Source organism: Hippoglossus hippoglossus, chromosome 7, assembly GCF_009819705.1.
Source record: "Hippoglossus hippoglossus isolate fHipHip1 chromosome 7, fHipHip1.pri, whole genome shotgun sequence".
Lineage (NCBI taxonomy): Eukaryota > Metazoa > Chordata > Actinopteri > Pleuronectiformes > Pleuronectidae > Hippoglossus > Hippoglossus hippoglossus.
Window position 1 is genome coordinate 9,079,452 of NC_047157.1, and position 144,179 is coordinate 9,223,630.

At 41.3% G+C, this 144,179-nt stretch overlaps 8 protein-coding genes across 11 annotated transcripts in view; 4 read left to right on the plus strand and 4 right to left on the minus strand.

Moving 5' to 3' along the window:
* Positions 1 to 5,250: 5,250 nt before the first annotated feature.
* b3gnt7l (UDP-GlcNAc:betaGal beta-1,3-N-acetylglucosaminyltransferase 7, like) lies at positions 5,251 to 7,503 on the plus strand. The gene has a single exon (XM_034591019.1). The coding sequence runs from the start codon at positions 5,519 to 5,521 to the stop codon at positions 6,752 to 6,754; it is 1,236 nt and encodes a 411-aa protein (XP_034446910.1). The 5' UTR covers positions 5,251 to 5,518; the 3' UTR covers positions 6,755 to 7,503.
* A 224-nt stretch (positions 7,504 to 7,727) lies between these two features.
* On the minus strand, positions 7,728 to 42,900 carry cep104 (centrosomal protein 104). 4 transcript variants are annotated; one of them, XM_034590790.1, is made up of 22 exons: positions 42,753 to 42,900; positions 42,072 to 42,200; positions 41,785 to 41,949; positions 41,379 to 41,517; positions 39,836 to 39,898; positions 36,600 to 36,676; positions 35,964 to 36,144; positions 31,870 to 32,025; positions 31,521 to 31,742; positions 30,287 to 30,502; positions 29,085 to 29,252; positions 27,434 to 27,607; positions 24,252 to 24,428; positions 20,438 to 20,638; positions 18,773 to 18,868; positions 18,474 to 18,561; positions 17,474 to 17,546; positions 17,162 to 17,270; positions 16,901 to 17,039; positions 15,548 to 15,615; positions 12,258 to 12,345; positions 7,728 to 9,795 (listed from the first exon to the last, which is right to left on the minus strand). In XM_034590790.1, exons 2-22 carry the CDS (start codon positions 42,182 to 42,184, stop codon positions 9,665 to 9,667), a joined length of 2,844 nt encoding a protein of 947 aa, XP_034446681.1. In that variant the 5' UTR covers positions 42,185 to 42,200; positions 42,753 to 42,900; the 3' UTR covers positions 7,728 to 9,664. The 4 variants fall into 4 exon arrangements, with proteins under 4 accessions (XP_034446681.1, XP_034446682.1, XP_034446683.1 ...); XM_034590791.1 differs by having other exon boundaries at positions 42,072 to 42,190; positions 42,796 to 42,894; XM_034590792.1 differs by having other exon boundaries at positions 42,072 to 42,188; positions 42,753 to 42,887.
* Positions 42,901 to 43,905: 1,005 nt separating this feature from the next.
* lrrc47 (leucine rich repeat containing 47) lies at positions 43,906 to 49,624 on the plus strand. Its single transcript, XM_034590531.1, has 8 exons — positions 43,906 to 44,504; positions 45,120 to 45,578; positions 45,660 to 45,776; positions 45,979 to 46,094; positions 47,116 to 47,218; positions 47,374 to 47,463; positions 48,371 to 48,622; positions 48,682 to 49,624. The coding sequence occupies exons 1-7, from the start codon at positions 43,935 to 43,937 to the stop codon at positions 48,593 to 48,595; spliced, it is 1,680 nt and encodes a 559-aa protein (XP_034446422.1). The 5' UTR covers positions 43,906 to 43,934; the 3' UTR covers positions 48,596 to 48,622; positions 48,682 to 49,624.
* Positions 49,625 to 51,423: 1,799 nt separating this feature from the next.
* On the minus strand, positions 51,424 to 57,678 carry LOC117764611 (L-rhamnose-binding lectin SML-like). The gene is made up of 10 exons (XM_034590536.1): positions 57,662 to 57,678; positions 55,439 to 55,557; positions 54,739 to 54,771; positions 54,575 to 54,634; positions 53,982 to 54,117; positions 52,226 to 52,335; positions 52,086 to 52,130; positions 51,848 to 51,980; positions 51,628 to 51,731; positions 51,424 to 51,496 (listed from the first exon to the last, which is right to left on the minus strand). Coding segments are annotated over exons 1-10 (762 nt in total). The 5' UTR covers positions 57,664 to 57,678; the 3' UTR covers positions 51,424 to 51,476.
* A 3,120-nt stretch (positions 57,679 to 60,798) lies between these two features.
* casp9 (caspase 9, apoptosis-related cysteine peptidase) lies at positions 60,799 to 67,555 on the minus strand. Its single transcript, XM_034590535.1, has 11 exons — positions 67,423 to 67,555; positions 65,751 to 65,907; positions 64,365 to 64,572; positions 63,578 to 63,661; positions 63,436 to 63,497; positions 63,157 to 63,333; positions 62,985 to 63,074; positions 62,012 to 62,159; positions 61,689 to 61,877; positions 61,481 to 61,590; positions 60,799 to 61,359 (listed from the first exon to the last, which is right to left on the minus strand). Exons 2-11 carry the CDS (start codon positions 65,880 to 65,882, stop codon positions 61,255 to 61,257), a joined length of 1,305 nt encoding a protein of 434 aa, XP_034446426.1. The 5' UTR covers positions 65,883 to 65,907; positions 67,423 to 67,555; the 3' UTR covers positions 60,799 to 61,254.
* dnajc16 (DnaJ (Hsp40) homolog, subfamily C, member 16) lies at positions 67,483 to 75,949 on the plus strand. Its single transcript, XM_034590530.1, has 15 exons — positions 67,483 to 67,659; positions 67,988 to 68,164; positions 68,248 to 68,314; positions 68,923 to 69,247; positions 69,355 to 69,539; positions 70,461 to 70,565; positions 70,659 to 70,817; positions 70,950 to 71,080; positions 71,354 to 71,537; positions 72,259 to 72,438; positions 72,547 to 72,623; positions 73,161 to 73,241; positions 73,413 to 73,499; positions 73,579 to 73,749; positions 74,422 to 75,949. Exons 2-15 carry the CDS (start codon positions 67,998 to 68,000, stop codon positions 74,867 to 74,869), a joined length of 2,367 nt encoding a protein of 788 aa, XP_034446421.1. The 5' UTR covers positions 67,483 to 67,659; positions 67,988 to 67,997; the 3' UTR covers positions 74,870 to 75,949.
* A 6,725-nt stretch (positions 75,950 to 82,674) lies between these two features.
* Positions 82,675 to 84,881, minus strand: LOC117764934 (tripartite motif-containing protein 16-like). The gene is given in 3 exon segments (XM_034591105.1): positions 82,675 to 83,439; positions 83,442 to 84,191; positions 84,848 to 84,881. Coding segments are annotated over 3 exon segments (1,230 nt in total). The 3' UTR covers positions 82,675 to 82,993.
* A 6,435-nt stretch (positions 84,882 to 91,316) lies between these two features.
* The window catches only part of LOC117764606 (protein SOGA1-like), an 88,411-nt gene continuing 35,548 nt past the window's right edge, over positions 91,317 to 144,179 (plus strand). Inside the window, 5 exon segments of the mRNA XM_034590529.1 lie at positions 91,317 to 92,546; positions 92,549 to 92,700; positions 98,292 to 98,393; positions 98,804 to 98,926; positions 114,093 to 114,242. Coding sequence (XP_034446420.1) covers positions 91,703 to 92,546; positions 92,549 to 92,700; positions 98,292 to 98,393; positions 98,804 to 98,926; positions 114,093 to 114,242 — 1,371 coding nt within the window. The 5' untranslated portion in view covers positions 91,317 to 91,702.

A 144,179-nucleotide genomic window follows, 5' to 3' on the forward strand; every position in this document is an offset into this window, starting at 1 on the left:
GCAGACTGATTCTTCACTTCTTATTTTTCTGAGATAAAGAGCATCTTTAAAGAATAGAAAGGGGATTGAAGCAAAGGAGTTTAAAGGAATTGAAACAAAGGGGGTTAAAGGAATTGAAGCAAAGGAGTTTAAAGGAATTGAAGCAAAGGGGGTTAAAGGAATTGAAGCAAAGGAGGTTTAAGAAATTCAAACAAAGGGGGTTAAAGGACTATGATGTGACTAATAGATCAAAGGAAACCATAAACTGTTTTGCCTGCTGCCGTCTGGCCGACGGTACCGCAGCATCCGGGCCCGCACCACCAGGCTCAGAGACAGTTTCATCCCCCAGGCCATAAGACTTTTAAACTCCTCCAATCTGCAATAACTCCACTAAACCAGCACCTTAGCATATTTGCACTATTGCACATAATTGCACTATTGTTTTTTTTCTTTAGGTGTATATATATATATATTTATATATATATATTTTATTTTCTATTTTTAATTTTTGATATTCTATTTTATTCAATATTTTTTTGCTTGTAATATTCGGAGCATTGCTATAAGAGAGCCTGTGACCCAAGCATTTCATTGCCAGCGACTGCTTAATTTAATTGTTGTGCATTTGACATTAAACTCTTGAATCTTGAATCTTGATTCCACTTGGATCGACCTTATATGCAGTACCTCTAGGAACGGTTCACCAACTCAGTAGATGGCGGTAATCAGTCCAAAATACTCTGTTTAATCTATGACAATACCATGACACAAAGAAGTTTTTTTACAGTTATCTTCTGGGATCACATGATCAAAGTGCCTTTCCCAACATATTTTAAGGAAATGTATATAAATATAATCATAGAATTTTGATGCTCCCTTATTTTTGTGCTCCATCTTAGGTGAGAGATCTTCAATTCCAGTTGTACCTTGAAAATGTGTTTATTTGAAATACAGCAATGCCTAATTTAATAACCAATGCCTAGGTACACTGAGTGGAACTAATGCAGTCCCATACAAAATGCCATATATTATATAAATATTGTACATTTCATGAAGGTAGGACATGTTTTAGGGCTGTTGGTGTTGGATTGTATTAGTTTTAGCTTGGTGTACCTAATAAACTGCTTCACTTAGTTCCTTATGCAATACGTTACCCTTCATGTCCATTGTATAATACTTTGTGCATTGTCAGGGATTTGTTCTGCAATTGAAAAACAAATGACTTAAGATAAATTGTGAATAAAATTCACATATTTTTCATTTGGAGAAGTGATGAATGTCACTGTCTGATCTGTGTCAGCACCAAAGTTGGGATCTGCGATTTTGTTTTATGGTTTGTATTAAGCATATATTTAACAAAGCACTTTGTCAACTCCAAATACAAATGACTTCTGTGTCCTGTTTTCTATTGCTTTTTTCAAAATGTCAGTTTTTACTATGTATGACTGATCTGTGGAGAAAGGCATTTTCTTCTTCATCATTCCTGTTTATGCTGAGTGAATATTATAGAAGTGACACTAAATCTGATTCTGATTGTGTTGCAAGTTGATTTAGCGCAGCATCGCACAAGCCAAGAAGTTAAAACCTGAACAATACGAGCTCTTCACAGAAATATCAGTAGTGGCATATGTACCAACCAGTAACTAACTAAAAGCTGAAGAGCAGGTTCACACTGAACACATGGGGAACATTATGCTGCCTGTACATTCTACACACTAAACCTTTAAGGTTTCTACATTCTATTGGCCAGGTATTCAGTATCCTAAGCATCCACATTTAGATTTAAAGATGGAAAAATAATTACATTACCAGAGTTTAAATTGATAAAAAATAAGAGTCGGGTTCACAACTGCTGAGACAACCTATTTGAGAAAATAGGTTTAAGAATAGAGAGGATGACTGTGGTTTTTCCGAGCATGGGAAGTCTGAGATAAATCAGTTATAGCAACTCAAAACTAAACTGCAATGTGCCGGATTGGGGAGCATATGAATGTTGTTTAATTGAAGTGAATATCAGGGACTGAACTAATCTCCAAGTCTCAGTGTCTCCGACTACACCCTGATCTGGACTCTGGCTCCACCAAGAGAACAACCACAGCCAGCAGTGGTGCAGCCTGATGACCAGTCGGACACTCAGCTGCTACCGCTGCAGAGGGGGCAGGCAGCAGCTCCAGCCGTCCCTAACCTCTATCCAGACTCCGACCTTGTTGCAGCGGAGGATGTGGACAGGCTTCCAGCATACACCACTCCATATGTGGCAGCCCATATTCCACGGCAAAATGGAAAAAAGGACAATTCATGGCCTAAATGCAACCTCGCAAGCACCGAGGGGGCGCTAGTCAGTTATTTTGCCACGCCCATTCCTTAAAACCATCTGAATGTCTGCAGGGGGGGGGGGGGGGGCTGTTGTTACACAAATGTAGTTTGAGGGAGGTTGAACCTCCAACACCAAAGTTATAGTAATTTTGTGTGTCACGGCGAGTTGATGAACTTTGACGCCACGCCACTATTATGGCGTTTGACGAAAAGTCACAGTAATGTTATGCCTACATTATCAATGTCTTGAGACCCATTTGATACAGTTTGACATGGCTGCGAGCAGTGGGTGAGGAGGAATACCTCCAAGTGTAAGACGTTCCAAAAACAAGACATTTCTTGTTTCCACCAGGGGGCGCTGTGATTTTAAGTCAAGATTTCTGTGTAGATGTCATCAGGCCGGGACCTTTGTTTTACATGTCTAGTTTGGAGTCGATTGGACCTTGTATGTCCGAGATACAGATGACTGGTCACGATACACCTGGGCTACGATTTTTGTGAAGATCGGTCAAAGGGAAACCTAGGGGCTGCGTTCCAGGGGGCGCTGGTGAGCCATTTTGCCACGCCCATTTCAAATCACTCCAGAATACGTACATTTTCACCACTTTCTAATTTACTGCAAACTTTAGAATATTTTTGAGCATGTTGAAGCCCTCAAAAAGCCCCTTCTTTTGCCTGAATAATAATAATAATCCTTTCAATTTCAATAGGGCCTCCCACCGTCGGTGCTCGGGCCCTAATGACGAAAAATCGATCTTTGAGTTAGTTTGTGTAAGCTATTTTATTTAGTGACTTTATTGTTGAGGGTTGATGTGTAGTTCCTGTTGTAAGCGGGTTGTTAGTTGGGACTCTTATTTTGAAAGGGGGTTTTAACGGAAGAGGGTTCTGTGAAGAGGAGAGTGGGGAATAAACGGGTGTGATGTCCCGAGTTCATGACCCTCTCTCGTGTTCTTTTTCGGCCTAGGCCTGACATATAAGACAACAAAACGCTCAGCTACATTTGTATCTCCATCTTGTTTTTCAAATTGCACCTCTAGACTTTTTTGTTTGTCTGGTCATGATACACCTGTGTATCGATTTTTGTGAAGATCGGTCAATGTGAACGCGTTCCGGGGGGCGCCGTTGAGCCATTTTGCCACGCCCATTTAAAATTAATCCAGAATACGTAAATTTTCACCACTTTCTAATTTTCTGCAAATTTTGGTAAGAATTTGAGCATGTTAAAGCCCTCAAAAAGCCAATTCATTTGCCTGAAAAAAAAAATAATAATAATAATAATAATCCTTACAATTTCAATAGGGCCTCCCACTGTTCGGTGCTCGGGCCCTAATTATAATGGAGAAGAAAATAAATGATAAAATAAAACGAAAAAAGTGTATTAAACTCACCCTCATCAATGTGATTTATAATAACAGTAAATAAGAACCATTACTATGATCACTACAATGGATTATTTTAAGGGACACTCGTTTTTTACATTTTCTCTGATGACTTGTTCTGTGGTTCCAGTCACACGCAGTGATGAACAGGTTCATGGTTAAATCAATGTAAATTTGTGGTTTAGGTTTAACTAAGTGTGAGGTGACAGAACGGATGAGGAAGAAGAATGTAATTACAAGAAATGTCCGCAAGATGGCGCTGAGTGCCTTTTAAAATGCCACCCATATGAACAACATGTATAAATATACATATATAAACATGCTATTTACAAATACTGCAGAGAAACAACAGCACTATTCTTTATTTTCAAATAAACTGTTATTTGAGTCAAGTCAGATTTATTTTTATAGCACGTTCAAAACAACAGGGGCGGAGGCAAGGTGCTTTATAATTATGGCAAAGTATAGATTAAAAGAAAGGATAGGAAGTGCAATGATAGAATCTAAATATATGAAAGAGGTAATAAGAAAATAAGGTGAAAAAAAAAATTTCAATAAATCAATGATATTAACATAAAGACATAAATTAGATTTAACGAGGGATTAGACAAGGAGACTGAACAGGAGACTAAAACATGGGGGCAACAACAGAGAAAAGCTCATGATTGTCCTTTAATTATGAGAGAAGAGAGGGGGAGTGAAAGAAGCTGTAGTGTGGGTGACCTATGTGACCTGGGGGCAGAATGAGGAACCAAGCGATCAGTGATCTAACAACGGGCGAGACCATATAGCCCTCGGGTTAATCATAGGACCAGTTACAATTGTTCATTGTCTAAATAACACCAACATACGTTCCCTTTGGTTTTGATACAATTCTTTTACGAAAGTTATGGGAAGTTTGACTGTTGTTCCACCTGCAAAGAATCTTCGATTCTTTTGGTCGAATTCTATAAATATATACATCTCAAAAACAGACCCCCCTTTTTTAAATCTAAAAATGAATAGAAGGTGTTTTCCAAAATGTTGAATAGTGAAGATGTGCTCTTGTACACAAGTTTTGGTGAATGGCAATATTGATCATGTTCTGTGCTGTATTGGATGTGTCTATAGTAGCCTATTACACATTTCTAATGAATGTGAATTATTGTATCATTGTTTCATTTCTATTAAGTTCTAGTTGTGGCCTGATTAACTATGATTATTAGCATATATGTTATATTGTCTTTGGCCTATAGGCTGATATTGTTTTTTAAGAAAGAAAGAAAGAGAGAAAAGACAGAAAGAAATCTAAAGTTTTTATATTGTATTTTAGAGAAAGAAAGAATCTTTATTTTGATATAGTTTTTTAGAGAAAGAAAGACATACAGAGTTTTGATATCGTTTTTTAAGAAAGACAGAAGGAAAGAAAGAAATAACCAAATTTGTATATAGTTTTGTATCGAAAGAAAGAAAGAAAGAAAGAAAGAAAGAAAGAAAGAAAGGTGTTTGCCACATGCAGATGAGTGTGATGATGATGGGGGGAGGAGATATGTGGCAGTGGGGGAGTAGTGGGTGAGAAAGACGTGGGTCTGTCCTGCAGCTCACTTCAGTCACTCACTGAGAACCTGCCCGGGGACACGCACCAGGAGGAGAGGCGATGTGTTACTCCGCAGCGCGGGGACATGGGCAGCAGGGGCCCCGGGGCCACTCCAGTGTCAGCGCTCTCACGTAGCGGAGGACACACCTTGCGGTGTCCACCTGAGAAGGGGCAGCGGCGGTGGTGGACTCCCCTCGGACACGCTACTGTGAAACACTATGAAGGGTCCCGCTTGTGAAGGTCTCTGCGGGGCGCAGCGCTGACAGCCATGGATCACCTTTTCCGGAGGAAGCGACTCGGTCTGCTGAAGCCGCTGCTGAGCCTCTCTCTGGTCTTTGCGTCTTTTCTGATGATCCACAAGCTGAAGCTGGCGGAGAAGGACGGACTGGGGGTTAAACACTCAAGGGACGCAGACTGGTGCGGCTCCGGTTGCTTCTCATTCAAGAAGGGAGACGTGAAAAGTGCAGTGGGGAGCTCGGACGCCCCGGTGCTCCACAAGGAGCTGGACGCGCAGCGGGTTTTAAACGGAACTCCTGCGTCCTGGGACGCACAGGTTCTCAACTGCAGCGAGGACGCGTCCGTGAAGAAGGAGGACTGGTTCCGGCGCCTGGACCCGAGATTCCACCAGTTTGTGCTGCACAGACACTGCAGGTACTTCCCCATGCTCATCAACCACCCGGAGAAATGCGCGGACGGAGACGTGCACCTCCTCATGGTGGTCAAGTCCGTTATAGAGCAGCACGACCGGCGGGAGGCCGTGCGTAAAACCTGGGGCAAGGAGCAAACCATCGACGGGAAGAAAATCAAAACTTTGTTTCTTTTGGGGAGTCCGACGACCGGCAAGGACACCAAGAACCTCCAGAAACTGATCGAGTACGAGGACCGGATCTACGGGGACATCCTGCAGTGGGATTTCATGGACACCTTCTTCAACCTGACCCTGAAGGAGGTCAACTTCCTCAAATGGTTCGGCATCTACTGCTCCGGCGTCCAGTTCATATTCAAGGGGGATGACGATGTCTTCGTGAACACGCACAACCTGCTGGAGCTGATCGGCTTCAGGGTGGAGGAGCGCAAAGAGGCCGACCTGTTCGTCGGGGACACCATCTCCAAGGCGATCCCCATCCGGAACAGGCAGAGCAAGTACTACATCCCCAAAGAGCTGTACGATAAGCCGTACCCGCCTTATGTGGGCGGCGGGGGGTTCCTGATGTCCTCCGCGCTGGCCAGGAGGCTCTTCGTGGTCTCGGAGGCCCAGGAGTTGTACCCCATCGATGACGTGTTTTTGGGCATGTGCCTGCAGAAGCTCCGCTTGGCGCCGCAGATGCACCCGGGCTTCAGGACCTTCGGCATCACCCGGCGCAGGGTGAGCCCCATGAACAGCGAGCCTTGCTTTTACAAAAACCTCATAGTGGTGCACAAGCTGAGCGCGGAGGAGCTGCTGAAGATGTGGAGCGTGGTGCACACGGAGGACCTGGTGTGCGCGCAACGGACCTCCGTGTGACTGTCAGGTTAAATCAACGCAAGCATATAAAAGGACCAAAGCTGAACTGAATATGTACTTTATATGTTGCATCGTGTGGTCTTCACACATGATGATCCTTACACATTTCAATGAATGGAATTGGGCGGGTTGTCACCAGGCAAACAACTACATCTATATAAAATGAATCCAGTGGTTGTGCAGGGTGGATTTCCTCTCCACCACCCTATGTCTTGCTACTGGGATTTTTACATGTTGGGAAACCACTACAACACAGTGTCCAAACAGTACAGGAAGGCCTCTATAGGTTTCTGATTCTCTGTGCCATCTCGAAGTGGAGTCTCCTGGTTCCAGTGTCTTAAAGCTGACCTCCAGTGTCCTCCCAGAGGCATTGCCATGAAATAAAAGACCCGACTCAAGAGAAACACTTGTTTCAGTTTATTGTGATTTTTGTGACTTCAGGACGTCCAAGATGAACTGCTCGGACTCACAGCACGGTTCAAACCAGCTCATTCATAGCTGAGTGATTGTCTTTAGAGGGTATATTTGAAATTGTAAAAAAAAAAATCTAAATGATCTGAATTTAAGTTAATATATTGTTTTATTTCACCTGTTTTTTTTGGCAAGTGTTGATTAACTTGTGTTTGATTTTCAGAGACAGGCCAAAAGAAAACCCCAAAGAAACTGGTCTGTAAAACTGTGGATTTCTGTATGATAGTGTAAATAAAGCTGGATCTCTCTGTCAAATTTATAAATACAGAATGAATGGGTGTGTCATTGGTGGCCAACAGCTGGAGAACAACATATCACCAGGAAATGATTTCACTGCAGATGAGTGGATATTACTTCAACAAGTGTGTGTTTGTATATTCTTTGTGTATCATAGGGTGTTTCACCAGATTTCTAAGAGCTGACAGAGCTTCGTCTCGGGTCATTTTAACACTTTGGTAGAAATAGGGACAGAAACCTTCAGTCACGTGAAATCACATCTGCAGTGCAGCTTTGTGATGCTGTTTAAAAAAAACAAATACACTCACATTTGCAGAAAAATAGTCATTTAATGCCAGAATGTATTCATAAAACAATTAAATATCCACTGTTGCAACAGACTACAGAAGCATGTTAAAGCCAATATGATCGATTGTCAAATTAGAAACCAAATATATACTCCGTTATGTATCAGCTACATTGGAATAGTTTAGTTGTTTGTGTAGTAATACAACAGTTGATGCTATCACACACACATTTTCCATACTCGTATCATATATATAAAAATCTGACACCACTTCAAACCATTTTTAAAAGTCAGTTCAGAGACTCACAGACGTTTGTTATTTCTGCGCGAACTGTTATTGAACCACAGATATATTACAATCAACACTGTCACAGTCCTGTGTAGTACATCAGTAGTGAGAGAATAGCAATCATATAGTAACTTTCTTTCTTTTTAAATTGGAGATTGTGGTTGAAATCAGTTTAAAGCCATCGAAGCACTTGAAATTGTGCTGGTCAGCCATTGTCACATCCAGCAGAATACGTGCTGATCTAAATCTTACATTCATCTCCATCTTTTTTTTTTAATTCTAAAATTCTGTTAAGTTGAAAAGGTCTACTTTGTCTCTCACTAGAACAGTAAAGCACAGAAACCTGCCATCTACTCAGGATTGTCAGTACAGGCATTAAGAGGAAGAATAAATGAAGTCTTAATTTCAGCTGAAAAGAACGAATCGTCCCTTTGGGCAAAGTGCTGCTTTAGTCCTGAATGAAATGACTTGAAAAGAAAAATGTAAACAGATATCAGAGTGTGCAGCTGACGGTAAAGCTACCCCACGTCCACGATGGCTTTAGGACCGAAGCATTGTCTGCTAGAATGTCTCAGAGGAAAGAGTCCTGTGCTTGTAACTGAAGCTCGTTCCTCCTCTCCTCTCATTACTCCTTCAACAAGCAGAGGAGCGATTCCACGTATCAGACAGCGTCATCGTCTGTGGCTGAGATTCAGTGATTGATGACATCATCACTGAAGAATTGATTGATGCCACGCTGTCTATGGAAAGTTCCCAACTTAAAAGCTTGGGAACGTTTTCTTTAAATCCTTTGTTCCCTTTAGGCTGTTTTGACCACCATGCTCAGACACCACTATTGATGAAAAGTAACCTTTTTGACCATGTTGCAATAAAAAGTTCACATTCAAAGCAACATTAACCAGCTCGTACACAGCTGTAAATCGGAAAAACATGTTCGTTTACAAGCCCGTGAAAACAACTGTCTTGGGTGTCACTGTATTTAGCTTCGTCAAGACTGAGAGAGTAACCCTGATGATGTTACGCTGACGTCATGGAGATGATCTCAGCCGGGGCTCGGGGACAACGTGTTTATTAGCAGAAGCCTGTTCTGTGAGCTGAGGGTGTGGAGCTCGAAGGACGTGCGTATTTACCAAACAGACGGGGTATAACAAAGATATGGTGGCTCGCGCTGACGGTTCCCTCTCTGTTAAAACAGCAATGTCAGTGCATTTACGAGACACCGCAGACTTTAGACAAAAGAGTCCAGTCATCTCTTCTCTGTGTCGATTCTCTGTCACTGGTTAATACATGACAAGAATTTAAGAAGAGTTAATACGGTAAATCTACACACTGAATAAGTGAATACAATACCATGTTGTAATGCCAGTCTGTACATAAGCTGATAAGACAGATGTATTTCCTTTTCTGGTAGCTTTAAAAAGTCCTAGCATATTGATGGCTTCAAACAAAAGCCTGGCTTGGCCTTTAAAATCCTATTGCATATGTCAGTGAATACATCTGCAAGCCGTCCTATGCCTTTTCTAAAAGTGCTTTATTCAGGAGCATGGGAACAGGGACGCGTGGAAGTGGGGTGGAGTGACTCAAGTGATGCTGGGATGTCCCCAGAGGTGCTTTTGTGGAACCAGCTTCATCGCTTCCCTTGCGAATGTCCTCTGGCCAGAGGAGCCAGGGCTGGGATCCGACTGCCTCTGCCAATAGGTCTGCCTCTGGCCCCAACCGACAAGGCCTGCTTCAGCTTGGCTCCTCCGACAGCCCTGCCTGTACACGCACACGCACATGCACGCACACACACACACACACACACACACACACACACACACACACACACACACACACACACACACACACACACACACACACACACACACACACACACACACACACACACACACACACACACACACACAATGATACTCTTCCAGTAAACCATTACAAGAACATTGAAGAAACCCCTGTGTTCTGACACTATGTTAACCATCAAACAAAACAGCCTGCGTTATCTGTTATGTGACTATAAACATGAAGGTTTCATGACATCAGGAGATTTGTACTGTGAGGTCACTCAGTCTATCACAAGGTTTATTTAAACCTGCGGGTACAGTAAGATAATAAGTGTGTACTGTCAGCCTATGAGTACAATCAGAAAAACGTCAAAATCACAGACAGAACAGTAAACAGATCCAGAGGCTTTGATCAATACTCCATTTATATTCAAGTATGACTTTCTTTATTTGTATACGATTTTTGATTAGAATTTTTTTTATCGAATAATAATTAACTAATTTTCTCTTCTATAAGAAAATACGACACATGTAATGAATGTGGTTCCTTTTAATGCTGTCATCTATTAACTCTATTGATTGTGTGATGAGATGTGATCAGAGTGGATCATCACCTTTACCAAACTATTTCCTGGGGGAAATCCCGATAAGTAAACACATTCACTGCAGAGCCATTGTCCCTTTAGATACACACCAGACACACTCTGGTCCCCGTCCAGACAGAAATACAATTTTATCTCCACCTGCAACAAAGCCGTCTCACTGATCATCTTTCAGGCTCGTAGCCACATTTTGTCTGACAACAAAAGTCCTTTGTTGAGGTGCACAGACAAACTGTGGTGGGAGGATGACAAATTGGTGGTGAGTTCAAAACCAGCCATGAAAAGTAAGAGAAAGGTTGACTGAAAACGTGCCATTAAGGGTAAGTAGAAAGAGAAACTGGCCGTTGTGAAGACTGGTAAAATGCCACTAAATCAGAGTACCGAGAACTACAGCTGGGATCGTCATGTCGGCAGAATTAACCACTTTGAACCATGACTACAGTGAAAAATGTCAAAGCAAACTCACTCTCATTTATGTCACTGTGTGCACCTGCTCATCCCGACGAAACTTAAGGACTTACGTGTCCACGGTTATTGAGTTTTAAGGACTTAATGACTCAGTCAACCTTAATCCAACCTTCCTGGATCCGTAACAGTGGAAATGTTGCAAGTGGACCATTTGAGTACCAAAGATTTAGTAATAATTTGTTGGCATTAGCATTTAAGCGAAGCTCTCAATAGATGATGGGAGATTTTGATAGTTTGATTGTTTCTGTTTAACTGTCCTCGTCTGTGATGTTGTCACACAAAATTCCCTCATTATCTACTCACCACTATGCAGATGGAGGGGTGGGTGGAGTGTTTGAATCCACAAAAGACTTCTGGAGATTCAGGGGTGAACAGTGTTGCATTCCATACAGCTCCTGTGCTGTCATCCAAGTGTCCATAAGCCGTAAGTATGGAGGCATTTAATGTTTGGTTTTTACGTTTGAAGAAGTGGTCACAAGTTACTTCAGTTGTATTGGATTTGGCTGCAACGCTGTTTACCCCAGAGACTCCAAAATTGTTTTGTGGACTCAAACATCTCACCCACCCCTCCATGGGCATAGTGGTGAGTAGATAATGAGTGATAATGAGTATCCCTTTAAGATTTCAGCCTTGCACGATTTAGCGCCACCTGTAGTGCCTGGTGGTAACAACAGGTGTGCTTTAATAACATAAGGTCCAGATTTGGCTCAAAACGACACTGTTGTATCTGTTTAGACAATCAGACAATCACACTAACAGTCACAATGACATTCATCACGCCATGCCTTCATATCTAAGATGACTGAAGTGCCCATGGAACAGCCTTTGTCTCCTGCTACCACGTGTGTGTATGCAGAGTTTTCTGTGCACTTGAGCAGAAGGATTCAAATTTAAAGGCAAGATTCTTGCAGTAGCAATGAAAACTGCTTTATACAGAGGCAATTACATAACGTGAATACACTGTTGCTAAAAACAGTCAATCGTGTCATATAATGAAAATCGTAGAATTATGACTTATCCGTTGTCAGTATTGGTCTCAGAGTGTGATAATGTTGAAGACCAACAGTCACTGTAATATGTTCTTGAGATATGTTTTGACTGTAGAATATTTCTGTTATTAACATTCTGCATACAGCCACTACCATGACTGTGAAATATCACTAAAAAGGGATACACACACGCCCACTACATCAGCCTCCAAATTACATCTGGCACCATTATTGCACAACTCCTCCTGTGCTGTGAGGCAGGAAGCCATAGTGGAAAAGCAGCAAAATAAAATTTCACCAACAAGCATAGGCACTTTCTATAGCTCTCACACTCGGCGTTGGGGATGTAGGTGTGAGAGGAGGGCGTATGAATGCTTTACCTTGTGCTGGCTGGGTTCTCTGGGACACCGCAGTCCTGCGTGAGTTTTGTTTACAGCCCTCCCTGCCCATGAGGTGAGCCTTCCAGGCCTGGAACGGGGACAAAAGTAGCTCAGTGAGTCCGCTCCTCATGCCGGTACCCTCTCGACTGGGACGACCACGGGTGACTGTAGGCCCAGTCAATGCCCGAATGGCCGCCCTCCCTCCCACTAACACTGCCGTCTTTCATTGGGTCTGCGCTCTGGAGCTCTGGCAGCGAGTGTGACTTTTCCGTTAGTTTCTTCTTCTTCGCCAAATTTTTAAGGATGTGTGAGGTGACAGACTGCATGTTGTGATTCAGTTTCTGAATGAGAGCGCAGATGAGTTATAACTCACAGTAAATCTTGATATAATATCTTAATCTCTTATACGTACATTAACACATCAGTGGTAAGTGGCTGAACAGCAAACCACTCAAAACTGGAATGCAACATGGTCAAACTTTCATGTTTAATTATCAATGATTTATTTTTCTAGGATTAGCACAGTGGCAGTGTCTCACAAGAAACAGATAATTATTTTAAGGCTTAAGTCTCAGAGATTCTAGATTCAGTCTTGTGTAAGTCAGGTGCACCTTTCCTTTTACTGCTGTACGTCGAAATAGCTGCTGGCAAAGAGGCTGATTTAACACTCAATCAATGCAGTGCGGCTTTAGCATTTTCAATGACGTACATCTGACCACAGCCAATCAGTGATTTGTATAAAATGGCAAAAGCAAAGAAGATATTTTATTAAATGTAGCCCACTACTTCTTGTAGTCCTTGTAGTTTTTTACCCCCCAAGAAGTCTGCTGTAACCACTTGAATTAACACAAAATACTTCTTCCTCTCATTCTTCTCATGAACTCTATGCAAGTCAAACATATATGCCAGGTTCACACTATGCGATTCAGTCGCAAGTCGTAATGTGTGAACTTAAGAGGCTCACCTACTGCCAATAGATTTCTCACAAGCTAAATATATAGACAAATCAGAACTACAGCCAATCAGAGCTCAGGACGGGCTGACCGGGTTTCTCCTAGTGAAAGATTGTGTAGTGTGTGGCCCCCTGTCTCCAGTCAGTCGTGTTGTATTAAGTCACAATCACTGCCAGACTCCCGTTCACAAGACAAGAAGTCGTGTCGAGTGAACTGCAGAGCGATCAGCCGACTTTGAAAGACGCTTTAGTGTTTGGTGTGTGTGGGCAAGATTTTCAAAAAGGACCTTTGTTTTTATGAGAGAACGACTGTTACTTTGTGATTACTATTTTTGTTCTATTACGTTGCTCACAAATCAGACAACAGGACTGACATCATCAAACTTTACCAGCACACTTACTTACACCCTCAAAATCAGAGGCAACACACAGCCTATCAAGCAACAATAAAGTTCCAATCCGAGGTACCAGTGGGAAGAGAGGCTCCTCTAAAGACGAGTTGCATGATTCATTAGACTCGGCAATGACAGAGACAGAGGAAAAGACAAATGAGAGGAGACACGGTTGTTACATCTTTTAGCGGTGCAGTCCACATTCATTTTACGTTTCTCCGTCACACAAAAGTGGACAGACACCAAGCATTAGGGACGGATGAGCGGCCTCAGGAGAGCTGAAATATGAGCATGGTTAAAGTATGCAAGATAAGAGTAAACTATTGTCTCTGTGTAATATAAAACATAAAGCTTATAGTCACTGAAAGCTCATATTTTGGAGTTACCCACTTCGATGGCATTTCCTCATTCATCTGTTCTACCTGTTGAATAATAAAAATGACGTTATCTGCAACTTCTTCCTGTTGAAGGTCTGAGGAGAACTGCTACTACTGCTGGAAAACAATTTGTCCAGTGTTTATAATTTGTGTCAAAAGAATATCGTTTCATCAATAAATAGCTAATCAGAATATTATTATCTTTACTTCTCAGTTTAAACTAATAGAGCGTAACAGCGACCGCCCACTTTTAGAACGGCTCTGGTTCCGGAAATAAAATTCAAATACATTTTCTCCACTGACGTTTTAGAAAATCCGTATAAAAAGATTTTTAACATGGAACCAGGCCGACCAACTACGAGAGGAATCATGAACATAAAACATTTGATTCGGAGCAAAAGATATATAGGAAAAAAGGCAAAGGTACAGGACTGGGTACATAATGATTTTAAGAGTGAAGGAACTACGTATCCCAGAAAACATTGCAAATTATCCCTTTCCATACAACTTCCAGAGCGCATCTTCTCGAATCTAAACTTTTAGTTCATATAGTGTTGCAATATATTGGAGTTAGTAGTTAGTAATATTTGTGTATATAGCGTTTCATATAGTGTTTATAAGTCTACATTGGATGGTTACAACATTATGACTGATAATCAAAATCTCTATTCAGTAAATGAATAGGATTTTTTACTTCCGGAACCACGCTGTTGAGCGCTATAGGAATGTGAAGAATGTGATGGCATTTACTTGATCTCAGCCAGTAAGAACAAAGGCTTCTCCTTCCTTTGAAGTCTTTAAAAGGCCAACAATGGTGGTGTTTTACCTCAACACCTGTTTGGTGCTCAGGCCTCATATTAGAGGATTTCTAGTTTCTGTGTTGATATAAAAGAGGGAAAATAGAAAAGCACACTGAGTGAAAACATTTATCGAACTTCACCTTTACCACATTCAGATTCTTTTTCTCTTTCTCATTAATTTGACTTATTAATAATCTGGGAAGCAACTAAATAAATCTTTGTTTATTGTCCTTTTTTGTTACCTCCGCCAAGGAGATTATGTTGTCTGTGTTCGTTGGCTTGTTTGATAGTTAGCAGGATTACACAAAAACTACCCAATCAATTTGAAATAATGTGGAGGGGTAGGGCATGACCCAAGGAAAAACACACACAATTGTGGTGTGGATCTGGATCAGGCGGCGGATTTGCAAATTGTGTTTAACTTTCTTTAACATTGTGAGATATTAGACATTTTTCCTCACTTTCCTTGATTTCTCGGACAATAATTCATAAGATCTTGATGAAAAAAACTGCATTTTTAGGAGACTATTACTGTACTTATGAGTAAAAACCTGGATATAGTGAATTGTGATATAGTGACTGTTGGGCCTTGGTGGAGGTATGCACTCTCATTCTAGTTGCTTATGTCGCAGTAATCGGTTTAGGGTTAAAGTGAGGGAACACTAATTTTCCTAAATCCAGCCATAGCTACACAGCAGTAACTGAGATGATGGTGACAGAACTGGTACAGCTGGATCTCCTACATGGATACGTATCTTATATGTCTTACCTCCTCCCCAGGCATGAAGTTGTTGTGGCACAAAGGACAGTGGTTGGAGCCTTTACCGGAGATGGGAGCTGAAACAGAAACACAACACCTTTAAGCAGCCCATTATACAATTACAGCAAAAGACCCCTTAACACTCTAAAGAAAATGATGAAATTACACCACTGAAGGAGTTTAAAATGCAATATACCTTGGAGGAATGGGAGAATGGTAAACTATCTATCTCAACTTACAGTTCACATTTCTAAATACTAATTATCAAACTCATCAAGAGAGCCGAGACAGACTTGAAGTTTTGGCAACACAAAAGTCCACGGCAGCTGTCAATTATTTATGGGAACATATGGCTGATGTAGTGTAAACCTTGTATTGTCTGGCTTTTTATTGTAAAATCATTCAAAGAAGCTGGTTCTCATAACACATAGCACTGATTAAGTGAGCTTTGCCCTCAGGTTAGTGGGTACATCAACATTAAATGGCCATTCCTCTTGTAAAAACAAACAGCAGATGCTCTAAGAGAAGCTGGCCTCACCTTTCAGACACTAAATAGTGGTAACAGGGTTTGGTATTTTGCCCAGACTCTGCTGAAACCAAAACCTTGGAAAAGTACTTGAGTGAATGAAGAGCATATCTTCTGGTGTTTCATCATGTTTTTTTAGGGGCTTTCTTTGGGGCCACAAATATATAACTGTATTTATATTTGAAGCATATTCACATTTACATAGTTCAGTGTCGCTGCGTTTCAGAAATTTAAGAATAGATACAAAATAAAGATTTTAGACACTTTTGGGAGCTTTCTTAAAAACAGCAAATAACCTTTTTGTTGAACTAAATGTAATTCAATTTTTTTTTACTTATTCAGCCACCAAACACACACTGATGCTCTTTCTCCAATGGAAATCAGATATCGGCCTTTTTCACATCAGACATTTTGATATGTCACAGTAGGAAAAGCACAGGTGTAAATAATAAAAATAATAAATTCCATTTAGCTGCTTCAGTTATCGGGGCCATGAAATCTGAATTGTGGCTCAATGTCACATGGACATGTTTTACTGGGACACTTGACCTGAACAAGTGCGTCCTTAAAACATTGTTAAGAATCATAGTGTTTTCATTAATTTAGAATGAGCCCTTTATATCTTCGTCAAGGACCGGTGCTCTTCCACGGAGGCAGCCATGTTGCACTGCCACGTTTCTACAGTAGCCCAGAACAGACAAACCAAACAGTGGCTCTAGAGTTTACCCTTTGTGTTATTATGTTACCTGAAGGCCACCATAGGGACTTCATACTCACGTGGATAGGGACAGGTCCCACTTAATCCTACCCACTGGTAAAACAATGAGAGAACTCACGGTTGCAGGAAGGACCCTGGACGTGGAGAGTTAGATCTTCCGAAGCCACGGCCTCTGAGCAGCTCGGACATTGGCCGAACTTGGAATTGCTTTCACATTCACCCAGTAGATGCTCTGTGAGGCTGGCTATCTCCACTACCTGTGAACACACAGCAGAAATACACACAATGTCTTCATGCTGTATTACTGAGGTGGTGGTTAAACAGATTTTGTTCAAGAGCATTACGAGAAGTGATAAACCTTCTGTGAATGTGAGTCTACCTGTCTGCATTCACTGCAGCGTCGCAGCATAGGACAGTGTTTCCAGTAATGGAGGTCCAATCCATCTTCTGTGAATGACTCGTCCTTTTTACCACAGAATATACACAAGCTGAAACAGAGCATATAAATGCTATCACATCGGATCAGATCAGATCTCAATCAAGTTAACACTGGAGAACGAGCAGACAATGAGAAGACTACACAGTAAACACTCAAATTTGACTGGGTTAATATGCTAAAGCCCAGAGAATCACATTGATTTCACATCACATGTTCTTTTTTTAAGTCTCCATTGAGTTATGTGTTACTTACTTGTCCAGACAGTTGCTAGATTGTTGGACTTCTGCTCGGTCTGTTATCTTGTTGTGTGGCACTTTGCCGCCAGCTGGAAATGAAAAAGACAGAATATGTCACTTGTCAAGACATTTGGTTTCCTACATTTAAAGGACCTGACGAAGATCCCACTTGGGATGGAAACGTTGTTTGAATACAATTCTGTGTGGGACGGAGTGGCATAAGTGTGCAGGCTCTTTTTGTTTTGAATCGCCTCAGACCGGATTGCACCTTGTAATGTGGAATTAGATTTTTTCTTCCCTCTCTCCTTACATTTCAAGTACCAGCAAAATATACAGAAATTATACAAACTTTACAGAATAAAAAAAAAACATTTAAATATGGATCAGACTTATAGTACTTGACTTGTAAACAGGTCATTCCCTTATGTCAAGCTTTGAAGATGTTAGGGCAAAGGTAATAATACATCACTTAGACTAAACTACACACTAAATGAAAACATTGTAGTAGGATGTAATCAAAATTACAGTTGTAATCCACAAGCTGTAATGATATTTTTTCTGTTTCACGGGTACAGCACTGTAATTCCAACAGGTTCATGGTAGAAATGAGCAGTTCCCTTAGTGCCATGCCTCAGGTATTATTAAATTGTCTTGCAATGGATGTTTTGTTTCAAATGTCTATATTACACATATATTGCAGTTGATTACAGACAGTGAAACAAATATGCAAAAGTGCAAATGTTTCAGTCCATGTTGGACTTTCCTCAGTGCAGAATGAGGCTTGGTGCACGTGTAAGAGGAGCCTATACACTGTATATGGTGAACCAGTATATTCATGGCTCATTCTGTACTGAGGAAATTCAGCATTTAAAGGCTTACGTGCTCGTATCATATTGCTCTTTTGTACCAGTATCACTTGGTGCTTTCACACAATCCAGATCAGACCTAGTGGTGTACAGTATATAAATATGTTATTGCTTCCGTCTACTTATTTTACTTATTTTAAATGTACATACTTGCTTTGGCAGCTTTTTGGGACTCTTTCTCAACTCTAGGGGTTTCCTTCTTGGCCATTTGTCCCTTGGTGCCCTCCTTGCCTCTCTCCTTCACAAGCAGACAGAGACGTTATGAGAGCAAAGCAAAGATGCTGTCACAAAAATAAAACTCTAATAAACTATGCACAGTGAATTCAGACAAAGACGTTTTTGAGAAATGGTGGAACTCCCAAGACTCAATTCCGTGTGGAGCCATTAATACAAATTAGCAGCCATTACGAGAGGTGATGTCATCGCAGTCTAAAGGCAACTCCACCTACTGTGATCTCTTTCAAGGCAGCCAGCTGCTCCTGAAGCGAGTGGATCTCCTCCTTCTCCTTTTGCCCCTCCTGCTGACCACCTCCCTTCTTCAACGTCTGGGGGGAAAAGTGACACACCATCAGCCGCTTAGTCAGAATCATTTTACCATGACTATGTGTCTCCTGTCACTCTCTTGTAACCATTTCGGCGCACATCACACCAGCTTTCATTTCATTGTTGTCATTATACTTTGAAAGCTGCACAGCGTAAAGCTCTCGGAGCCGCAGTGATGTGGTGTTGCTGGGTTGGCAACAACTGTCACTACGTCATGGGAAGACAAGGTCTCTTATAAAGGCAATGAGAAATTAAGCTCAGTCACATGGAAAACAATATTGCACTATGCCAGCTTTGGACCACAGGCTGTCCTCCTTACTGGTTGCATTGTGATGACACTAGTACACAGCAACAAATCCATCCATTAACTATAAACCACTTATCCGTTGAGGTTAGTGGGGGAGCTGGAGCCAATCCCAGCCGAAATTGGGTGAGAAGCGAGGTACACGTCAGCTAAATGTAATGTAATGTAAATGTAACACCCTGGACAGGTCATCAGCCTATCACAAGGCCGACATACAGAGAGCAACAACCATCCACTCTCACATAACCTAACCCAAGAGACACAGGGGAATATGCAAACTGGGATTCGAACCAAGAAAATGTGAAAAATTGCAGTTTGTATCATACCTATACAATCAAATACAAAATAGATATTTTTGATAATGACCTCACCTTGAATAAGCAGGTTATATAAATAAGAAACACAGTTATTCTAGTCGTGTTTTTTTGCAGTTCAGGAAGATTGGCATGTTTTTGTCCAGAGAGATTGTCATTCATGCTTTCATTTAATTTCTCGTTTGGATTACTGCAATTCTCTCATCACCTGCCAGAGCAAACAGAGTCTACATAAATTACAGCTCGTCCAAAACGCAGCAGCCAGACTCCTCACCCAAAATCTGCTTAAAGAAAGCACATTACTCCCATTTCAGCTTCACTTCATTGTCCTCAGCGAAGGCCCTGCTCACCATTCCACAGTCGCAGCTCGTGACCGGGCCTTGTTTTGTTTGTTTTACTTTTTAATTTTTAACTAAAGCACCTTGTAACTGTGTTTTAAAAGGTGCTATATGAATAAAGTTTATTATTGATACATCACAGGTACGGTACATTTGTTTAACCGTATAAGTAAAAGACAGACAAGACTGCCTACGAGGGCTTTGGCAAAGGAGGCTGCAGAGAGAATTAGCTGGTTGTGTAACATGAAACTCCACCTCCTCTCAGTTATGACAGTTAAAAACCCAAAAGACATGATGTCATATACTCTCCTCCTAAAAGCTGAACTCTTTTCGGCAAGACAGTGATCCCATCTGTCTTGTCTAACAGTTTCTCTGTCCACCTACCACCTGCTCCCATTTGAATACAAAAATCAACACTGCCCTCGGCCCAGCAGTTTGATATAAAACGTTTTAAAAAATTAATTGTAGACACTCATATACATGTCAGAAATGTTACATTTTGTTAGATAGAAATGAGGGATTTTTGTTATGTATAATATCCCCCCTTTAAGTGAGGTGGATGTCGAGTATCAATAAAAGCTTAATTTGCAGTCGAGGAAAAAAATGTAAACTTGCCTGAGTCTCTACCAGCTTTCCGTCAATTTTGGCAAACCCATCAAAGAGTGTTTTGTAGAGGAAGCTGTTGCGTTCAGGATCATCGCTGCGTGGAAGGTAGCTGAGAATGGCACTTCTGTGCTGCTGGTACATGGATAAGACGATGCGCTGCGCCGCTTCTCGAACCGGCGGTGAAGTGTGCTTCAACGACACTGCACAGAACTGAAAGAGGAGAACAGGTTTGAAGCCAGAATTAACTGCAATTCAATGCAATTTCACCTCCGGTCTGAGCTATTAAACACAGACACAAGATTCAAGCAAAAACAAAAGAAGGAAAAACTTTCAGAACATAACATACTTTGCACTTTATGATAAGATAAGATTAGAGGAACTTTATTGATCCCTTGCAGAGGAAATTGACTCGTTACAGCAGCAGCCAGAATGCGATAGAAAATGGAACATATGATATAGGCAATAAAATAGAAGAAAAAAAATAAAAATAAAAAGAGAACGTAAGCACCTGTGAGCATTCAATGGAGAGTGTTTTCAAATTGTATTTGGTTAATTTCTGTCTAAATCTCGGCCAAACGAGAGTGACTGTGGGTCCTTAAACTTTTGGCAAACGCGGGATCTGAGGCTTCTCTTGATTTACATTTCTTTTTTTAATCTAATGTGATTGGTCGACGCTGTCTCAGGTACATCCGCCGTCACTGAGTTGCTTCCGCTGCCAGCTGACCAGCAAACATATGGCGACTTCAATGGCAACAATCACTTTCAACGGCAAATCCGGTAATTTCTTTCCAAAAACACCCTTTCACAAGAAAAAAAGAGGATAAAGGAGCTCGGTCCGCCCCGACCCGAATTACAGATTCAGCAGCAAGTGATCCAGGAGGAGCTTTCACCCGGGGGCTTCTCCTGCTCTTGTTATGAGAAACAGAGTTGGCTAACTGGATGTGGTGGAAGTAATGCCTTTTTATTGCTTCCCCTGTTTGCTGTTTCAAAGTGTCGACACAGAGGTACTGTGCACAACGACGGGGGTGTGAGAACTAAAACATCTCTCTCTAAAAAATGCGAAATGCATGAAAGTTGCCTCAGTTATTTAGACCCCCCCAATATATTATATCACCAGCCACCATTGTATATGTGCATATATAGACTGTTATAAGAATGTAGTCAGGTATGGTATATAATACAAATATGAGTATAAGAATGGTATGTGTTACTGTCGTTTACTAAATAGCAATATATTTACCTGTATCTATGATTAGTTTTCTACAGTTTTCTTCTTTTACTGTTTCAGGCAACTTGTTGGACGACTATTACCTAATTTAATCATCTTTTTGTGTTTACAGATGTTTTAATGGGATTCTTACCCTTGTGTACAGCAGTTTAAATTGTCTTACAAGGCTGTCATATAAATAAACAGGCCTAGAATACTGGGGACACAAGAATATTTTCAGTGCATGCTCTTTAACAGACCAGTCAAAGTTTAATGAAGTAATATTTGTGATATCTCCAGTCTGGTTCCACATGCCAAACAGCTGAGGAAGTCCTTAAGGGGAAGTGCACATCAGGATGTAAAAAGAGCCCATTATACCTTATAATCTCTGTGAAGACAGTCACAACACAATGGGAATCTTGCCAGTGGGAGGCATTGACATCCAGAGGTAAACTGCGCACAAAGGCAACCCATCCCTCACTTTACAGTCGCAGAGACAGCTTTCTATTATTCTCTATTCTTTGCTGAGCACTTTTCGTTTTAATTACAAGAAATTCAATCGTCCCCCTTTGTTTTGCTCTGGGTCCCCGCCTCAGAGCAGATCACCCAGGTAACAGCGGAGGAAAAAGGAGAAATGCTCAAGCCGTAGCAGGGCTAACACTATAGAGCAGTACTCACATGAGCTAAAAGGGTAGACACTTACACTGGTAGTGCTTTTAGCTGTGGATTTAAGGGTTTAGTCATTTACAAGATTCTTGAATGTATTTAATTGATATAGGATGATATATAACAAAAAATGCACACATTTTCCTGAATGTTTAACTTTAACCTTCAATGACACATCCTGACACACACATTGTAAACTGTCTGATTGAACGTTGCCTGGCTACAACATGTTCCTGCTTTATCTTTGAGAGATACCTTATAAACCAGCATGCAGATCAGATTTGGTTTGGTAGTTTGCAGGACAGTTTAAGTTCAGGCACTTTGTATTGCCTTCATCCGCCGTCACACCGTGGACAAATATCCCCAAGGTTGTAAAAACGTTTTAGATCCTTGATCTTTCTCGCTCGATTGGCTGATAAAGCCTGAGTGATGTGCAAAGAGTATGAAGGTAACAAGGAATATAATCTGCTGTAAACTGGAACCAAATCTGATCTGATCCCAGTGGCTTATACCAGGTACCTCTGCCCTCAATTCTTCAGGTCATGGGTTTCACAATTTGCTGGAATCATTTAGTTTTTTAATGCTGCTCCATGTTGGCATGACTGTATCACATAATTTCTGCAAAGTTACCACAATGATTTGTTAGTATTAAGGCTCCCAAAGTGCCAGGAAAACATTTCCCCCACACCTTTACACCACCACCATTACCACCAGCATGGACTGTTGACACAAAGCAGGCTGGGTCCACGGTTTTATGCTGATGATGCCAAATTCTGACCCTAAAATCTGCAACCTATGCAGAAATCGAGACTCAGGCTGTTATTCCAGTCTTCAGGTGTTCAGTGTTGTTGAGCCCGTGTCCACTACAGCCTCAGGTTCCTGTTATTTGCCAACAGGAGTGGAACATTACGTGGTCCTCTACTGTTGTAGCCGATCGGCCTCACCGCAGTTACCGCAGCCAGTCTGGCCATGCTCCTCTGACCTCTCTCATCAACAAGGCATTTCTGTCCACAGAACTGCTGCTCACTGGAGGTTTTATTTTTTATGATGGCACCATTCTCTAGAAACTGTTGTGCATTAGAATCCCAGGAGATCAACAATTTCACAAACTCCGTCTGATATCAAAAATCACACAACTTGTAAATTCAGATATTACATTTTTCCCCCATTCTGATATTTGGTGTGAGATGCTTATATGCATTATTGTTAAGTATATGGTTAAATGCATGAATAAGCAGGTGTGCCGGTGTTCCTAATAAAGTGGTCAGGGAGTATATTTCACAAGGAGCTGAGTTTACTTTAAACCCGGTGTTTCTTACATGTTTCTCATCAAACCGGTTTAAGTAATAGTCAGGACAGTGGAGAAGGCGAGCTGCTGAATAGAATGCAGGCCTCCTGTCACATCTCCATCTAGACTCTATGTTTCCCAAGCAAACATGGGAGGGAGCCAACACAAAAGAGGGGGTGGGCGCAGAGCAAGCACACACAAACAGAACTCCCAGTGCCACCTGTGGGGCTTTGGCTTCAGAAGGTAGAGAAACCCAGAGGACAAACCTAACAATTTGCTCTCAATGACAAAAGCCACGCAGAGTGAGGAGGAGGGCTGATTGGAGGGGGATGGGCGGAGGGCCGGTTGTAAAGCCGAGCTGGAGGCGGAGGGCTGCTTGTTGTCCTGCCCAGCATGTCAACAGTTGGATAGTTTGCATGTAAATATTAGATCACTGCTGGGAACCAGAGGACGAGGGCAATGGACATAGACTGGATGCCAATGGTGACAACATTGACTCAGCTGACTCGAGCTGATTCTGACAGCCTGTTTGGTCACAGTGTGTCAGGAAGGGACCGCTCTCCTCTCAGTTAGTCACATCGTCATTACCAGGCCAAATGTAATGGAAATGCAGCTTGATGCTTGTGTGCCTGCTGAATGGATAGACGCATTTAGTTTTTTACCGTCATGACGTTGTCCAGGGTGAAGCCAGAGTTCTCTGTGCCCAGTTCAGCGAGCAGCTTCTCCAGCAGCTCTACCCGACTCTGAGCCAGACGAGGGGGGGATTTGAATTTGAGGTCCTTCACTAGGTCAGCGGGGATTACCTGCAGGGCCCGGACATCCTTCAAAACAGCTATCTCCTAAAAGAGGGACACGAGAGAGAGAGGATGCTGACTTTAAAATGTACTGCAAATTATGCATCATTGCACCTTTATATTAAATTAAGTGATAACAGACAAACTATGTGTGATACTACACACATAGTTTGTCATTCAACACAAACATCTGGCAGAGAGACAAGTTATCACAGAGAACACGAGTGTACAATTAAAGTATGACAGAAGAAAGCTCCCTTAGTTGCTGGATATTTTACTCTCATCGGGTGAGTGGAATGTATGGAGGTTATACTGTATGTGGCACAACACACACTTTACCCCAACCAGTATATAATTCAGCTGATTGTATGAGGGGAGGAGGGGGGGATGCCATCCCCTTTAAAGCATAATGACCAAAAATGCATCCCCCTTGAAAACCAGTCAATTCTGCCATCCTCTCTCAGTAACCACCATCTAATAACAGAGAGAGAGGGCTACATGTGCAGATAAAGGATTTTTGTGTGCAGGTGAACATCCTATAGTGAATAGTGAAAAGCATGCAGTCTATTTTTAAAAGTTGAAACAGAATGAAGTCGAAAATTAACAGGGGGACAGCGCTCTTTGCTCCCCTTTACCTCCTGAGTATACATATCAGTACTTTTGTAGAATATAATTCAGAAAAACACAAGAAATGTCAAAAACACATAGATAGATATAGCTAAAACCAAGAGAGAAGACCCTTTGTAGTCCCCTGCACAGGGACGGGTGAAAATAAACAATAAAACACTGAGCAAAACATATTATCTCCACAAATGGACCAACAATAAACAACCCACCAGCCTACAGTACATACACTGTAATAAAAAGAATATTTTCCGGTATATCGATATCTGAATGGTTTTCTTTTACTTCTAGAATCGGTGTCGGTATCAGCTCGAAAATGAAGTATCACTTGGACTCCATGACACACACACACACACACACACACACACACACACACACACACACACACACACACACACACACACACACACACACACACACACACACACACACACACACACACAAAACATTTCTCGTTGAAATACAATGAGACGTTTAGTGTTTCAGTCGTTGCTCTAATCGAGGTCAGTACAGATTCCTAAAGGATGAGAAAAGAGGGTTTGAGAATCTAAATTTAACTCAACTCATTTACTTATTTACACTACACATATTTACACAGTCAGACAATTCCTGCACTTACAGTCCATGCTCTGCACACACAGACAGGAAAGTGAACAAATGACTATCACTCGAGCAAATGTCCCTGTAGCAGTTAAAGGCTACAAGGCAGTCATGGAAACAACATGGAGCTTGCTTCAAACAAGGGGCACATCATGTCTGTGAAGCTACAATAAAACACTGCAGGCAGTGAGGCCTCCACAAACCATTTCATGTTAGGAAGAACAACGTAAGCCAATGTCACTTTTAAAATACACAAAACACGATAAATAGTTATTTAAACAAAGTGTAAAAATATTTGTTTAGTATTTGCATGTAACAATCCTAAAATAAAAACCTGGCAGTTGTATGCCTCCACCAACCAGTTCAGTTGCAAAAAACATTGCATAATGTAATAATTCCACATGTCATTGTAGCTAACCTTTAAGGTAAAAATATGTGTGTTGTGAGATTACGTTGACCTTTGACCACCAAGTTGGATCAGTTCATCCTTGAGTCCAAATTAATATTTGTACTAAATTCGATTTTTTCCTCAAAGTGTTCCTTAAATATACTGTTCACGAGAATTTCTAAACACCATCAAACCTCCTCCATAAACCCATGGCCATTATGTGTGTTCAGATGCTCAGTAGAAATACAGAATACATACATGCTCGGCCAAATAATCTATTTGACTTAAATATTAACACTTCCATTGTGTTCACTCCAAGTGTTTGTATCCTCTGTCAATATAAGTAATCCTGATGACACAAGTTTGCTCACATTTGTGACCCGAGGTTGTTTGTGGAATAGCTCAGAGCAGGAATTCAGCCTCAGGTGAGGGACAACTCTTTCCCATTATTTTCCAGTGTTTATTCTCTGGATCAAAACTTCTAATATCACATTCATCTGCTTTTAAGATAAAATCTCTAATGTCTAAAAGACTGTGCCCATGGGGGGAATGGTGTTCTTTAATGGTAGAGAAAATGTCGATATAATAACAATATTAACAAAGATAGTACATCATTTAAAAATTCTGCAGCAGAAGTGAAGGTATATGCATCAGTGCAGTCATAGGGTCGTATTATCATTTTGAGATCATCCTTCTCTCCATGTACGACATGAATGGGGAATGGCACTTTCAGAAAAGGTCGCGTCCATGCACCATGTTCACACTCTTCTGACTTAAAAGACTGTATTGTATGTGTTCATGTGTTTTTATGATCATGTTTTTTGTTTTATTCATTTAATTACCTCTGCCAATGAGGTTATCTTTTATACTCAAAAACTACTGAACCCGTTTCCATGAAATTTTGTGGAGGGGTGGGTCATGACCCAAGGAAGAACTACATTTTGGAGTGGATCCGGATAAAATGGCAGATCCAGTAAGATATTTTAAAATTTACATTGAGACAGGGACTTTAGTGGAGCTATGTGCTCCGAGCGCCCTTCTGATGTGCATGTCTTTGCTGTTGTGCCGTCTTGGTAACTCTCTCACCCTTGTATAGGTCTGCCTCATGGTAAAGGAGCTCTTACCCTGGCATGGGTAGAAAATTAATATCAACATTTCACGAACACTTTCAGAATTTCAGATATAAGAAATTAGATCATGACCAAAGACATCAGGTGTCGCCACTTAGCTGTAAAAAAAGAAAAAAAAAGCTTCTCAACATTATCAGCTTTAACAACAGCGTTAACTATACAAGAGAAGATGGATGGAAACATCTATTTCTTTCCCTTCCGTCACAGTACAACTGCTAAGGAGGCCGAGGTCAGGCTGACAAGAAGCTTAGCATTAATTGAAATCCACTGCTGCCAAATAAACTATTCTCTCCTGAGTGCTACACTACCTGTATGAAGGCAGTGACCATGGCCCGGAGGCGGCTGGCTGGGTCTCCAGTCCTGAGCAGCAGGTCGGGCCAGGTCTGCTCAACGCAGTGGATCACCTCAGACCGGCCTAAGCCCAGACCTGGGATCAGCTGGCTCAGCATTAGGCGCAGCAGCATCAAGGAGGCCTGGAGGACCTGAGGAGAGAGGCAGTGGACATTTAACTCAAAACTTAGTAGACTGTCTAAGAAACAGCTTGCACCCGGATGGTGTCAGCTTGCAGGACTAAGCAATGTTCAATTGAAGTTGGTTGGAGTATGCTGATGGAGAATGGAGCCTGTCGGAGCATGTTAACTTTTTTTGCACTTAGTTACAAGCTAATGAGACATTTCAACCTGACAGTGGAGAATAACTTGTTTGTATTACCAGCATTTTAACACCCTGGGCTACATTTGGACCCAGGATGTAAAAGAAGCCAGAGAAGAGTTGTGTTCAACATGAACTAAAACTGAAGAACTTCTGTGAAGATGCAAATTAACCAGTTAATTACTTAATGGATCATTCTATTTATCGGTGTGGCAAAGCAAATAAATCAGGAGAATTATTGCGGCACTACCCATTTCATACAAGCTGCAGGCGAGGTTACAAGGCCATCCTTGTCAAAACTGTTTTTTCAAGGAAGCCAGCTCTGGGAGAGGGAACTGGGCTTGCACATGGTACAGGGGGAACATTGTTAGGTGTTTGCATGTATGATTGTGTGCTTATATTTAAAAAAACATGAACGTTAGTTCTGTTCTGTAACAGGAATCCAGAGAACATGATTTATGGAGAATGTTGATGGTGACCAACCAAACATATCCAGTGCTCCTTGATAGGGCTGCTTTTCTCTTCTGGTCCACCCTTTGCTTTCAAAATATGTAGTAGGTGAAAAACTGTTGACGGTTCATATTTTCACTGTGTTTTTGATTGTTTGCTTATAAATGATTTCTGGTATTTCAGGAGATTTATGTTATTTTTCATAAAAACTGCCACTGGGACCTGTTTTTTGCTGCCTCAGAGTTCATTTCACAGCAGGGAACCTTGTCCCCTACTCACTGAAGCCGGTTAAGGTGATTTTGTTTAGCACCAACCAGGAGATCAGATTAGATCAATAGATATTGGACATTGGCCCCACAATTTCACATTTGATCTGGAGGACTCATCCCTCTGGCAGCGATACGCTTCTCACTGAGAGACAAACCATTCAAGTTTTTTAATATCTGGAACCCCTTCCGGGCCTACATTGGGGATGACGGCGCCCAGGCCCTTCGGAGGGGTCTGTCTGGTCTAGCATGGTCTGAAATCTCAATGTCATTCATTGTTAGTTGACAATGTCTCTGATGACCCGTGATGCACTGTCCCTTCTTCCTTTTGGCCTCAATGTTGTGTACTTTTTTGTTTTGTTTATGTGTTTTTTGTCAGGGTTTGTTTGGTTTTTCCCTTTTTGGGGCGTATGTCTTCCTTTCTGTGCCCTAAATGTTCATGGAGAAATATTTCTTGTGATCAAAAACTCTGAATATGAACAAAAACGCACTTAGTAGGGAGCCCACGCTACTCAAAGACCCAGTAAATAAATGAACTCAAGCTTTTAAAGCTTTCACTGCAACTGAATCTTCTTTAAAGGAAACGATTCACCGATGACACTTTATCCTGGAGGGCCTTTTTCACCAGGAGGACTGCAGCTCTTATCATCTTTCTCAGCTCCTCCTTGGGGGTGGTGGGTGATACCTCCAAAAGCCTCTTGTGCACAGCCAGCAGAGCATTTTCTCTGTGGGACCAGCTTTTGGAATATGCCCAAGCCACCTGGAAGAAAATAGAGAATAAAATATATCACACATTTCTTTCATCATAACTGTTTATTATCTGTATATATATATTTATCTGCTGCATATATATATGCTAAAGTATGTATTCATCTGCTGCTTCCTGCTCCTGTATATATATTTTTAATTCACCTTAACTGTACATTATTTACACCTGTATTACTTAGCTCAATGCACTGTGATCACTTTAATCATTCAGTATTTATCTTCGTTCTTACAAAACAGTTTTCACAGCCATTATCCTGTTAACCGGCCTTTTACAGTCATATTGACTTCTCTTACTTTTTCATTTTACTATATCTACGTGCCTTAGAATTGCCCTCCATTGACAAATAAAGTTGTTTTCAATTGAATTTAATTGAATTCCTGCAGTCCTATTTGCATATCTCTGAGATACTCATAGTGTATGTGAATAGAAATGTCCATATATGCAGTGTCATGTACTGTATACTGATCATATACCAAAAAAACTGTGTATCTTCTGATATTAATTTCAATTAAACATTTTGATAGAGCTCTGCATTTCAAATATCAATAAAACAAATGACTCATGTGTGCAGTGTGGCAAACCCACAGAGAAAAATCATCCGACTCTGTAGGTCCCCTCAGCTCTGCACCACATTTCATCCTTTTGTTAGTTGATAGCTTCGGTTTTACAGCCCACAAATTCCACTCTCAGCAACACAGTTTCCAGCAGCTGCAGGTCACTCTTTCCAGCAAAGAACCTCAGATAAAAGCCAATGGCAGGCTATGCTTTTAAAAATAAATGCCTTGGCACAGAGTTCCACCATCCACCTGACAAGTGCCACTTGACTGCAGGTGCATGAAATAACACATCAGTGCACAGAAAGTTGCTTTTTTAGAAAGAGATAGAGAAGAATAAAAGACATGGACACAGGAGAAAAGCTACTTCAGCGAGGGAGCATTAGTAGTACATACTACTACATACAGTGCCTCAGAGGAAAACCTTAGTTCGCATAACTTGACATGTTTTCCTCTCTTTCTTTTTCTTACCACGCTTTCTCCATAAACATCTATTGGAAGTCCAGCCTCTCTCTGGGCTTTCTCTGTCAGGGGCTCTGGCTCTCCGCTGATCTCGGAGCTGGGTGGGCTCCTGAGGGTGTGAGGGTCGGGGGGTTGCTGCTCTGCAGGACTCTGGACGGTCTCCACTGGCTGCTCTTTCCTCTTCTGGGCTGGCAGCGGCCTGTCATCATGAGGCGAACTGGTCGACTGTTATAACAAGACAACACCATTGGTATTTAAAGCTTTGTATATACATTTTATGTATATGATCATTTAAACTTTCACATTTTCCATCCATTAATTTATTATCTATTCCGCTTATCCTTCTGAGGGTTGCTGGGGGAGCTGGAGCCAATCCAAACTGACACTGGGCGAGAGGTGGGCTACACCCTGGACACTCGCCAGTGTATCAGGGCCAACATACAGACAAACAATTAAGAGTCCCCAATTAAACTAATCCCAGTTTGCATGACCTTGGACTGTGACAGTTTGGACTTTTTCTCCATTTTAATTTACAGCTACTGCAGTTTGTATTCGTCAACACACACTATGGTACATATTCAGGAGAACTGCGAGTTCAAGAGCTCAGAGAAAACTGATCTACACTTTCAAGCCTGTCCAACCTTTTGAAAAATTCATCACCTTCATCCCTGATCTTTTCACTAACTCTCACTAGCACGTGATCAGCCAAAAGGCCGATTGTGCAACATCATGATTAAAATGAATGTAGACTCCCCTCTATACAAAACCCAGCTCCATCCAGGCAGCACTGTCTCCTGTGGCCCCGGGCCAACTGGCACCCTGTTGCCTCGTGGAAGGCTCAAAGCCCTGCCATGACGCCAGGTTGGCAGCCGCTGGAGTCAGCCGACTGTTGCACTCTTTTAATTAAATAGCGAAACCTAAACCTGTGGCAGGGCCGGTCTCAATAGGTGGTGAGTAACGCATAAAAGCACCCACTGGTCACAATCTCCCTGTGTGCTGTGTTCCAACACTACAGAGGCTTAATGCTGGACACGTGTTCCCAAACTGCTACAGTGGGTTAGATTATAACCCACTATAAACAAGTTCATTCAAGCAGATCAAGCTACAAGTAGAGCTGTCAACAACTGGATCCTTCATTAGAGAAGAATGGGTTTGTCATCACTGACCATGCATGTATTGGACAAGTGTTTTACGTGTCTTCTGGTGTTGGATATGTTTTAATGCCGCGTAGAGATACACTTACATCTAACTTGGGTACAGCAGCGGGGGTGCTGGGGCTGTCACGTTGACAGCTTCGTTTGGCAGCCTCTGTGGCCGACTGTTGTTTCTGAGGTGTATTAGCTTTCTTCTCCTTCTTATACGTGTCTGTGGACACAAGGGGCTTGACGGGGACTGAACAGTGACCTGGAGAAGGCAGCAGAGGGGGGGGATCCGGGAGAGGGGGTGGATCAATTGCCCTTGCGATCTGGTGACAGAGTGGACAGACAGAACAGCTCATTTAGGCAGAACACGTCACAATCAGACCTGCATTGAACTGTGCATTATACATCCAATCCAACAGATTCTTCCCATTTCGCCAGCTGGTAACGGACCATTGTTGTGTCCAACAGGTTGCAGTCCTCCAGCTGCTGGTAGACGCTCCTCCTGTACTCCTCCATCAGCTCCTTCTTCTTCTTGGCCAGGTCATAGTCTTCCTTTTCTATGGCACATTGCTTCTCCACATCATATCGAGCCAAGCGCTCCCCCGCCTGGAAGAGCCCAGGACATGTAGAGGTTAAGGCAGCCCTGCAGTGACCCAGTAAGCTTTCACTGTATGTTTACACAGGAAAACATTGGAGCAGAACTGTCAGTCTCACAAGGTCTTGGTTTGATATCAGTTTGCACCTACTGACAGAAACCTTGACCTAGGGCCGCTGATTTTAAGGGATTATTTTCTCTAAAGAAGAAGTTGGAGGAGTGAGTCGAGCTCCTGCTCATAGATCAACTGCATCGAGAACTATTGTTTTCACAATTAGAAAAATATGGTAGTAACACTGTTCATTTGCCTGCTTGGTTTTAACAGTTGGTCTTGTTCTTGGCACTGTATTCTGTTTAAAGATTACACCCTTTTTTTTAAATCATATTTTTGGAGTCCTGGGCTATTTTTCCATTTTTTAATGCTTTTGCATAAACCACATTAAATTAAAATAAATGATTGGTATAGTTTTTTCCAGCACTACATTGCCTATATGTACTGACAATTGTTTTTTTTACTTTTACTTGAGTATGTTAACAACACGTGGTTGGATCACGCCGGTGTGATTGTAGACTCCAGAGGAATAATGGTAAAATTGTGAAACGTTGTGCTCACTAAATAATTAGTTGAGTTGTGTATGTGGGGTTATCGCTGAGAAAAAGTCAGATTGAGTAAGAGACTGGAGCAGTCAGACAATCAGACAAACCCTCAAGCATCAGAACACTAGACCCTACATATACAAAAGAGTTTCGTATGATATCAGGTATAGCGAAGAAATGCATCTTACTCAATCGAAACCAGCACAGACATCTATTCAAACATATTCTGAGTGAAACATAATAACTGTAATGGCACACCTATACAGAAATGTGCAAAAACAAGGATGGTGTCTTCCTGAGAACAAGGGAAGCCTAATATTCTGCCTGCTTTGGATACTGAACTATGCTTTGTTTCCATATAGAAAATGTGTAAATAAATGTATAATGACCATATTTGTCTTATGTTTTTTTGACTGTTCAGTTCTCTCCTCTCCTTTTCTTTCACAAGTGTTTGTTGATTGTCTGTCTGTTGAAAATTAATGCAGACAAAAAAAAGAATGCAGACAAAACAAAATTCATGATCTCATCTAGAGCCAGATCTATGAGCTACAAATATTTAGAAATCTAAACCTCAAACATTTTAATGATTGGGAGAATTGCAGAATACAAATGTTTCGGCATCTTGATTGATAATAAACCTACATGCAAATATCACATTGATAATCTTGTCTGCGACTCAGGTAAAAGATTGGCCACCTTTAACGGAATGATCTTTCCCATGTTTGGTAGAAAAGGGGTTGATGGGGCAGATGGCTGTTTCTAAAAAATGTTTCTGATGACCCTTGATGCACTGTCCCTTCTTCCTTTCGGCTTCTATGTTGTGTACTTTTGTTTATTTGGATTTTGTCAAGGTTTGTTTTGTTTTTCCCTTTTTTGAGTGTATGTCCTCCACAACACTAAAACCTTGGACTTCATCCAGATGGGCTTCATCAACTGACTGGCTTTTACTTCATGTCCAACAAGATCACTCTGAACTTCGGAAATCTGCCTTTTCTTTTAGTGCAACTGACTCTGTCAATGTTATTGTTTTTGCTTTTTTTCATCCTCTTTTTCTGTGCTTGTAGTCTAACTCGATATCATCGGAAATGAGGTTCACCCCACAGTGATGTCTCAAGTTTAAGGACTGTATGTATTTTAGAGAGAAACCAGAGGTAAAGTAACCACACTACTCACACAGTGAGTTTTTAGTGTTTACAGGCTGTCATCCTGGTTCCTTTTAGATCTATTATACTGTCTGTAGTCCTGCACAGTTTTCCTATTCGGAGAGAGATTATTATTTAAGGTGTGCTCACTTTCACCTTTTTTCTTTGCCTCAAAATAAAGTGACTAAGATGTTCAGGCTAAATCGACAGCTTGTTCACAACCTGATCGTCTGAACCCTCACATTTTTCCACCTTTGACTTCCCTGTACTGTTGTCACCTTATTCCCAAATCTCACCAACTTCTTTTGTGATCACAGTGTTATTGTAGCAATATCTGAGATAATTCAAGTTGAAATAAACCAGATTTAACCTTTAAACCACAGAGGAGCTTTCTGGCAATGACTTGAACACGACATGGGCATTTCTGCCCCAAACACAATCATTTATCCCTGGAGTGAAATAACAGTGTGTGTGCCACATGGTGAATCATTGAGCTTGACTGAGTGGAAATTTGACAGTAACTTCCAGTAAGTCAAACTCGTAATTTCTTTGTGAGGAAATTCCATTTAGCTGAATTAAGTTGCTAACCAGGTGCCAAGCGACAGTCTCAGCTGCAGCGCCTTGTGATTCCTCTCTTCTGGACAGAACTGTAGGTGCAACGTCCACGGCAGCTGGATTTCCAACAAGGACCCCTCTCTGATTTCTGAGTCCCTACTCAATAAGGGTGGACAGTATAAGGTGGAAGAAACACAGTGGGCTAATACCTGGCCCTCTGTCCTGTCACCTCTCTTTGTTTGTAGATATCATGTAACACCATGAACCATCCCCTGATATCCTGAGGGGGCGATGACAAGGGATTTTCAGCTTGACCACCTTGGCAACTGCTTTGTCCACAATGCTAATATACCGTGCTAACAAGGTGCTGGTGTGTGTGTCCTATCCGGTTACAGAAAGGCCCGTAGTTGGGTGTGGGAAAGACGCTACCCAAGGACCGTCAGCTGTCGTGTTTATTAAGAATTCATGGTCACCACAGAAACGCAGTATACAAAGAGGGTCTGTAACAGGAATCTGAACAATGTTTAACAACTACTGTTACAAACAGTGGTGAAATTACACAGGACGATTTTAGAAAAGGAGAAAGAAAACAAGACTCACAACAGATCAGGACCTGGACTATTTCCTCACTACCATAACATATTTCTGCCATAGTTTATTGTACACAGCATGAGGGCTAATGTTAAGAAATCAGTCCTGGTACACCTGTTGTTTCTTAATTTTTTTTACTAAATGTCCCTAAAATGTATTACTTATTGTTGAAAAAAAATGATGAACCATTAACTGTCACTGAGAACACAGCAAATAGTGGTTGAATATTGGGAAAAATCACAGTATTATCTTGGGATTACCAAAAAATACTAGTAAGTAGGAAAATTCAGTGTTTGTGTGTGTGTGTGCGCGCACGTGTGTGGTCCAGGTATTACTCATATTGTGGGGACCTAAATCTGTTTTCAGAGTCAGATTATGGGGAATTGTCTTCCTTATGGGGACAAAAAGCAAGTCCCCATAGCTTAAATCATTAAATGTTAAGATGAAAACAAGTTTGTAGGTTAACATTAAGGTTTAGGTCAAGGTTAAGTTAGATCAGGGTAAGGGTTATGGTTAGGCAAGTAGTAACTAGGGTTTAAGTCTCCAGGAAATCAATATATAATTCAATTTAAGGTGTGTGCGTGCGTGCGCGTGCGCGTGCGCGCGCGTGTGTGTGTGTGGCGTGTACTTGTTTGTCCTCAAACAGACACATTCTCTAAACCCCATTAACACTACAATGTAACTGCCGTAGATAAATACCAACGCTCTGACCTTAAAACGCTGCTGTTTTCAAATCACTTGATCGACTTGATGGCTGCAGCTCTTCCTTTAGACAGCATGGAGCCGTAGAGCTGGGGGGGAATTACCTTCACTTTGTCAAATGTTGAAATCAAACTTCTCAAGCTCACTCATCAACAGGTCGTATTTTGTTTGCTTAATCTGTGCAAAGTGAGAAATGTTAAGTACTTTTTTTTATCTGTTGAAGATCTTCTCGTCCATTACTAACTCACAAAGACGCTGGAATACTGTCACTGCAGTAAGAACACATCCTCGTATTGGTGGGGTATTTTTCTCGACCATGTAAGCAAATATTTGGTGTCAGTGTCCCCCGGCAGCTAAAGTACCTTTTGCAGGTCGGCTATGGCCTGTCTCAGATACTTGGCCTGCTCGAATTTCTCCTGCTGCACCATGTCCTGCTTCTGTTGGTCCATGAGACGGATGAGGTGAGCAACTTCGGGGTCCTGGTACATTTCGAAAGCCAGGTCGTCAAAGGGGGAGAAGGACTCATATTTGCTGGGTGTGAGACTGAACACAAAGATAAAGAAAAACATTAAAGACTCTAAAAACATTAAGCATTAAGGATACTGTTCTGTTCTGTTTATAATAAAACATGTTGAATGTTGAAAAACAGAGTCGCTGACTTAGTGGCTAAATTCATTTTAGAAAATGCCAGCATCGAATAATGTCATTATCATTCAAATGGCCTTTTGTTGTGCAATTCCTGATCAAAGGAGAAAAACAAGGACCGACCCCCTAGGGAGAGAGACCCTGAGGTGAAGCGTCCCTAGGGGGGTTGATACATTAAAGCCAAAAATACTTATTTCGAAATGTGTTTTCCTCTTTGCACCGGGCTGCCACCTGCATTGTCTTCGAATGCAAGTGACCTTGAATGGCTTGGTTGGCTTCCACACTAAATGGCTCTGTTGAACAATGTTATTGTCACAAGACAAAGAAACCAGGGTTCAATGGCCTGGCCTCACCCCATGAAGGTTGTGTCCAAGGCAGCTTCCTGCTGAGTACAATTGAGGTAGTGTTCGATCAGCTGCTCTCTGCTTGGCTGGGGGTAAACAGATGGACAAATTACTCACACGTGCACATATACTCTTATAATGCTGTGCTCTGATAGACCCGACCGCTGCTGTCTAATCCCATTCATTTTAAGATGACAGTCCACTTTACCAACTGACCATTACACTGTTCTTTTCAAATGTGAGTATCAGCCGGAAAGACTCCACCAAAAATATCCCTGGACCTTATGGTGGCAGTGAGCCAATGATACTCACTCAATCAAAACCCAATCATTGAGTAATAAGTAGCAACAAACATCTACAATGTTACCTCGTTTTTTTCATGTGCAGTATTACTATTCATGTGCAATATTACCATGTTTAGCATCATATTATGTTCATGGCAATTACTGAATATACTTAAATATATATTAATCCTACTATCATTGTCATGACTACTTCCTATTGGCAAAGATTCTGCAGTCACTCCGTATCTATTTTACACTTTATTTTCACTTAGATTTTTAAATACTTAATACTGTTTAATATTGTTTTTTTATTAAATTGCATATTGTACTGGTATTGTAATCTTGGAGCAAGCTGGCGAAGGAATCTTATCTTATCTTACAGTAGGTAATTATCCTTCCTGGAATTAGAAATTGAAATATAGAGGAGAAAAAGCAAGCAAATAAAAAGTTGAAACTACTGACTGAAGGTGGGGTGGGGCTCAGGTTGTGTCTGCGTGGGCTGATCACATGTTGATTACACTACATTTGCATTAGTCTACACTTGGTTATGCTTGAGTCAATTCCTGCAACATGTACACAGTGCGATTTCATGATCACTCCAAATGATAGGCACAAAGAAAGGGTCGCTACGGGTCGGTAAAATATTGTGGGATTCTTTTGACAGTCCACCAAACAACCAATGCAGAGGCCCAACAGGATTATCCCCTGTATTCCCATTGGCCGGTAAGCCACTGAGTGTAAACATGCGATGTGTCACCTCTCAAAGGTTCTAATGTTGAAAAAAAAAAGAGTGTGTAGCTATGGGGTAAAAGAATATTTGCTTTAACTGTGTGTTAACCTTTCAAATAACTTTCTAACAGTTTCAGCCAGCAGGCTTGTTCAGGTGTTAAACAGTTCACTGATGGAATCATGTGTAACTAACCTATAGTAAAGTGTAAATGTCATATTGTCAGTGACACAGACTTAATCTGATGGTTTTTCTTTAGCCGTAAGCGCTTGTGTCATGTCATGTTAATGTCAACTTCTTAAACTACTTCTCAAAGGCCCGATTTAATCAAATTACACACATTAAAAACACAGAAAGAAAGTACAGGTATTTTCTCACTGGTGTTATATGTTCATACATATAGTTCTGGTTTATTGGTCCAGGTTTTGAGATGTTAGTCTTGGTCACCCGCCCAAATAGTGAGGAGAGTGGAATTTTGTTTTTAAGTTTGTAAAGTGCTTTAAAAAAGGATCCAACAGCAACATACATTTCCCAAAAAATAATTTCCAAAAGCAACAATGAAAGAAAATATGTGTGGAGAGTTTCCTATCAATTAATTGGTCAGTGAATCACTTCTTGAATGATAGCTGGAGCGGGAGCGAGGGGGAGGGAGAAGGAGCATTTCACTGGATGGAGTTTTGATCTGTGACATTAAGAAAAGCACTGGTGTAAACAATAAAATCAGTGATGGCTGTATTCCATTTAGCTCATGTGTATACTGGTCCACTGCCACACTGTCAAGAATTACATAGACACTTAAACAGAATTGAGCAATTGTTTATGTGAATATTAGCAGTTGGGCTTTTTCCTACTTCGTCTATTCAAAACATCGGCTGTGATACAGGCTTATTACACTGCCATGTCCCCAAAATCTAAAGGTAACCTCAAAAGAAAAATCAGTTTGCATTTTATTAGCATCATTTACATTCTGCATTTAAAGGGGATTAAATGAAAAAAGGTTTTGACTCCCAGAGATCAGAATAACAGTGTGATGTCGAGTTAATGGAGGCCATGACGATAGCTTCAGCATCTTTGTGTCAACTAGAAAGCTTCTGCTTGCCATCCACTTTCATATTTTGCTTGGCCAGATACACCCCCCCCCCCCCCCCCCCCCAGAGGCCTACTGACATGACACATGTACTTTTTTCCATAAATTGGGTGTTAAATTAATAAATTACCCATTAAAGCTAAAATATTTACGCTCTCTGTATCCACAACACAGTGTCCCTCCTCTGGACGAACACAACTTCCGTCCATGACGCAGATATAGGAGATGGAACCGAACCGCCATGCATGATCACCGGTGGAGGTGCTCGGAGTCGGATTAGTGGGGCAACAAAGCACAGCTTGTTCACTGGAATCTGTGCGAGTGTGTGTCCCTGTCTTTCTGTATCTCTATTTCTGTGTGTATAAGTGTGTGTGTGTGTGTGTGTGTGTGTGTGTGTGTGTGTGTCTGTGTGTCTGTATGTTTTAAGGTGCTCTCTCTCCTCCCGGACCTGTCCGTCTGCAGAACTATCTGATTACACTGGCTAACTAAAGGCCTCCTGTGTGATTACATACTGCCCTCCTTTTCTGTCTCATTACCACATTCCTGACACATATACACACACTCCTAGTCACGCACACACACACATACCACACACCATTCAGGTAAACATGTATTCATATAGTGTATACATGTTTACACCTACTTTATATAGGTGTCTCCAAAGACGTCTAAAGAATATAACGTCATCAATACATCCTCTCTGTAGCGCTATCTAATCTACACTTACACTGAATCAACAATTCTCTAACGAATTTAACATTTCACATTATTCCGGGTTATTGGGTTGTCAATTATATTGACAAAAAAGTAGAAAAGTATTCATACAATTTTGTCCATCCCCAGCTAAATTGTTATTTATATTATTACGGGAAAAAATGCAGCAGCACAGAAAAAACAGATCCTTAAAAACCAGGCTTTATGAAGAATAACTGGATGATATAGAATCTGTAATACAGATTTGCACATTTGAGGGGCTGTGGTCTCAGTGAAAGGATGATGAAACATCAATCCAGCAGTTTCTGAGTGACACATGACAAAGCAAGATTTCCCAAAATAAACAATGCAACAGCGCCACCTACTGCTGCTGTGCAGATGTGCATTCGGTGGTGGTTGACAGGTGAGGAGAGTTGTGTTTTTGCTCACTTACAATTGTGCTAAAAGCATTGCCATCCAAAGACTCTCCCAGCACATTAATGGCAACCAAAGCAACCTGAAATCATAAACAAGATGTTGGTGAGGTGGATGAAGAAAACAGAGAAAATCAAAAATCAGTGTGTGAGTACTGGGAGGTTCACAGTGGAGTCATACAAAATATTAATTAGGGTTCCGCGATTACAGATTAAAACAGGTAAGTCTCTAAAAAAAGCAGAGAAAGCAGCAAAGAAAAAAACTAAATAAAGATATTGAGTTTACAAGGGTATAAAATTAAGAAAAGGAAAGAAATCATTAGGTTTTTTTAAACTGCGACCAGCAAACATCTGGTAGTCAGAGGGATCAGGAACATCACTTTTGAACTCTGTCTGACTGGTTGTTATAATGAAAATCATAATCTTCAGCTGTCTCTTGGCTGAAACACCTGATGACGCCAAGAGATGACTTTTTATCGCAATAACGTGAGAAGCCGTATCTGAGGGTACACTGAGGCTATGAAAGCCATGGGGCTTGCTCAGTAGATCAGACATTATTACCTCTATGCCTTTTTTTACACTAAACTAAATACCTACTCTCATAGGCAGCAGAGTCAGAAGATGTCCTATTTAAGAAACTACACCAAATGTAGTTGCAATAAAAGTGAGATAAAAAGGGATAAAGGAGTTAAAATAATACAGTAGTGCCTGAATTACAAATCGCATGTTAAAAAAGCTTTCCTATAAAAAATAACTTTTGAGCAGTGATTTAAAGATCGGAAGTGAGTTGGCGAGTCTAATCTGGTCAGGCAGGGAGTTCCAGAGCCTCGGGCCCTGACAGAGAAAGCCCCGTCACCCTGAGTAGCCAGCCTTGACCTTGGGACAGCTAACAAGGACAGGCTGGCCGATCTCAGGGTGCGACTGGGATTGTACGGAGTCATTGTGCGAAATGAAAGTAGGAGCCAGCCCATGTTGAGCTTTGAAAGTTATTGAAGAATCTTAAAATCAATCCTGAATTTGACTGGCAACCAGTGAAGGGACGCAAGGATTGGGGTGATATGAGACCTACGGTTTGTTTTAGTTAGAATACGAGCAACAGCATTTTGAACAAGCTGCAAACGAGTTAATATTTAATAAAGGACATTTTAATGATTATCAAAACAGGAATCAATAGATTTTCAGTTTTTCTGTCAATAAACTAAATGATTATGACTCATTATTTCAGCCCTGTTGAAAATACAACTTGTGAAGTTTGGCAATATGGCTTCAGGAAATTCATTCTCATGAGCATCTAATAAAGCAGTAATTAGTATACTGTAACTATCAGCCACTTTTACAGCAGTTTCATATCCACTGTCTCATATAGAAATGGAGAAATCTGTCTCATTCTATCTTTCAATTCAACCAAGTAAGTTATGGAACGTAACACCAAAACAGGTTATTTCCTTTTTCACAACCCACAATAATCCGAGCTGTGCAGTTTGCATCAATCTTCTGTTCCAAGCTTGAGTTACAGGCAGTGAAACTGTGGTGTAGGTTCATTGCTACAGTTTGACACAGCACCTGATTGTGTTGATTGTTGCTGTTGACGTGGTTCTTATGAAAGGTTATTCTCAGGTATGTTCCAATGGCGTCAACGTAGACCGACTTCAGCTCCCGAGCTATGAAGCCCGTCTTCTCATTGTCTGACAGAGGCACATACCTGTGGTGAGAGCACAGTGTTGCTTTCAGTTCAACTAATGTGCTGTGGTACAGTTTACAAAACTAAAATGCAGTGCTACATGTTTTTTTATCATTTAAAGTCTTTTCCAGAAAAAAAAAGACAGCAGACTACACTGGTCATTTGAACTACGACAACTGCAAAATTCCAATCCCCTCAACTATCGAGCCTCACACTTAAAAATTTAAATAAAAAAATATACAGGAGGATAAGAGAGAAAACTGAGCATGACTCAGTCTGCGGTCCCACCCGAGTCTGCGAAGCTGCCCTGGAGAGCTGGTTTCAGGGAGGGAGTCTCCAATGTGGAACTCCACCTTAGCTGGGATCAGGTACTGGTGGGCGAGAAGCTGCAGCTTCCTCACCCGACTTCTCTCCACCAGCTGGAGAGTGACGTGTTGAGGGTAAGAGCACAGCCTGCAGAATATTTGATTCACATAATGTTGAGTTTCTTGAAGAGGAAGGAACACTTTTTAGTCATTTTCTTTATTCAGGAGCAATCTAAGAAAATTGCATTTCATAAAAACTCCTTTTATTACCTGCGGGATCTCCAGCCAGTGGCTGTGGGTGCATGGACCATGAGCTCCTTGGCAGTGAAGTTGCCCTCATGACTTGAAGAGTTGACCACAATGAATCGTATCTTCCCTGGCATCTCTCTCTGATGGACACCGACAGAAGCAACAAACAAGAAATGTTTTTTTTTTCATATATGATAGTTAATATCTGAAAATGCAGGGAAATTCAATTAGTCACAGCCTTGAATACAACGATGACGCTGAGATGCAATTGTCAGCGTGTAGGAACGTCCATATTTTCATGAATGTCTGCAGATTACAGAGTCAGTTTTAAACTTGTGTTCAACACTTAAGCAATGTGTCTTTTCTGAGTGAAAACACTTGTATGTTTCTCAAAGTAAAGTAACGGAGCTGGGTAATAAAACAATAACAATAATTCAGTCACAGAAGAGTTGTCATCAACAGCAATATAGCAACAGTTCTCTGTAGAGAATATAAACTGTCCATAAATGTGACAAACACCAGCTCCTTTATTAAAACAAAGACTTCATCCTTGTTTACATGAGCGTGTTGAGCGGACATTAGCTAAACGCTGCTAACACTTCACTACTGCGATCATAGCTAGTCTGACAGTAGCTGTCTGTATCAGCTGTTTTTAACCCAATCCAGTAAACGTCCTGAGAACTCTCACGAACCACGTCCTACCTGGTGCCGATGAGCAGTTTGGACTAGAAAGACGCGTCCTTGCGTGTATTTTCACAGAAATCTGCCCCCGAACATCACCGACCAGTTGACAGCTCGTGGACCCGTCTCATCTCCATAACCACCGCTGACAACAACTCCTGCGGACATGCGCAGTGGAGGGAGTTCGAGCTGTCGCAGGGGGTTGTGGGTGATGTAGTTGTATTTATGGTTTTTGGACATAATTGCTTATTTTTCTTCAAACGTACTCAAACCTCCAGTTGATTTTGCCTGTGACTACACTGTACCGCGGTGTTGATATAGATAAACATTCAGTTTACGTTGTCTGACACGTTTTTACTACTTCTTCCTGTTCCTCTGAGTCATTTGCACCTAAACGTCCAATCAGGCGATGATGGCACAGGAAGTAAAAACTAGTTAGCAAAATAAAGCTACAACGTGTAACGGTGCTTTCAAATCCCTTTAGTTTACTCGCAGATTGTGTCATAGACTTCATTCTAAAGTCATTGTCTCTGTATGGTAAATTCCACAACCAGGAATGCAGAAGGGCAAACAATACTCTAATTGCACAGGATTTCAATATGAATTTAACGAACAAGCCTTACGAAGTAAAAAGTAACAAAACAAATGTACAACTTTTCAATGAGCAACAATAAACTGTTTAGTCTTGTTTTATTTTATTTTCTCTCCTCTATATTTATGTTGAATATCATTTTAACATAACCTTTTATTTTCTTCTAATTCATATTTATTTATCTCCATGATGTTTATTTAACTGCACTGTCACTTTAGCTTGATATTTTGTTGCAATGTTTGTATACACACATTTGTAAATAAACAATTTACCCTTTAATTTTCCTTTCAATATATGTTTCATTCTACAGTATTGATTTCATCACTCTAAAGACTAAAATATAGAATAATTCATCTAAAATATGAGAAGATACTAAAAGTAAAGTTACAAAGGGACTTTCAGTAAGAGACAATAATGCTGTAATTGAATGATTCTCTCGGTGATAGTCATTGTCATCACACCTACTGATGATCATGGTTATTTTGAGACAGACGGGCACCATTTATTTCCACAAAGCCGTATGGGCAGGAGGAATAATATTGTATTTTGAAAAGGGAAAGCGGAAGTCATGTGGTCCATAGTGTTCGCCACAGTCAGTGGAGTGAGGCAGCATGGATGACATGGAGACTTGGCCAGAGATAGAGAAAGCTGCGACAGAGAGGAGGCGTGAGCTGGTTTTACAGGGTGCTGGTGTGGACACCAGGATCTCCTCTCATGGCGGACTCACCTCGTCCATCTACTCCCTCACCCTGCTCAACTACCTCGAGGTGAGCCAGTGTCCGAGTTTGACAGAGATCCACGAGGACATTCGGCGGCTGACCAACCTCCAGAGCCTCATCCTGTGCAGGAACAAGCTCGCCTCCTTCCCGGAAGTCATCAGCCTCCTGGGGTCCCTGAAGGTCCTGGACCTGTCGGTGAACAACCTGCAGGTTCTGCCGGAGGGCATCACCCAGCTGAGCGAGCTGAACACCCTCAACGTGAGCTGCAACAGCCTGGAGGTCCTGCCCGACGGCCTGAGCCGCTGCACCAAGCTCTCCACCATCAACGTCTCCAAGAACCGCATCACCCGCTTCCCCGCGGACCTCTACTCGGAGCGGCTGGACCTCCTCAGCTCCCTGGTGGCCTCCGACAACGCCATCGAGGAGCTGAGCGGAGATGTTCACAAGCTGTCTGCTCTGAAGGTGGGCCGAAGAGAACCCGCCCCACACTTTCCTGGGTGCATCAGTGTGACGCCGAATTTAAGAGGAGCTGTCTCTTGTTTTGTTGAATAGCTTTCATTGTAGCTGACGATGATTAACATGTGGTAATATACAATGTATCCCCTCAAGTGTCAGATCTTTAAACACAGTTTGGTGGGTAACCCCCACACGAGAGACTGGAGGGCAATCTGGGAGGAGGCCCCGATAGGGCTGTCACCTTTTATTCAAAATCCCAACATTCATTCAGACCTGGGAGGGGTGGGTATTAATAGTGGATTAAGAAAGTGTTTAAATCACTAATAAGATACAAAGAACAAAACGGGAAGGTGTGTTTGTGCATGTGTGTGCATCACCTACTGGCCCTCTCAGAGGAGAGCAACCTTGTTTGTTTGATTTACGAAGGGAAAATACAGTTTCTTTTTCTTTTATAGCCTCAAAGAATAGCTTACTTTTCTTCACAGCAACAACAATTGTGTAGGCCCCCCCCCCCCCCCCCCCCAGGCACCCTTTAAAGCAATATTCTCTGGTGTGTCGTTGTGTTCCCTCACATGGTGCTAAACTCATTAGGTCTTGTCCTCTTCTTTCCTGTCTTCCCAGGTTCTGGATCTCTCTGGCAACAAGCTGAAGGAAATCCCGTCTGATCTGAGCGACTGCCCCAAGCTGAAGGAGATCAACTTCAAAGGCAACAAGCTGAACGACAAACGCCTCGAAAAGATGGTCAATGGTTGCCAGACCAAGTCGATCCTCGACTACCTCAGAGGAAAAGGAAAAGGGAGACAGGGAGAGGATGGAGGTGATGCGGAGGGCGGACGCAACGCAGACAAAAAGAAAAGGCAGCAGAGGAAGAAGAAGGACAAGGCGGCAGACGAACCTGATGAGGTGGAAGAGCTGAACAAGATGGTGGTGAGGGTTCTCCATGTTTCGGACGCGCCCACAGCGCTCACGGTCAAAGTGATGGCGGAAGTGAAGGATGTTCGGCCCTACTTGGTGTGCTGCGTGGTCCGAGGCATGAACCTAAAGGCTGGGAATTCTCTCAAACGGTTCCTCGTGGCTCAGGTAAGATCAAGACCTTCACACAGTGGCAGAGAGCAGGCCGTGTTGATAATAACCAAAAAGATTTCCCTGTTGTTTTTCTAGACCAAGCTTCACGACGATTTGTGTGGTAAAAGGACCACGGCAACCATTGCAACTCATGATGTGCAGCTTCTCAAAGGCCCACTGACGTATGACGTCAAACCCCCCACCCAGCTAAAGGTATGCAGATGCAGAAATACCGGTTCATTATTTTAAGTAATCAGTTTTGAGGCCATACAGACAGTAAAATATATCTCCTTTGCTAAAATCAATTCAAATAAACAAAGAATTTGAATGACAGAAAGAAAAGTCTGCTGGTTCCTATGTTTAAGTTGCAATGTGGTGTATTGTGATTGTCACTCAAGAACATAATGTCCTATAGATTGTGTCACTGGGCCGGAAGGAGATGACGGCGGTCGAGCTGATGAGACACCTTCACCTAGAGGCCGACGAACTGAGGAAGCAGAAGAAACGACAGAATGTTACTGGCCTCCACAAGTTAGTAGAACCGACGGCTGTTTCTAGAGTAAATTGAGGACGCTCTTCAGTTAAAACCTTATAGATACTCTCATTTTCAAAATAAAACTGTCATGTCATCTGTATAACAGCTGTTTTTGTTTGAGCACATGAAGGCAGTAGAAGTATATCGAACCACAGCTTTAGTCTGATTCTGTTCACCACTATGTTTCCTAAGCAGTAGTTACAAACCCAATGACCTAAACACATTGTAAGGAATCACAACCTTTTTAATCAAGCGTATTTATCCAGAAGGTATATCTGTAATATGAAATTATGTTAAAATACAGGATTATCATGCCAAAAAAGATCGCTAGCATGCTAATGCTAGGGCGATCGCGGTCCGGAGGTTGTTGTGGGAAAAAAAGACCATAATACATTGAAATGATATCAAACTAATATATTACAATCAGTATCGTAATTTTAAATCCTTATTAATGGAGAAAATACTACATTTGTGGGTCTGTCTCCCAGCTTGCTGGTGATTCACAAGGCATTCTGGGAGATTTCCATACCACTAGATTTGAAGTGAGGGTTGGAAAAATCTCCGTTTCATAGGCTACAAAGCCCCCCCCCCCTTGGCCCTAGCCCTCCGTCCCAACAGGTATTGGGACAGCCTACCCCTACACGTGAATGCGCAAAACAAAGGGGAAGGGCTAAGGGGTGAAATGGGATTGGACCTAAAGCTACTTTCAGACATACTTTTTAACATGATCACATCCTGCCTCTGCCTGCGAAGAATTAGTTTTCTGTTGTGAACGCGTCTGAGCAGAAATCTCCCGCTGTGTTGTGCATAAGTGAAAAGTAAACTGCGGAGAAAGTGTCCAGACCCAATTCTCTGGAAATCCTCCTCAGGACATGTCCGAAAACGGCTTAAATGAAACCTGCAAAATCACAGAATCTTAACTGTGTGTGAGACGGCTTCCAGCCCTGTCAGAGCTGGAGAGCATCTCTTTTCATACTGTTGTCCCTGTCAGCTAGTCTCTCATCTCATTTTTTACAGATACCTGCAGCTTTTGCAAGGAAAAGCATTCTATCCCTGCCTAGTTGACGCAGAGGGACTTGTGATCTCATTCCCACCTATTACCAACAGTGAGAACACCAAGGTGTGTGTGTTTTCTTCCTCTTACAAAGGGTTTCATGTTTAATCATATGTTATCATATACATATGCTAGCCACACATTTGTACTGTTGCCCAAAACCTGTCTCTTTTCATTATATCATAGGATTAACAACATGATCATGTGATTGTGCTTTACAGATCAAGAAGACTACCAAAGAGTTGTTTTTGGAAGTGACCAGTTCAACCAGCCTGCAGACCTGTAAAGACATTATGGACGCTCTGATCATAGTAAGCTTCTCCTTTTCTCCTTCTCTCCTTCCTCTCCTTTTTTTTTTTTTTTTTCTGTCATTAAAGACTGAGTTTGACATAAACTCCTTGGTGCAACTTGGGACAAAGGCAAGCGGCATCTTTGACAGCATGGGTACATAGTGTGGAAGTGAGACTCAGACCTTGGACTAACATCCAGTCCTGACTGAGTGATCCAATCACAAGTGGTCATCACTAAGTGCAAACACTTCACCCACCCCTCCATCGGCATTCTAGTAATTGCATAATGAGTGAATTTCCATTTTTCGGTGAACTATCCCTTCAATGCTGTCAACTTGTGATTGGATTTCTCAGGACGGATGTTTTTACCAGGTCTGAACAGGGCCTCACACCTAATTTTAAGAAAATGGAAAGAAGCTTATGAAAAGGACTGATATTTAGATGTTGATACCCTGCTGCAGGTAGAGGTCATCAAATAGCTCATAATGTGTTTTCAGTGTCAATAATGACACTTGAAAACACTGTGGCTTTTCCACACTGAAGATTTAGATTAAACTGATGAGAAGACGTGAGTCCCTCCCATACGCTCCCTTATAAGCAGTACAGTGTTGGAGAACTGCAGTACTGCTCACACTACAATGCATTTTTGTCCTAAATGCTTAATTGAAATGAAGGGGCACAGCTTTGGGAGTGGAGTGTGTTCACACTGGAGTGGGTTTGGGACGTGTGTTGTGGTTTTTTGGCCACTTCCTCCCTCCTCCGCCTGTGTTCATTCGATGCTCTGTGTTTATTTTGGACCTAAATCTCAGACATGAAATGCAGTGTATCCAGGACACAAAGCCACTTACTGTTACACTCTTATCTCATAGAGGCAAGAAACCCCGAACCACACACAGGCGTTTAAAGGCTGTTTTCTGTTTCATCTCAGAAAATGGCAGAGTTGAACAAGTTCACAGCGGAGCATCGGGAGGAGGCGGGGTCAGACGCGGAAGGGGAAGGCCCGCCCGAGCCGCTGCCCAGCGTCGAGGCCTCCAGCGAACTGATCGTCCAGCAGGTCCGAACCGTCGACCAAGACGGGAACCTGAAGGTCGTCTACCCGTCGAAGACCGACCTCTCCTCCAACGACATCAGCAATTTGACCATCGTTTGGTAGTCGTGCTGTGGACAACCTGCGATGTCTGTATTTAAAATGTGTGTGTATCGGATTTGCAAATATCTACAAAGAAAATCTGCAAATATGTATTCAAACTCCATGTGTTTTATCGGATTTGGACGTTTGAAAATAAATATCTGCTAATATGTATTCAGAATTCGTGTGTGTAATCGGATTTGAAAATGTGTAAAGAAAATATCTTCAAATAAGTATTGGGATTTGCAAATGTATTAATATCTGTAAACACATACATAGAGATTAATGGCTGAGTATTTTGCATCAAGGGCTGAAAATACAGACAAGTCATCAGTTGCTGCTCAGGCGGCCTCTCAATTCTCAATGATTTTTTTTTTTTTTACACCTGACTTCTGCTACACTTCTGCTGTGGCAGATCTGCAAATATGTGTTGAAATATTTCTGTGTTTTCTGGAGCTGCAGCCTTCATACCACTAGGTGGCGGTAGCCGTTAATCTCCATGTATGTGTTTACAGATCTGTCTTCAGATTTAAATACACTTGCAAGTCTGAATACATATTTGAGGGTATTTTCTTTACACATCTTCAAATCCGAATAAACACATTGATTCTGAATACATATTTGCATGTACAAATCCAATAACGCACCCATGGATTTTGTACATATTTGCAAATCCAATTATACACACACACAGATTTAAAGATTGTTATTACACATTTTGAAATCTGTTTACAGATTTGTAGATCCATGAACACATTTAATAAAAGTAAGCATTTGGAGATTCTTTTACACATTCACAAATCTGATTAGACATTTGTCAATAGTTTTGCTAATAATGGCTTCATTGATTTCATCGTACGACATTTAAAACATGAACAAAATGTAGGGTGAATTTGGGTAATCTTCTCTAACCACACCAGAAGAACGATTGGAGATATCATACTCAGAGGAGACATGACGCAGCTATTATTGTTCTTTGTGCCAAAAGACTATTCTGCCTGAATCTGATAATCTGAGATAATCTTTTTTTTTTTAAAGCATTATGAGAAAAGGGACTGAAAGCTTAATGTATATATAATAATATGTATATTATATATATTTTTTTTTCCTAAAGAACCCAAACCTAAATAAATAAACTATGAAATTAATTTGAAAACATTCTGTTAAAGGTGTGTTACATTTTTAATCAAATCAATTAAAATTCAATCAACAGCAAGAAATAAATACGATTATTCATTCAGTAATTCACCATTCTACTGGGGCTACTCGGGAACAAAGTCCTTGCAGGTGAGAGACTCATCATCCATCACTCTGTTGTCTTCTCCACATGTTTGGTGAAACCAATGGCTGCAGACCACAGGACAGACTCTGTTTTATGGATCAAATCTGTGCCAGAGAGCAAACTGATTATGTGCTAGTTAGTAAACAATCAGTTTAAACAGACAGGGACAGGCTGTAGTTTCCATTAACTCCTGTCTGACAACTGCAGATCATATGCTACATCTCTTTAGTTTATCTTTTCTTTTTACTTTGGGGAGTTCCTAAATATATATGTCTTCCATTTAAAGAACTTCCAATGACTGTCCCAGATTACACAAAGCATGCTGTCCCACCTGATCAAACATGTTTGATCAGGTGGGACAACAAAAAAATGTTTCTTAAAAACTCAATGCATATTTTGTTGCCTGAATACGTCACAAACATAATTTGATAGCAATTAGGAAGACCGTCTTGTTTATGACACATTTATATCCTTAAACATTAATCTTGTCAGAATCTTATGTCACTGACCTTGTCATGCAATTCCAACCTATAGTTAAAGTCCTGATTAGATTTTGTTGGAACCATAGACTGTAGGAACAGGAAATAATCAAACTGAAGAGTAGGTTCCCCACATTACCTGAATTCACCCTACATGCTTTTACTTCAGGGAGCTCAGCGAACAGCATCCTGTAATCATCACATGTATGATAAATGTGCATCTTTTTGAACCGTATGCTATTATAATTAAAGAAAGTCCTTTTGCCACTACCGCTTGATCAGTATGACATTTTCGAAATACTCTTATTTTTGTATTATTTACAAACTGACGACCCAACATTGATATTCACATTACTAAAAGTTGTTTACATCTATTCATCAACACCTGGTATTTCCCCTTTAAGCAGCAGCAGTTAATGTCTGGCTAAATAAACTCTTAAATACTTCTGTTTTCACTCATTCTACAGTATTTCAAATGTGTTCTGTCAGCAGGATTAGGCATAAACAGCTGGATCCATCTGCACTCGGGCCAGCACAGAATCCATTAAATCTTTGGTGCCGATCCAGGAATGTATTATCACTTTCCTTCACATTGCACGACAGGGCTTTTTTGTCAATTACTCAGGATATAATGGATCTTGCTGTAAACAACGTACTGTATTTAGGATTGTTTGTCTTTAGAAGAGCAATGTGCTGTATACCAAGTGTGATTTTAGCTTTTTCTTTGTTACATTGTAACCACACACTTCTTCCAATGAGTGATAAACTCCTCGCTTCCTGTGCAGCAGATTTTTAGCTGCTGATCGAAGAATTTTTTGCATCCCACTTAAAGGAAGACTAGTTATAATTTGATCTTGTTCAGGGCTTCATGTAGTGTCTGTGTCAAGTTTATTTATGAAGCACATTTAAAAAAACAACCAGAGTTGACCAAAGTGCTGTACAACAAAATAAATCAATGTTTTGAAATAACTTCCTAACAACCTGTATGGGCCTAAATATTCCATATTGGTATTCTAGTATACTCATCTGGAAGGAACTGGGTGATGCAAGTATTTTTCTCAGGCCAGTGGACAAAATCAGACGGTGGCACATTTATTTTATTCTGCAAATGTTTATTGTGATGTAATTTCAATATGTTAACTTGTCAGGAGTTGTACAAGGGATCTGCAAAAGAAAACAAAATTCAATTAAGAACAATCATTTAGCTATTAAAGGTCTTGTTTTTTTCCCACCGTGCAGTTTTTTCCTTTGCAAATGTCGTATTATAGATTCTCTCCAGACACACAGCGACTTACATTCACACAGGTAAGCCACCTCCAGGTACTTGTAAGTGCCTCCACATGTGTCTCCAAGCACGCTGTTGCTTGCATGGAAAGTACAGCTGTTTTTCCCATTGCAGCTGTGGATGCAGAGGAACAGATGTGTTTTGGAGGAGATGGATTTTCATATCTGTTATCAAAGCCTCTCCATCTGCAAATTATTATACTGTATTTAGTAAAAGCTGAACAACTGTACCTGTCAGCCACGTTGCTCGTGGGCCCGGAGCATTCAACATTCCTAAGTTGAGAGGCAATCCGTTTATAGGAGCAGGTAGTCTGGTCATGGCGTCCGTAGTCAGCTCCTATCACAAATATAACCTGCCCTCCATCTGACACAAAGAAAGTAGAGAAGAAAAAAGAAGTGCAAGTAATTTCGATATAGCTCATCCATTGACCATCATGAATGCAAAATAGAAAACTGGTTTTAAACTTACCACAGAACAAATGTGTCGAAGACCCCTCACATGCAACAACGCTAACTGTTAAAGTAACACAAATCCCATCAGACATCACACTTCCAAAAATATATACAGCTTTGAGTTGCGATAGGTTTTTGTGCAGATGTGTGACTGACTTGCTGGGACACAGGTGTAGTTGGTCTCCAGATACTTGTAGGTTCCATAGCAGGGATCAGAGGTACGGAGCAAATTTGTGTTTATCTCACACACCTTCTTGCCATCACACCTTTAGGAGAAGAGCATGTTTTTAGCACAAAGCAAAAGCACAGGAAGGTGTGAGGCGACAGATACTGCTCAGGCGGGTGGATCCTTCCCTGCCCAACCTATCCCAGAATTAATCGTGCATTGGTGAAGAATCGTTTTAAAAAAGTGATAGTGGTGCCAGCAAACAACGAGACCAAACGCACAGCAAGTGGTATCCACGGGGCATTAAAACCTTCCTATCGTGTCCAAATTCATGAACACCACCTCCTTCTTGGGCAGGCTAGACCTCGTCTTCCAAAGGCGTCGGCCCCTGTATTGGGATACAGCTATTGATGGAACCTGCACTACTCAGGAATGGAAGGACGTATTTTTGAGGAGCCTTTGATATGGTACAGCCATGTTATGCTGCTATGACGCCTTCGTCTTTCAAATGCAGCCTCAGAAGGATGTGTGCCCTGAAATGGGACACAGCCGCAGCCTTTATTTCTACCAACACTCAGCGTGCATCTTCCCTCTTAATCTGCTGCATTCATTTCTCCGAGTATTCATTGCTAATGTCTTGTAAAACCTATAATTCTTATGATATGGTGTCGATTGGTCTATTCTTTCCAAGAACTTAAGATCTTTTTCACAGCTCACAGTGACACTGAACCATTAACTCACTGCCAGCAGCATCCACACACATTTACAGTACACATAGGGTCTGATCTACTAAAGGTTTGCGCGTATAAAAACGTGTGAAAACATGATTTCACCCGCAAAAAAACATGCAAGCTGATCTACTAACGGTGCGTACTGAGGATTGCGTGCAGAATAACACGCGCTGTCCATTTAGTACGTTTGCCTTAATGAACATTCAATATCTGGCGTTTCTACCTCAGTGCGTAAAATAATGGGAGGAGGAGATGCAAATACTTTAATTAAGCACACGCAATGTGATTTACAAAGCCTGAAAACAATTGCGGTGCCACAGAAAGTGAACCTGCTGCTCACTATTGGTCAGAGGCATCTCAACATGTTTGTTTGAATCTTCCACTAACACCTCCAATTCCATGGCCACTAAATTTCACTTTGAGCTTGCAGTCACTCTGTTCCCCGTAATGCTCCATGGCGGAATCTAGTAACGCACGCAAAAACTCGTTTAAATTCTACTGCCTCTACCATGTTTGCACCTGTTATCATTTGCACAATTATTTTTAGTAGATCACCCGCAAAACGCACCCACGAAACAAACGCGCAATCGTTCCTAATGCACACGCAATTTAGCACTCTTTATTTGGGATCTCTGTAGATCAGGCCCATAATGTGGGAGGGAAATCTTCATTAGAGCAGAACTGTCTCAATTGTGCATCAACTTTAATACCATTACTCAGTCCTCCTTCTGTGGGCTGAAGTGTAAGTACACTCCCACCATTACTTCCACATGAGCCGACCTAGGCCGTGGATACACACATTGTTCACTTTCCTCATTCCTACAGTACCTCCCTATTTAACTCCTATAAAAGCAGTTGGTTACACAATTATATTCCAAAGCGCATCTACAATAAAAACAAGGATTGAACATGATCATTCAATCGTGAATATGGATTTAAACTTAGTCATTTATAAGGATGAACAAGTAAATATATTTTTCATGACAGGAAATTCAGTTGTAAATGTAATGAGTACCTATTCTTCATGACATTCACAGTGCCATTTTGAGAACAACCTGTATTGACAAGTTGTGGCGGAGGTCTGCCCGCACTGCAGGTCTCCCTGTTTGAACGTCCGTACAGGGCTGCGTCCACACGGACCACTCCGGTGTCTGTTAACACACCAGGGGGGGGGGGGGGGGGGGGGGGGGGGGGGGGGGGGGATTGAGAGGCAGGACGAGAGATAAATACAGATTTTTGGTTTGTGCTTATTGTTCACAGACTGAGCTGATACTCTCTCACTTTTCATAAAAATATAGTCACCTATGATCTATTCAAGTAAAAAATGGTCTCTCAAACATTTTGTTAAAACATGCAGAACATGTAAAGGTTATAATATATGGGGTTATAAGACATTTTATTATCCTGATGACGTATGCATTAAAAAAAAAGAATTGGGGTCGGTGACATTCGTAATAGACACTTAGTTACTTTGCAGATAAATAGCCACTGTTAATGTGCACCATCTGAAATGTTTCAATGCCTGGACACTAGTTGAGTCAGTTTATTATGGCCTCCAAGAACAAGTGTAATATTTATTGTGGACACAAAGATATAGAAAATTCATACCACAGCTCAAGCGTTGGACATTAATGCCATTGTCACAGGTGATGACTGTCTCTGTGGAGACTGTTGAAATAACAGATATGAAAGTACAAATTCAAATGTGTCCAAGGCACATAAAGAAAATAAATTAGAACATAGTGTTAGAACATAGTCTCTCATGTGTTTACCTGTTGTCTGGAACAAACATATTGTTGCCAGCACTGGAAAAGAAACAAATTGTCAAAATGTCAAAATGTCTCAGAAAAAAAACACAAGCATAAGTTACAAAGTGACTTACTTAAAATCTCCAAGATTATTAGGTTTGGATTCATAAAAAAAAAAGACAATCTGCTCCCAGACAAACAATAGGAAAAATGCAACACACCAATCATTTGTGCCAAACACACAATTACAACCCTGGCACAACAACAAGCACATGGATGAAAACATTTTCTTCCCCAAAAAGCAGTAAGGCAACAAGGGAAGTCAGCTTACGACCAATTGGTAGCAAGCTATATACCAATAACCTTCATAACCTGCCCCCATAGACCACCATTATAAACTCATAACAGCCCCACACAAAGAAAACTTAAAAAAAAAAAAAAGAATACCTGTACAATAGATCAAAAAGCAGAATACAGTAGTTTTAGTTGTAAAAGAACATTCATTTATTCATTTCAATGGGAAACACTTTTGACAAAATGTTGATTATATCAGAAAGTATGAAATATATCGTGACACTGAGGCCTTCCATCAGGCTTTTTTGTGTGGATCAACTGTTCCCTCAGGAGATACGACTCCTATCAGAAAGTTCCCAGCCTCTTAAGAAACAGCAGAAACAAAACCCACATCATTATTCTTCTAGTTGTCGGTCAGATGTGTACTCACACAGTGTGGTGCTGAGTCTGAAGTGGAGCATGGTTTTGGAAGATCCCGTCCAAGCAATGATGGTGACTGGGACAGCCTCACCTGTATTTATATGGCTTGGTGGAGAACTGTCTCTGCCCCTGTGAGCAAAACAATAGCTTGGTCTTATGCAACTGCATGTTTTCTTGATGATGTCTGCACTCATCTTCCTGGTCAAGGAAGGTTTTTCCAGCCAGACCAGAATGAACTCAATGATGTCTCTGTCTAATCTACTTTCCTCCCCCATGCAGGCCTTGGATTTTTGAGTCTTTCTTCCTTGAAGGAGTCCCCTTTCTCTTCAAGGTGTACACAGACTGCAGAGTCATATTTTAAGGAGTTAGCCCCCATGATTGTTTCAGTCCATGTGGTTGTGGGACTATTTAATGAACTGTTTAAAGGAATTGATCAGAGTCTCACTGTTCAAAAGGAACAGAATAAATAACTCTGCGAATAAACCAATTTCTCTCAGCAACAATATGCTCTGGGTAAATTGTTGCTCCTTCAAGACTCTGCAGCACCTATTGTCATCTCTTTTATTTTATCCCTTGACTTCCTGGAAGATTCATAAATACCAAAGACTGGCAGTCACTGCAATGGATCTTCAGAGAGACTGGTTGGTCGCAGTCCAGGAAATAGAACTATTCAGAAAACCAGTCAGATTGGAAATTTCCCAGCCACCTTTTGAGAACACCACAGCTTTTTGGATCAATAGATTCTTAACTACAGTGTAAAATTGGTTTTTATTTTGGTTTCATGGTTAATTTTCATTTTACATGTTTAAACTGGTTCAGCCTGTGATGGAAATTTGACCTGGTGAGACTTCTGAAATAAAGAGACTAGAGAATCATAGTCTTTTAAGTATACTTTATTCCTTGCAAGGAAGGTCAGACAATCATACAGCATGCGACGAGCATTCTGCAGAGGGAATGACAAAGAAACAGTTGCAGGCGTGTGCTTTTTATGCAGATGCAATGAAGAAATGTGTGTCTGTGAAGAGTTGAACTGTGTGTGTGTGTGTGTGTGTGTGTGTGAGGGTGTGCGTAAGAACTACAGGTATGTGTTGTGAGAACAATGTGTGTGAACTGAGTGAATCGTTAAATCCCAGGAGATAAGACACAGACACATGCTGAAGGCCTCCTGGCCAAGCCAAAACCCAGACACAGGCTGAAGGCTTCTTTGAGGTCTTGGTGGGTGAAGACGAGCACAGTCTCAGATTTGTGGCTCTAATGCCTTTTGGCAGTTACGTAAGCAGAAATAGTATGCATAAGCAGAGATAATATTTAGTGTGGTATGATGGTAAAATGTTCCATTGCAAGCCATAATGTAATGGTCTCTGTCAGCCAATTTAAAGAGATGGCAGCTAAATGGAAATCTACGGGCGTCACAGAGTGGAAATATCTAGTTATGTTTGTTGTCTCATTTCCTGTTTTATTTTTAACCTCTCTGTATAAACTGAAAACATATTTTCTCAGGACATGTCACCCACTAATCCATGTATATACTTTTTTATAACTCTCTTCTCTCCCCTCTCCTCCCCATTTTTCTCTCCACATTTGCCAAAGTGTTTGCTCATTGTGGAAACTGTTGGGTTTCTCTATAGTTTTTAAGGTCTTGACCTTCTATGTAAAGTGCCTTGAGATAATGTGTATTATGATTGGGCACTATACAATTAAAATTTTATTGAATTGAATAGAAAGAGCATTAGTCTCTTTCTCATGGTCTGTAAAGTGTAGCCTGTCCAGAAACCTGTTTGAATGAAACATAAATACACACCCTAATACTTAATGAAGACAAGGTAGGAACCAGGAAATGTCACTTGATACCTTTCCACTGCCTGTATGACGTGTAGCTTTTTGGAAATTACAGGTATTTTCCATATGACAGAGGACAACATGGCAGTGACAAGACAATTACCTTCACACTGTGTTTCAAGCCTGCAATATTTCCTTGAATTAGCTTCACAGTTTCCACTTAAATAATGATTTTGTAGATAGCAGGGAAATTCCCTGTGATTACAATAAGGGATACAAATGGTTAATACTCAGTAACTACCAACGTATTACGTTATCCTCTGTTGGAGATTGTTGAATGTTAAAATGTTGTGAACCGCTGGGACCATTTTATCCACGACAGTAAGAGAGTGAATGCAGATGCTGTAAACAGTTCTTGGTTCTTTATATAGAATTGAGTGATGAGCATCAGTACATTTACATCTTCAGCATGAACATGCATCTATGATGAATGACTGAATTCACTGAACTGACTGAGAATGGTACTGTAAAACAGAATAAAATATACATATAAAGTTACGAATTAATAACTAATCCCTGAGTAACTGTGTAAAACATCAGGTTCAATTACTTTATTACAGGATTTATCACCAACAACACCCCATAATAGTCATTCAAACGGAATAGCTAAAACATTGGTTTAAAGACTGTATGAGACTTAATTATTTTAATGTTATTTTTACTGTGAGGTTTTTAATTTACTGCAGCAACATCTGTGAGAGCATCTGATTTGAAACACACCTATTGTGCTGCTTTGTACTTGCACCTTATTTGAATTATTAAATTTTGTCCCCTTGTCATCTGTTTCCTTAGTGGGTCAATCCCCTTTGACTAATGTCTACATTTAAAAACAGACTTTAATATGAGAGAATATGATGATACAGCTTTGTGTTTTTTTAAAATAAATTCAGGCTATAAGGAAGTCTTAAATCACAGCAAAACTAGCCGCTGGAACTCTCTACCAGAGAACCTGAGAATAGACTTAGTTCCAGAGTAGAAATCGTATATGTTGTTACATTACATTTAGCTGACGTTTTTATCCAAAGCTACTTACAATAAGTGCATTCAACCATGAGGGTACAAACCCAGAACAACAAGAATCAAGAAAGTAGGTGAGGTCACTGAACTGCAAACTGAACTAAGGCTGCGTTGCAACACTGAATGGGCCCGAGCACAAGCAAATCAGGACCTGTTGCAGTTGGTGGAGAGAGCAAATCGGTGACCGGGCACACGGCTCCGCGTTGCATGCGTTTTATGCACTGCGGGAAGGATAAAAGCTTCACTTCCTGTGTCTGTCAAGCGACGTCGATCCTTGCCTACTAACTGCGCATTACCGTCTACGCTATCAATTGCAGATCACACTGTGAACATTTTATGTAAATCGAATTATAGTTGTAAAACAAAGCTTACTTCCTGTTGCCAGTAGGTGACGCCATCACTATTATTACATACAGACTAATAGATCTGTTCAAGTAGGGGCTCTGATGTAGCGTGAGCAATTTTGGGTCAATTGCACAATGTACAGCGGTGTTACAACAACTTCATTTTCACACTGATCAGTAGGTGGAGCTATGACCCTGCATTAATATTAATATATGGAGCTGTTCAGGTCAGGATTGTGACCATAGGTCAGAATTTGGGTGCCGGTTGGATAATGCAGAGTGGATTTACAAAGTACTTCCTGTTTCATGGCGAATCAGTAGGTGGCGCTATGACCCTGAGTTAATGTTGACACATAGAGCTGTTCAGGCTTGGACTCTGATCATGAGACAGAATTTTGGTGGCGATAGGACAATGCACACTGGAGTTATGACAACATCGTCTCCTTTGGCGAATAATGAACCTTCGCCGCACCTCAATGTTTATACAGTTTGAGGAAATGTCACAATTCTGACCATGTTCTTATAGCTTGTCTGACCTCATTTGAGCTGTACATTGTAAAGCAGCCAGAACCAGTGCATCAAAGTATATGTCACTTTCTGTCGCTGTGACAATGAGTCAATATTGACATATGGATCTCATCAGGGCGGGACTGTGATTATGTAAAAGAGTTTTGAATCTGATTGGACACTGCAGAAAGGAGTTATCACAAATCCCTCTTTTTTGGCGAATCATCAGAATTTGAGGCCACGCCACGGTCACACCGTGTGACGTACACTAAAACAATCAAGGTAGTTTTAGTCTCAATGTTGTTGATATGACACTCACAGAATTTATAGTTGATCTGATGAAAGTTCTAGGAGGATTTCGTCAAAATACAACACATGTAAATGGTCAAAAATGGCCACTTATTTCAAAATGGCCGACTTCCTGTTTGGTGTAGCATATCAATCCAAGTGAGTTTTTTATTTGTTATGAAAAGACACGTCCCTACCGATTTTTGTACATGCCGGCCAATCGTGGTGCCGGGGCTGCACTTTAGGAGTAGATTGTCTAGTTTGGAGTAGATTGGACCATGTATGTCCGAGATACACAACCTTGTGTTTTGATGGTGTGTGATCAACTTTGACACCACGCCACGGTCACACCGTGTGACAAACGCAAAATTCGAGGTAGTTTATATCTCCATCTTGTTGAGATGACATTCACAGAATTTGAAGTTGATCTGATAACCCTAACCCTGGGACAAGTTCGTCAAAGTAAAAATGTGGAAAATGGCCAAAATGACCACTAAATCCAAAATGGTCGACTTCCTGTTGCCTTTTACACAATACATCTTGAGACTTTTTTGTGCGTCTGGTCATGATACACATGTGTACAGATTTTCACGAAGATCGGTGAAAGCTAACTTAGGGGCTTTTCCTTAGATGGCGCTGTTGGGTCATTTTGCCACGCCCATTTCAAATTACTCCAGAATACAAAATTGTTTTTGGGCTTTGAATTTCCTGCAAACTTTGGTGAGGATTTGAGCATGTCTAGGCCCTGAAAAAGCCCCCAAAGGAAACAATCCTTTCAAGTTCAATAGGGCCTCCCCCCCATAGGTGCTGGGGCCCTAATGAAACCATTTTTAATTCCATTAAGCCCCCTGGTGGTAGTCGAGGGAACCACAATACACAGAGGCTACTTAAACAGTATCTGTGAGATGCTGATTACTCTGTGACACACAAACACCCTCTGCTGGAGATCAGGATAAAGTGCAGTGAGTGAGTGCAGATCCCTTAGTCACAACTCAGAGGTAGCACATAAAATAACACAATTTGTGCTCATACAGAATGAAAACACAAACATAAAATTGTTGTTTTAAGAGTTGCCACTGCTGGTGAGCTGGATGTCTCGTCTCTAATGGTTCTACCCCCTGACAGTGTAGGAGCTGTGGAATCACATTGTATCCCACTTGTTTCTGTGCTCACTGTTTGCATAAATGACCAGACTCAGACATGAGGTATGCTGGTGAAACTGTCCGATGACTCATTCTGCCCCTGACCAGCTGCATGTGCTACATTAGCTGTATCTGTAGCCCAGTGTGTGTTGGATTATGGACAATGCAGCTGTAGAAAAACATACGTGTATAAATGAGCAACAGATTAACCAAAGAATATCAATCACTTCCACTCACAGCAGGGTCATTTACAGCCTCTATTTTGTCAGAAAAGTACAAAAAAAATTACACACAATCCCATTTGTTGACAAGATCCGTATAAAAGAGACAGAGCACAAACTGATCATCATGTTGATTGACTGCCACTTAAAAAACGGATGGCTGTTGTGTTGTGTTGATACGTCACCAAAGTAATAACAACTTTTTACATCATCTTCCGATGATCACACCTACGCCTGAGAGATTCATTTAGAAAAGTTGCCAGCGATTAAAAGCACAGAAAGCTGTGCCAATCAATAAAATCTAATACACACTAAGGCATTTCAGTAAAAGCACAATTTAGCAAATTCATACATCTTACGACTCTGCTGAGACATGATCCAAAAACATTACAGTCAAGATTTATGACACTGAAAAAGACAAATGTTGAACCTGAAGCTGAATGTGAGACAAGCTGAACTTTTCTTGGTCTATGTTTGGGTTTGAAAGTAGAGAAGTTTTCGGAGGAAGTTAAAGGAACCAGGCATTTGCTTGTAGAGCCCTTTTGCAGAGTTTTGAGAGACCTCGTTGTTCACCTGGAAATAAGCCACAGTTAACAATCAGTTGTGTTTATGTTTAAATGAACATGACTGAGGGGGTGTAATAGACCTGAAGTTCATTTATTGATAATAATATTAATAATTAATAGAAGCTCACCATCATCAACATTGTAACCAGGTCATCAGTAGCAGCATTTTCCTCAAGAACACGGTCCATTGTCTCAACATACCAGGATCCCAACTGGGGGTCTCTCCAAGAAACGTAACCTGTAAATGTCACATGGTCAAAAGGGCATTAGGGAGGACATACGTAGAAAATAAAAAGTGTATCTGTAGCTCTGACACAAACTTCGACAGAAACACACCAGGAAAAGTTGAGTAGGACACCAGGATGTCACACGGCGTGGGCAGAGTGGCTCTGGCGTCCGGTTCATCAGACATGCTCAGGGAGTCGCTGCTGGACGACATTGGAATGGCGTCTGTCTGGTCATCTGCTCCCCCGAAGGATGGCTCAAATTCGTCGGGGGACACCTCAAAGCCTGTGTCTTTTTCACCTCAGAGACAAAAGCATTTCCCCTGTGAGACCACTCAAAGTGCATGTATACGCTCTAATTGTGGTAAAATGGACAACACATCTTACACACGACCTATGACTGGTCCATTCAACAGTTTATTCAGTGTTAGCTACCTCCTCCACACGCCTGGATGAAGAACAGTTTGGGTTTGCCTTGTAAAGAAGGGCAATTCTGGCCGTTGAGGTAGTTTGTGATAAGTTGAACTGGGACATACTGTCCGTCCACACCATACACCGCACCAGGGAAGCGGTTGTGACTCACCTATAAGTATAAATATGAGCACACATCAGGTCCCAAATGTCATCTAGATCTGAACTTGTGTAGGTCAAAGAAAACAGAAGCCAGCCACGTTAATCAATCCTTAATTGTTCACATTACTTTTTTTGCAGTAGGCATTTTGTTATTTTTTTACTGGGGATGGTCTTTTACCAAACGTGGCGTGAAAATTACTTGGGAGTTTATCTCTGGTGCAGTCGAAAACGCTATGCTTCTTGTGTGAACGTGCAAATCGAAAGCGGTATCTTCCGAGTTTAAGCTGGATCCTTCCTAACTGCGGAAGACGATAAAATCGTTATGGATGTTTTAACGGCTACTGACGCGGGTAGGATTTCTCCTGGAGCGACTGATCATCAATCTGACAGGTTGTCAGTGTGTTTGAGTGGGAGAGAGAGAGAGAGAGAGAGAGAGAGAGAGAGAGAGAGAGAGAGGGAGAGTGAGTCAAAAAGCACTGTCCTCTTTTTTCAATTCCATACCATTTCTATCATTTCTGCGGATCCAACAATTTAGATAGCAGCTCTGAATATAGGATGTTCACCTTCACACACAAAATCTCTATCTGTACACACAGCCCTCTGTCTCTCATAGGGGATGGAGGGGGTGGCAAATCCACAGGGTATATGGGGTTTTATTTTTTTGGGTCATTTCGGTTTTATAAGATGATTAACTTCCCACCTCGTCCCCCAGCAAATTACCTACCGACTGTTTCGAGAGTAATCTGAGGGTGATGCAACAACTTTTATCATAAATTGTTCTTTATTATAAATCAACAACGATTACTCTGGTGGTAAAAGTCATCACAGGTCTTACCTCAGTCCCATGGGACAGCATGATAACCACACAGCAGTCAGAGCGTGAGTGGTCTTTCTTGGACAAAGCTGACAGCTCATGCTTGATTTGCTGAAATGCGAAGAGGACTGTCAGCGACACAAAGGTTTCACATGTGGTTTCATGCACAGAGGCAGAGGCACATAATTCTCACTCTTTGTTTCAGGTTGGTCTTGACTTCCACGATGAAGTTGAGCGTCTTGAATCTTCTCTCCAGCTTGTCGCAGTCGATGTTGGAGCCTCTACGATTGCTCAGCTCGCTCTGAAGGTCAAACTCCACGTTGTTTATGATGAGGCAGTGTCCACATGGGCTGGCGTCCATTTTGTAGCCCTGGCGTGTGGAGTAAAAGGAAAAGGGAAGTTTCTACAGATTGTACAGCGGTGTTTGTCTTTCTGTTGTTTGGAAAGTGCACAACAGATAAATGGTGCTTACCTGAATACTGTCCCGTCGTGTTCTGCCCTGTGGCCTTGGTCTTAAGCTCTCCCTTTCAGGTGCTGTGACATGAGCATTGATACGTGTTAAACGTGAAGGAACTCAGATTGTTAACAATATGTGATTTAAATGCATATCTTACATGGACTGGGAGTAGTACTGGGTCGAGGAATGGGCCTGACAGGGTCATCATCTCTTCTCTGCTTATCGACATCCATCGGGGAAGCTAAACAAAGAGCACGTGTGTGAGCAACATGAGAGACTGCAAGTGTTCAAATTACTGGAGTTACTGTAATCAGACGATCAGACTAGCTTAAAGACACTCAAGGGAAAAAATTAGGGGAGGAAGAACCTTTTTCCTTTTGCATTACAAGAAAAATGCAGAGAATAAATTCAAAAAGTCAAGAAAAGTTTAACTTTATCAGAGGAAGATATTTTATGTACTTTGAAAAAGAAGAATGAAGCTGAAATGTTGGGAGTAGTCGTACTAAATCTGAGTACGTTTTGTATTTGGGTATTTTGTGAATAAAGTTGAAATGTTGAGAGTAAAGTAAACTCTTCTGGTCAATCAGTTCCACTTAGAGGAGCAACTGACGGACATGTGACCTGTCACTGTTCCTCTTTCCAGGCTTGTGTGGTTTCTCCTTCTAATAGAAAGTTTCCAACACAATCTCATCAAGGTCCTGATACTAATTACCACACAGTGTTTATGCACTAAAAGAGAAAGACAAGGCATTTTGATGAAGTAGTCCAATGTGCTAATTATGGTAGTTTGATATATTCTTTTTTTGTTTTGTTTTGTTTTAATTATTTGACTTATTCTTGACATTTAAAATTTATTGTAGGAGTACAAAATGGGAAATTAAATCTTCCTCCCTAGTGCTCGCCGTAGTCGTGACATGAACAATTGTGAGTGTAGATTCACTTACTGATTGGGAGAGGTCGGACCACAGGGCGGACCTCAGTGGGTGTAGCAGGCTGTAGATGAACTGCTGGGACTCCATTCTGCAGGAGCTCTGCCAGACTCTGCTGACCCGTCTCCTGGAGACACTGCAGGAATAACGGAAAGGCTCGACTGCCGCGGGTCTCTAAGTCCCGGACCAACTGCCTGGCCTGGTCACGTCTGGTCCCAGAGCTCTGAAAGAAGAACAGATTGCTTAGATATACTATATATATATACACTCACATGAACTACTATTACTGGCAATACTGCTATTACAATTGTCATTACTGCTCCCTCCATCTCTGTCGGACATTTTCTTTTGTAAAGATACTTTAAACCATGACACACCTCTCTATTTATATTAGACTACGTCTTATCTCATGAATTTCGTAAATATTATTATTTTGTTGATGTGCTCTGTTACTCGCGGGGAGTCCTGGGAGAGGGATCCCTCACTTGGGGCTCTAAGTGAGGGATTTAAAAGGGTTTATTGTTAGTGTTTTGGTCATTCTTGCTAAGGATTAAGGGCAGAGGATGTCACACCTTGTTAAGCTCAATAAGGCATACTGTGATTTGTGAATATGGGCTATACAATTTATTGATTGTTGTTAAATGAGATTTGTTTATTTACTGTGGTGTATGAATAGGACATTTGTCTGGTATTTTGTAAAAAAAACAGTAACACAATATCTCATGATAGTATGTAACGAGCAAAATGTTGTTTATATATTTTACTGTCGATGACATGTTGCAATATATTTTTATACCTGTATTCTCTACTCACTGAGCACTTTAATAGGAACACCTGCACACCCACGTATTGACGTAATTATCTAATCAGCCAAGCATTAGGCAGCAGAGCGATGCAGAAAATCCTTCAGTGACTGTGACATGACTGCTGGTGTCAGAGTATTTCTGAACCTGCTGAAAAACTTGTCCAGTGAGCTGCAGCTCCTCTGAGGACATAAACACCTTGTTTGTATTTCTTCCTACTGTAACGTGAGGGTTTGGTGTGGGGGAGTTGGATCACTCTTAACGTGAAGGAACAACAGGATGGAGACAGATCGCTTCCTGAGCAGCACTTTACTGTTCTCCACACTGGTCATCACGTCACCAACACACACTTCCTGGTTCTCACTCTCATGTGACTCAACTGACCAATAAAAAGCCTGAAAGGCCTCAGACTGAGGTCAATGTGAAAGAAGTACAGAGGCAGATTCAACACATCATTACTCCTGTTCTTGTGAAACATTTAAATGTATAAATATGTAAATACTGAATGTGTAAACATGAATATGTCAATAATTTAACTGTAAACCTTTTGAACACATTTTAGTAAATGAACATAAACACATATATGAACTTACGCTACCTTAATCTCATCGATCATGTCTTGCGTGAAAACTGCTGTTTCGAGCAGGCCATCGTAGAGCTTGGATGGGTCCAGCTCCCTCACCAGACCGACCCTGTTCCGCTGAAGAATCTTCTTGTGTTTTTCTTCCATCCTCCACCCGACAACAACACAGCACCTGAGTGAATGGAGACCGAGAGGCTGCCACAGAAACTCACTGACAACGTGACTGTAGCGGAGTCAGTCAGTATCGTGGAGTAGAAGCGTTCACCGAATTCTTTAGAAAAATGAAAAATATATATACGTGTTTTTCGTGTACAACTGTTAGAAGTTGTGACTCTTCCTGTGCTCGGTTGCTTTCGCTATTTCCTTGTTTACATCATCGCTGCCTGGGATTGGTCCATTGAGCGATTGTGCGTTCACGTGTTGTCAGAATAATCGGAAGAACATCTTCCCGACTGTATTTATTTATTAATTGTTTGATGATTTTTTTAACTTATCTGTTTTTGTTATTCGACTGATGTTTAATTGAATTTGATTTACATTTAAATTATTGTTAAAATGATTGATTTTGCATTGTAAGATTAGACTGTATTGTCTGTTCATGGCTGATTGTTTACATATTCTGTTTGTTTTGTATATTAAATACATAAATAAATACCTAAATGAATAAATAAATATATAAACATGAACGCCACCTCAAGTTGGAACAACTACTTTCAAAGTCTCCAAAAATGTTGGTCCACGAGTTGCCAGAAAAACATCACCTATAAAACAATTGATATTATTTTACAATCAGCATTAAATAGTAGCTTCTTCTTTGTCTTTTGTCTCTCTCAAACTGTACATCCATCTCTCCCAAGCACCTAACATTACACTTTTTAGCCAGTACAGATGTCTTTTAGGATTAACGTGAATATGTTAAAATTATTTGTACGCGTATGCACTACTATACTCCACCAATATTAATGTGTCAAACACTATAAATAACACATGAATACAACACATTTGTTTACAGCCTCCACGTTTTTTATGGCTGTTTTTACCACATTCCGACTTCAAAGCACATGAAGATTCGAGATTCAAGATTCACAACTCAGTTGTTTGGAGTTTGTCTCAGTGTGTCCACAACAAAACATAACAAGAAAAGAAACAAAACACAAAACCCCCTCCCCATAAAAATATAACATACATCTGTGGATGTAAAATACAGAATAAATACAGAATCAAAAAGTAAAAACTAGTGCAAATTGAATAGGATGCTAAAAAAACCACTAAAATACAAATATACAATAAGATTCAGTGGTAGTTTTTGATTTGCGTTTGGAAAGTGTTGATGCAGGATTGAGGAGCCATTTAGTGATTAGATGGTTCTGCAGTAAGTGCTGTTGAGGACAAGTCTTAGTTATGATGGTCTTTTCCCTGAGGGGAGAGTTATTATATATTATAGCAGGGGCTGGCAGAGTCCGGCAGTATGTTTATGAACACATCCAAATCAGAACAGCGAACTTCCCGAGGAGCGCGTGAACGCACCGAAATTAAGAAGAGCAAAAACAAATCCCCAAATAAAGAACACCATTTTTTTTAAATTAAACTGCTACACGAAGAACCTGCAAATATTTACTCACACTAAAAAAAACGCGTCTCGATGATCGTCAAACCGAAAACATACAAATGAACCAAATATCCTGACTTTCCCAAAATGAGTGTGTAGGCTGTGGCGCCTCCTCCCTCCTCTTCCCACCCGCTCCGCAGCAGCAGCAGCAGCGGCGGCGGCAGGTTGTGGTGGTCAGGCGGCCCCGCAGGCAGGAACCGTGGGATGCTGCTGAGCGAACACACCCTGTCGTTGTCTTCCGTCACATCAGCGTTCTTAACAAGCGGGGATCAAACCATCAGCAAATATGTGGCGTAGCAGCGGCTGATCGCTGAGGTGACTGTGAACATGAAGCTGTTGCATTGTTGGGACAAGTGACCGGTGAAGCAGCGCAACTAACCCCGGTGGAGAAAAGACAGGAAGCAGCGGGGGCGGTTTAACCCTCGAGGGATAATAATAATAACAATGTCTCAGTAACATGTCGTGATGTCTGCAGCTAGCTGACTTGTATCACGTAGCCTGCCTAGCTTCTGGTTAGCATGCTACCCTTTAAATCTCAGCATCTTCAGCTAATCTCGTTGTCGTGATCTTGCATCATTTTTGCTTGACAGACAGTTAACATGGTGGTTTTCGTCACGCTGACAGCTGTTCTCACGTGTTACAGGTAATCTGTGATGCCGGGGTCAAAGATGTCTCTGCTGCTGGCTGTGGTGCTGCTCCTGTCAGTGCTGCTGCTGACAGGGGCCACCCCTGAGATGGACCCTTACAAAATCCTGGGGGTGACCCGCAGTGCCAGCCAGGCTGAGATCAAGAAGGTTTACAAGCGTCTGGCTAAAGAATGGTAACTACACATTCACACGAGGCGAAACCTGTTCTCATAAAACCACTTTCAGAGTTTAATCTAACGAACTTCTTCTTCTCAAGGCATCCTGACAAAAACAAAAATCCAGGTGCTGAGGACATGTTCATCAAGATTACTAAATCTTATGAGGTTAGTCACAGTTTTAAACAGTGATCTGTCAACTGTATGTGAATGTCTGAAATGATAAAAGATAGTAACACACAAGCTGTGTCTCAATTAGAGGGCTGCATCCTGCGGAGGCTGCATTTGAGGACCGACACGGTTAGGCTATCCCATTTCGAAGGCTCCTTCAAAAATGTATCCTTCCGTCGCAGAGAAACGAAGCCCCAATGGGTGGATCCTTCCCGGCCCAACCGATCCCAGGATTCATTGAGCTTCAGTGACAAACCATTTTACAAATAGGTAATGGCCTCAGCAAGCGGCAGACAACCAGTGCTTGAGTATCGTGCTTTGACTCAACTGAACAGATAACGGTATCAAGGGGCATTCAAATTTTCTCGTCATGTCCAACTTAAGCTCTGTCGCTTGGCAGCAGCAACAAGGTCGGGACGAGCTGGTGAAAGCCTCTGTCGACCAGACCTTCTCTTTTTGGTTCACCCTTCGCAGTCTACGTCCATGGTCTGTGTGGGCCGGGTAGACTGCATCCTTCTAAGAATGCAGCCCCTGAATTGAGACACAGCTACAGTATGACTTCAGGATGTTGTTTCATATCCATGTTTGTCGTGCCCAACATTTAGATCTTATCCAGCGAAGAAAAACGTGCAAATTATGACCGTTACGGGCAGACCGATGACACCCAGCCATATGGCAGCGGTCGCTACAGCCATCGCCACGACAACTTTTACTTTGACGAGTCCTTCTTCAACTTCCCCTTCAACAGCAAGAACCACAGAGAGTTTGCTGACAGCAAGTACACGCTGAATTTTAACCAGTACATCAACGACGTGGTGCCTGACAGCTACAAGAGACCGTACCTGATAAAGATCACCTCTGACTGGTGCTTCAGCTGCATCCACATCGAGCCCGTGTGGAAAGAGGTGGTGCAGGAGATGGAGACTCTAGGTTTGCATTAAACATACAACGTGCAAAAATTACCCAGCAGCCCTGCACTCTATGACATTGATTGGGGCGAGTTGAAAAGGTTGTTTGTCGATATACTGTCTTTGCAGGTGTTGGAATTGGTGTGGTGGATGTTGGCTATGAGAGGCGGTTAGCCAATTACCTCGGTGCTCATCGCACCCCGTCAATACTTGGAGTCATCAATGGAAAAGTAACGTTTTTCCATTACGCTGTTGCAAAGGAGCATCTGAGGCAGTTTGTGGAGGACCTTCTTCCTCAGAGACTTGTTGAGCGGGTAAAATATTTTTTATTTTTTTCCACTGAGGATCAAAATATTAGGTCAGTGTTGGTGATGTAACAAGACTGATTCTTCACATTTATTTAAAATATTATATAAAGTCACCAATAGTCATTAATGCAGGTCTACATTATCATCCATGAAATATGGAATAAATAATGTTGAAAAAACATCCATCCAAATAAATACACAGACTTTGCTATCTTTCTATCCCTGCTTCACTTAGCATTACAAAGTTTATCAAAGTTTGACTCTTCTAACCTTTGCATGGGATGACTTGTTGCTTCCTTGTGGTTGTATCTGTCAAATGGACCCTGATGTGCATCCTGCCACATTGAATCAAAATTATCACTACAGATGAACCATAGACTTTATATACAGATGATTGACATGACTGCTCTCTAAAATGAAGCCAAAGTGTCTCGATTGCCCCCTAGTGGCTGAGTGCAGTATAAGTCATAAACCTCACCTCTATGTTAGTTGAGTTTTCTGTCAAATACATTTTTCTCAAAGAGGATTTCTGTCCTTTTAGGTAGTTCTTATCTCACTGTTGTATGACCAAGGGCTAATTCCAGTAAGTTTGGTGATAATAAGTTATTTGATGCTATAAAAATGGCTGAAGCTTCATGATTGACAGCTGAGATGGATTGGCAAGACCTGAATACTGTGGCTCCATCCCCTGATCGCTCGTACGCTGACTCTGGCTATCCGGGATATTTTGGCTTCATTTATGGATACTGGGAGAAATTGGAGATGCGTCCATCTTTATATACAGTCTATGATTGTTATTAACATTTTACTGTATGTGCAGCATATCACAGAATGGAGGAAACTGCTTTATTTGCAGTATATACAGAGCGATATATTCCTTACACATCATCAAAAAGAATGAAACACGTTTCTTTTTTTATATTTCAGGTCACTGACAAGAACGACCTGCAGTTCTTGAACAGCTGGCACCAACTCAACAAGCCTCACGTGCTTCTGTTTGACCAAGTGCCTGCAGTTCCTCTTCTATACAAAGTAGGCTCTTATCTTGCAGTTTAAATGTACCTCAGGTGCCACTGACTTAGTAAACTGCTTTACTGAAACCATGTTGATAATTTATCTCCACAGCTGACGGCATTTGCTTATAAGGACTACTTGCAGTTTGGCTATGTGGACCAGGGCCTTTCAGAGACTGCCGATCTGCAGAAACAGTTCAACATCAACACTTATGCTCCAACCATGCTGGTCTTCAAGGAGAGCACTGAGAAGCCTGCTGACATTATACAGGTAAATCACAGCAAAATGTAGCCTGAGGAAGCAAAGTAGCTCCACTTTTCTTTTGATTTGATCAACTGTTAAATACTTGTTTTCATCAAAATACCACCTCACTCTGTTTATGTATATTTTTCTTCTCTGCAGGCCAAAGGAATGAAAAAGCAAATTATTGACGAGTTCATGTCAAACAACAAATTCCTCCTCGCACCAAGGCTGGTCAATCAGAAGCTGTTCAATGAGCTCTGTCCTGTCAAACAGTTCCACAGACGCAGGAAGTAAGAGAACATAACATTTTCTAAAGCCCATTTTCCGCTGGTCAAAAACATCTGGCTTTTATCTACAAAGGGAATGTACTAAATCGGCTAGATACATGTTTTAATCAGCTCATGCTTGATTGAAGGAAAAGAAAAAAACAGAACTCCTCCTGCGTATACCCACAAATGTTTGTGTAAAATTAAACTAAATAGTTTTTGTCGTAATTTCCGAATGTCATTTTAGTGATTTCAAGCTATGCAGTTTGTATTTACCTTTATCCGTCCTCTCCTCAGATACTGTGTCCTGCTGATCACACGTGATGAAGAGACCTTTACTTTCGGGAACCAGGCGTTCCTCTTATTTGCCTCCACCAATACCAAGGAAGTTGTTAGGTTTGCGTACGTGTACCAGCAGCTACAGCAGCCACTGTGTGACATCCTTATGCAGAACAAGGACGGTGCACAGTCACCACCGCAGGTAAACCCATGTGCAACTTTCGCTTTCACTATAAATCTATATTTGAGAGTTTAGGATATAAAATGTATGAAATACATTTGTTTTAAAGCAACTTTTTCACCTTAAAATAGCTGCTCCAAAGTGAATTTGATGCTTCACTGACTTTGAATAGGGAGAGTGGTGCTGCTTTAATTCCCACTACCTCACATCTGTTCTTGCTCTATGTGTAACCTTGCTAATGAGTATAATCTGTGAGAACTGTGTAACTGATAGTCGCAGCTTAAATTTCCAGAACCAGGCCCAGTAAGTTTAAGAGTATTGCAGAACTTTGGATCAGATAACAAGACTTAGAAGTGATTAAAACCAGCGTTTATCTCCGATATTCAGTGAGGATTTTAAAATATCTGGAATTCTAAACAGAGTTTGGTGAATTAGTTACAGCTGTAGCTCTTCTGGTTCAGGAAGCCGGGGATCATGAGAAATTTCCACCATTAGGTTGTTTGGACACTGAGCCCAACAGAATGAATCACCATGTGTGGCTGCGGAGGGCGCTGTTGCTCAGTAAAAGTTACATGGTGTTGCTTTAACATGCAACAGAATAATGCATTGGTGCTAAGCTGCTTTCAGCAATGATTTCAAGGGTTATGCCTCACAGAGCAGAACAAACAGCTGTGAACAATTCACTATTCATAGCGTGACTTGTGTTGCATTTCTAAAGGCTGTCTGTTGTTTGTGTGTGCAGGTGGTGATCCTGGAGAGGCGTAATGCTGCAGGGAAGGCCTTCTTCAAGCCTGTGACCGCCTGGAACGGCAGTGAAGAAGATAAGCAGTCTCTTCTGGAAGAGCTGGAGCGGCTTCAGAAGGACCCGTCCATCCTCGTCCACGACGCCATTCTGCCTGACCTCAACAACGAGTTTGCCTCTGTACGTTCTCTCTGAGGCTGAATGTTGTTCGACTGTGCAACAAGCTCTGTTTGCCAAACGTCTGCCACCACCAGTGCTGTTACTAAATGTTGTTTTCTCACTCTATAGATGTTCGTAATCCGATGGATCTATGCATGTTACGATTACCTGTCCGAGGTCATGGATGATATTCTGCATAACAACTGGTGGGTAGAAATCTCTTTAAGCCGGCATACACTGTGCCATTAGAGCCAGTTTCTCAATTTCTGAGTTGTGCGACTCATTTTAGAGTCTGACCAAATTTCTGTTTTGTCAGGGGGGGTGCTGTGACGCTTTGACTAACTTCCCGTGGCAAATAACGATCTAACTGTACTTTGCACAATCCAGTCTCTTCTGTTTACTTACAATGTATTGCACAGTCCCTCCCCTGGTGCTTATAGTATTTTTCTTATATTTTATACTTTTTATACAAATACACCACAGCAAATTCCTTGTGTGTGTAAACCTGCTGGGCAATAAAACACGATTCTGAGTGATCAGATGCTCCTGACCGCCTGTCAAACAGTTAGATGGATCTCTGACATGTCAGCAACAACATTTCTAAAGTTGCAAACTGTATGAATAAAATGATCCGGAATTTCGCATGGCACTACATCAGTATTTAAATGTTATGGAAGAACAGAAATAAATACACAAATATTCTATAGATAAAAGTATGCGTTGACATCTGTGATGACTTGCAGGCGTGAGATGATGCCTCTCCTGTCCCTCATCTTCTCTGCCTTGTTCATCTTGTTTGGAACCGTGGTCATCCAGGCCTTCAGGTTTGTTCATGCACCACACAAGTTTCACTAGATCGCCAAAACTGTAAGTACAGGAACAGCATCTTCTCCTGGGATTCAAGCCAAAGCAAACAAATGATGCTATTAATTTTACTTTGCTACGCCTACGCATGCCCCTCAGGAAGAACGTTTTGTGTGTGTGTGTATTTTCAGTGACTCCAGTGAAGATAAACAGACCAAACCAAAGACAAAAGATGGAACAAAAGCAGAAAATGGGTCACCAGAGACTGCTACTTCAAGGCAAGAATACATTTAGAATTTTCACACTTTATTTTGGCTGCAGGGTTTTTAAGTTTGTTGTTTTTGCTGTTGGTTTTAGTCGACCCCCTAAGAAGAATTTTGTGGAGGTGACGGAGCTGACAGACATCACTTACATGAGCAACCTGGTGAAGCTGAGGCCCGGACACATGAACGTCGTGCTGGTGCTCACCGACGCCTCCAAGAACATCCTACTCAGCAAGTTTGCCAAAGAGGTCTACTCCTTCACAGGGTGAGTTCAGCTTTCTTTTCCGTGAACAAACTAGTGCAGGGGCCCATTCTAAACATGCCTGTTTGGAATGGGAGGTTTGTTTGGCTTGTGGTTAATGCTGGTTGTAGCTTTTCTTTCTGAAATCGTAAAAGTAGCCTGAGGTCCTCAGTGAAAGCCCCGAGAGTCATTCCACAGTCCTGGCTGAGGACCAAAGGTGATCTGGCCTTTTCCGTCAGCTCCCACTCTTTGGAACAAGCTTCCTGAGGAGATCTGTCTATTTTCATTTCTTTTATCTGCTGTCTATTGTTTGCCTTTATTTTTGTCATTTTTAACTTGTTAAGCATCTTGAAACTGTGTTTTTAAAGGTATTGTGAAAATAACATTTATTATTATTACTTACATTGATGAGTCCCAGCAGCTGCTGCTCCAGAGTGCTGATGGCCTGTTTATTTAATTTGTATTGATATTCAACCTTTGAGTTGTTCAAATTAAACACCCCTCTTTCTTGAGCCCTTAACAATACATACAGTACCTACAAAAAATACATGCCTAGTGTGAAGCTGATAAAAGGAACGGTGCTCGAGATGTGAGTCTCAGGCAGACAGATGTTTGATGTTAGTGGAATTATTAGATAGATTTATTGTTTGTGTCGATTCAACTGGAGATTCATTCATTCTTTCAACTCTCTCCTAGGAGCCTGACGCTGCATTTCTCCTTCCTCAATATTGACAAGCACAGCGAGTGGATGAACATGCTGCTGGAATACGCCCACAACGCCATGCAGATGGATGCGGATGAGGACGACGGGGGCCACCACAAGATGGACTACACCGGCTACGTGCTGGCGCTCAACGGCCACAAAAAGTACCTTTGCCTGTTTAAGCCCGTCTACACCGGGGAAGACCTCGACAGTAAGTCATCTGAGGACGAAGGCGGCGCTTCGGGGGGGAGATCGAGGTCCAGGTCCCGTGATGACCACCCACCGCGCAAATCCAACAGATCCCGCAGCATATCCACGCTGCAGATCCACCACAAACTGGACCGCCTGGGGTTGTGGATGGAGAGGCTCATGGAAGGCACTTTGCCTCGCTACTACATCTCAGCCTGGCCTGGACTGGACAAGATCACCCCCTGTAAATAGAGGGAGGGAAATTGCAAAGCACTTGGTGTTTATTTACTGTGGCACGGAAAGGGTTCACCTTGTCTTCTGCTGAAATTAGGCTAGAGCTGCCTTTTTTGCAGTTGAGATATTTATAGTGAAATAGGTCTTTGAAATTGGGGGAAAATATTACAAACTTGGCTTTAGTGCAACTACTGTGGGACATGTCTATTCGCATACACCTCTTCCACTCATCGCATGCTGTTTTCAACTACTGCTAGTCTTACTTTAATCAGACAAATGCTGCTGCTGCGACAGCCTTGTAAACAGAAAACTAAATCACTGTGGCCACATGTCCTCTCCTGCCTTCATGACCTTTGACTGCAGGAGGCAGGTTAAATACCTTTGTCTTGATTGATGAAAACTGTGAATAGAGATGCATGTCTCTAAAACAAAATATCTTTGCCTTTTTATACATATCTGCCCACGTTTTATTCCCCTTAAATTATTCCCTGAATGCAGATTTGCTCATGCAATATAGCGTCCTGCTGTAATGACAATGCCTTTTTATCAGGACCTCAATGTTTTTCGTGGAGAAGAAATAAAATACTTGTCGGGGCTGTGGTTTAAAATGTTCTTCTGTAAAAAAAAAAAAAAACAAGAATTATTTAGCAGTCTCAGTTAGCCAGTAGCTGTATGTAGCAAACATGATACAAACAACTATTTCATGTTCTGAATGTTTTCCAAATGTTCCTTTTATTGACTGATAGAGTATCATCCCATCACCTTGAAGGTTACTGTTTGCTTGCTTGGATTATTCATTTGTTTTGTCCACATTAAATGTTAAAAGGATTACTCTAATTTTGTTGGTACAATGTTATGTAAATATACATTATCATGCTATATATAGGACTTGTATTTTACTTGAAAGATAAAGTTATCGTTTTACATGGATTTATAAAAACGTATCTTTTTTTTTTATGTTCTCTTGAATATTTTACTTTACAAATTAGTGTAAAAATATCCGCCATTGTCAGGATGTTTCAGTTGGTCTTCAATAGTGTGTTAATCCTCTTGTTGGTTGTAATAAAATGCTTTATGTTTGTTAATTAAAGTTCAAAACTATATGACGTGTTATCTTCCTTACCAGCTCATTCAGCCTGGTCATTCAGCATTTAATAAGTAATATCATGTTCTTTGTATCTGTGGTGTCACAGGGAGGAGACGCAACCAACAAAACAGAAATGAATACTGTAACTGTAACTCTCACGCTGATAGAAGACTATAAATCAAGACAAATGAGCCTTGAGTGAGGAAATGTGAATTTCTAATCTATAATGTGATCATTTTACTTAACCATTCAGGAATGAAGCTAAAATCTCCCATATAGTAATGCTCCTCCACTTATGATTGGTCAAGCGTGTGTATCGAAGGGACGTCAATATACAGAATCTCAGCTGTCAATCTTGATGTTTTTATAGCATCAAATAACTAAATAAAATAAAACTTACTGGAAACATGAACACTTGAACTAACATCAGTGTTATAAGAAGATACCGTCTGTGAGAAAATTTTGTTTAACATGGAGTTTTATTTTTAATTTTGGTCCTTGTCCCATCCACTAACATGAAGGAGGCAGGGTTTAGGGCCAATACTGCAGCCAGCCACCAGGTGGCGATCAAGACGTCATGTTGTCGCTCTTCATATACAGTCATTGTATTTATATAATTAAAGACTTGTGTTTAATATTCACATTCATATTTGGGAGGACTGTAAAGTGTCCCACTAAATGGATAATGTCTAGATATTTAATATATTTGATCTTTTATCACTACGATTTTTTATATTAGGTATTTATGATCATTTAAAAAAAAAGTATTCAAATTGTGTTTTGAAATAATCAGATCTCAAACACTTTGATTAATTGTGTCAAATGGTAGAAAATTGTATTAATTCCTTTCTGTTCTGAGGAAAGAACGGCACAATCCTGCTGTAATGTGCCTACCTGTTGACCTGCATGCCACCACAGCTCTCGACATCAGGCTTTACACATTGCATCGCAATAATTAACTTCCTATTAGTTTAGGAAAATTGCTTGTCAACATAAAACCACTTTTGATGAAGCCAGTTGTTTTATCCTTATCATACAAATACAAACAGCAAACCTTTCTTTCTCACCTGCTGTTCTTATTTTCACCACTAGATGGAGGCAGAAGATAGATGAACTTTGTTCCCAAATGCGGTCCAGTCACCATTGTCCACAGACTGAATAAAAAGATGGACGACATGACAGCTCTCAAAAGTGGAGTCAAATTGTCTCGATTGGCGGTTGGCTGCAGTAAAGGTCATAAACCCCACCTCCTCCATGTTAGTGGATGTGACATGGGTCAACCTAAAAAGTCAAAGCACACATTGGAAAAGATGTTTTCTGTCTTTTTAAGTAGTTCTTATCACAGTGGCATATCTGCCAAGGGTTCATCTTTCTGCTTAGTTTCACTAAAATTAGTTATCTGATGCTATAAAAATGAGGTAAAAGGTTGTGATTGACAGCTGAGACTGACTCACATTTGGTGGAGTGCGTGTGTCTGTGGGATCTGGAGCCCACGGGTCCATCCCCTGATGGCTACTGAGTGTGTTGTTAAGAGACAAGTTGATCCTCTTCACAATACAAGATGTTATTTCAAGCAAAACACAAAACTGCTCAATACCAATTAATCATTATACTATTAATTCTGTTTTTCTCATTTTATGGTCTTAAACAATGATTGGAACCTCTCATATGTGTGTACGAGAGATGCAAACTGCAGACTGTTGAGGAAGCTTCAGGCGAGCTCCAGCAGTGTCAGCAGCAGGTCTGGGATTTGGTATCATTATATATAGGCCATCTACTGTAACCAGCGGGGACAGTTTGGGAGAAAAACTTGTTATTCCAGATGAAGAAGGCCACATGAGACTCATTTTACTTCCAGGAGACAAATCAGTTGAGGCTGACAACACTGATGCAGAACGCCCGGGTTCAATCCCTGAGAGAAAACCCACAGAGCTTCAGTCACTTCCAAAAGCACAGTGATAAAACCTGAAGAATATGCAGTGATAATGAATGCAGCAGAGATGAAGTGTTTTGGTTTTAGATGCTACAAAAAATGACTGTGTGAGGGATTTAAAGAGAAAAAAGAAACATCTAAGGGAGATTCCTGTGTTTTGGGACATATTGAGTTAGATTAGAAGATCAATTCTATTCTCGGGTCTGTGCACTAAAGATAAAGCTGTACCACAGGCAACTGTTAAGCTTAATTTAACATAAGGAATGGAAACAGGGGCAAAACAGCTAGGCTGGCTGTGACTGTAAAGAAACGTTCTCCAAAAAGATGAACTACCTTTAAGAAACTGGGGATTTCTCATGATAGTTTTGCTGAAGAAAATAATGTAAACAAAAAGGGAATAGGCTGCAAATGCTATAATGCTGTTACCTTGTATAGAAACTATTAAAGCAATATTCTATCATCTGATTAGGATTCCCCATTTTGAGCAAAGAGGAGACATGTTTACTAAATGTAATTTCATGACTGAAATCTAATTTCAAGCAGAGGATGTTCCTACAACAAGTGCAAAACAACACACATTAAAGGAGAGCCGATATAAGGAATGTCCCTGGCCTCCGTACAAGTGGCACTGCGGCTGCAGCTCGCCTTCACATTCACCAAAGCACACCGCCGCCTTCCCAATTACTGGACTAAGGATAACTTGCAAGCACAGCAAGTTTCTATTATCGTCTTCTTTCCTCTTGGCAAAGCAGACTGGAAACCATGCACTCTATTATCCAGACTGGACGGCAATGAAAAGCACATCAGGGTGTTTTTTATTCACAGATAATTAGTCAAGTATGCTCATTGTTAAGGCAAATTTGCTGGTTGGTCCGCTGGGTTTCCTCCCTCCAGTCGTCCGTTGAGGCCTGGACGACAGTGTGTGTCGTGGTGGGGGCTTCCTCACCTCATTTACACTCACATTCCTGATGAGAGGTTGGACGACTGATTGTTTCAATGACTGGCATCAATGAAGTACTGCACCAAATATCAGATATCGGTCCTGAAAGCTCTCATAAAAGTCAGCATGGTTAGATTTATTCTAATAATAGATAATCTGGTTGGCAGAATAACTCAGCAAACCACTTAAAACATGATGTCAAAACAAAATTAAAATGGGTGCATGATGATGACATGATATTTGAACATTCTGAGCTTATAAGTCCTTTTTTAGATTTTTCAATTAAGAACCAACTCCAGACTGACTTAAAACAAGACCTTTCAACAGTTTTTTGCTAAATTCAATATATATATTTATATATAAAAACATACAGTATTTCTATGACAAAAAAAACAACACACTTTAGCATACTGTTGGTTATTGTTTGTTCGTGCTGTATTTAGATGGAAAACATTGAAAATACAGGATGCAGTTTCGGGGTCTCACAGTCACTCTATATGCTTATTGCAATGTTATTATGTAACATATTGTTATGTATATAAAGATGAACGACGCATCTCGGTTTCCTCCGACTATCCAGAAAATATCCTGTACAGGAACGATGCCATCTTGTGCCAATGACGTCATTCGGAGCCAGAGTAGTCGGGATCAGGATCAGTCTGAGCCATCAATCACAATGTTTCACCCCATTTTATAGAATCAAATAACTAATTAAAAGCAAACTGACTTTTTAGTTTGGCCCATGTCCCATCTGCTAACATGGAGGAGGCAGGGTTTATGCAGCCCGTTCTGTAATTTTCTGTCCCAACTCGTCTCAGCCTCAGAGAAAACTAACCGGGCCCGACCCGAACCTGAGGTTATCCCCTGATACAGGCTTGTGCAGTGTGACCTTCCCTGACTCAAACCCAAATATCATTTCAAATGTTCTTTTACGAACACGGCCCAAGCCGACAGGCTCAAGTCGGGTATTCCACCAGGATTTTTATGGGGCCACTTGGTGCACAGCTTTGCGAGGGCCAACATTGCTGGTGCTGTTGGTGGAGCACTTGCCACAATGGATGGCCTGTTCATTAATGATTCAAGGATCCATTGTACTACAATAAATTGTAGTAGTACATGAATAGGATCCTTGTTAAGTGTGTAATTGAAGATTCCAATGTGCTGCAACAGCAACAAAAATAGTCTGGCTGCAGGAAGACTTTTGCATAAACAGGCCTTTTTTTTCCACATCAGATCATTTGATTTGCCACAGTAGAAAAAACAAAGACGTAAATAATGAAATTATTGAAGGTTGAGTTCCATTTAGCTGTTTAAGTTTCAGGGTGCTGGTGTGGTGCCTACTGGATCATCGTCATGGCTCACTGGGACACATGAATGGAACAGAGCCATCATAGATAAAATCCTGTGCCTTTCTTATTATAGCAAGTCAAACTGTCTTCTCTGAAAAGGGCCTGTTATCATGCTTATTTCACATGCAGGTATGGAGAGGTGATCCATGAGGTCCCTGTTTTGTCACTCTCAGGGTTATTGTTGACAGTAGTCATGTTTAAAATCTGTCGGTTTGATTCTGTCACAGTTCAGCCGAGCTGCTTGGTCGCCACACAAAGCCTCTTATTCTTTTCTTATTGTCATAAAGAAACCAGATGTATAAAACTTCCTCTGCACAAGAGGATTTTCCACATAAAAGAGCTTTGAGACTCTTGAGTTTAAAACAAAATTTGGAAAAACCTTCCTCAGCTTGTTATAAGTTATAAGTTAAACTAGGGCTGCGAGCATATGTCGTACATATCGTACATATGTGGTTTGAGGCAGATTGGACAATATACACGTGTCAGAAGCATTTACTGTTTTCAGGCGAATGAGTATGTTAAGGGCCCCAAACAGGCACTTCTTGTGTCAGAAGAAGAATAAACAGAGCAAAAACAATAGGTCCTTGGAACATGGTGACCGGCAAACACTCACAGACACACTGTAGCTGGATGTTTCCCAACGCTCCTCGTTTATTGCTAACGTACGCTCCAACGCTAAGCCCCGACTATTTTATCATACATGAATCCAACAGGGGCCACTGGCACCTGAACAGTCACATGAGTTTGGAGAAGGTCCTGCACTGTCCATACTTTACAAATTACTGAAGGGATACAATGGTCTTTGGTATTGTCTGCTGTGGTCGTGTCTGCAAAGGTAATCATCCCCTGATTTAGTGTGACTGTATTTATGTATTTTTTTATCTAAATGAGGCCGTTTCCAGTGGAATTTGAACGTCGGGGCTTGTGGACACTTGATGACGCCACAGGAGCAGTATGGAGGCCAGTTGTGTTTCTTTTCTGTTGTCTTATTACATCTGAAGAATCAGTCACCAGTTACTTCAGTTTTATTGGATTCTGTTGTTTACACTGTTTACCCCTGAAACTCCAGAAGTGTTTTGTGGACTCAACAAAGGAAATATTATACAACACACTAATAATTTTGGCTAAATTTTGTATCCACAAATGCTAATTTACTAAAAACAAACTTAAATGCACATTAAACAGTTACCAAAGATCATCAAGATACATGAACACGAAACAAGCTTTACTTAATATGCAAAACAGTATGCCAACTATACTCAGTGATTAGAACTCTATTTTTGTTTGTTTGATTATTTATTTAATTTATTTATTAGTATTCAAATATATTTTTAGTGTTATATTTTTCTGCCATGTCATAAGCTCAGTCACTTAGTAGGACTATTGTGCACTTTTCTATTTAGAATTTATATTGGCCAATTTATTTATTCTAAATAAAGTGGATTAAACCTTTGTTTTTCACTCAAACAATGATTTCACATGATTCCTCTTTTCTGATCGTTTTCTGATGTATTTTACTATCGGGATTTTGTATTTGGTTACCATGATTCCACAAATGAAAGTTCACCAACAAAAGAACTAACGTCTGTGTATTTATGAAAGAAATGGAACAGAACATGTCAACAGTTTCCCTCTCTGAAAACAAAAAGCAGAACAATTAATGTTTGCAACACCTTAAAGTGTTTCTATGGATTTGATGTGTTAGGGTTAGGGTTAGGGGTCAGGGGTTGCCCTAACCCTAACCCCTAAACCTAACCTCTGATCCAGCTTAGGGGACCAGGTCGTGGATGCACCAGGACCTAGGAACTCCACTCACCAGCTCCAAATCCAACTCAACCTACTGAAGAGGACCAGAACTTCAAGGATGTGAACTCCAGCTGCTCACAAACAAATGTACCCCTCCAGAATCTCCACTATGGCTGAGACTCCAAACAGAGCAATAGCCCTAACCTTAAAACCTAATACAAATCTTAACCATAACCATATCCTTAATCTCTAACCCTAACCAGTTAAGCCTTAACCTTTACCTTACTCCTAATCCTAATCCTAACCCTAACCAGTTAATCCTTAACAAAAACATTAATCTTTTCTTAAAGAATCTTGGAAGTAGATTATAGAAGAAAACTTACTCGGATACACCCTGGGGCTAGATCAACCCTGGCGGAGCCTTCCATAGGTATCGGTGTCTAGTGATAATGGCCGAAACACCCAATGATACTGGGGTCCAGTACTGATGATGGGTTTGTTTGATTCGCTCCAGAGTTTATGAGGCTGCATTTAAACATCATGAAAAATGACATTTTGTGCTCAATACAACAGCACGAGACGTGATGCTCACAGGACTCAGTGTTAAAGTGACCGGAGCGACACCATCGATCAATAACTACACACTTGATTCGTAAGTTTGTCACCTAAATTATTTCATGTACGCGTTCACTTCATCCACACAATCAGTTTGTTTCACCTCCATCTCACATGAAAAGAACAAATAATCAGCTCATTGATTATGATCAGGATCAATAGAGTTTATAAAACATCAGAAACCGTATTTCTACATTGATATAGAAAACAACATTAGTTCTTTCAAACACATTCTTGTCAGTGTACTTATAGATTTCTGTCTTGAAAAAGTGAGAACTAAGTATCTGTGATAAAGGAAGTTCAGTGTTTGATTGACAGCTGATCTCTGTGCGGAGCAGAAACGTCAAGACGACAAACTTGGATCAACAAACATGGAGACAAAAGAAGTTAAAGATTTAAACACAGAATCTAAATCACTGCTTTTAATGACTTGAGTCTATTTGAGTTTACAGAACTCAGCTGTGAATCCATTTTAACTATAAACCATAACTCCAGCATAGCGAGGCTGAGTGAATGTGGTCTGGACTCTGTGGAGGAGAGTCATGGTGCCAGAGAGGCTGTAGAAGGACAGAACACCTGCACTGTGATCCAGGTACACTCCTACTCTGGAGGACTGAGGACCTGACACTGGAGTCTTGATGTTGTTGTGACAAAACTTATAACGGTTTCCAGCACAATTTAACGACCAAGTTTTCTCATTAGATCCAAATATACATTCATGTGACCTCCCTGCTCTGCTGATATTCTTGGATGCGACTGCTACATAAGCTATTGCTTCTCTTCTCCTCTCCACCTCCACCTCCCAGTAACAACGTCCAGTCAGACTCTCTCTACTCAGGACCTGAGGCCAAAGAGTGAATCTGTCTGGGTGATCAGAATAAGACTGTTCTTCTCTTATGAATGCCACTCTGGTTGTGGCAGTAAAACATCCACTTGAGACACAATCTGTAAAATCGTTGTCTCTGTCTCCCTCAGAATGTCCTGTAGTCGACCTCTGACCTGTGACACAGCTGCTGTCACGTCCTCAAAGTACCTCAGAGGATGGATACTGATGCTGGATGAGTGTGTAGATTCACTGAGTGGTGACAGTGGGGGGTAGGTGTGTAGAAACTGGTTGTGATCCTCTGTGTGTGAGAGCTGCTTCAGTTCATCGTCTTTCCTCTTCAGCTCAGTGATCTCCTGCTCCAGTCTCTCCTGAAGCTCTTTGACTCGACTCACTTCAGTTTCCTGCTGGGATCTGATCTGCTGCTTTACATCAGAGCTTCTTTTCTCCACCACACGGATCAGCTCAGTGAAGATCTTCTCACTGGCCTCCACTGCTTTATCAGCAGAGCCATTGACGGCCTCCACCTCCTGTTGAAGCAGCTTCACATCTTTCTCTCTGTCCTGGACTCTCTGCTGGATTGCTTGTCTCCTCAGCCCGAGCTCTCTCTGCCTCTCAGTCCTTTCTGCTGCAGCTTTATGGTCATCCACAGGGCAGAGATAACAGATACACTGCTGATCAGTGCGGCAGAACGTCTTCATCACCTCATTGTGACGAGAGCAGATGTCCTGGAGCTTCTCGGAGGTCTCCACCAGCTTATGCTTTTTAAATGGAGGTGATTGAAAATTAGGCTGGAGGTGTTTTTCACAATAAGAGGCCAAACAAACCAGCCAATTGTCACTGGATCCTTCAGTAGATCCAGACAGATTGAACAGCAGAATCTTTCTCTGTCCAGTTGATTTTCTTGATGTGCCATTTGACCTGGTGCCAGTGTCCGTAGAACAGTTTCACTTCCTCTGAACAGAAACAGATCTCTGCTCCTTCTGCTCTCGTTCACTTCCTCTTTTTGGCCACGTTTTAACACACTATTGAAAAGAGCAACATTATGGTGTTACCTCTCCTCAGCAGTGATGCCACACTGTTTGGAGGCGGCTGCCGTTGATGCCACACTGCTTAAAGGCGGCTGCCTCTGTTGTCACACTGTTTGGAGGCAGCTTTCACAGTTGCCACTCTGTTTGGAGGCGGCAGCCTCTGATACCACACTGTTTGGAGGCGGCTGCCGATGTTGTCACATTGTTTGGAGGCAGCTGTCACAGTTGCCACAGGTGTTTGGGGGCAGTTGTCACTGCTGTGGCAACAGAGGCAGCTGCCTCCAAACAGTGTGGCAACAGAGGCAGATGCCTCCAAACTGTGTGACAACAGAGGCAGATGCCTCAAAACAGAGTGGCAACTGTGGCAACTGTAGAATGCTCACTGATCACGTCTCACGATTCAGCTACGAGGTCTGGAGTCGGCTGGGAAAAATTCAGGTCATTCAAATGATGCTTGAACCAGAGTGACTACTTGCAGTTTCCACTAGGTGTCCCTGTTTAGCCATTCTGCCTCAGCCGCCAAATATTGTCCTTGTGTTTACAAGGACTTTCATTGTACATGTGCATTTTGAGACAGATTGGAGCATGTGCAGTGACATTACAGCCACTTCCTGTTTGTTTGCGTTCCATCAAAATGCACGCTGTTTCTGTTCAATGTAAAGGCTTAAGTGTCACAACATGGCGCAGTGAGTGGAGTAAAAACATGGAAGTTACAGCTACTTGAAGGCTTTTGGTGAGTCATTGAGATTCGCCGCCATGCCAAGGAGACGCCCCCTGTTGAAAACTCACACGTTTGATTCTATGGCATTAGCAACTCCTTCAGGCTCGCCTGACCAAATTTCGCACGAATGGCGCGCAGCGCAGCGCCATTCTCAAGCGCGCAGCCGCCTGGCTGTTCACACGGGACACGCATTTCTCCGCGCTGGTCAGCCCGCGATTCTGCTTTCTCCGCTTGTTGTTGTACCCGTTGAATGTCAGGGTTCGGGGGTAAATGATTGTCTTCATAGCCCCCCCCACCCCTCTCTTTCTCTCTCTGTCTATCTGCTTGTGTGCTTGTAGTGGATGGGCAGAGGGGGACATTTAATTATGTGATTGGGAAAATTAAAACTCCAGGACAACAGAAGGGGAATACAAAGTATGGGATGCATATTTGATAATTTATATCATATAAAATATGTAATTTATATCGTTTAAAATCATGGGGGGAGAGGGGGGAGGGGGGAGCTGGCTCACTAGCATTTAAAGGAACAGGTACTCAAAACAGGTCACTCTGTGGAGGGCTGTTTTATACAGGGTAAAAAGGGTGCTGTTTTAAATGATCCTTGTGGTATTTTGACCAAAGTATGTTACAGACATTTCATTAAGACCCCAAGGAACCATATCAACTTGTAGTAAAATGGGCATACAATGTCCCCTTTAAAACATTGCATTTCCTGTTACAGCTAGGGGGCACTGTGACTATTATTGAATATTATCATATGGAGCTGTTCAGGGCGGGACCTTTAATTTACATGGACAAATATAACTTTTAATCATAAAGTCTCTAACATAACATAAACCAAATGTGAATTCGATCGCAAGAAATCTGTAGGACTACGATTTTATAGCACGTGTCAAAACGCCAAAAATCACGCCAAATTTAATTTTCAATGCTAAGTGGCTGACTTCCTGTTGGGTGATGATGATGGTCTTCACAAGTGACTGACCTATGCAAGCCTATAGCCACCCCACCCCCACCTCTCTCTCTCTCTGTCTGTCTGTGTGCTTGTGTGTGTCTGTCTGTTTAGACACAACTGACAAATATGTGGAATAAGTACATCATTTAAAAAAAAACAATTACAGTGGATGGGCAGATGGAGAAATTTCATCATGTGGGGGAAAAATGGGGGAAATGGAAACTCTGAACAGCAGGAAAATTGTATGGGATGCATATTTGATCATTTATATCATATATAATACATCATTTATATCGTTTAAAATCGATTGTCAGTGTGTTTTATGGCCAGATTCCCTCGTGGCGAGCGAAAAAACGACGCCGAAACCATCGCTGCAGATCGCGAGCCGGCCGCGGCGCGTCCCTGCCGACGTGAAAAGCCCAATTGATTAACATAGGGCGCGGAACTGAAGCGGACAGCATTTCGTGGAGCTTCGCGGTGCTCCTGCCCCCGGTGTGTCCCCGGCGTTACTCTGTGGCTGCCACTGCAGGATCATTGGCCATGAATGATTTAAAGACTGCATGCTTTTAAATGCACGGTCCCTCCTGCACATGGGGACTATCTCTCTATAAAGTGTAGTGTCACTGCTGGATGATTTGATAAATTTAGCAAAGAAATGAGAAATATAATATATAATTTGATAATACATCACATTTTTCTGTTTTGGACAGTTTAGTGTGAAATGACAACCAGGGTCCAGTTTTTATTTTAATTTTATTATTCTGATTATATCATTCACTTTGGGAAGATGTAAGCTATATTGAGGGGCTCTAGTGTGTGTAAAATTACCTTCAGGACAATAAAACACTTTCAAGTAAAAAGCTTTTATACTTGTTTGATTTCGCACTCTATCATTTTGAATTAATGCAGATCTATTTGAATTAATTGTATTAAATGCATATAGATTCTCCTCATACAGAAACATAACTCAAGTTGAAATAAACAGTAAAACAAGATGGCTTGTTATAGTCCAAGAGCTTATGCACAGTGATAAATTGAATCTTAGTACCTAATTGTTATACATTATTAGTGCAGATGTAAAAGAAATGTGCGGATACATGAATGGTAAAATCTTTTCTATCTGCTCTAATTCTGTATTTGCTGTTCTAGAGTTTCTGCTCATAAATCATTCACAGAGTGTGATTCTGCTGCCGCAGAGTGAATCGACATCTTGCATTGACCCTGTGAGAAGACTTTAATCCTATGACGGTCACAGTTTTACAAACAGCCACAGCAGACATGAAAAGGTCAGGATCAGAGAATAGAAATGCTGCAGCATTAACGTTGGAAGATATAAAGGAACATCGTTGTTTGTAAGCGAGGGCGCACGCTGTTGTTGAGTACTTCAATACAGTTATTATTAGAGATGAGAGTTATGACGGAGTATAGGGGATGAGGGCCCACTCCACGTTTTAGCTTTAATAATGAAACAAATCATCTGTTAATGGAGACGACGAAACCTTCCTGTCACGTATAGAAAATGCAGCAGAAACACATTTAACCCACAAGCTTCATGTCTCCTGCTTGCTCTGTAATGACCAAGAAACTTTCAGTTGAAGGGAATCAACACAGTATGATCAGGAATTTATTTCCATATTTAAAGTATTGACAGCTGCTAAATGCATTGCCTTTACTTTTCATACAGACATTCATTGTGTCCAGATGACGAAGCTACTGACTTCAATGGCCCCTTGACTTTCCCTCTAGTGCCGTCGTGAGGTCAAGATCTGCAGTTATAGAGAATATCTTTTCTCTTGGCATTCATGCCTACATGTGGTTTAATTGAAGTCTCTTTTGTGGTCTATTAACTTCGCATCAAGCACCACCATCTAGTCCCAATTTCAATTTGTCCAGAACATTCATTTATCCTTAAATATCCCCCAGGATTGTCCTCCATTGCTTTGTGAGCTGGTGTGTTAAAGCCTTGAGTTTCACATGTTATCCAGCGCCATCTTTGTTTTAAAAAATAAACAGAAGTAACCATAATTGGAAGAGCGGGGAGGTGAGCCTCACAGAGAGCCTAAAGGGATAGTTCACTGAAAAATGAAAATGCACTCATCATCTACTCAAAAAACACAACATGCCTCCATACTGCTCGTGTGGTGTCACCCAAGTGTCCGCAAGCCCCGACATTCATATTCGACTCGAAACAAGATCATTTACACCTTGTTTCAAGCCTAAATGTTTGCTGGATGTGGCTAAGCTAGCGGACGTAGTGTGTCCGAGGGTCCATGAATGCACCTCGTTGGATGATATCAGTGGACATTTAGGCTTAACTGTGTTATTGACCTCGCTTTTCTGTTGTTTTATTAAGTCTGAAGTCTCGGTCACCATTGACTTCAATCGTATCAGATTCGGCTGCTACAAAGTTTACTTCTAAACTCCAGAAGTGCTTTGTGGACTCAAACACTTCACCCACCCCTCCATCGGCATAGTGGTGAGTAGATGATGAGTGCATTTTCATTTTTCAGTGAACTATCCCTTTAAGGACACGACACGCCCACCTACACCTGTGACCTGCTCCTATTGGACAGTGCTAGCTGTCAATCCCACAGGAACCAATATATTTTATTCTCAATGAGACCATAATTTTCAAAGCTAATATTTTTATGCGATGAAGAAGACTTGAAATTAGTGATTAAAACCATAAATTCAAGTAAACAATGTTTACTGACGTTATGAAAATTGTGAAGCCAACACAAGGCGTTTTCCTTTTAGGCTTTAGGCGCGGTCCTCGGTGCAGTCTTCTTCTGAATGATTATTATAACAGTTGTATGCTACTAACCCTGTATGGAACTGATAATAGCTATCATAATAGTATGGCCTATTTCTAGTGTTGTAGTTGACAACACTAGTGCAACCCCTCGGAACTGACTGATCATGTACGATATACGCCACCATTTTACTACATTACATTTGCAGATATATTAGCTCGCTCTGGCTAACGCTACATTACCAGAAATTACTTCTTCTTCACCTATCTAAAAACAGGAGTTGCCAGTAGCAGTAAGATTCTACAGTAGTTTTGGAGAGGCGACATAGAAGACAAGAAAATTGCAGTTTTATTGGGGTGAAACTAATATACTTTTACATCTTACCAATGCCTGACCTCGCATTTTCAGCAGAATCTGAGGAATTTCCAATGCTGGTTTCGGAACATCTCTATGAAATTAGAATTTGTTTATTCTTGCTTAACCAGCATGCAGCTCAACATTACTGCCCACAAATGGTGCACAGTCTTTTTTTTACATTAGACCTGTGCATCAGACACTAGATATCTGTAGACAAAAGCTTCAGCCTACTCTTGCATTTGTAAAAGATAATTCAAGGATATTAATAGCTACTCAGGGTTTAATGATAACCTGCACTATGGATGAAAGGTGGCAGAGTAATAGCACGGTGAAGGAGGCTGTAACGAATGATTGTAAGAGTGTAACGTGTAGAAGACAAAAGACAACAGGAGATTTAAAAGATGAACTAGTACAGACATAAAATACAGAGCTTCAATTACAAATTTGGGATTTTGATGTGATGAAATCGACATGTCTCAGTATCAGTTTGCATACAATGACATCACCATTCTATATACAGCCAGACTACTTTAGTGTCTGTGGCTATTTTAAGATCGTGACCTCTGTGTTTTTGAGCAGCACAACATGGTTTATCATAACAGAGAATCAGATGGTTCCGTGGTGTCAAAGGCATTAACCTGTTGTCTGAGGAATCATGGGTTCGCTTCTCTTTTAGTCTGATCACACTCTCACTCTGTGTGTGTGACAGAGACACAGATGAAACATGAGACCTACTGCCCAGTTACCATGAAGGTGAATCAATCATGACAGGATGGAATGGCTTTGTTTTTGTCTGCATACAGATGTTCTGGATTCAAATTCAGAAAACTTGTTCCATATAAAAAAAGTCTGATATTTGATTCTGATGAAATACTGTTTCATTGTGAATAATAATAATTTAAAAAAGTCATCTGTGTGGGGCATTTACGTATTTTTGGTCTGTTTTAAATTTGTACTTAGTGGTACCCGGCTTATATTCATTTATTTTCAAAGTGCCTCAGACAAAGTAAGATGTTTCCAGATGTTTTGTTTTTCTTGAGAGAGAATTTTATTCCTTCCTACGAGTGTCACGATGCAGTGTTTCACAGCAAAGACAGAAAAGACTCAACTGTTGTGTTAAACCAGGAGACACAGAAATTTGCCAAATCAAATTAAATATTCACTTTTGCTATATGGATGATCTCGCTGTAAATTGAATTATGTGTTTTAGTTTGTTTGCTTGGTTTATTTGTTATTGTTGTTTGGTAGTTGTATAGAGTTTAAGCCTGTGATTTTGTTTTATGCCAGCAACCGGTGGCATTAGGTTTTCGGGTTTCTCTTCCATCCATGTCCGTCCGTCCGTCCGTCCTGATGAACATGAAAAGATCCCTTTGAGATAATTTATTCAAGTTTGGTACAAACATGTAGTTTGACACGAGGATGAACTGATTCGATTTTGGTGGTCAAAGGTCAAAGGTTAAGGTCACTGTTAGCTTCCAAAACACATCGTTGGTCTTGTGAACACAACATCTCAGGAACACCTTGAGTGAGTTTCATTAAATTTGGTACAAGCGTTCACTTGTTCTCAAAGACGAACTGATTCGATTTTGGTGGTCGAAGGTCAAAGGTCAGGGTCACGTTGACCTCATATGTGTCAGGAAATATATGTATGTAGACCGAGGCATATGACCGAATTTCACATACAGCAACGAATAAAGTTGTACTGAACCAAATGTCATATTGTACAAAAAGAAATGGTCCCCCCCTGCTCAGGGCTTCGGTGGCAAATTAGCAGCCGTACAGATGCTGTAAATATCTATCCATGATAATAAACATAAATAATACATGCTGACAGGGTGCAGAGGGATCCATTAGCACCATCAGTGAACAGAGTCATGTGTGGAGGCTGTGTGGTGTGTGTGTGTCCTGACAGCATCGCACTGTTACTTTCCATACCCTGAACTACATCAAATACTAAAAGTGTGTCATTTGATCGTTTAACATGAAGCCACGGTGAATGTTGCTCTTTCAACATGCCTACATTTGATTTGATTTGCTTGCTAGTCGTGTTTTTCTTATTGTCGTGCAGTGGTGGCGATAGAGAGCTGCAGATATAACACACCTCTCTCTCTCTTTCTCTCTCTCTCTCTCTCTCCTCCAGAGCTGCATCCCGTTATCTGGGCGGAGAGAGAGAGAGAGAGAGAGAGACTTACCCACACACTGCCTCTGTTCTCAGCCTCAGCTCCATGAGCAGGAACCGGCCGGACAGTGACGAGAGCAGAGGAGGACACCTCGGAACAAAGCGGGATTATTAACACATCTCCCACACTCACACGCTGGAGAGCAGGACAACACTTCGCCGTTTTATCGGACTCTTGCTGCTTCCTGGTCCTGTTGCGCTCCGGGGGCTCAGGCTGTGGCTGCAGAACAGGATCTCCTCCCTTTGTGTTGCTCTGCGGTTGTTTACTCACACTCCTCCACTCCACAACTTCTGCCTCCTCCTCCGTTCCTCCTCCAGGAGGTTTCATTTCTTCTTTTCTTGTGTCGGCCTAAACGGAATGAATGACAAAAACAAAGGAGGTTGATGTCCATAACGCCGCGACTCACCTCTCCTTCGCCTCGCCCAAGGAACGGAGACTCCATCTCCGGCAGAAGATGGAAAGCGGAGGCGGGACGGAGGGCTGCGACAGCGGGCACTCGCAGCACGCGGTGCCGGGGCAGCAGCAGCAGAATCCCCGGGGGGAGACCGCGGAGCTCCCTGCGGTGCTGTCCGCTCAGCCTTCCGGCGAGAAGAAGAAGAAGATAAACCGGGCTCCGTCGCCGGCCAGACCGAAGGATGTACCCGGGTGGTCGCTCACGAAGATCCGCGGTGGTATTGGGACGCCGACCCTGAGCGTCAAGCCCGGAGCGATCCACCTGGGGAGCCGCATTTCCAGGCGCAGCCCCGTGGGGAGTCTCGCGGGGAAGGACGGCAGAGCGGAGAAGAGCGGTGGCGGCAAAACGGCCGGAAAATCCTCCGCCGCGTTGTCCAAGAGCTCGGCGTCCAAGGCGGCCAAAAGCACCGGGGGGAGGAGGAAGGTGTCGGACGCCAGCATAGGATCGGACGATTTATCCAAGGACTCCGGCTGCGCCCCGGGGAAGCTCTCCCCGACCGACAGCAGCTCCGAGCTCTCGGACTGCGCCTCCGAGGAAAACAAGCTCTCAGCGGACGCTGGGAGCAGCGACGCCGAGTCGAGGAGCAGCCGAGGCGGCGGGCCGGACGGAGAGAGGCCGCTACGGAATGGCGCGTTGTCGGATAGAGGTGGACAACATGCCGCCGCCAATAAGACCACCTGCTCAGCCGGGGAGAGATACGATAAGGACCGGCTCTCTCTTGGCGTGGAGACCGGGGAAGGGAGCATATCCCCGGCGAGGAGCGCTCGGTCACCTCGTATGACAGCAGGGTGCCAGCGAGCACATCCCTGGCTTTCTCCGACCTGACAGAGGAGTTCATGGACGGCATGCAGGAGGAGTTTGTGAGGGAGATAGAAGAGCTGAGGTCGGAGAACGATTACCTCAAAGTAAGTCAAGTGTCAACCATGAATTTCGTGCAAGTGGTTTTCCAGTGTCTCCCAAAGCATCAGATGTGCATTGTTGTTGTACGATTAATGTCAATATCTTGGTGTTGCTCTTTGTAATCCAGTTCGTCTGAATGTACTACTTCACTCTGTCTTATCTCCCATGCGTGTAGAATCCTTTGGATCCCATCCAGTACTACTCACTACAAGGAAAATATTATGAATAGTGAGTCTGCACCCCCAGTAGCACATGAGCACAAAGATGCAGCCCTGTAGCCACAGGCAGGCCACGCTTCATGTGTAGACTATCAGCAGAAACACTGTAAACAATTGTGTACAATGTGGATGTAGTAGTTCTCGACAGACAGCGGCTCTCGAAGATTATTTGCCCGGTTGGGTTTGTTGTTTTCCACCTGCTCACATGATGGAGCAGAGGATGTGGCTTTATGCAGCAGCCTCAGGGGTGGTCAGTCTCTGGACAATGCACTGAAATGTGTCTCATTCTGCCTGACTGGCATTGGTTCGTTGGGATGTTTTCCCGGAGTGTCATGTGATTGTCTAGATGTTGCTTCTCTACCATGACAGGAGTAAAACGCTCAGACTACCACCCCTGCATCACCTCCGTGGTATGGTCTGTCAGCAGACTTTCATACTAAAGGCATTTTTTTCCCAGCGTTCTCATGTCTGCAGGTGCTGAAATGTAATATATACGTAGATCCACCACTTGAGCAGATCCATTCTGCCTTGAGAGTGATTGATTAGGAGGGTGATCAATAACATTAGCATGTACCTAAGCACTAACTGGCAGTGACCAGACAAGCCAATAATTGTCAGAGATTGATTGGGGAAGCTGATTGATTAACATCACTTATCTTCACGGAAGCACCACCCTCTCTGCAACAGTGTTGGAGAATTTAGGACTTTTGTTTTTTACTTACTGCTAATTTAACTACTACCATTTATTTTATTTTCAAGTAAAAATGCCAAAGATTTATTGTTTCAGACTCTTAAGTGTGAGAATTAGCTGCGTTTCAATGACTCATTTTCATATGAAGTGATTCATTATTGTTTTGGTCTGTTGAGCTGACAAACGAAGACTTTTGGTGATTCAATATGGTGCTGGAGGACACTGTGATGGTAGTTGTTGTCAGTGTTTTCTGATGTTTAAAAAAAACAATGGTTTGAATCAGAAAATAATCAGCAGATTATTCAATAAGTCATTAGGATCCCTAATCCTTATTTCATTTAGTGTCCCCCTTAAATCGAACTTCATTGACGTTTGTCTTTTCTTGTTAGCTTAAAAACTGAACTCTTTGTAGGGAGAACTAAAAACCTTATTTCCTCATGCACTTCTTTAGTGATGGACTGAGAGATGCTCCTTTCTTGTTTTTTCATGCGCATCATCTTTGGTGGTGTGTATGTGTGTGGTGGTCCAGTGCTGTTGACTGACTATATTGTAGGGCATCAGTGCTGCAGTGCTTATTAGACCACCCCAAAGCCTCATGGGAGGCCCTGCAGTGAAGTGAGTGAGTCTGGGTGTGTGTGTTGTTGCAGCTGTGAGGAACACCTGGTTAGTTATCAGAAGATCAAAACAACACGCTGCCGAGATGCCAGACTCTCTCAATCTCTCCCTCAGATTTCCTAGATGCACAATGTAATTCTCACTTTCCCATTCCATCTCTCTGTTTCTAACCCAGTGCTCATCCACCCTGTTTGTCTTTCAGTGCAAACCCTAATCCTCTTGGCCTTTCCATCTTCCACTATAGGCTCATGCAATGCATACTAATGTGTTGACTCTTTGCTGGTGCAGCTGTTGAAACCTCATTAAAATTACTTTAGATCTCAGCACCGTGTATGATGTTTCTGTCAAGATCTGTGGAAGCTAAGCCATAATATGTGGTTAACAATCATACTGTCCCACCGACTAGACCTTCAGTAACTGCCCTCTCTCACACTTACCTTCCTATTGTCCTGTAGCCAGCCGCGTTTAACAGCAGGAACTTTCCTCCGGAACTAGGAACCTTTACAGGAAGTGCTTGTGTTTCTGCCATAGGGACAAGGGTATTAATTTAATTCCAGGGAAATCTTCTTTACCCCCAAAAAGTCTCTGCTAGGGGCGTAATACATTTACGGAAGTACCAGAACCTTTGTGTGGGGCTTGCAGTGATAAACATACCTGATTGGTTGAGAATTCCAGCAATCTATTTCCGCCACCATTTTTAAAAACCTGTAGCTCCATTAACAGTTCTTTTTCCTATTTCTGTTACTAGTGCTCCTCTCCTTTCCAGTGTTTCTAGGCAATAAACTAGCGTGGAACAGCTTGTTGTAGTTGTGAGTTGTTCATACATCAGGAGGCTAATTTGCCTAAACTCCCGTGGTCTATGCAGTAGAGACGCTGGTGAACAATGGTCGACAGGAACCTTTTAGTTACTTGAAAAAGGTTCCTGGCACCAAAAGGTCTGGGTTCTTTTGAACGAAACTTGTAGTTTAGTTTCGGCTGTATTTATCATTAGGTGACATACAATTTGTATTTTGTCAAACACATCAGTCACTCCTGCCAATCACACACTTGATCATGTTGGAGCAGCTTTCACCCAGCATGAAATTGAGAAGTTGATAAAAGTATCATGAGAGTCCACGTGCTACACTTAACAACATGTAGGCCTTTACTGCAGAGCTGATATTAGAGCTGAGCCTGAGAGGGACTCATGCCGATGCGTCTTTCAGGACTTGATTTGTCTGGAATGTCTGTCCTGTGACTACAATTTAAGATCACAGTTCAGCATCTGTGCCGCCTGTATAGATAGATGATGGTTTTTGCTCAGCCACTGCTTCACTTTCATATTCAGATGAGTTTACTCTACAAAGAAGTTATTTGGTTGAAAAATTTAACAGTTTACAATACAACGACCTCCATTATGATAATATGATGATGATATCAAAAATCTAAGATTTGGGAAGATATAAGTTGTCCCCCAATTCAGCCGACGCACCACCCGTTGACTCCTTTGTTTTTGAAAGGACGGACTGCATTTCATGGAGCCTCATAAATAGTATATCCTAGTTGTGCCGCTAAAATGTAACCGATCTTCAAATGCCACCTCCAAAGGATAAGGCCCCTGAATTAGGACACAGCTATAGTACATGTAACAGACAGACATGGTTGCAGCTTTTATAGCTACAGTATGTCTCAGTTCAGAGGGCTGCTTCTTTCAGAGGACGCTGTCTACCTGGCCCACAAAGACCTCCTCCTAATATGAAGCTACTGCTGTCAGCCAGTTAGCTTAGCTAAGTACAAAGACTGGAAACAGGAAAACAGCCATGTTTGCTCTGTCCAATGGTAAAAATAGTGTTGTGTAGTAGCTATTGTAATTAGATGTGCTAGTACGTGTCTATTGTTATTTTTGGACAGAGCTAGGCTAGCTGTTTTCCCCCTGTTACCACTCTTTGAGATAAGCTAAGCTAACAGTCTCCTACTATACAGGCTGTAACACGAGTCCTCTTGTCTCATTCTTGTGTTAAAAACAAACAAGTGTGTTTATATTACTGAACAATATTAATATTACTAATTATTTTTGAGATACTATATAAAACATGATTTTACCATCAAAATATACAGGCCCTGGCTAAAAAAGCTGCAGTAGCACTGCAACATCCTGTACGGCAAGTGACCAACAATGAAATCATCATCATCAAGCGAGTTTCTAATGGGTTGATCATAACTATGAACACATCTGGGAAGTTGTGTTTCCTTGACCCTGTTCAGACCTGAAATTATCCGAGCTTAGAGCTGTCCTCTTGTGATAAGATCTCCCAGGACGGATATTAATACCAGGTCTGAACAGGGCCAAGTTTATTACCTCTAAAACATAAAAAGCATTTTTCTTTATTATTCTTTCACTCAATAAAAGCAGAACACATTGAAAAAAACCCATCTCTTTATACAGCAAAATGCACAGTCATGTCGATAGATGTAGGCCTAGTACAGGAATTTGACTGTATATGATTTGGCCTCATAGCTTTAAAAAGATGATGTAAAAATAAAAAAATCTTGATAACTCACCCACCCTGCCGAGGACTGTTATTGCAGCAGATGTGCGAGAGCTCTAATTTCAAACATTATCTCATCTGGCTCACTAAAACCTGACATCTGCTTGATTCCATCTCCTGACTGGCGGCTTGATCACATGATAGAAACCATCTTTCCTGTTCTTCTTTAGATAGCAGTGAAAAGCAGGTCAGTGGAGCGCCTCTCCGTCTCTCGCCACATTAACTTGTAATTCCCTGGTTTTTTGTCCTCACATTCACTTCTCTCTGATGTCATGTTTTTCCATTGTCTGTGATTCCTCTCTTTCTGTCTTTTTTTCCTTTTTTTCGGTCTGTCTGTCTGTCTGTCTGTCTGTCTTCCCTCCTACCCTTTGCATATGGTGCTGCAGTCTTTTTTTAGCTTAATCAAAACACAGACACACACACACTTTGCATGCTAAACCAACAACTTACCTCTATCACCACCATGTTTATGAAGCATACTTATACACAAGCTGTTTATTCTGAAGGTGGTGGAGACAAGGACACACCCTAACCCATTGTTGTGCCCTGTCTCACTTTCCTAGTACACCTACACACACACACACACACACACACACACACACACACAAAAACACACACACGCACACGCACACACACACACACAGAGCCTTGTTGTCATCGTCGTGTCATAGTGACTGCAGAGGCTGACCCACATTTTCCACTGTAGTAAACTATGAGAGCACTACCACTACAGCCACTTGTACTCCTTATACAACACACGCACATAGATTTTGACCAACACACACGTGGCACTCCATTGTGTAACATGGCTCTTACTGTCCCATAAAGGCCAGTGAGCCAGACTTCTTCTCTTGGAGTAATGTTTATTTCATTGCTGACACACATGCGAATGAAACAGCTGCACCTAATAGGATCCAGAGGGATGATGCAATTCATGCCGCCAAGCTCAAATTAATAATTTATCTCCATATCTATAATAATGGTAGATTACAACTCTCCCGTACATTACTCATTATTGCTTGGCTTGTTTTTGACGGGTGTTTTTAATGCCACCTTCAGTAGAGGAATTTCCTTTCCTCTTAATGCTTGTATGACCGAATGTCCCTTCAGGGGCTGTTATCTTCCTCTGGGGTAATATAATCTATTCTAATAGCCTGACCCTGACCTTTGACCTCCTTTGCACTACCTCCTGGGTAGGAGAGAGAAAGGTGAATCAATACATTGTTGTATCGCATTACTTGGGTGCACCACTCTGCTGCTTACAGCTTGTAGATCTCCATTTCTGTGGACCTCTTTTATCTGACTTGAGAAAATATTACATATCATGTCATTTTAAGAGGACACTAATTGTTGTAATGGTCATTCTGATGATGAAGATGTGGAAGATCGTTAATGACAGCGTGGAGTGATTGATGGGATGGATTGAGTTACAGTCTCTAATACGCAACAGCCTTGGCTCCAGTTTGATATTGGAAGAGTTCCTGACTCACTGTTTCACGTAAAAATGACAGACAAACTCAGACACTTTTCTTCACTGTGTCCAGGATGAGATGGAGGAGTTGAGGTCCGAGATGCTGGAGATGAGGGACATGTACATGGAAGACGATGTCTACCAGCTGCAGGATCTACGTCAACAGCTGGAGCAGGTACGTGTGAGAGCCTGACTACATGAGAGCACAGTCCTTTGTTGAATCTGTGCTCTCATATATTCTTTGATTTCTTGATTCGGATGTTTAAATATATAAAAAAGAAACAGGCTGCATTCAAAATGTCTTGAAACAGGCAAGTGAGAAGGTTTGTAATCAATCATCTTAACAACTTTGAGCAGGAGGTGCTACAGAAAGCCAGGCACACTCAAAATTACTAAGGGAAGAGTTTCAGTTTTTTATTTAATACATAGGCTGCTTGGAATAAAAAGCTGGTGCTGTTTTATGTGTGTTCTGTTATATATTAATGGCTGCTGCAAGGCAAACAATAAAATGATGCAAAGTAACAAATTTAGCTTAGACAGATGGCAAATAACATCAGCACCTCAACGCCATGTTTTGTTTTTCAGGCAAATAAAACCTGCCGCATCCTGCAGTACCGGCTCAGGAAAGCAGAGCGGCGCTCTCTCCGCGTGGCCCAAACAGGGCAAGTGGATGGAGAACTGATACGGACACTGGAACAAGATGTCAAAGTAAGTGTCCTCTGGAATAGTGTATGTAGATGATGTTTGTCACAGCTGGAGGTCAACTGTGTTCATGTAAAAAGTGTATCAGCCAATAAAAGCAGCAAAGTGAGGTATGTGGATCATGATGTCATTGTGTGGCTCTTGGCTTGACTACTGGTGTCAGTGAAGTTGACCATCTTGTCTTTACCTCTAGTTTCTACTCAAAAACACTCAAAACAACAACAATACAAAAAACAAACACCAATTTAACTGTTAGCTAGTTGATTAGCCAGCAAGCTAGTTTAGCTTCCGCAAAAGATCTTTGACCTCTGAGAAATTAAAATCTTCTTGTACAGAAATGGTTAAATGTAGATATTTGTTCTTTATTTTTCTAGAAGAGAGATGACATTTTTATTTTTATGTTGATAAAGATGTGCTTGTGTAACATATTGCACTTAATTTGTACAGTCACAGATACTCTCCATCCCGTCTTACAAAAATGTGTGGATCAAACCGGTGAACCCTGAATTTTAGTTTCTCTCTGGTGACTTATTGTTACATTGCAAATTGTCAAGCTAGCAAGGAAGATGGTTAATGGCTAGATAGCTAGACATTGGAAATACATTGAACAGTAAAACCAATCTAATGTGTTGTTGGTGATGTGACCAGACTTAAGTCAGACACAGCAGAGAAAAACAAAACCCCTCCTTTCCAAGATTAAAGGACCTTAAAATGGCCGGTCTGTCTTTTTCTGTGTTGCTGTTTTGGATTGTGTTTTTGTCTCTTGACATGACCCATTTTCTCCACCACGTAGGAGTCATGAGACAGTGCAGAGGTCAGGCTTCCGTCTTTGAAATATACAGTATATATGTTCTAATTATCACAGTAACTTAGAAACACTGAATGCCACATGAGTTGAGGATCAGTCCTTCGGTCCTTCACATACTCAGATACGGCAAATGCACTTATACAATCACACACTCTCAATGTTCCTCACAGTGTATATAAACACACAAGTCATTCCAGGCCCCTCGGGAATCCTTGATAAAGACCATTTATACACAAACACACTGAGTTCAGGGTAAAGCTTCTGTGTGTGTGTGTGTGTTTCTTTTTTGTTTTTTGTCACACTGACCGTGGACTGTGGATACACTCCGTCAAATTCACTGAGCTCCTCCAACGTTTTCCATGTGATGGAGGATACAATGAGTTCTTTATACCCTCTCAGAGAGAGAGAGTGTGTGTGCGAGAGAGAGGCTGTGATGTCACTCTCTGAGGGCTCTCCGCCTGCTGTCGCTGTCTGTCTCTCTCTGCCGCTGTCTCACCATCTGGTTGTTTTGGAAGGAATGGGAGAAAGGATGGAAGGACGGAAGGAGGGATGGAAAAGGATGACCGTACATCCTGTGTCTTGAGAGAGAGAGTGTGTGTGTGTGTGTGTGTGTTGAGACTGAAAAGAAAAAAGAGGGTGTGGCCACTGTTTGAAAATTCAAAAAAAGCCAATCAGAGTGGGCGGATGAGGCGGAGAGGAAACCAGAAAAAAGGAGAAAAACGGAAATAAGAACAAATACAAAAGAAGAAACAAATACGACAGAGGGGGGGGAGGAGGAAGTATTCAAGAAGGATTAGCTGAATTTAATGGAGTTGATTTGAATGGAGGTCTGAATTGAATTTAAATCCAAATTAGCCAGTAAGTGGCACTGGGACAAAGAGTTGGGGAGTGAGGCCAGAGATGAGAGAGAAAACAAAAAGACACAGCTTGAGGAAAAATTGAGTTAAGTCAGCATCTGTTAGCCACATTAGCACAGAGAGATCATGAATACAGGAAACTGAAAAACATATACACTGCACAGAGACAGACCTGAACGTCTCTGCCTCCCTCAACACATGGCTTATTGTGCCCTCTCACAGACAGGGTCAAACACTCAGATGGCAGTTCAAGTTACACCGTGTGTGTGTGTGTGTGTGTGTGTGTGTGTGTGTGTGTGTGTGTGTGTGTGTGTGTGTGTGTGTGTGTGTGTGTGTGTGTGTGTGTGTGTGTGTGTGTGTGTGTGTGTGTGTGTGTGTGTGTGTGTGTGTGTCAGCGTCAGTCAGCGTCAGCGTGTGCGTGCACATTAAGCTCACACTAAGCTTCTCTTTTGCCAGCCTCCCCCAGTCACTCTTGTGTTTATTCTGGTAGCTTTATTGTTTAGCCTTATTAAAACAGACACTCACTCCTGCCTCTGACTCAACACTGATTCAGCTCTACTGGAAAATCCCTATAACAGCAGTTAAAAAAAAGGCAATGAAGATAAGCAGTTGAGCAGCAGACTGTATGTAAACTCAACTACTAATACTCAGTGTTGCAGCTGTTAAAGATATAAAACACTACAATTCTTTTTTTGCGTCGTATCCGCTTAACCTGTGGCTCGTCTATGAACATAATTTGCGCCTAAGTTGCGTCAGGTAGATTTTCATCTGCAATGGTGGAGAGGACAACAAGTCCCGTGATCCCACGCTGTTTCAAAACATCATCAAACTAGTTATTTTGTTATTGTTTTGATTGAGATACCGCAAGAGGGCAAAGTTACATGTTGTACTTTTAAAACTTCTTAAAAGTGACCCTAATAACTTTGTTTAATGATGGTGTTTATTGTTTACGTGTAAAGCTAGCACAGGTCAATGGAGGAGTGAGAAGGGAGAATGTAGTTTTACTTAGCAAATTTACCTTCGGGTACTAATAAAGAAGCTTTGAACCTTGCACCTCGTGTTGGACATTTTGCTGTAGGACACGTCCCAGTTAGTGAGTCCAACTTGACCTTGTCTTGCTGAGCTTCTCTCCACTGATCAGCTTTACAACACTAACTGGCTTAACCACTGTTGATGCCTTAAGGCCCTGATTTGATTACTCACTCGCATTCAAATACACACAAATCAGCACACGCACACACACATTAGTGCTGACGGGTGTCTGCTCTCCTCGTCTTTCTGTCTCACTGCTCTCATGACCTTTTTAGCGAGAGCGATATAGACAGAAAAATAAAAGATAGAATAAGACCTGAAAAAAAGAGTGAAAGAGAAGGATTTTGTCTTTTTGTGTTTGTCTGACGAATATTTAGTGACAAAACCGTCTCCTTTCATACATCACGGGCGCTTTTAGAAATCTTGTGGGGTGACCTGACGTGTGAGTGAGTGTATGTGTGTGTATGTGTGTGTGTGTGTGTGTGTGTGTTTGCGGGAGGTCAGGCAGTGTATATCCAGCAGAATGTCCATGAGAATTTCTGACATCATTTCCTGTCCAATTCACACACTTCTCTCATTCCCACAGGCTAAAGACATCTGGACACACACACAGAGGAAATAGTTGTTAGGATCATTCTCATGATGTCAACACAGCAGTATTGCGTTTGCCTTAAGGGACTGACTATGAACACTTCTGTTCATTACACTGTCTTTCCATCCAGATTTCATCTTTCAATATTGTGTAAATATGGGGTTAGGGTAAATATCCTAATAATTGGAACAAGTATGATTCCTAAAAAGAAATGTAAGACGTTTCTTTTTATTAATAAGTCATGTTGCTCTCTTTGATTGATGCCTTGTCTACACTACTGAGGATCATATTTTTTGAATGGATAACATCCCCTCTGTTTTAAAAAAAACATCATCCAGACCAGATCACAAAAATGACTAACGCTCAAACAAGCATGCTGAGCCAGTCGGTGGCGATAAAGTCTACATTGACGATCCCTACCAGAGAATATAATTGTGAGCATGCAATTATATTCGTTTCTGGCAGATGCTCATCACAAAAAGCAACAGTGGGGGTGCACAAAGTAAGGTGTGATATCACTGTTTCCCAAACCCTCTGTTATACATGTACACAAAGATACACAGAAATCTGAGTTTTTGAAAACTGGCAGTTTTGAGAGCGTTTGTAAAAATCTACATTTTAGGGATTTAAAACATTGTTTGCATGTGGACAAGATGCCAAAATGCAGAGGAAATTTTTCATTTTGCAAAATGAATTCTTTAATTAAGCTTTAATCTGTTCGTGCTTAGTGCTGCACAAACCAAATAATTTTTAAATTTATTATTTTTCGTGACGTGGTGAGATTTTTGGTGGAAGGTCACAAATTATCAGCACATAAACCGAAACCATCTGGGTGAAAAGTGTGAAAAAATGTGTGTAAAAAGAGTTATCTTTTTTAAAACATTTTGAAATTGATGCTGTTTGCTGAACAGATGGTTTCATGTCTGTGCCTTCAGCATAGAATGAGTTGGGAGGTGTTTAACATAGCGTAGCACAGAATGGAATAGTGTGGCCCTGGGAAGTCTTTATTCTGGTCCCTGGTTGCCCATATAAGGGGAAACCACTGACCACTGCTGACAGCTTCACAGTGCTATGTATAATATTTATACGACATGTGTCATGTACACTGTAAGCTTTTGGTACTGTAAACATTATATAGACTTTAAATCTTTAGGCTTCCTCCCTGTCTTGCTCCCTTAAGGACACATACTGGAAAGTGCTGTAACTGTTAGGACCCAACTGAGATAATACTTTACCCCCAGATACTTTCTCACTACATGTGTAAGCTCAGGTGTTAACATTCAAAATACACACACACACACACACACACACACTCATTTGATGAGAGCAGTATCTGGTATACATTCATCTGAGCGGGGCCAGTTCTCAGTCTCGTGTGTGTGTGTGTGTGTGTGTGTGTGTGTGTGTGTGTGTGTGTGTGTGTGTGTGTGTGTGTGTGTGTGTGTGTGTGTGTGTGTGTGTGTGTGTGTGTGTGTGTGTGTGTGTGTGTGTGTGTGTGTGTGTGTGTGTGTGTGTGTGTGTGTGTGTGTGTGGTTGTACTCCATGGCAGCCTCTTTCAAACATACACACACATCCCAGCCCCCACTCAGGCACCACGTGTCAAGCACACTGTTGGAAGTACTGACTCCATGCGAGTATCACACTGTATATCCCTGCTGACAGTAGGAACTGTGGTTTCCGTTTTTCATTGTGTCTGTGTGGGTGTGTAGTGACAATGATGATGCATTTTCTCTGCAAGTTCTGGCAAAGGGTCCCCCATTTTGTGTCATTGTTACTACGTTTGCTACAAGTATGAATGATTCCCGTCATTGTTGGAACAATTGGAATGTAATGTTTACAAACATAACCCTTAGATGGTTTTGAAGCGTAGTGCAGAAAAACTCACTTTGACTAACAAAGCATTACAGAGGCGTTTTGCATTCCTAAGAACAAATCTGCTCTGTTTTTCTGAATTAACAAGATTATTATATCAGAAATACAGTTTTCACGAGAAATAGAATAAGCTCTTATTTTTCTGAAGTAAAAAGGTAGACTATCTCTCACTCCCAAGAGAATCTGTCATTTAGAAAACTGAGAGTGTTTAATATGTATATATACACTTAGATGCCTCTATGTATGAATAGATGGATGGATGGAACAATGTTTGGAGATAGTGACAGTGTGATCACACTTTCCCAACTGCCAAACAACGTGCCAAGGATTGTGGGAATTCATCACATTCCATCACTGCTGTCACTTAGCTCCCTCCGTCTCTCACTCACTCTCTCTCCCTCCCTCTATCCAAAGATAGATGGATCACAGCCTGTACTGGAACAGCTGTCAAGCCAGCGGCTCTCTCTCTCTTTCACACATAATGGCTTTATATATAGACACGAAGCAGATTACTTGTGATGTAACGTCCACTAAATGGGTGTCAAGAGGCCAGAATGTTGAACAAATGTCAAAAAGGTTGACGGCGCCAACACTCATCAACACCAGGACTATCTGAGTAAAAATCCTGTAATTCTTCTGAGCAGATGTTCTCTCTTTTGACCATTTTACCAGGTTATTTATTTGACTGTTAAATTAGGAGCATGAAAGCACAAACAGCTACATTGGTGATATGGAGATTCCATGATGCTGTTCTGTATTTGACACATTGTACCTGAGGTTTTAACTGTTGGGTTTTGGTTCCAGGGCGGTCAAGTAGTTTCTTGTAATGGAACAATGACAGCACTCATACAGAGTGAACTGATGCAACATGAGGCTTTTACAAGAAATACACATTGTAGATACACTTTGAGAGAAATAAGTAGAGAACCAAAGTTGTGTTTGACTTATCTATAGATTAAGTTGTTTCTTCTGTCGACCTAATCAAAGTATGTCTTCAGCTTAGTACCACTTTCTGCTTTGCATGCGCATCAGGAGCTGATGGTTCCCAGGAGTTTAACAACCTCTGATATACAGAATCATGGAGGTTGTTACATTAGAAAAGGTGGCAAATAACTATATTTATTTAAATACATAAAAAATATGTGGACTTTATTTAATCCACTGCGTTACTGGATGCACAGAGCTACTGTGTACGTTGCTCTTTACATGAAAAACAAGTATAACAAATTTAAATCCTTACTGACTTGAAACATCTGCGATGTATTGGAGTTTTACTATCTGAATAAAAGATACAAACACTTCACCACTTCTACAGAAAGAGTGGTTTCTTTATCTTGTGAAATATAACTTTTTTATTCATGAATTATTGATCAAAAAGAATGTGCCATAAGAAAAACATGTTGGATTTCTAAGGAAACCAGATGCAGCCAAAGCAACAGTTGACGTTGGTTCGTCAGCTGTTCGAGAATCTTCGATTTGACTGTGAAATATTTTCAACTTTTTCAAAGACACTCATTATCTCTCTGTGCAGCTACGGGCTGATTCTGCAGATACTCAGCTTTGTGATAAAACGAGGGGTTCAGCTAAACAGTAGGCGGTCAATAATTCTGCAGAGGCAATCTTTGTAAGCACATTTCATAGCTCATTAACAAATAAATACTCTCCTCCAAGGTTGAGGCCTGTTAGACCTCAGATGCATTTCGGTGGAGTCATCGCTCCCCCAACATGCGACCACAGTGATTAAAAAAACAGACTGAACCACAGTAGAGTGCTGAGGAAAATAAAACTACAGATTGAATGAGTGTTTCTGTCAGATTTTGCATGAGTATAAATGGTGATGTTTTTATTTTGCCTAATGAGAGAATGGCTTAAGCCACTGGAGGATGATAAAATACTCTAAGATAGACAAAAAAGCAAAGTGTAAGAGCACCCATAAACAAGATTGTGGTTGCAAGAGTAAAAATGTTAATGTTCTTGGTAAATTAGAAAATTATACCATGTAGACATCACTAGAAATGCTTTCAGCCGCAAATTAGATTTAAAACAACGAACCCCTCGGCTGCTGCTATGCTTTTGAAGTGGTAGCAGTATAATAAGTTAATATTAAGCTATGTGGCTCTGTGTTTGGTATTCTCGCCTCTCAGCAAGAATTTGATGCTTTCACACCCCAGCAGAACTGACTGAAGCTCTTCTCAGGTTGCCATGTTTCCTCCCACACCAAAAGACATGAATGTTTTAGTATGTGTTAGGAGAACTTCTGTCCTTGCTCCGGGGCAAGACTGGAGTTGTCCCCGCGCAGGGACGTACGGTTGCCACCCACTGCTCCTAAACAGGACAGAGTTAAATCTAAAGGATATATTATAAGACATTACTTAATGGACATTAGTTCATGTTAAAGGAATGCTCTTTGGGAATTATGCCTTTTCCCTAGTTTTGGATACTGAAATATATCTGTTGCATCTCTGTGCATTCAGTAGAGCGATTGGTTCAGGATGCATTTAGCCTAACTTGTCACATTTACATTTACATTTTTCATTTAGCTGACGCTTTTATCCAAAGCGACTTACAATAAGTGCATTCAACCATGAGGGTACAAACCCAGAACAACAAGAATCAAGAAAGTACAATTTCTTCAAAAAAGCCAAACTACAAAGGGCTATAAGTAAGTGCCATTTAAGTGCTACTAAATTGTTAGTTTAAACTTTTATTCACGGTATAGTCGGAAGAGGTGTGTTTTTAGTTTGCGGCGGAAGATGTGTAAACTTTCTGCTGTCCGGATGTCCATGGGGAGCTCATTCCACCATTTAGGAGCCAGGACAGCAATCAGTCATGATTTTGATGAGTGTTTAGCTCGCAGTGAGGGAGCAACAAGCCGATTGGCAGATGCAGAGCGGAGTGAACGGGCTGGGGTGTAACGTTTGACCATGTCCTGGATGTAGACTGGACCCGACCCGTTCGCAGCGCGGTACGCAAGTACTAATGTTTTGAAACGGATGCGGGCAGCCACCGGTAACCAGTGAAGGGAGCGGAGGAGCATGAGTGAATTTAGGTAGGTTAAAGACCAGTCGAGCTGCTGCATTCTGGATGAGCTGCAGAGGTCGGATGGCACTAGCAGGTAGACCTGCCAGGAGGGAGTTACAATAGTCTAGGTGTGAGATGACCAGGGCCTGGACCAGAACCTACGCCGCCTTCTGAGTGAGAAGGGGACATATTCTCCTGATGTTGTGCAGCATGAATCTACAGGAACGTGTTGTTGCAGTAATGTTGGCAGTAAGGGAGAGCTGACTGTCGAGTGTCACACCCAGGTTCCTAGCAGTCTGGGTGGGGGCTAACACGGAGTTGTCAAAGGTAATAGTCAGGTCGTGGGTGGGAGAGCCTTTCCCTGGAAGGAAAAGTAGTTCAGTCTTGTCAAGGTTAATTTTCAGGTGGTGTGCAGACATCCACTGAGAGATGTCAGTCAGACAGGGATTCGTGCTGCTACCTGTATTTCAGATTGGGGAAAAGAGAGGATTAGTTGGGTCACAAAGACTGGAAGCAAGGAGAAAACTGCTAGCCTCCATTAAAGAGGGGAAATAAACCTTGTAAGATCTCCAAATTGGCCTTCTAATACATCTCATACACCACAATTAGCTGGTATACGCAGGTTTTTTACAAATGGGTTAACCCACTAAAAATGAAGAATGACACCTTACCCATTGCCAGTAGAGTTGTAGTTGTATTGGAGGTTAGATTTCCATGACTGCTGATTGGAGCCGGATTCGATAAGAACCCCTGTCTACTGCAGAGTCATTTGACCTGGGAGTGAATAGTGATTGTAAACATTCCCATTGAGGAAAAAAGCCTGTTGTTAGTGGGTGTAGGTGTGTTTTTTTTGACCAGTGGAAAAGGGGCTCAAGTTGTTCAGCTAGCAAGTTAGCTACCAAAACATGTAGAATAAACTCGGCTAGCTGTTTCCCTCTGCTTCCAGAGGTTGTGCTAAGCTACGCTAAACATGTCACAGTTGACATTTCCTTGCAACTACTTGAACCAAAGTTAGCATTGGCAAGTCTGGCCACTTGGCGTTGCCATGGTGGCTGGCGAACCCGCCCTGGTACTTATATTTCCAGCTAACAAGGCCAGGGTTCTATTTAAATAAATGGAGAGAGAGAGAGAGAGCAACAACTGTACTTTCAATGGTCACTGGGAATATAAACTGCATCAAAAGAATGACAAAATAGCTTCAAAAGTTTGATGAATTTGCCTCAAAGTAAGTTTTATAGACACATCTGCACACACACACACACACACACACGCACGCGCGCGCGCTGTACTGGCTGCATGTTTACTCTCTCTGATAAAATCTACAGGAAGAGAAGTCGTTAGAGAGATGACCGTTATGGGAACACAAAAAACAGCTGTGTGTGTGTGTGTGTGTGTGTGTGTGTGTGTGTGTGTGTGTGTGTGTGTGTGTGTGTGTGTGTGTGTGTGTGTGTGTGTGTGTGTGTGTGTGTGTGTGTGTGTGTGTGTGTGTGTGTGTGTGTGTGTGTGTGTTCAGTTGAAGTTCAGACAGACTGAATAACAGGAGGAACAAGACTCTGTTTGTTGAATGCAGTCAAACACACAACCACACAGAGTGTAAATGGGAAAGATCCTTTTGATGACTAACTGCCACTTGTTGAATGATATTGCTGTTTGCCCTGTGGCCAGTGTGTGTTTGTGTGTGTATGTGTTTTGCAGAGTGTGAGTAAAGGGACCCCCTCTGTCTCACTCATATAAACTCTCTTTATCAAATACATACATACGCCATTTTCAGACATTACCTCTGGGTAAGATCCGGAGAATAGTCTGCCTCTCACACATGCACAACACATTGGGGAGGTTTTCTACACAGACGCATTCACAACAGCATCAAATCCCTCGCAGGCGAGAACTGGATGCAGCAGACAGAGGCAGGAAGTAACTTATTATCTGCTTTGCATGATTTTGTTTAAAGCATCCCGACACCGGCGTCAGTTTTTATCACCGCACACTCTCTTGACATCTTCGCCTGTCTGCTACGTGTATGGTATCGCTTTTTCACCAGGAGAGATTTGTTTCCTTTTTGTTTTTTGTGTCTGTCGTGTGGTAGAAGCGTCATCCACCCCCCCACTCCCTCTTGGTGAACTCCACGTCGACTTCTCCTGGATTTCTATGGACATTATACTAGGAGGCCAGTCCGTAGAAATTGCGGAGCATCTCACTTGGACAGCGTCTCGCACTCCGGAGCAAATTCGTGCAGATTCTAGTGCATGTCTGAAAGCAGCTACACACACACACACACACACTCTAACCCAGCACCCTGACTGAATCCTAATTACATCCTATAGATCTGTTGCTGGGTAAAACACAGCACAGCTTCAATGGTGTCAAATTCCTTCACGTTTCCCTTCAACATAGAAGAACAATACAGCATTTAATAGGACTCAAAGGCTGAAGAAGAGAACATTATAGAATGGAGGAGAGGGGGATGGAAAGAGGGAGAAGGAGGAGAAACAGAAGCCCATAAACCAGGCATGGTGAAAACACCCATTAATGAAAGCTGTTTTCTTTTTACAGTATTGATGCAGCGATCAAAATTGAGTGTTAATCAGTGTTAATCAATCACAGTTTCCGTCCGATTCAATCCACATAAAGCTCTGGGAGCTTTCAGTGGACACATTGAGGCTGTGTACTCCTCTTTGGTGAACACAGGCTGATGTTGACGTGTCCTGATTGATAGAAAATTTTGGATGGAAAGGTGACAACTCTGTGGATAAAATCTACTTCATGTCACATGTTCAATCCCATATGAACCACAAAACCGAGCTGGGTAGTGAGTTTGGTGTAGAGGCCACAGTCAAAGTTGCACAACCAAGTCTAATAAGCCAACCTACTGTATATTGTCACATTTTTGCATTATCACATATTGAGCCCTTAGGTCATGCATGTGTACTGCATTAGAGAGATGTAGAGAGATGTTTGTGCAAGTTATACGTGTGCAGAGAATACAGCAAATGTGCACGGCCCCATTTCATTGAAACACATGCAGCAATCAAGTTCAAGAAGATGTTTCCTTTTTGTCCTAACCAATCATTGGTGTGCAAACATGTCCATGCTGCCAATTTGTAGTTGTCGTGTAAGCTTGGATGCTGTTTGCTAGCTGCAGTTGATTTGGCAAAGAAATAGATTGAAGAAATATGCTGACTTTAAATCTATGGAAAACATGGACCAACAAGTCTAAACGACAAAATATGAACAACACATTCAAGAGTTTTGTGTTTTGAGGACCAAAATGTCACAGCCAATAGCGGAACACATTCATTGGTCATTGGTCATTCATTTTCCCCATGCTGCTTGCCTGCACATTCAATTTTGTACAGTGTTGGCATATATTTTATTTAATTATTTATTTTAGGGTCTATATCAGCAAATACAGAAGCTTTGATGAACTGTAATGAGCTTGGACTGCTGATGACAGAAGGTATCAAAACAACATTGTATTCAGAGGATTGTTACCTAAACAATGAGGTGTATACAATGATTAGAGGATGAGCAGAACGACCGACGAATAGAGAAAGAGATGGAGGACTGTGACAGAAATAAGTACAAGAGGAACGGTTCAGGAACAAGAGAGGATCTGACAGAGAGGTACAGGAGGTGTACAGATAGTGAAGAGGAAACACAGATACACACACACACACACACACACACACACACACACACACACACGCATGTTAAAACATGAATTGGAGCGTGGTGGAGCTGAGGGAGCGATTTGAAAAGGAAGAGAATGGGCAGGACAGAGAAGCATTGTGGGACTCAGCTGCACAGTGGCAATCGTTCAAATACACACACACACTGTCACATAGGCACACAATAAATACACAGAATTACAACAACCACTCACACAAAATTATATGTGTTAAAAGTGTTAATTATGGTGATAATGCCCGAGCTGCCGTTACTATTCAGTTTGCTCCACATACTTTGAGAAAAATATACAGTATAATGTAATTATAATATAATAGTTAATTGTAAACAAATGTAGATGCAAACTTGTTTGTTGGGTAAAATAAGGAATAATAGAATTTGACCAATGTTTTTCCACTGTTAAATCACTGCACCACTTTATTTAAGTCAGGTGGATACAGAAATGACAGTCTTATTATTAATAGCTTATTGTTATTAAGTCAGCAATGGGTTTTGAATGGACACCACATTTCACATTGTTCCATATAATCAAATGGAAACAACTGGAAGTCATGATCTAGATAATTACACAATTTCTAGTTACCTTCCACAATGATTATGAATAATAAACCCTACATTCACTAATTGTTAACATTACAGTAAAATCTAGCAATATCAAGACCATCAGATAACATCTCTGTGATCCCACTTGAATAAATCAGTAGAGGTTAACAGGGTCTAAGTACCTTTATGAGCTACTGAGTGATTTAACACAAGTATTTTTCTCTAAAAACCACTATATCCATTTAGAATCATTAAAGTTTCTTTTCATGTCATATAATTAGAACAAACCTTTATTTCAGTTGAGCAAAAGCAATCAGTTTTAAGTTGAAAAAGATTTTCTATTACAGCAAATAGGCCCTTTTAATCTGCACTTTATCTCTTTTAATAACGAAAAAAGGCTCTGATCGTGTGTGATACAGCTGCTGAACATCTGTCCAGTTATTTTTTTTTTGTGTTCAGAGTGGGTCAGCTAATTAGCGGCTGTGTTGGAGGTGAGGTTTTTTCATAAGCACACAGTTGAGTTAATTCCTTTTAAAAACATGATCCCAATAAATTGTATGGAGCTGAAATAAATATATTTTAATCGTACGCTGCTTTATCTGCTATTACTGTAACAATAATATATTAATTTGTCATGTAAAAAGGGCTTGAAATTACAGGGTTTAGCTTCTAAAATGTAATAATTTATCACTTTGTTTTCATAATTTAAACTGAATACATTTTTTTCAGTTGGATTAAACAATAAATTTTAAGATATCTGGTTTGGCTTTATCTTTTCCACATTTCTGGCATTTAGTATCACACAATATCTCAAAAATAATGCTGATTTTAGGTACAGCCCTAAAATTGTACACTATACCTGACAGTCGCTTGTTTTCTGCAAATTCAGTATTTATGTTTTCTTAAATACAATATTTATATATATTTGTGTGTCTTTCAGCCTAAATTCAAATAGTATGCTGTTAAACTGTATATGAAATAAAAATGAGGCTGACGTCAAGGAAAAGGACAAATTGATGCTGCTTGTAATGCAGCATAAAAAGCAACATCACCAGATACCAAAGTTTATGGCTCTAAATATGAGGTTTCAGGCTGTTTTTATTGCAGTTTTGTGCATTAAAGTCTTTAGATATATGTCCACTACCCAGAAGAACTCAAGTAACAAAGAAAATCTGGTTTTATATTTAGTTTAACCAAACATCGAGATGTTAAACCTGGATCCACAGAACATTGTAGAACTGTGTATATGTGGCACAACCACTTTCTTCATGGACCATTGGTTCTGCTTAGAAACACAGTTCCCATAAAGTATAAAAAAGCTATACTAATTATAGATAAAGTGAAAAATCATAACAAATAACCTTTTTGAGCATTTTAACAACATACAAGACAATGTTTTTTTTTACTGCTGCAGTTTTCATAACAGTCATCAGAGGTGTGACTTTAGTTTGACTTCTGACATTAGAAACTTTTAATGAATAAATGCCCTCGAGGCGGGGTGGGGGTGGGGGGTTAGGAGGGATAATCAGGCTTTCATTAGATCACATTATGTATGAAAGATCAGCCAGAGTGGTATTAATTATCTTCTTGGCTTTATTAGATAAAAACATATCAGCCCCATGCACACTGAGGTGCACATGCAGAAAGCTCCCGCTGATTCAGACACTAACACACTTCACAGACTCAGCTAAAACAAATGGCTTTTATCTGGTGCTGTGTGCTCTGGCAGGATTCCTAGAACTTTTCTGATGCCTGGCGGTGATATGAAACTAGGCCCAGGTTCTGTCTTTTACCTGAACGGGGATCAGCAGCATTAAGAGAAATCTCCTGAGCCGCAATATGCCACGATTAAAGGCTATTGTTGTCAACACGGGTGAATTAAGGTCTGTTTACTACAAGAGTTACTCATAGCACAAGCTTGTGTTTGCAATTTTAGAGAAAATCTGAGTCATGCACATACATCAACTGGAATATAGATTATACTCATTGCATTTCTGCGTGTTTCAATTTCTTATGTGTCCCCGGTCACACAGTAGAAAATACTGGGCCGCTCCTAGTTTGAGATTTCGTTAATAATGTGAAGTTGAAATAAAAAGTGTAGAAGGGTATTGCTGACTTGGAAGAATGTGCCAAAAATCTGCCTTTGAATGAACAAAGGGGATCATGAAAACAAACACAGTCAATACGGTTGTTTGACTTTCGTAAAACCTGACAAAGAAAGATAAAGCAGAGATGAAGTTTGGAAAGTGATGTAAACAATTTGAGGAAAACCAGTTTTATGGTGGATATGTTTTTCTTTTTCACATTTTTAGTTTCTCTTCAAATGGAATATAAAAGCAGTCGTGAACCCTGATAAACAAAATCAATGATAAGGAAAACTCTTACTGCCTCCAATAGGGGTGTAATGATTCATCAATTTGGATGGACATGTTAGTTTAGTGAGCAATGATGAGGAAAATATTAATAAAATACTTCCATTTTGTCATTGCGCCCTTATTTTGAAATGTCTGTGTGTTACCATGCCCATTTTCAAAATGTTTATGGCGTTAATGATAATATTCACATCGTTGCCCAAATGTCTCTAATATTCTGAAAGTTTACTCTGTCAATCGAGAATCTGTAACAGTACATTCACAAGCTTTATGATCTTTAGAAAACTTATTGTCGTTATTCAAAAAACTGATTTTGGGGGAAAATGTATCGTAACAGACGTTGAACTTAACTCCTTTTCATCCTCTCCTCCCTTGTTAATACTCTCAGGTGGCCAAGGACGTGTCTATCCGTCTCCACAGTCAGTTGGACAGCGGGGAGAAGAAGAGGAGTCGTCTGGAGAAGGAGAACGAGGAGCTGAGGGTCCGACTGCAGGACCTGGAGGTCGCCAAACAGGTCCTGCAGCAGGAGATAGACAAGGTAGGATTAAATTATCCGAACTCTGGCTGTGAAAATGCTGTTTGTCAGCGTTTACTTGTGTCTTCTAACCCTCAGAGGTCATCCACTGTGGGGGCTCTTTAGTAAACCCTTCCTGTTGAAGGAGATGACTTCTACAAGTTGAGTTATTAGTGTCTCGTCTAGTTTGGAGCTAAGTGGAAATTTCAGCTAACCACAGAGGCACGGGCAGATCCCTGTTTAGAGCCGTTGTCCTTTTGGCCATTTGAAGAAAACAGTGTTTACTGTGCTCACTTTGTGTGGGAGCCTCCGGAGAGCCCATCTCTGTTCTCATCTCGTGTTGACGTTGTTTCTGCCTCTCTGCTGCCACTCCAGGGACATCTTTCTGTTCCAGGAAGCATAGCCAGCGAAGCGATGCAATGAAAGACTTAAATTTGATGTGAGTGCCAGCTGAAGTGAAAATAAACAAAAAAGAGTTGGCATTGGGCACTTTCTGAAAATGAAATAAATAAAAACAAATTGATCTTCGCTCTGAGCAAAGCGAGAATGGCCTCGACACTGTGTCCTGAAGGCCACCGTCTCAGCAGTCAAATCTAAGCAAAAAGCTGAAATTGAGGCCTCGTCTTTCCATCCTTCCCCTTCTCTCTCTTTTTCTCTCTCTTGCTCCTGCTCATTATATCTTTTCCCTTATGTGTGATTGTCATGGCCGTGGCCTAGGTCCCTGTTGTGGGTCAGGCTTAGATGGATGGCTGGGTATCTGGCAGGGGATCTTTTCTTTTCTGGGTCTTTTCCAGCCTGACCCGACTGTGTTTTCCCCTCGGTACTATTGCAGGTTTGCTGTTTGTGGATGTGTAGCGGTCCCTGCAATCCTCAAAGGATAAGCAGTATAGATAATAGATGGATGGATGGTTGTTTGTGGCTGACTGGGACGCTGACTTTACAGCAGTAGACAGGCAGCTGCTTTGCCTAAGCAGAGTGGATGAGTGGAGAGGTGAAAGAAAATTGCTTTGTTGCCTTTCTTGTTCGTCAGTGAGTGTGAGGTGGGTGTTTGGCAGGTTGGTGCTGCTTCACAGCGACATAGTTCTTTCACCTGACTGTGTTGATGAATTCGCCATTCAATTTTTCATTCCAACCATAACCTGCGGTCACGAGCTTTGGGTAGTGAAAAGAATGAGATTGTAGATACGATCAGATAATTCACATACTCCTTTAACTATGTTGTGTTTATTGTCTTATCTCATACTCATTGCCAAGAATCTTTTTTAATGAGAGTAAAGTAACTCCCTACTAATGTTAAAGTGCAACAATTGTATCATATTTTTTGCATCTGTGTTGTTTTAAAAGGGTTATACCCTCTATCATGGACACTAAAAGCTACCATGACCGTGGAGAAGCAGTCAGAGGCAAATTCAAAATGCAATGTTGTGGAAGTTTTCTGCATCATCATTGGAATCTGCTCGCTCTTTGCAGCGGATGCAACCTAATTTTTAGCTTGGTGTTTCAATGTTTCAACAAAAGAGATGTGTACAAGGTTGTTTTGACTTTGAATCAAAGGAACCAGATATTTTTAGGGTTGTCCTCATTTCTCATTTTTTTATACTTATGATTCAGCATCAATCCAAGCTCCAACCTCCAGTTACCTATTGTCCGTACACACCCAAATAAGTTCTACAAATTTTCACTTTGCAACTCCACCAACAAACCATATATATTGAAGTAAAAAGTGCTGTGTGTGTACAAATGTGACCTCTCTGAGGTGATGTATTTACACTGTTGAGCGACCGGATGACTTCCACGCTGAGTGTTACTCCGTGTGTTTGCTGACAGTCTGAGTAACATGGTTTCATAAGCTCTGTTTGGGTCTGTTGTGTTGAGTTACGCTAAACCTGCAGAGAGGGGAATTCTTCACATAGCTGATATGATTCAGGGAGTGTGTGTGTGTGTGTGTCTGCCCCTCCACACAGGAATGTCTCACTCATCTGAGTTCCTACCTTTTGATAATAATACAGTATAAACAGGAGAATTCAAGCACGAGTGAGAAACTGAATAGACAGAGATCAAACTACTCAAAGACACATGGTCAGTTCAGCTAAACGTGAGCGTGAAGCAGCTCAACAGACCGGACACAAAGGCCTTTAACCACACAGACAATGAAGCCTTTGGTGATTCACATGTATAAAGGAGGTTTGTGAATTATTGATTGTGTGGTGGTGGCTGCAGCCTCCAGTCTGTACTGATATCGATGTTCTTTAAAAAGCAGAGCTATGCGGTGCACTGGCTAAAACCTTTACTGTGCTGCTGCAGGCTCTTAGTATTTTACTGGGAGTTGGAGACGGACCACTCTCCAAAACGTTTTTATATTCAGAAAGATTATAAAAGATATTCATTGAGAAACAAAAACATATCCTCCTCGACACCGCTTTAACATCACATGATTTATAATTGTGTGTTGAGACACATTTGACCTTTATCCTCAAGTTTTTTAATATTTGAAAATAAAAAAAGTTTAGACTGTATTTGTTCACACAAGAAATAGAGCAGAGCACAAAAAAACATTCTTGTTTTTATGACTTACATTTTTGTTGATCTTGAAGATTGTGATGGAGAGATTTTTTATTTTTTTATTGACATCGATGTTTGGGTGTGATTTGATGTTGGTCATTGTGATATGAGTCTTTTATAATATGGATGTGTGTTAATGTTTCTCTGTTATTGAAGTACTGTATAGAGAATTTGCAGGGACCACAGGAAGCGTAGCCACTTTCGCAATAGAGTAGCTGATGGGGATCTAAACAAATCCTATTATTTGGATATTGCACTTTTCAATAATGCGATTTCGATAGTATCAAGTAATCGTTCAGCCCTACTATTGTTGTTTGTTTTGCATGTGTGCAGTGTTATCTTTGAAGCCATACGGTGGTGTTTTGTTTCTATTTTTATCACACTCTCAGACCGACACACACACACACACCTCTATTGTTTACCAAGTTGCCAGTGAAGAAACAATCAGCGCACTTACGTCGAATAGGGAGAAGGGAGACGTTCCCTCTCCCCTTAATGTTTTCTGTCCTTTTCTCCCATCCCTCCCTGACAGACTAACACCACCTCGCCCTCCTCCACCCTCCCTCGTTCCCTCCGTCTGATTCCACCCATTTATTATCACCTTTCATTCTTTTCCGCCCTCCCTCTCTTCCCTCCTGCTGCTCCCATAGAGACGCAGAGGAATGCTGATATGGGGATTTTTTTCCTTTATCCCGTCTCTCCCTCCTCTCTTGCGATATCTCTCCCCCTGTCCGTCGCCTCCTCCTCCTCCTCCTCCTCCCTTCTCCTGTCCTCCCCCTCTCGTATCCCTCTCGCCCTCCTCCATGCCAAAGCCTGTACTCCCTCTCTCCCTCATACCTCTCCATTTTTGTCTCTCTCCCCTCCTCCTCCTCCTCATCTCTCTACGCCTCTGCTTCCATCCTCCCATCCCTCTCCACAGCCATTGCTACGTTACAGCTGTTTGACCTTTGAAGGAGACAAGGTCAGGTTTGATGAAGGCAGGAGCGGATTAGAGTTACTGAAGGATATAGGTTAGGAGGTATAGATGGAGGGAAAGACAAGAACAGGGTCTCTGGAGGTTTATGAGGGGAGGATGGATAGGGGTGTATCTTTTCCAGGTGTTTTATCATCTGAAGGTGAGAAGGAAAGGATTGATTTCCGTGATAATGTGAGAAAGAATGTTAGAGGGCAAATAACAGAACAGGAGGTTGATGTATAAAATCTTCATAATATTTTGCAGACGGGTATTTTTGTTTTTCTATTTTTCTATTCTTCATTCAGACAAATTGCCTGATTGTCGGATCCCTTGTTTTGTGTTTTGCTAGATTATCCACTTTAGGCCTTCTCCATGAAGAACAACACAGTGACATCCACTTCATCGGCTGTGGAATAAAACACTCCCTTCACTTTTCCTCAAATCATTGTGATTGTCACGTTAGCGGAAACAAATATCACACCTTCACGTTTCGCTGCCAAACTGTGTCAAGCAGAAGATCCATTGTTTGCTGCTGATGTGTTAACAGCTCGAGCTGCCGGTGCTTTGTTCATTGATCAGCAGCAGAAGTTGACCGGAGAAGCTTTTGCTCCAGCTGTGGCCTCACTGCCTCAAGGTGACTAAACACAAAGGAGCAATGGAGAGATGGTTAAAAAGAGGCAAAGGTAGACAGATGGAGGGGGGTGAAATGGAGAAATACTGGACGGTTGGTTGAACTAGAATAATTCCACTGAGGAAGAGGAAGGTGAAGACACAGGAGGAAAACAAAGAGATTAAACAAAGGGGAACAAAGAAGGGACAGACTGGAAAGAGAAAGAGGTGAGCTATGCAGTGTAGGACCAAGAGAGATAGAGTGAGAGAAAAGAGAGATGGGGACTGTACCATGTGGGGTCTTGGTAGGAGGGTTATAGCAGATGAGAAAAAAAGGGTTTAATTGGGAAAAAAAATCCTGAGTGACTGCAGGCTGAAGAGAAAAATGCAGCATGTTATTTACTGATGCTTTTTCTCACTCTGTCGTTTTCCTTTCTCTGGCTCTGCTCTTCCCTCTCACAGGGAGATTCTCTCTCTCTCTCTCCCTATCTCTCTCCCCCCTCCCTCTTACTCTCTCTCCCCTCTCTCTCTCTCCTCTCAGCATGTGTTTAAATCTCTAGTTTCTCTTGAAGGTCATTCAAGAAGTTTCTCTCTCTCTCTCTCTCTCTCTCTCTCTCTCTCTCTCTCTCTCTCTCTCTCTCTGTGTGATAAGGTCACTCTGTCGACTTGGGCACATACACGCATATAAAATTGACACTTTAACGGTCTTTCTCCCTCTTACGCAATCTTGCCATTAAGCTGCTGTGAACATCACACTTGACTCTCTGTTCTCTTCTTTCTGTGCAGCACTGTATGTGCACATGGCGATGGTATGGTCAACGTCACGGAGATTCTTGCGATCAAACTTATTCATGACGGTTACCGCGTTGTACAAGTCAAGCACTTAATTCAGGCTGGGAATAATTATCACATCAGATCCAAAATCAGTCACTTACAGTTTTGTGTTTCAGTTGGCCACAACTCTAACCCTCTCACCTTAGTCCTCATTGTGAATTATTAAATCATAAAATCTTAATTTTTGAAAAAATCTAATTCTTAATCTAAATAAACCATTCAAAACACAGTGGGTGGCTAAGAATTACAGGTACACGTGCCCCTCTGCAGGCACCATTGTTTTAAACATTGTCCCCCTGTCCATCAAAGCTCTTGACACCATCGAGCTGAAATATGTGTATATTGTCACTGATCACTGTTTTATATTGTACTATACGTACATTTATCTATGTAAATGAATGTGTGAGGGATGACTGTTTTTTATACTGCAGACACTGTGATGTCCAAGGCAAATCTCCCACAGGGACAAAACAAATCTTATCTTATACTACATCATTATAAGTGTAATCAGTAATTATTACTACATTATTATATGAGTATTCAGTAATTAGTACTACATTGTTACATGAGTGCTTAGTACAAATAGGCTGGACCATGCCAGTCTTAGAACCCCGCCTTTATTTTGATCTCAACTTGACAAGAAGAAAACAATACCAGCTCTGAGTGATGTTTCTCTGTGAATGTCGGGTTAGTCTGCACTCAGTTCTTCTTATACATGCAGTATTATGTATTGTGCTATATTTACTTTCCTACCATTTTATGTTCCAAGTTATGCTTCCATCCAGGTTTTAACCAAATGTTTGTGATTTATATATATATATATATATATATATATATATACATACATGTGTGTGTGTGTGTATGTTCCAAATTTGAATTTATAGCTCACTATTGAGTAAACACCTGTTAAGAGAATAGTAAATGAGAAAATGAGTGATTTAGCTCAGGTAGCCTTTGTGTGTGTGTCTGTCTGTCTATATGGACCCCCCTATTCTTATTAAAGCAGTCACTGCTGAAGGAAACTGTTCCCTGTTATTTCTGACTTTCAGGAAGTACTGCCCATTGTTTGGACTGAGTTGAGGGATGTGAGGAAAGGGTAGCTGGAGACTGTGTGTGTGTGTGTGTGTGTGTTTGTGTGCGCGCGCTAAAAGCAAAGACAGGGCGTTAGCCTGCAGTTTGTTCTTGTTCATCCTATATTGACCTTTTATGTTTACTTCTTGTTGCATGTGTGCAAACTTTGCCCACATGCACAATGTTGAGCATATTATGTCATGCAAGTATGACGTCCTTCAGCATATCAGAGCAGAGGAGAGAGAGAGCGAGAGACATTCAGGGTTAATGGAAGGTCAGGTGAGCTGTAAAGTTATTGTGACAATTAAAGAGTAGAAACACCAGTTCCTATTTAAGGCCTTGATTAATCCTTTAAGCCTTTGGCTCTTTTAGCTAGGTTTTCCATCCCTTTATTTATTATGGTACAATCACCTAATGTCTTGTCATGCTACATATTGTTAATGTCAGGATAGGATAGGTTATTCAACTCTCATCATTCAGATTTAAAGCTTAAAATGTCCTGAATCTAGTTTAAAAAGCGTTGGAGGTTTGTACATTATTACATCATATAATTAATTCCAAATCCTCTAATTTGAGAAGTAAGAACCAGCGTGTTTTGCTTCAAAAATTACTGAAGCATTTAAAGCCTGGGTTGGAATAGCTAGCCTTTCTTTCTTGAACTACCTATTAATGACTTGACACATTTCAAGAGCAAGGGTGTTAAAGAAAAAGAGATACTGAAGGAGTTTAAGCTGCCCTTTTATTGTTTGGAAACAATGACCTGAAACATGGACAGGTGTTGTGGGAATGTTACACTAGAGAGGCAGAAAGAGAATATTGCCCCAAATACTGCCGAGGGCCCCTGCACTGTAAAAGACTTTGAGCGGATGATGAGAGGAGTTATAACTTATTTCATCTGATCTCAGTGATTTAATTCAGCCGAACAGCAGCAAAGCAATCATTCACTGGCCAGTCCCCTTTTTTTCCTCCCATATCTGCTGTTCTGCAGCACGCAGGTCATGGCACTCGTGTTATTTCCCCCGCGGTCCATCCGAGGATCGACAGGACGCAGGGAGAGCTGTAAGTTTTCTGCAGGGACATGAGTGTAGTTAAATGGGTCAGAGCATCAAAGCAGCCCGGGTTTAAACCCAGCTTTATCTGGGTCACAGTGATTGATTAGAGAGAAGATGGTCTTAGAAGAACGGAGAGAGAAGTCAGCCACGGAACACTCCACCACCACCACCACCACCACCACCACCACCACCACCACTCCACACCAGACACAGGACGTTGTGTGTATCAGACACGACACAGAGATGAAGAAAAGTTATTTATGTTTTGTGGTTTGAAAGAAAGAAGGAGCGGGAACCAGTGAATATTGGTGAAAAAGAAAGAGAGAGGGAGTGATGATGACAGCAGGAGAGAACAGTGATCACTGGGAGGGAGGGCGATAAAATCTAGACTGAGGAAAAGCTTGGCTAAACTGGAGATGGAATGAGAGAGAGAGAAGGAGGAAGAAAACAAAAAGTACAGAGGAGAAAACAAGGAGTGAAGAATAATAGGGAACAGATTTAGAATGAGGTGTCTGTACATGTATAGACAGAAAAAAGGAGAGTAAGGGAAATATAGTTTAAGGAAAAATAAATTGTGAAAAGATAATGAAGGGAAGGCTATTCCAAAAGGAAATTGGCAAAGAGGAAACGGTGACATTAATGTATGAGAGATAGTGGGAGTGCAAAAACAAATGAAAGATGTAAAAAATGCCAGGAGACAAATGAAATAAAGAAAGAAAAAGAGAGGGAGGACAAAGGGAATTTTGCCTGCAGGGTTTGTGAGTTGAAGGGAGCTTCACTGGTACCAGTGGGACAGACAGAGGATACACACACACGCACACGCACACGCACAAACACACGCACACAGTGCAAGGCCAATCCCAGTACACTGCCTGAGGAATGAAGTCATTTTATATTGTGACAGTAACAAGCAAACTTGGAATTTTAAATTCATTTTTTCACAAATAGAAAATATCTATAATGATAAGAAAGTATAGATGATTTAATACTGAACTGTGGGAGCTTGTAAAATCTTGTTCCATCCTCGAGCATGATTTCTAATGGCTCAATTAACTCACAGTTTGTGGTCAAGGACACGGGAACATCACCATCAAACTGAACCAGTATTAACTGCAGGTAGAAGTCACCCATCCACCACTCTGACCTCTGAGCCCTGTGTTTATAACAGTGTCACTGTTTACTGCAGCACTCTCTGCTGTAGAGACTAACCTCTCACGTCAACTCCCTGCCATCAAATCGGGGAGTCTCTCTACTCTCTCGTATTAGCTCAGTGGAAGAATGGAGTTTACAGAACGCCTCTTCAGCATGATGATGCTTTTACACACAGATGATTAGCGTCGTGTGTTTTTCTCTGCCTCACAGCAACAGTGAAACATCTTCTACGGGAGTCGGAGGGGGTGAGGAGGCAATTTCATGCCTCAGCAGAGGCAACATGAGTCTGTCCGAGATGCCCCGCGTTCTGAAGGGCGGAGTGCTGGTGTCACTGATGGAGACACTGGGAGGTGACTGGGGAGTAATAACACTGTAAAGACATGAGAGGGAAGGGCGGGACCTGGGGATTAGGGGGCAGGAAGAAAGGAAGAGGGAGGGAGGATGGGTAAATAGAAGAGTTGAGAGAGGGATGAATGTGAAGTGATACAAAACCCTGCTGCAGGGAGGAGATCCTGCTGGAGAACAGCAGACCGCTCACTGCGTCTGACATTGAAAGTGGATTCATTTAGACATAGAACAGAACCCAGGATGATTTGTTCGCACAGAGAAATGAAGCAAATCTTCATTTTTGAGGAGGTGCAACCAAAGAATATTTGTCATCTTTTATAGATGTTAAAAAAAATGGGGAGATCATGGTAGAGGTGAATAGAAAGACGTGTTTTTAGTTTGGGTTTGTCTGCTCAGTGATAAGCAGGGGAAAAAAACAGAACTTTTAAGCTTATTTAAAATGCCTGATAAATGCTGACTTTACTTTAGTGCTAATGCATCAACACAAAATCAGTCTTAAAAGTTCATTCTTGATAGATGTAACCCTATCTTTTGCTGAAACGTCATGCCATTAAGAGAACTGCATGTCTGCATGCTTTTATATTTAATTAAACTTGTTTTGAAAAAAGGTTTGGTAAAATTGAGTATTCACACCGGAACTAAAGTTGTACTTTCGGTCAACTGTGATTCATTGCTAGAAAATGTCAAAAATAATTGTTTCTGCAGCAGGTGGATTGAAAGCGTCCCTGTTTTGAATGAGCAGTGTTTTCGGTGGTAGCCTCCAACATATAACTGTATGTCCACGCAGGACGGTGGGGGGGGGGGGGGGGGGGGAGCAGTGCAGAAACATGACCCAGCAGGTGGGGGAGGGACGTCTTAGAGCAGATGGATGTTCTCGCCCTCACACACAGATTTAAAAGGTTTACAACTGTTAAAAGCCGGAGAGCAGATTATCTCACCTGTTGGGAACAAACTGAAGAGGTTCCTCTGTGGTCTCTGTGGGACCATTATGTGTGGAGACCACACACACACACACACACGCACACGCACACGCACACACACACGCACACACACACACACACACACACACACATTAGAACACACGAAGAAGAGTAAAGCGCATTATGCAACGGAAAGGGATCAAAGTTAGATCTATATATCGTGTGTGTTGCTTCAGTCTGTGATGCAGAGCAGCTCCCAGCTCATGAATTATAAATGAATCAAATGTCAGTGATGTCAGTGGGAATCTGCATTAAACTGCTACTGTACACAGGCTCCTCTGTCTGAGAGCAGCTACTACACTGTTACAGTAGGAGTGAGGTCTGTGTTGCCTCTGTCTGTATCTGGTGTAGAGCTGTGGTTCGATAGGCATTTCATTAAATGTTCCACATTAATTCAATTTAAACTCAAACAAGACAGTAGTTGCACAAAGAACCAGCGTTTTTCACACTGCTTTTTTTCACAGGACACATTTTGACATGTCACAGTTTCAGGAGTCACACTGTCGTGGCTGTTTTGTGATAATAGCACAGAATGAAAGGCAAAGGGATCTCCAAAATAACAACCACTGACTGACTGACTGACTGACTGACTGACTGACAGACAGTCTCTCAACAGTCTCCTTTCAGAGGCCAATTCTTAGCTTCAAACTGGTGTCTGTGATCAAGCAGCACAATTGAAATCTTTTCTCCTTGGTTGCATGACAAATGTTGAAGAGGAACTAAACCCCAATGACTTTGTTCAGCTGAAAACTAATGTGCACTGCAGTTTATTGATTTTTGGTACAAATCTTGACATTTCAGGGCAAAGGGCATTTGACACTTAGCATGGTATATAGTCATAGTGAGTGCCTTCTACTGGCTATAACCTGACGATTGCAATTGAATTTTGCTATTGGCTGATCTGAAGGCAGCTTACATCCCCAACCACCCCCTCCTCGTATACAAACCGACATCACCTACTGTACAGATGTGGGAGAGGAGTAACACTGCCACTTCAAATCTGAAAATCAATCAAATGAACCAATCAAATCCTCCACCACACTAATGCCCACTTTAGGGGATTCTGGAGGGGAACAGCCCTTCATTTCTAAAGAGCCCTCTTTGGTAAAGTTGCACTTTAAAAACAGTAAACTTCACTTGCATTCTGTCTGCTCTCATTCAGGTTAATCACGTTGTGTCGAAAACGCAGGGAAATGATCTTTCTCTTTAGACATTTCTGTGCAGGGATGGATTTGAGCTCATGCGTTGATCCCATTCATTGTCAGTGACATTTATGAATTAGTAATGTATGAATCCTCTCAGATCAGTGTTAGTCAGGCCTGTCTGCGGTTGCTCTGCTGATGGTCACTCAGTGTCGAGCAGAAGAAGTGAGGAGGCTGGAGGGGGACAGAGCCGAATCAATAAAGGCTTTTAACTTTTTCAAACAGACAAGAGTTCTGTTTTGAATTTAATGGCTTCACATTTTGCTTATTCAAAACTCGAAAATGACCAGTCTGCCCCTTATTAAAGTTGATTCTGTTTGAAGTTGCGGTGCTTACGTGCAAAAACTTAGTTTCATCACATCAAGTGTAGTTATGAGCAATAAAATCCCCATATTACATGTCCTAAACAGGTCAACAGTATCAGACTCACATATGAGTTGGAATTCTCAATATTCTGATTGACAGGTGCAGCAGGTCTTGTTTTTTTTTACTGGGGTCTGGTTTTTATTTCCATGCTGCTGAACTCATCTCTGAAATTAAACGAGACAAAACGTAGATATTGCATTGATTTACGATGCAGACATTTTAATACTATATGGATGATGGATGGAGTAAACTGGATGTGGCAGTTTGTTTGTATTCCCTCGCGCTGTGCTGACTACATTACAGATGTGAGGTAATAAACAGTGGACATGAGCAATGTGCAGAATCCTAATGTTTGAACCCTCTCCGTTCTAATTTCACTGCTGTGGTTTGAAAACCTTAAATAAGCCTTTCGGGAAGATTTTCATGTATTAACAAATGAGGGGAAAAAATGTGACTCCTGGTTGCGTGTAACACCTTCAGAAACCTATGAACTTAAGAAAAAAACAAAAGTGTTTATATGGAACCCTCAGTTTGTTCAAAGCTTTGTGAAAATGCTGGATTGGACATTTTACGGTTGAAAAATCAACTTGATCTTGAAAAAAGAAGTTTGGAGACACTGCTGGTCCTGTTTTAGTTTGAAAACTTCAGGGCTGCGTTTTAGTCTGGACAGGCAGCAACGGATGCTAACGACGGAATGATGGATGTGGAGGTTTGCTGCCGACGGAGGATGAATGCGAGCTCTGCTGTGTATTGACGTTGCTCTGCAGTGGCAACACTCGGCTGCAGGGAACCACAGTGAGGAGATTAACGTGGGCTGCAGCGGCAGGTCATTTGTAAAACACACATGTAGGTGTGAGAGTGTGTGTATGTTTCTCTTTTCTGTTCCAAATATCCCTCGCATCCTCTCTGCCATTTTCCCCACCTCTCTTCTCTCCCCATCTCTCTTTTCCTCTTTTCCCTCCCTCTTTTTACACTCCTCCTCCTGCCTCTTCCTCCTTTCCGTCGCCCCCTCCCCGACCCAGAGTGAGGCCGTCTGACATCATCACCGCGCTGCCGGCTCTTGTTGTGATGTGGAAGTGGAGACGTGGAAAATGAGTAGCTGGCACCTCCCGCTGATGCTATAGTCTGGCTGCACCGCGGTCGCCATGGCTACATTGCCGGTGTCGTTGTGTTGCTGTGGTTACGCTGCTACTGTGATGTTCCACAGCAGCTGTACGCCTGGCAGGGACATAGAGTCAAGCTCTGTGCTGTTTAATGTAGAAATGCTGTTATTTTACCAGATCTCTTTCTTCCCACTTACAAACAAGAAATATATTTTGTTATGGTTGATGCTAATTATTGATTTTTGCTTATATATTTAAATGCTTTTAACGTTTAGCATGTATTCATTAACACGTAGTTGCTGGAGTTTGTCCTTAAATATTAAAATGAGCCGGTTTTAGTTTCTTGATCGTGTGACCACAGGGTAAAATCAAGGTTCACTTACTTAATTTTTTTTCAGCTTTTGACCACATCAAATGCTTAAAAATGGGCCAAAGTCCCAATAGAATCCAAAGCGCAGGGGAATGTTTGAGAATAGATTATCCTACCAGTTTCTTAGCTGTTTAATTTGTCGCCACTTTCTAGTATAAATGACGACTGAAGCTATTTCTGTCCAGAACTAAATCAACAAATTCATTTATATACAGTGCTGTAAATGTGCACTATATATGTACTGCATTAAATCACGTGATGACTCCCTGGCTCCACAGTTCCACAGTCCTCTCTGAGCTCTTTCATGTTCTCAGCAGTGGGAAACTCCGGCTGGTGCCTCAGGCCTGATGTAAAGGGAAGAGTTACTGTACATGACGACAGTGATGATCTCCGAACGTGCTTGTTCATAGCATTTCACTGTGGCTGTTTCATAGTTGTAAGCATGTGTTGCATAATTCACAGTCCCATACTTCCATTGTGCAGCACTCACTAGGATGGATCAGTGCTCTGTGGTGTTTTGACAGAGCGGTCGACAACGTCCCTCCTCGCTGTCTGTCCTCTTTCTCTCGTTCACTCTGCGCATTTTCTTCTGTCTTCTTTTACACATCTCACCATTGTTCGAAGAGATCACAATTAGTACATTACTCAGGTCTTTGCCGTGCTACTGTCATAGTTTTGTTCATCTTTTGTTCACATCACGATAACTGAGTGTTGCTTCTCCATGTGCAGTGGGACTCTGGGAACTGTTTATGTGGCTATTCAAGCGTTTGGCAGACTACAGCCGGAAAACCGGTTCAACTTCAGCCGAAATTTTCACAATCATTGCATACTTGTATTTTTAACAGATTCTTTTGACCAGATACCGGAAAAATAATCCGTGCAGGCATCAGCCACAGACTGCTCATAGTCTTGCAGTGTCTCAGGTATCTGTTTGTCTCCGTCCGTCTTTGTTGTCCAAAGCTTTTCATCTGACTGGTTGCAAATTTAAAAAATCTTAGATAATCTGTAATGAACAACAGATCAACAAGAAAAGGAGGAAGCTTTCATCTTGCTTCCTTTTATTTATTACAAATTCTCCTGTGCTCTGAAAGTTTTATCCTTAAATCAATCACACGAATAATCTGCCTCGTGGTCATCCCACATAAAAGTCACAACCAGAAATCTAGTTGACCTTAAAATCTGATTTAGTAAAAACATTCATTATTCCTGGCCCACTGCCATATTTAACCAGGCTACTGTGCTACAGACACATCTGCTTCATATCATTTCTGCTGCTCAGTCAGACTCAGGTATTTTTGGACATGTTTTAAACAACAGTAAAAACCAGCAACATGGAAATTATCTTATTTTTAAAAAGAAAACATTGATTTCCGAGGCAATATGCTGAACTTTTTTATACTTTTAATATTATGATTACAAGTTATCCCTCCCGTATTAAATACAGAGAGTCTTTTTTTAATAACAGCGACATTTGATCACAGGTTATTACGTGCTCATGCAGACAGTTTAACCTGAAAGCAGCCTCAACCGCTTGTTTTCTCAATTCAAAACAGCTTTTATATTCTCTATATCTAGTCTGTGTCTCTTTTCCTATCCGTTGAATGATGTAACTGGGATGAATAGACAGGAACAAAAGCACATTACCTCTCTGCCCTGCTCTCTCTCTCTGATCACTCTGATGTGCAGGTTATGTAAAAGATGCTGAGTGGTTGTGACAGTCTTTTCTCTTTGGATCATGTGGAAGAGATCACATCCAAGTGGATGCAAACATTTTTATTAGCCATGGTTGGTCTGAGAAATGATTTTAAATCAGATTGTGTTTGTGTGTAGAGCCTCCTTCAATACTGAGTCATTTAATCAACCTTTATCATCATCTAAAACCTTATCGTAGAGTTTGAAGTATTTCAATCTTACTTTAATTGTGCTTGAGTACTGCTGCTGAAAAGTGCTGCAGTAAACAGAACTTCAACTTCTAATAACATTGACATTTCTCTCCAGACACATTATGGAATGTTATGTACGGCTTTTAGTTCCCATAAATGATCTCAGAGCAACCCAGATAATCCATTAAGGTGCATATGAAGATTTAAATTGATTCTTGTGAGTTTCTTTTTTTTGCTGCGTTACATTACACACTTTCCACTGTCATTCATCTGACTCCCACATGATGAAAGGTTTTCTTCAAGAAAATACTTTCCCACATCCTTTTAGGATGTCACCATTGTCATGGGCTGCAGATGACATTATTGAATTGAAAGCAGGTTTATCTGTTTCCTGAAACCATCTTTCTGGTGTTGCTGTGAGAGGTGGTGAAAATGCATTTGTAGCACGGCAGTGAGAATAACCCAGTCTTCCAGTAACAGAAACAATTTCTGGCTGGTTATTGTGTCAGAGTGGAGCTGTGGGTATCTGGAGCTTGACAAACAGAGAAGAGAGGCTCTAATGTAATCACACACTGACTGAAAGAGAGAGATAATAATGTGATGTCCGTGGTGGTGGAACGACTCATTGTCAGACCACCCACAGAGAAAACTGGCTTTAAGGGTGCCTGTGGTGACAACTGCTGAGGAGAAGAGGAGACGTGAGGAGAGAAAAACTACCTAAAATGACAGAAACCATCCTTGAGACAAAAATATTTTCACATCAAGTTTGACTTTTCAGTTTAGTCCATGTCCCATCTTCTAACATGGATGAGGCATGGTTTATGACCTATACTGCAGCCAGCCACCAGGGAGCGATCAAGATTATTTGGGTTCACTTTTGCGGAGCTTTCATGGCGTCCATCTGTATAGTCTATGGGTAAAATATTCAGAACTTTACAAAACTAGAAATGGGGAAAAAACATACTTATGTATTAATTGACTGATCTGAGACCCAGGAAATCAGAATGAATCAAATATATTGTTCATGAGACTTTACATGATTTGAAACACCAGACACCAAACACCCTAACTGCTGATATGCAACAGAGACTTGACATCTTTTCTTATCATAGTTATGAAGCTGCGGCATTGACGCCTCCAGCAGCTTCAATTACATTTCCATTTATACCTATTATGTTGAATCAGTTGAGGCACTTAAATGCTTTCCCAGAATTGATCTCTCTCTCCTCGTGCCAATATTTGAACTGAATTAAGCAAAATGAGAGACCGGGGAAAGCAGAATGAAGACAGAGAAAGACAATAAAGTGAGACGTGATGGGATGAGAAAGAAGAGAGAGGTGTGTGAGGTGTGTGAGGGGTGTGAGGTGGGGATGGACACGCTCAGTGGACTGGATGATGCTGTAATCCTACAGTAAGAGAGATTTATCTTTGTCCTTTTGTACGAAGGCAGAGGACACCGGTTATAGAGAGCACAGCTTCACGAGGCCACAGCTTCACGGGACCACAGCCACACTGCAGGTTTTAGCTGGTAGAAGAATCTATTCACAGGTAAAGAGACTTTGATATTTTGTGATACAGGGACTTGGCCACTTGCATTTAGCCAAATTGACAACATTGGATTGTTGGAGATGCACATTTAGAATTGATCAAACATTCCAAAAATAAATGTAGGATAGGTTCTATAAACATTAGATGGCTTGTGGTTCCTACAGATGGATTCAGTGGTTCTTCTCAATGAGTTCAAGACATTCAAGACATAGACTATAGATACATGACCTCTCCCCAAGATCGCCTCCTGGTGGCTGGCTGTATAAAAGGTCATAACCGCGCCTCCTTAATATCAGTCAATGTACACATCAAATAAATCTTTCTCATATATGGATTCTGTCATTTTAGGTAGTTCTTATGACACATGATGTATGTTCAAGTGTTCGCCTTTGATTAGATATTTGATGCTATAAAAATGATTGACAGCCAAGAAGAAGAAGCGACGGGAGCATGATACTGCGGCACAATAACTCTGTAGCTGCTGTCTGGGCTCTGGCTCTACATGCACAAGATGGCAGCTTTCACATGTGTGAATTTGAAGCTTCATTACTGGATGCTGGGGGGAAGTGGACACGTGTCGTCCATCTTTATATACAGTCTTTGATTCAGTAGGCACATGGAGGTCTGAACTCAAACGATTCAAATCTTTCATCATGTCCTTACACAGCAGTGTCATGTCAGTGTTTCTTTGAGCCGTACCGAGCTTCTTATTTATCCACCAAAATGAAAATGAAGCTGTAAGAAAATCAAAACCAGAAGAGAAACAACATCAAAATGTTGAACGGGATTTTGGTTATTTGATGTTGTTAAGACGGAACTGACAATTTCATATTGACTCAAGACTTTAAAGTAATAATATAATAACAAAACCTCCAGATAATTAAAAGTTAGTGATATATACTTTTAAAAGCTTAGCAACCACTAACTGCCTGAAATATAGTAAATATAGATACATGGAAACTTTAGTGAAAACTAAGAAGGAACGTTGGCCAATGTTACACCATCTGCTTCTTTTAAGACCAGACTAAAGCAGCACTGCTTGGCAAACAGGATCTCAGTGCAGGCACTTTACTGATGCCACCACATAAGATTTGTGGCCTGAACTTCAAAAAGAGTTTCAAACTGTTTCCTCTCAAAGACATTCAGTTTGTCAGCATGTGAAAGTGCCTGCAGCGGCTTTTAATGTTAAAAAGAATCCTTTGAACGTGTCCTTTTGTCAAGGTCTTTTCTTCACTGAAGGTTTGTCCTCTCCAGCTGCAGCACAGTACACTGTCCTTCATGGATTCCAGCATTCAGCAACTGTACTCCCAGTGCAATGTCATCGAGGTTAGCCGTCAGGGCAGATAATGGAGGGAATTATAACATCACTGCAGTGCACAAGGCCGGAGCATCACTGGTTAAATGGTCAATATCCAACCTGATACAGATCATTAACCTGCACATGTACTGACTCTGCTGCAGAAAACTTGATCACAGTTTAAGATGCTGAGAGTCGGAAAATGCTGAGAGTCGAAAGGAGGCAGCTGTGTGCACACACTAACAGAATAAAACATATTGGAAAATTAAGTATTTAATTATTAAGTCTCATATCTATCAATCATCTCAGATTACTTTAAGTTCTTCCAAAAAAGGCTTTGGAAGTCCCTTTAGAATAAGCTTTTAAGTAATTAGCAAATAATTTCCCATGGCAACAAAGCATGCCTGGACTTGAAGCGTGTGTCAAAATCATTTTTCATTTAGATAAATTCAGTGCTACTTTATTATGTGAACTTATTTGCACTTAACTTTTAATGTAAAGTAGTTAAAGCCTGCTTGAAAAGTCACTAAAGCTCCTTTCTGACATGCACTGAACTCAGATCCTCCATATTTTCTGCCGAGGAGGTGCATGTGTGAAAGCAAATGTCTGCGTGAGACGCTCCGCAGTTTCTACGGACTTTCTTCACCTGGCCTCCTAGTAGGAAGTCTGTGTCACACAGAAAAGCAGTGTCACACATGTAGAAGACACAGACGAAGATGTCGTTTGTGGTGATAAGACCCGACGCCGCAGTCTGTGTCTTGTAAAGAAAATCACGTGATCACCGCAAGTTAATATGTCACTTCCTCCCTCTGTCTGCTGCTCCCGGCTGCTCCATGTCTTGCCTGAATAATGCGGAGGATTTGTTGCTGTTGTGAACGCGTCTGTGCAGGAAACCTCCCGCTGCTTTGTGCCTGTGTGAATGGCAAACTGCCTAAAACGATTGCTTTTTTGTCTTAGACCGCTGATTTCACTATCATTGCTTTTATGAAGTGGCTCAAGTATCATTAGAAGAGGAAAAACACATTTTGGTGTGGTGCATCACCCCATCCAAATAAATTAATATTGTGACAAGCCAATAGGGGTCTATTGAACAGAATAGGATGTCAGAATGACAGTTGGCTGCCTGTTAAATTGGCTGTTAAGCTTGGACAAGCCAGCTGGAGTCAGGATTTACAAGCTATCTTAGTTGATTTCCCTCCCTGAGTGATCTGTATGTGCCCGTAGCAGGCTGGTGATTCCCTCCTCAGTTCTCAGAGGGCACGCTAAAGCAAGTTCCTGTTACTCTGTCAAACTGAGGTCAAAACTTAATGGCTGCCTCCTAGTTGGTCCCAACACTGATTTGATCAGAGCAGTGGAGCAGAGAGAAGTGGTCTATAGTGTGTTTTCCTTTCCAGGGTCTATATCTGTGCCAGAGGCTTCTCCAGAGTAATTTATTGCAACAGAGACAGGGAGACACCCTGGCCTTTAAATATAACAAGTGAATGGAGGGTTGTAGTGTTATCACTGCTACAGGATTGAACCTGTATTCATTTAAAAGTAGAAAAAATAAAACATTTCATGCTCACCTCATTATTACATGGGATCCTGCTCCAACATACTTATCCTCCAGAGTTAGAACCACACTTTTAATATCCTATAAATGAATGTCTTACTCCTCCATGTTTCCTCCCAGTCTGTCCTTTTATACCTTCATTCTCCTCATCTTTCCTTCCCTCTCCTCTCATGTCTCCTCCTCCTCTTGTAATTTATGCAGCTGTAAACATTGTTGTCCCATGGGAAAAATCAGGTTTGCAGACACAATCAGCCACACAATAAAAACACAAGAGCACCGCATGATCTTCTTGTTCATTAGAGTTGTTTATCTTTGATCAGGGATGTTGTCTGTTCTCAGCCCACTCCTCTCGTAATAACTTCAGCCAGGCAGCAGGTCGATAAACCAGCCTGTTAAAAGCACATTAGGCTCATCCCCTAATTCAAAGCTAATATACAAGTGCATGGCTGCATTTATTTGTGTGTGGTTGTGTGGTTGCGTTAACATCTGTGTCCGTCACTGTAGCCACAATAATCCGGCCACAGCAGCCTGAAACCGGGTCAAATCAGGTCAAACTGTGCCATGTGGAGGATATTTGTTTTACTCAGTTTCCACTCGTGTTTGTGATTTAATTATCAATGCCACCTCAAACATCATCATTCATTGACACAGGGGTACTTAAAGGGATAGTTCATCCAAAAATGAAAAGTCACTCATTATCTACTCACCACTATGCCGATAGTGGGTGAAGGGTTTGAGTCCACAAAACACTCTTGAGTTTCAGGGGTAAACAGCATTGGAGCCAAATCCAATGCAATTGAAGTAAATGGCGACCAACAGAAGAAAGAGCTGCTCTCTCTCAACAAGTGCTTTTGGGCGAGAGCTTGTGCGATGTGTGTGCGTGAACGTGAAGCGGCTCCGGGCTAAGAGGATAACAGCGGACATTAAGGCTTGAAACATGGTGTAAATGACGCAGTTTTGAGTTGAATTTCGGGGCTTACGGGCACTTGGATGACACCACAGGAGCAGAATGGAGGCATTTTATGTTTTTTATGTTGTGGTGGGAGAGGCTAAGGAGTAAAATGAGGGCAATACATAACCGAAACTGTAACAAATAATATGATAATATGAGACTTTGATCATCCTAATTGGTAAAGTGAATCTTAAGAACTCTGAATAATTAATTTAAGAAATAATCTCAAAAATGTCAACATTAAACACTGGACTTAAAAAAGCCAAGCAACAAGAATAAGGAAAGACGAAGATGTACGTGACATAAATCTAGGTAAAACTTTTATATTACAAAGTCCTGGACACGTGTTGAGTCAGTGTATAGACCAAGAACAACATGTTTTTTTTTCTTCACATGATGACTTATTATTGGGAACAAGACAAGGTCACAACACCCATTCTTTCAGAGAGGGAGTTTAAGGGTCAAGTCAGGGTGTCATATCTGGTTTGATTACTTGTCAAAGAGGCTGACGGCCAGGATTACAGGGCTCTGATAGAGGGAAGGATGGAGGGAATAAACACCGGCTGACAGACGAGTGGTGTTTGTCTGATGACAAACATGGGAAATCATTGGCTGTCACACAGCAAAACACAGTAAAAAATTTCTTTAAACTGAATTATTAATTTCAAACAAATCACAGTGTGAGTCTTACAATTATACATTTGGAAATATATATTTTTCTTTCTTGCCAGGAATAAGATGGGGGGCAGTCACTTTAATAAAGGTTCCTCACAGAGCTTAGACAGTTTCCTTGAGGTTGAACTGCGGGTTCTTCTAAGAACCTTTTCTTGAAAGTTGAAGCTAAGCTAACTGGCAAACAGCTGTGAGAGTGCTATCAATCCTCTCATCTAACTCTGGACAAGGAAGCAGACTTAACAAAATGCCCTTTCAAAATTCATAAAATTGAAAAATAACTGAACACCATGAGCCATAAAAATGCAGTAGTTTTTTTTCTTTCTAATCACTTATGTTAAGTGGTTAGCCATTCCACCTGTATGCGTGTGTGTGGTGCTCGTGTTTGATCAGATAGTCGGTGTGTTTGAAGTGTCAGACACACCTAAAGGTCACCAGAGCCCTGACATGTCCGTTAGAGCTGAGCTTTGTTCTCCTGTCAGTGAGATCAGACCGCCTGTTATTATTCAAAGCACAAAGGACACTTAGTCCACTTTTATCCAAGTGGAGCGTGGACTTTAATGTGGTTCTCCTGTACCATAGTACAGGAAATTATGTACAAAGGAGCCACTGTTAAGTAGTCCAGTATTATTAATATTATTATTATGTGTCGTATTTCTAGAGCCGACCTGTCCATGGTGACCCCGCCTCTTGCTCAGTGTCAGCTGGGAGTGGCTGCAGGTCCCTGCGACCCCAAAAGGACAAGCAGTTTTAATAATGGATGGAAGGATATTTTTTAGATACTTTAAATTAATGCTATGCTGCCACACACAGTGTGACACTTGTGACACGTATTATAGGGAAATAATTAGTCTTGTTATTTTAATATATCTGCAGCTATCATTTATTCAGCACGTGCTGTCTCTCACACACACACACACACACACACACACACACACACACACACACACACACACACACACACACACACACACACACACACACCACACACACTTGACATATTTGATGCAGTTCACGTTGCCAATTACTGGAAAACCAAGTCAACCTGTCATACATGCTCGACTTCACTCTCTCTCTCTCTCTCTCTCTCTCTCTCTCTCTCTCTCTCTCTCTCTCTCTCTCTCTCGCTCACATACACACACACGCACACACACTGTGATATTCTGCTAGCTGTCACTGCTGACTCGTTCATATGTTCCAGGTGTGAAACCACATAAGACAAGATCCAGACTAATTAAAAATGCTTATAAAGAACCCACTCACCATATGGAGGTCATATGGAAATATGGAACAAGTCAATGATGAGTAACATAAGCATATGTGTGTGTATGTTTGTGATTTTTCATTAATAATAACATGTCTACTGTAAGTCACTTGTTTGATATCCCTCCTTTGCTTTTTGTTAGGTTTTCTTTATTTAAATTGTTTCATGTGTTAACACAACTTTGTCTTTGCCTCAAAACCCCCAGTGTGCAGTTATAAAAAGAAAATGGTAATGCCAAGTAGAATTAGTTTTTGATATATGAGAAAGAAGAACATATAATCATCCTATTGCTACATAAAGTGAGTTAAAAGTTCTGGTACGTTTATTTCTTGCTGATTTCTGTTTTATGACCTTTACCACCAACAACAGAAAATACAAATAATTCTGAACTGTTATGTTTTTAATATATACTTCCCTTACTTTTACCTCTCAGCTCTGATTCTGACTAAACCTGATCCTGGCGATTATGAACTGTAGGATGATTTAAGGTTTCACCTCAATCAAAGCATCTTCTGTACACTGGGATCGTGCTAGAGAGCAGGGAGGTGATACCACAGATGATGCTCTCTATTTATAGGATGTTAGCAGGGTGGGTGCTGTGTTGTGGTTGGCAGGGGCACCCTGTTTCTCTCTCTCACACACACACACACACACACACACACACACACACACACACACACACACACACACACACACACACACACACACACACACACACACACACACACACACACACACAACAGATGGAGGGCATGTGTTAATGTGTCTATGTATTCAGACACATATGGTTTCTCTCCGTGACTCTGTTGAGAATGGTTGCTGGCAGGTCAGGTGCCTGCAAGTGAGAAAAGAGGGAGGGGGTGCAACAAAACCTTGTTTAACCTGGTTTTATGACAAATAAATAAATGTACATTAAGAGCAACTCAAAGCAAAAATACCGTTCACAGCAACTTTAAACACATATCATTTATCTGAATCAGTTTGGCTTGAAGACGTCTGCATCTGGAAAATTGCCTCTTTAGTGGAGGAGGAGATGTTTGGTAGTGTTCCACTGAAGGGTTAGTGTTAGTTACTTGTGTGATATTCACAGGCGTGGAGTGGAACTGTGGCAAGCTGCTGATCTCCTTTTTTTCTTTTTCTTCTCACAATATTATGAGCTTTTTCTCATTAAATTAAACACCATATTCTCGAAATCTCCAATATTTTATTTCAATATGGCCGAAATACTCCATCATGTAAACTTGCAATTGTCAGTATTGTTTTAAATGTTGTGGTTTGCCAGTTTTTCTTCTTCTGTCTTTCTCTTTAGTCAATGCTCTGTCAAAGGACCCGATTTCTCCATAGTCTCTAATAGTCTCTTAAAGGAATTGCAGCCATCAGTCATTATAAAATGTTGATGTTTTCTGTGAGGCACAAACTTTAGTCACAACTTAACTCCACATGTAGCTCTTAACCTTTATCAGCAGCAGGTAGCAGGTAAGAAGGCAGCAGGGTCGGCTGTGCCATTAGCCTGCGGTTGGGATCGATAGTGAGGGTGGGAATTAGATGGATGAGATGTTTTGGACTCGCTCTGAGTGAAGTTTAGATTCAATGTCAGGCCAACGTAATTGAGACTTGATGAGAAACCATTTGGTCCGAAGGTTTAGCGAAAGGGGACAAGGGATTCTGGGAAACCAGGGCTGATAAATGCCAAATTACAGACTTTCTATGACTATAGTGCTTTTACCTTGAAACAGGTACAGGAAGTGTTTCAGTTATTTATGTTTGTGTCATATTCAACAGATAAACATTGAAACTGGGGTGAAAGACCATGTCAGTGTCTATTTTGCTGTCCATGTAGTACGTGGAGAAAATAGGCAAAACCCCCGACTCTCTCGAAGAGCAGCAGGGCTCACACGGGGCACAGGCAGTGTGGCTGCTCTAACCTGATAACAGGGGCGCCACAATGAAAAGCAGGACATTCAGTGGCGCACTGCTCATGCATGCAGTGCGGCCAGGCCGTTACTCATAATAATTTTCATCTTATATTAGATACTAAAAGATTGCTTGACTCATGGACCCACAAATGATCTATTCTCACATGGATGTCAGTGCCGCCGGGGGTGTCAGGTCATGCAACACAACAGCATAGCAACCACCAATCACTTCAGTTAGACCAGTGGAACAGTGTATGGCAGGAGGCATTTTGTTTTCAGGTTCTCCCTTCATTCCATTTTCGGGATATATCAGCCAGGAGGGAGTCCGTTAGGGGCCGAGCAGTAAAGGCAGGGATACAAGGTTCATTTAAATTCGCTTTAAATTCGCCAAAAGTTCACACACTAAGAATTCACACAAACGTCTAAGAGGATAAAATGAAGTGATGACATTTTATATCCAAAAGGTCAAAAGGGAAAGGCACTGTGACATCATAATATTCTACAAAAACACCACAACTAACATTATTCAGCACAAAAAAAACAACCACAAAGCTTTTACATTAGCATTCCAGGGGGAAAATGTTTTCTTGTGTAGGTAATTTCTGGGAAAACATAATGAGACACAAACCCATGAATCATCCTCACATCTAGAGATGATAATATCGAGCAGCCCCGCGGGTTAGAGGAGTTTTTTTCCCATGTTTACAAGACACACAGAGATATTAAATAATACATCATGTTCTGGACAGACTCACACTGCTTTGAAAATATATATACATACTATTATTTTTTAATGTATGCAGAAGGATATTATGGTTTTCTTGTGCAGAGAGAAGGCACAGAAGAGCTGGAAGACAATTTAGTTTTAAAGGCTGAAATAAGAACAATTCTGTGTTATTTCCCCTTTGTTGTTGTAGTTGTTGCAATGTTAGAACATAGACTGCAGAAGCACATTTTATAGTTTATAAATATAATTAGCTTTATGATATGATTCAGCTCTTTCATCTCAATGGTGGCATGCAAATGGTTTCGTTTCAGTCTCATTAACCCAGAGCTTTCTGAATAAGAGCAGGTAAAGTGGAGGATGAGAGCTCTATGAGCTGTTTTCATGAGTCATGATTTGTGTTTTCAGATGTGAGGCTGCCTCGTGTCGACAGCGATTAAAGAGTCTGCATGTGCTTCCTGCACTTTCTTTGTTTTAGATTCGTTTCTCATTCAGTCCAACCACCTTCCTTCCTCTCCTCCTCCTCCTCCTCTAATCTCCGTCCATCTCTCTCTCCCCCTCTCCATCTCCGACCCTCTTATCATTCACGGTACCCACGCCCGCCCCTTTTATTTCTCCTCCCTCCCTTCCTTCCTCTTCTTCCTCCTTCTGTCATTTCATTAATGCGTTGCCAACAGGGTGCCTTGGCGACAGGCTGCAAAAGCCGTTGCTACAGCAACGTATTATTCTGCGGCTGTAGAGGCGTTTTGTTGGGAGGGTCAGGAGGGGGTGTAACTGGATGCTGCTACTCAGATTGGTGCAGGTCACACAACCAAATATTAAATTCTCCAGATGATGAGCTGCTCCTTCTCGTTCCATTACACCCTATTTTCAGTTTTCCTCTCTTCATTTATTTATACATTTTTTAACAAAATAAATGTATTTATATACATAACAAAATTATGAAACGGTAGTATTTAGTCTATTATTACATGTTGTTGACCAGTGGAATTAGGTTGATATTATGTTTTCAGATTTAATGTTTATCAAAACGTTTCCTCTAAAATAACTTTACGATAATAATGTTTTGAAGCTGCTAAACTGACAAACTTAGCAAAAAGGCGCTCTTCTAAATATTTTAATTGTCCTGACCGCTGTTGGCAGAACAGTCCATTGTTCAGTCAGCCAGCTTAATTAAAAATTGATTTATAACAGTCATAGTAATTTATATGATGAAGACAAAAAGGCTCCATCTTTTTAAGTTTGAGAATCTTGTGTTAAATTACATTGTATTATTATTATTATTATTATTATAATTAGCCCTTTAATGAACATTTAGGGACAATAGGACCCTGAGGAAGGATTGGGGGGAGGAAGGAAGAGAGATTTGATGTCTTCACATACACACACACTACATTTTATGAATACATTAACCACATACACACCATGAATAATTCAGATCAATACACACCATTCAGGAGGGGGTGCTCATTTGTGCTAGGTAACCTACTAACACACTGCCTTAATAAGCAGTGTCTGGAAACACACACACACACTGGCAGACATACACACAAGCTTATTCTGAAGTGGCTGGAAGTGAACAGTAGTTCTGCTAACAAAGAACTGGAAATCCTCCCTCCTCTGGTCCCTCCTCTCCTCTCCTCTCCTCTCCTCTCCTCTCCTCTCCTCTCCTCTCCTCCTTCCATTGTTGCTTGTCGTCTTGCTTTGTGTGTTTGCAGTGTGTGTTTGTGCATTTGTGTGTGAAGAGCCAAAGTAAACAGAAGAGGAGGAGGAGACTGGTTTTGTTTTTGTTTTTTATTAAAGCCTGTTGTCGTGTTGATGACTTTTGGAGAGGAGTTAGAGAGAAAGAAACATGGAGATAGTGCAAGGAGGGATAGTATAGATTCTATTCCCATGTAGAGAATCATATCCGTCTCTGATCAGTAATGCGTTGCTTTGATGCTGTGCTAATGATATGCTAATGGTATGGTAATTGATCATTCACTCTCTTAGCTTTAGCTACACAAGCAAACGGGTGCACGCTGAATCACTGTTGTGTTACATCATGCCAGCGTTCATTTTGCACAGCTGAAAATACGGCAACAGACATGACGAAAACATTTAAGAACATGCCGGGCTCAGATCATGTTTGTGATTCACAATTCGCTCTTTGTGTCAGATAGCAACAGCAGTACTGTAACACATGCGCTGCTGGTAGAACATCAGGTTATAGCTTCAGGTGATTTACCGGGAAACGGTGGCTGAATCAGTGCAGGCTCCAGGATCCTCTGCACATTTTCATCAAGCCTGCAGCAGATTGATAAACACAGATTTTTACCATCTTGCGAGAGGTGACAGAAAGGTGTTAGCTTTCAGTTGTAGTAGAGCTACTGCAACAAACAAAAAGAAAAAAGAAAAGGCAAGTTTCAACGAAGTGCTCATGTTTAGAGGAAATTATGAAACATTCACACTCCTGAGGAGAGGATAGAAAATACTATAAGAATAATAACTTTATTAATATAAAAAGTGCTTCACGGAGAGGGCAAATGCAAACAAGAATACAAAACATCAAAGACAATAAGCAAATTAGTAGAATGCAAATAAAACCAAAAACAGCAAATGATACAAATACAAAATCTAAAATCAAAGACAGCAGATGAAATTATAGAACATTATATAAATGTAAGTAATTGCAACAAACAAAAAAACAATCACAATAGTAAAATGTTTGCAGCTCAAAAATACCTCGTAGCACCAATATAAAATGACACTGGAAGTACTGTACTTGGTTACAAGAGAGTATTGATCCAATCTGAACATAATCGATACAGACAAGATGGGTTTTCCCTATGAATCAGTCTGAGCCTCAGTGAGGGATATAGTTTGTGCTGTTCCACTTCCTTGGCTGGTAGGAACCAGGGGAGAAATAAAAATCAACAACACTTGATTCGTATCAGCCTCAGTCTGCCGGGTCCTGATCTTATCTCCCTGACAACCCAAGCTAATTGAGAGAAACAGATTATTGGTTTACAGTCAACTAATTCTCCATCTCTCCATGTACTGTATCCGCTTCAAACTGCATTTCCATAACTCCTATAATAAAAGCATTTTTTTTGTGTTAGTACAAACCCTTTTCGGTCAATGTTGAACCTGTTCGCCGACATCACCTGCGAAAACGCCCAGGTATCATCTCTTCATTACTGTCTCCTTCCTATCACCCTCTTCTTCTCTCCCTGTGGACACGAGCAGAGAGGTCGGTGCAGTTAACTAGAAAGTTAAAGCTGACATCAGCTAATGTCTAAACTCAGGAGTAAAAATGCTGCAGTGTTTCACATAATCCTGCATGCAGCGAACTGACAGTTTAAGTCATGTTCAAACCTTTAATGGACGGCTTGTTGAACTTCATGGACGCTTGGAGTTCATCTGTGTTTGTGGAGTCAATGAGTCAAACAGTTTGATGGTTTTGGGAAAAAAAACTACTTTTCTAAACTCACATTCCAGTCTGTTTCTCTCTCCTTCTGTGTGAGTTTGCGATAATCACCTTACAGGGTGAGACTGGCAATGGGGAACCATAAGACACTATCTATCCACTCATTCCAGTCGAGAACCATTCATCTTATTGGCTTCATACATGGAAGTGCCAAGTGTAAATGGGTGGGTGTACTGGGTATGGGGGTGAGATAGGGGGAGAAAAGGGGGGAAGAGGGCTAAAGTAAGCTCTCCACTGAGTGCCATTCTAATTTTCATTAATTCCTATTTGAAAATAATTTTTCAGACTTTTCAACAGTAACTGTGATGGAAAACACAGCTCAGTAATAAAGCAGATCAAATTATTCAGCTGCAATGAACGGAAATTATAAAATATGAATAAACACATTTGTAGTAACAGGACTAAATCATGGGAAATCATTGGTAATCATTGGTACAGACCTTTATGAGCAACTGGAAAAGATAAATTGAATTCATTTAAAACTGAAACCTTCATTCCAAGCCTTATCGGCGACATTGCAGCACACACAGAGGCTTTATGCCTGAAGCTCTGTCAGTAAATGAGCTGTTTATTTCCTAATTCAGCACCAGTGGGGCTGTTAAAATGTTTTCACAACATGTGTGTTAAAGTACGAGACTCTGCAGAGTGTGGAGAAACAGCGTGAGTGTGTATTAACTGGCTGAGCAGACAGGGGATGTGCTTATCTGCTCTGCTCCGTTGTACTCTGAGCTGCTTTCCTCCGACTGGCGCGAGAGCTGCTTAATGCTGCATTTGCATCCAAGGAATTCAGTAAAAGCTGTTGTCAAGTGTGACTAAGAATAAATACGATGAGACTCAGCTCACATTGTAACAAGAGTCCATTATTTGTGTTTTTGTGTGCATGATTGGATTGCTTTACCTTGCTAAATGGCAGGATATTCTTTTCATTCATTTAGCTTTATTATTGCCAAAGGAAATAAAAAAAGAAACCCAGAGAAAAAAAACAGGATGCATAGGTTTCCTGTCCTCATTAATGAGCTGAATTAAGACATTGTTGAAGCTAATTGTCTCTGCCGGTGTGATTTGTTGTTTTGTCGGGGCCTGGTGCTGTTTAATTAACTCCTTCGGTCCCTGCAGTCACTCCTCTGTTCCTCTCCATGGACACACCCTGAGTGTCATGTTCTTTCAGGCTGAGACTGGCCCCTCGCCTGCTGTTGTGTGTGTGTGTGTGTTGCTGTATGCACTTCAAATAAATCAATTTCCATTCCAGAAACCCACACTCTCTTTCTGCACACACACAAACACACACCTTCCCTCGGTATTCTAGCATATCTGATCTCATTTCTTTGTGACTTTGCAGCGGGGAGGATTTTGCTTGTGCCACTAACAGACAAGGAAGTCAGTAGTTGAGAATAGAACATGTAACATCACCAGTGACAGTGGTTTCATTTTAGGCTTCTCACATTAAACCTGCAGCTTAAAATGGTGTGTGTGAGTAACATGGAGTGGAAATGCACAGTGGTGTCAAGGCCAAAGACCAGAGCTGTGTCCAAAACTAATGGTGCGGTTCACCTGTCGGGAGCAGTGGAACCAAATAGTTTTAAAATGTCACTGAAAATGTCACCTGAGCATGTGTCAAATCCTGATTTTAATGTGGTTAGTCTTACAAATTCCTATCTAGAAATACTAAAAGGATAAATACACTTGTTTAATTTCTTAAAGTTAAATGCGATGATTGAACCACTCATGTCTGCCAAGTTGAAAGAAAAAAAAACTCTTATTAGCAGGTTCTATCTTATTTTGATCATCAGCGCCACCTGGCAACCTTCGCTATGGGCGGAGCTGCTGGATGGACGTAGTTAAACAAATACAGTAAACTATGTTACACCCTCTGAGCAAATGTTGTATATAGGTAAAGTCACCACTAGATGCCACTAAATCCTAAACACTGAACTTTTTAAATCCTTGCTATAAAATTATTTTGATCGTTCACTGACTTGTAAAAGGAGGAATGATGCCTTTTTATATCCCACAACCTGTGTTGAATGGGTATGATCCTCTACGTGATGTGCATAAGGCTTGGCAGCGCTATGTCACCCAC

Coding starts and splice junctions, on each gene's coding strand:
- cep104 (XM_034590790.1), bottom strand. CDS start 42,184: ATGCCAGGGAAGATACGATTCATTGTGGTCAACTCTTCAAGTCATGAG. Junction 41,518..41,784: donor GGGCAGCTTCGCAGACTCGG/GTGGGACCGCAG, acceptor CTCTCACCACAG/GTATGTGCCTCTGTCAGACA. Junction 18,869..20,437: donor GAAAGCTGGTAGAGACTCAG/GCAAGTTTACAT, acceptor TTTTCCCCCCAG/ACGTTGAAGAAGGGAGGTGG.
- LOC117764611 (XM_034590536.1), bottom strand. Junction 54,772..55,438: donor CAGACTCAGCACCACACTGT/GTGAGTACACAT, acceptor TTTCTTTTCCAG/TGCTGGCAACAATATGTTTG. Junction 51,981..52,085: donor TTCGACACATTTGTTCTGTG/GTAAGTTTAAAA, acceptor TCTTTGTGTCAG/ATGGAGGGCAGGTTATATTT.
- lrrc47 (XM_034590531.1), top strand. CDS start 43,935: ATGGATGACATGGAGACTTGGCCAGAGATAGAGAAAGCTGCGACAGAG. Junction 45,777..45,978: donor AACCCCCCACCCAGCTAAAG/GTATGCAGATGC, acceptor AATGTCCTATAG/ATTGTGTCACTGGGCCGGAA. Junction 47,464..48,370: donor TTATGGACGCTCTGATCATA/GTAAGCTTCTCC, acceptor GTTTCATCTCAG/AAAATGGCAGAGTTGAACAA.
- b3gnt7l (XM_034591019.1), top strand. CDS start 5,519: ATGGATCACCTTTTCCGGAGGAAGCGACTCGGTCTGCTGAAGCCGCTG.
- dnajc16 (XM_034590530.1), top strand. CDS start 67,998: ATGCCGGGGTCAAAGATGTCTCTGCTGCTGGCTGTGGTGCTGCTCCTG. Junction 68,315..68,922: donor AGATTACTAAATCTTATGAG/GTTAGTCACAGT, acceptor CCCAACATTTAG/ATCTTATCCAGCGAAGAAAA. Junction 72,439..72,546: donor TCAACAACGAGTTTGCCTCT/GTACGTTCTCTC, acceptor CTCACTCTATAG/ATGTTCGTAATCCGATGGAT.
- casp9 (XM_034590535.1), bottom strand. CDS start 65,882: ATGGAAGAAAAACACAAGAAGATTCTTCAGCGGAACAGGGTCGGTCTG. Junction 63,498..63,577: donor CAGTACTACTCCCAGTCCAT/GTAAGATATGCA, acceptor CTCATGTCACAG/CACCTGAAAGGGAGAGCTTA. Junction 61,591..61,688: donor GTCCTACTCAACTTTTCCTG/GTGTGTTTCTGT, acceptor TGACATTTACAG/GTTACGTTTCTTGGAGAGAC.